This window comes from Equus caballus, chromosome 3 (assembly GCF_041296265.1).
Source record: "Equus caballus isolate H_3958 breed thoroughbred chromosome 3, TB-T2T, whole genome shotgun sequence".
NCBI classification, from domain to species: Eukaryota; Metazoa; Chordata; class Mammalia; order Perissodactyla; family Equidae; genus Equus; species Equus caballus.
The window spans coordinates 3,422,519-3,547,185 of record NC_091686.1 but is presented as its reverse complement, the minus strand read 5'-3'; the positions used below and the strand labels follow the sequence as shown (position 1 = coordinate 3,547,185).

Here is a 124,667-nt window from a genome sequence, read left to right as displayed (position 1 = left end):
GGCCGCTGCGCTCCTGCAGCTCACCATTGCTGCAAGGCTTCGGGGCAGAGAGGACAGGAGGACACACATGGGCTCCTACATACTTCCACCCAGGTCACTGCCACTTGCAGTCCACTGGCCAGGATGAGCCTCACGGGCTCACGTAGCTGCTGAGGGCTGCGCCATGGGAGCACGCGGGGCTGGTGAGCAGTAGAAACCTCTACCTGTGGGACCCCCGGCCCTGGTCCACTCAGCCACCCCCTACTGTGGGATCAGTCATTCCCTCACCAAACACCTACTGAGCACTGACTTAGAGGCGGCTGCATGCGCAGCCCTGCGTCCACCACCATGGATGGGACAGACGCCGGTCGAGGCCTTAAGGAGCTCACAGCAGGTGATAGGAGGTGGGAGATCAAGCAAAGCCTCAGCAAAGTTCCCCAGGCCCCCATTTCTGTGTCCCCCTTGGCCGCAGCATCAGCATCCTTCTTGGCTCACCAAGTTCAGTCAGTTCTCAACCCATGAACCACCTCCGTGTCCTCATCTGTACAATGGGGATAATAAGAGCCAAATAGAAGTCACCCACAGTAACGAGAAGAGCGAGTCTCAGGTCGGAGAGGCCTCACGGCCGCAGGCAAGAAACCAGAACTCCAAGGCCATCCACCCAACTCCCTTCGAGTCTCTTCAGCAGCCCCTTGTCCTCCCCCTGGGTGGGTGGCCCCTGCGGAGCTTCCATCTACCTTTGAGCTTTCTATCAGAGGAAAGGATCTGAGGGCCCGACTCCCAGCCACAGCCAAAGCTATCCCGGCCTGGCCTCCAGCCAGCCTGGTCCCCTGAAGACAGCTTGAGCCAGCCCATCCTGACCTCCGGGGCATCTCCGGAACCGGCTCCTGGCTCAGCTTGTTCCAGGAGAGCCATAGCAGCTCTCCCACCACCTGGGACACAGACAGGGCCAGCTCCAAGCCCCTCGCCCCCACCGCCCTTTCTCCAGACTTAGATGTGGTTGAAAAGCTTACCACGGGACGGTAAGGCCGCCACCATCACCACTAGAAAGCTGGTCCCGAGTCACTGGTTAAAACCAAAGAGGGGTTCATCAGCCAGGGCCTCGCGCTATCTAAGCGAAGACGAATCACAGTGATAAGGAGCATCTCGGAAAGGACACGGCCGTGAGAGGAGGAGCAGCATAGCAAGTGGCACACTGGTCCTTACAGCCCCCGGCAAAGCTCTCCCGAGGGCTTCGGGGACAGTCTGGGCCCAAGGAGGTGCTCGTGGTCTCGTGTTTGATGCCGGCTCCCCAGCCCATGCCATGCTAAACCCTAAATATGCAATTAATGCCTATTAATTATAGTTTTCAAACCGCAAAATGAGCCCTCATTAACTTAATCGCCTCCTCTATTTTATCAGGAAATTGTATTCTCTCTTTTCATAATCCCTACATCGGAAGCCAGCCGTGGGCGAGTGGCACGTGACTCGGCTGCCTGTTTGTGGGAAGGACGCCCCCTCCCCACCCCCATCCCTGCCATGAGATGGGGGAAGCCACTGAGGCCTCCAGAGCATTCTGGGGCTCAGCGGGCCTGGAGGCGAGGCGGCTGCCGCCCCCGAAGCTGGTCAGGCTGGAGCCCGGGGCAGGTGGCACTGGATCTAAATCAAGGCGGGGCAGGGATAAAGAGTCACCACCCTCTGAATTACTTTATTATTTTTATTTTATTTATTTTTTTGAGGAAGATTAGCCCTGAGCTAACATCTGCTGCCAATCCTCTTTTTGCTGAGGAAGACTGGCCCTGAGCTAACATCCGTGCCCATCTTCCTCTTCTTTATACATGGGACGCCTGCCACAGCATGGCTTGCCAAAGGGTGCCATGTCCGCACCCAGGATGCAAACCGGCGAACCCTGGGCTGCCCAAGCAGAACGTGCGCACTTAACCACTGTGCCACCGGAAGTTACTTTAAACCCTGCGGTCCTCTCCTCCCTCCCAGCCCACACCAGCCAGTGGCTTATGGCGTTATTAACCCCCTTGCATAGAGGGGGAAACTAATCTCACAAAGGAGAAATGAATTCCTCAAGGTGGCAGAGCAGATGCGCAGCCGAGCTGGGACTCAGGCTCAATTCCTCCACCTCCCCAGCAGCTGGCCTCCTGCGAGGCTCCCAGGCCAGCGCTTCCAGCTGCCTCCAGCGGGGTCTCGCCCCGGGGGCTCCTCCAGACCGCGGCAGCCCTGTGACTGCTCCGCGGACGCAAGCGTCTCTACAGCGCCTCCCTCTGCTCCTCCTTGGCTTCTGCCCCCTTATTCGAAGCCCCATCGCCTCAACTCGCGGATGCTTTGAAGTGGCTTACAGCCAAGCAGGGACAGCAGAGAAGCGGTCCTGATATGGGGGTCCGTGGGATGCCCAGGAGGGGCATTGACCCCAGCCTTGGGGGTCAGGGAGGGCTTCCTGGAGGAGCGGGTCTCGAACGAGGGGTGGGGCAGATGCACCGCAGACCCACAGCCCCCTGAAGCTTCAGCTGTGGCTGCCAGGGACAGTCCAGCAAGCTCAGCTCGCAGTGCCCCCGAGAACCGCGTCTGGTGCTGTCTCTCGTCTCCCTGGTGATTCCCAGGGCCTTCTGCAGTCCTGCGGGAGCCTGCTTGCAAGCACACGGCCGGCAGTGAGGAGGCATCCACACCCCTGGGAAGGCAGGCGCAAGACCTGGGCTGGGACCAGTGGACACGCTCCAGCCTTCCGTCCTGCAGGTGGGCACCCCGGAGCGCTCTGCGCACATCCCAGGGGCCCCTGCCTCCAGCAGCAACCTTGGCTGCAAGCCTTGTGTCGGCTCGTCGGTCGCCTTCCCTCTCAGTCCTGCTCCCTCCCTCCTCATCCTGGCGGCGCTCTAACAAACATGAGCTGCCCATGCATGTCCTTGTCTCAGGCTCTGCCCTGAGGAACCCCGGCCAGGCCCAGGGAAAGAACAGGCTTGGCAGGGAGAGGGAGCAGCATGTTCTGGGACGGACGGGGAAGCGGAGGCCTCGGTTGTTCAAGGACCATCAGGAGGTGCAGACGGGCAGGGCAGAGAGGGAAGGTAGGAGGTGATGGAGGTGAGGCGGGAAGTGGGCAGGGCCAGCCGGCCAAGGGCCTGGTCCGCTGGGTGGGGAGTTGGGACCATGTTCTCAGGGCAACGGCGGGGTTTGCGGCAGTGGCCTGGTCAGACTGGTGTTTGAAAAAGCGCTTTCTGTTTGAGGTTTGGGGACCGAGGGAGGGAGCAATGCTGGAGGAAGATGTGACCAGGCCAGGGGACAGCTGCCAGGCTCTCCACCGGGTCCGTGCCGCTGGGACGGAGGGGCTGGGCAGAGGCCAAATCTCTTCAGGATGTGGAACTAAGGGGTCTCAGTCACTGATTAGGGGTGAGGGAGAGGAGGAGAGAGGGCCCTGGGCTCTGGCTGGGCTGCTGCGTGGATTGTCTCACCATTTACTGAGCTCAGACAAGTTTTGGGTAGGATGACAAGTTCGCTTTGGGGCGCGTGGTTGGAACTCCTTGTCAGCAGCCTGGAGATGGTCATCAAGGCCACGGCAGCGGATGAGATCCCAGGAAGTGAGTCCCTGGAGAAGATAAAGGCGCCAGGGCTGGGATCAGGGCAACACCACTGTTTTTCAAGTTTTTTATTTTGAAATGCTTACAGATTTTGCAAAGACAGTACAGAGAGGTCCCATGTGCCCAGTTTCAAAGCTGTGATTCTTAGAGGAGGATTAGGCAAAGCCGCCTGCTAAAAGGGCCCAGGGAGGCCCGAGACACCCGGCAGCATGGACGTCAGGGTGGCAGTCTCACGTAGGATTTAGTTTGGCTGCAAGTGAGAGTGGTTTAAACAAGTGAGAAGTTGATTTCTACCTCATTTAATAGTCTAAATGCAGGTGCCCAGGTCGGACTAGAAGCCCTGTTCCTCAAAGCCCTCAGGGACCCAGGCTGCTTCCAGCTGCTCCAGCATCTCTAGGGTGTTGTCCTTGTCCTCATGGTCCAAAATGGTGGCTAGAATTCCAGCCATCACATCTGCTTTCTAGGCAGAGAATGGAACAGGGACAATGGAAATAAATAAGCTACTTCTTACGGAAGAGTCCCAGGAGCTGCCACATGACACTTCCTCCTGACTAGATGTAGTCACAAAATTTAGTTGCAAATGAGTCTGAGAACTATCTACAGTCTTTATTCTTGAACTCAAAAGCAAAGGCTCTATTACCAAGAAGAAAGGGAGAATGGATACAGGGGAGAAACTAGCAGCCTGTTCCCAGAATCCAAGAGCAGAGCGTGTTCTGAAAGAGAGGTCTGATTGCCGTCATGAAATACAGCCAAGAAGTCACGAAAGGTAGCTACTGAAATACCCATCAGATTTAGGGACAAAAAAGCCGATGACTTGGTAGGGATAATGACAATTGTCCATCTGATCACAAAGCCCTCGATCTCGAGTGCTCCAGAGTCGGCTTCTGTCAGGGGGTGGGACAGAAAGATGGAGTGATGGAGCGGAGGGCATCGGTCAGAGAGTGGCGGGAGCCCAGACCGTGGGCCATCACAGGGGAGTAGGAGGTGGAGATGGGGGCATCAAAGGGAGCTGGTGTGTTGGGAAAAGCCAAGAGGGACTGTGAGAAGGACAAGAGCAAGGACAGCGGGAGGGGACAATTTTTGTGGCTTCCAAGGTGGGACACTTCTGGGTCCACAGTGGGGCGCAGGAGGGGGTGGCTAGACAAGAGGGAAAAAGGAGGTCTTGAAGCGGGAAGGTGACAAAACTGAGAGCTCAGGGTCCAGACAGGTGCTGAAATCCCCAGGATGCTGGCAGGATGTTGGCAGAGGCAGAAGCTGAGCTTCCTGAGAGGGACCCCAGGCGTCTCCAACAAGCCCCTCCAACATTCTCGGTCAGGACACTGCCTGAAACCTCCAATGGCTGCCCATGGCCTCCCAGGGAAATGGCCAAAGCCTGCACCTTTTCCTCTGACGCTCTCCATGATCACCTGGCATGGATTAGGATGCTCTTAGCACCAGAAACCCCAAGGAAGAGACAATGGCAGGGTCCGGCCCTGAGCCCCTCATGAATCACGTCTGTGTCTGCCGGTCCACCTTCCAGCGCCAGCGCCTGCGTCACCCTTTGCAGAAGGAAGACCGTCTGGCCGCCAGAGCTCACTCCTGTGGGCGGGAGCAGCCTCACTGACGGCGACAGCGATGGGTGGATAGATACCCCCACTCCCTTGCTCTCAGGTGGCTAACTCTGAGGTGTGCTTCGCATGGGTTCCCGGGGTTGCCCTCAGGATTAAGCTCCAGTTGTCCGTAGTCACTTCTCCATCTCACTTCCTCGCCAGCATTTCCCAGTTGACCTCAAAATAAACGACTTGCTCTCAAATCCTCATCTCAGAATCTCCTCCTGAGAAAAAACCAAACAATTGGAGTGCAGCTGCTGAGTAGCTGCCAGCTGCCGTCCAGGTGGCAGCTCGGTGACATCCCCAGGACTTGGTCTCTGCCTGCCTGTGCTCTGCCGTCCTCAGGCTGGTAGCAAGACAGGTGGCCACCAGGACTCTCACAAGCCCCTCAACAGACTGCCTCTCAGCTCTCATTGGTCAGAATAGGGTCACGTGACCTTCCCTGACCCAATCACTGGCAAAGGGGATGGCTTTCCAAGACTGGCTTTGGCAGACAATAAAATTAAGAGAGAAGGTGCCCCACTTCTGTGACTTTGCTAAAGAACAAGGAGGAGAAGGAGGAAGAAGAGGAAGGGAGGGAGAGAGAAGAAGAAGAAAAAAAAGAACCCAAATTTGTAATGCCGAAAGAACTTTATAAGCTCAAAAATTCATATTTGGTTAATTTGTAAATATTGAAACCAAACTGTAGTAAGTGAAAAAAAAAAAAAGACTGGCTTAGACGAATCACGTAGGGGCAGAAAGGATGTTGGGGTCAACCACAGGACAGAAACACACCCCATCTTCCCTTCCAGTCTGAATCTTCCTGCCTAGACAGGTGAAATAGTGAAAAGAGTGGCTGGTTGACCCTCCAGGCCATCCATTCCTTCATCCAGCCATTCCTTCCTTCATTCATTCAATAAGCACATACTGAGTGTTTACTCTGTCCCTGCCCTCAGGAGCTCACGGGCTACTTCTTAGGCGTGAGGGTGGGGAGACAATAAAAGCATAGAGGGCTGAGTGTGGTGGGGCCTGAGTGGCAGAGGCATAACCCCAGGGACCCCCTGATTCAGCTATTTCACCATCTAGAGTGCCCGACCCCAGGATCACGCCTGCCCCACAGAGCCACTTTCCTCCAGGAGGTTTCCTGCCTCCAGGCTCCGCCCTGCCCTGAGCCCACTGGGACCTTGGATGAACCAGGTCCTGGGCTGATGCTGTCTGTGTCCGTCTGTGTCCTTGTGTCTGTCCATGTCCTTGTGTCCATTTGTCTTATCTTCCTCACAAAGGGTGAGGTCGACGGGGAGGGGGCCATGTACCCAGGGCCAACCCCCAGCCTGGGCTGACCTGCCTGGCCGCAGTCCCAGCCCCCAGCCTGCCTCGTGGCCTCCTCCTCTCCCTGAATCTCCCATCAATTTCTTATTTCATAAAAATCCATTTCTGTCCCGTTTTGGCCGTGTACATAAAAGACTGTGGCATCAATTAGCCTGTGTGCTCCCTCTCCCCTTTTCTTTTTTTCTTCCTCGTCTTTTTTGGAAACCTCTTTGTAGGGAAAATCTCATATTTCAGCAATTTGCATTATCCACACACTCAGCTTTGAAGTTTTAAGTTATGGTAAGAAAAGGACCCACTTATCTGCCCATAAAAAATGTTCAAAGCTTATAAATTCCCTGAAACAGATGTACATTATCATTGGATTTGCCTTTCTTTTTGCTAGAGCATGCCTAATAGAGTTTCGGCCGCCCCCTGGCCCCCTTCCCCCGCCCCCTTAGCATCTTGTCTCCACAGAAGCCTGCTCCCCACTGGGCCGGCCGACTTCAAAGGTCCCCGGCTGCCTGTTAGAAGCGAAGCACAAGGTGGGAACATAGGGGCCTTTTAAATCTCCCACGCTTGAGTCAATATCGTGCCTCCCCTCCTCTCCCCTCTCCTGGCGGAGGGGCCTCCCCGGCCTCTGCGCCTGCCCGAGTGAGCGCCAATTCAGCGCTTACCACAGAGGAAATGGAGGCCTCCTTCTCTCGGCCTCTGTGCCCTCTTGTTCTTTCCAGTTTTACTTTTTTGTTCCTTCCTCCACTTAAGAGGCTGTTCAACAGCGGGGAAGGCATCGCAGGTCCCAGGTGTAGCCAAACAAGCGGATCCTTAGCAATTCTGTGGGTAAGAAAGTTCTATCCACCAGGCACCACTGTGTCCTACCATGAGAGCCCCTCTCCAGGCTGCTGTTTCCAATCTCTTCTCCACGCAGTGGCCAGGGGGGTCACACCTTATCGTCTCCCCCATCCCCCCGCAACCTTCTGACTCCTTGATATGTCCTCAGGGTCGTGAGCAAACTCCCTGCCACGGCGTCCCAGGCCCTGCCCACTCGGGGCCTCCCCCTTGCTCTCTGCACTCAGCCTCACTGGCCTCCATTCATTCATCCAGTGGCTCACCCTCTGTCCCACCTCAGGGCCTTTGCACAAACTGTTCCCTCTAGCTTTTCACCTGGCTAATTCTTCCTCATCCTTGAGATTCCTACCTAAATGTGGCTTCTGGGAGAGGCCCTCTCCAGCCCCCAATTGTAATCATAGCCTCTCTGTTATTCCCTCATATGTCTCCCCAGAAGTTATCCTAGTTGATTACAATGTCATTTTTGTGTGACAGCTGTCCCCCTACTAGACCAACAACTCTGTGAAGGGAGGCAGGGAGGATGTCTGTTTTCCTCAGGGCTGAGCGTGGGTCCTGACACGCAGCGGTTGCTGAGTAACTAGCTGAGAGTACGGATGGGTAGAGGAAACTGGAGATGACCTTGGGACAGGTGTGGTCCCGGGAGAGTCCAGCTGGGCCTGAGAAGGACCTCCTGAGCAGTCAGTACCAAGTTTGGGTCACCCTTGGCTCTGCCCAAGCCTTGACCGGGCTTGATTTTAGCAGCTCGCTGTCACCAGGGAGTGGTCAAACCCCGGAGACTGACTTGCAGTGACTAAACTGCACAGCAAGACGGAGTGAGATACTCAAAGGCTCAACTCTTTCTCCACGATGAAGGAAGCAGGGAGGAGAAAAGGTCACACGGACCACAGTAGAATATTCTGGCTAGAAATTTCTGAACAAACCACTAGCAGATGCTGCTGTTTGAGGACAGGGTCAGAGGACATGGAATCAGGTGACCATGGTTGAGAGGGCCGGGCACCCTCTCCTCTGGAGAGGATCTGTGCTGCGGACTGAGCCACTCAGAGTCACCCAGGACCCATGTACCCGGACCAGGCTGGGAGCCCGCAGGCCGGCCCAGTTGTGCTGTCTTTTCCTCTGTGCTACCCAGAGCATCCCAGTACCTTCCTGGTCTTCAGTCTGTCCAAATGCTGCTCCCATCCCTGGCAGCAAAATCACCATGTTAATGAGCCTGAGCAGGACCCTGTGAGATGGGACGTTCCCCCATCAGGAAACCAATCATCAGGGGCCAAACCAGCCCGCTGGCACAGCAGTTAAATGCGCACGTTCCACTTTGACAGCCCAGGGTTCGCCAGTTCAGATCCCGGGTGCAGACATGGCACTGCTCATCAGCCATGCTGTGGTAGGCGTCCCACATATAAAGTAGAGGAAGGCGGGCATGGATGTTAGCTCTGGGCCAATCTTCCTCAGCAAAAAGAGGAGGATTGGTGGCAGATGTTAGCTCAGGGCTAATCTTCCTAAAAAAAAAAAAAAAAGAAACCAATCTTCAGAGGTGCGCCGAGTGCCCAGAGCAGGCCATATGCTGGGGCCGACTTGGGGCTGGAGCTGGAGGCCAGGAATGTGCTGTTGTTCAGCCACTCAGCAGATGTTTAACAAGCACCTATCTTTGTGGGGCCTTTGGGATTACAAAACAATCTTTGGTGAAAAAGATGGTGCTTTGGTGGAAACAGATGTTAACCAAATACTTGGAGGCATAGACGAGTAAATAAAGTTGGTTCTGATTATTCACAGATTCTTTACTTACGAATTCACTTACTCGCTGAAATTTATTTGTAACCCCAAAATCAATACTCACGGAGCTTTCACGGTCATGTGCAGAGCAGTGAAAAATTTGAGCCACCTGACGTGCATGGTCCCAGCTGAGGTCAAACTCAGTTTCAGCTCTCATATACAAGCAAGGGTCCTTCCTGTGGTCTATTCGCTGTCATGCTTTTTGCATTTTTGTGCTTTTTGTTGCTGGTTTTGCTGCTTAAAATGGCCCCCAAGCACAGTGCTGAAGCGCTGTTTAGTGTCCCTAAGAGCAAGAAGGCTGTGATGTGCCCTATGGTGAACATCCGTGTTAGCTAAGCTTTGCTCAGGCGTGAATTACAGTGCTGTTGGCTGTGAGTTCAATGCTAATGAATTGACGATACGTAGTAAATCAGGCAACTTTAACCAGAAACCTACACAAAACAAGGTTATGTATTGATTGGTTGTGACCAGAGGCTTATAGGAACCTAACCCTGTATTTTCCCAGGAGCAGCGGTTCAGCGTTGGGTGTGGCTAGTTCAGTGTCAGCCATGACTTTACAGAACACAACTACCGCAAATACAAGACTCGACCGTAATGACAGATGTGATTGGCGCAGTGAAGGAGGGGACCGCAGGGCGCCACGAGAGCTGGGGCACCGCCTCCCTGCAGTGCGGGCCTCGGGCCAGGCCAGCTGTCCCAGCCCCCAGAGCTCCCTTCACTCACATCCCCGTGGCCTTGGCTGTGGTGATGGTACAGGAGGGGGTAGGACCGTCTGTGCTAATCTTTGTCAATGCCTGCAGGCTTCTGGGAAGGGAGGGTTGGGTAGCTTACAGCTTGTCCCCACTGACAGGTGTCAAGCTTGTGTTTAACCTCACCACACATTAACCGTGACCTTGACAAGTGGCTTAGCTGAACTGGAACTCAGTTTCCCCACAAAGCTGTTCTAAGGTCATCAGTGAACACAGCTGAACATTCAGTAGGCGCTGTGTAAGTGCTCGATATGGCAGTTTAGACCCCTCAACAATCCTAGGGCTCCAGCCTTGTCCCAAGGGCTGGGCTGGATTTCTTGAGGACAGGGAGAGTCCCAGACACAGGGCAGCCAAGAACTGTTTCGGGGGCCCCCTTCTTCCCCCAACTGGAGGAGGGGAAAGAGCTGCTGGGTGTGGCATTAGGCTGCCAGTCCCACCACTGCCCCCTCATTTTAGGGTATAGAGTTGTTACCCTGTGGCCCAGCTTGTCAGAGCCACATGCAGCCATCTCAGGCACACGTGAAATTGAAGGCCCAGAGAGGGTGAAGGCTTGCCTAAAGTCACACAGGAAGTCAGGTCTGGAAGGAATGTACTGACCTCACTGAACCTGAAGGGGAAAGCAACAAGGCAGGTGGCGGGGACCTCAAGCATGCAGTGGAGGTGGCACCCTGCACAGCGTCCCACAGGGCTCTACAGCTGGGCCGGGGTCAGCACTGCACTTCCTTCTCCATAACCCTCCAGGGTGGGATTCTCATAGCAGCTGCCATTTTGATCTTTACAAGAAAAGTCAAAATTCCAGATTTTTTAGGTGAAATCTTCAGGTTTGGGAAATAATTCAAAATTTTTGAAACTCCAGATGGGTCAAACACGGTATGTTGGTGGGCCACATTGGGATGGTTCCAGGGACCAAGGGTGGACTCCTGGAGGCTCAGAGTGGGCAGGGAGCAGGAAGGGCCAGGGGGGCAGAGTTCCTGGGGAGTACAGCTCTGAGCCAGTGGGCTCGGCCCCACCCTGACCTCCACCTGACACCCAGGGCACAGCACACGGCTGGATCGCTGGACCAGCCGTGACAGGCCTCCAACAGTCTGGCTGCAGCTGGGCCCCGTTGACACAAGCAGGATCACCATAACGACCCCTCAGTCACTGGCCGGTGACAGAGGCCGTGGAAACCCCCTCCCAGATATCACAGATGCTGGCCTAGCCCCACGTCCCCCAGCAGGCAGCTGAGGCCACAGACGGAAATGGGGTCAGAGCACTGGTCTGGGCTCAGTTTTGGGAAGAAGCGTCAGTTTGGACTACACATGCCCTCCTCGGGTCTCAGTTCTCCCCTCTCTAAAATGGGAGAGTAATTCCTGGCCAGCACAGTCAGCTGGTCAGGAAGACAATGAGCATTTGGCCAAATGTTCACTGGTTTCCAAGTGGGAAAAAACACAAGGCAGTGAAAGTGTCCTCTTTTTAAATAAAACTAAATTCTAACCTTTCTTTTTTGTTTTTTCTTTAAACAGGAAGAGACTGCAGTTTTCTTCTCCATTCTTATTTAGCAAAATTAAAAGTTGGTGATGCTGTGCCTCTTTCCAAACTCTTATTTGAAATGTTGCTGCTTTGTAGACGCCACAGACAAGGACTCCCGGAGCAGGAGGCCTGAACGCCCAGCTGCCGAGCAAGGACGCGCAATCCTCAGCCTTCGCCCTCCTGCTCTCCTTTCTCTCTCTTGTTCCCTCTCTTCCATTTATGGACCACCTGCTGTGTGCATGCCCTGAGGAAAGAGCAATCCAGGGTCCCTGCCTGCAGGGACTCTACAGATGGAAGAGGAAGGTACAAATAGACCAGAACACCAGAACGCTAATACCACAGCTGACAGCCCCTTTGTCTGGGCACCAGTGAAGCTGGCTCCAGGAAGTGAGGCCTTGTTGGAAAAGAAAAAATCAAAAAGGTCAGCTTTGATGCACCTATCCAGAATTTTGCAATCAGAAATATCTAGGAAAGTGACTTTAGTGGGGCAGGAGGAAGTCAAAACTCTGGGTGGGGGTTGGGGGTGGTAATCCTTCGAGTGCTCAGGGCCTCTTAAGACCTTGATCCTGCTCTGCTTGTCACCCTGAGATCTGAGCAGTGGTCCAGAAGCCCAGGACTGCTCTTTTCCTTCAGCGTTCATCCTGGGACCCTGGCAGATACTCCGAGGCTGCTTGTCCCTTTTTCTAAGTCCTTCTTCTAAGGTCCCTCCCTGCATACCTCTTCCTTAGATGCGGGGGCTTCAGAAGGGTCCTCTGACATGACATGACAAAAGAGACCCTAGTAGGGGTGGGCAGGGCACCCATCAGCTTGATAACCAAGCCTGGGTCCACACTGCAGCGGGGCAGGACAGCTGGGGGTGGCACTAAGCCCATGTTCCCCAAGACCAGCTTTGACCAAGGGCGCAGGGGCCTCCCCAGGGAGCAAGGGCCCCAAAGCAAAGCAGGAAGATTGAGAAGAGGCCACTGGCATCCCCCTTAAGAGCCAAAGGAGGAGAGAATGTGTGGACCACACAGCAGGGGTCACTGTGCACCAGCCCTTGTTGGAAGCGCGCTTGGGAGTCTTCCTAAATCTGGCTCATTGGGTGCCTGCAGTTTGACGAGGGGCAGGGCCGTGGGTTATGGAGTGTCGGGTGGCAGGGCACCTAGGAAAAGAACTCAGCACCCCCAGGAAGGCTGTTAGTGAATTCTCCAGTCCTGTCCCCTGGTGTGGTCATGGCTACTTGCTCATCACGAGGCTTTCTGGAGGTTCCTGCCGGGGCAGGAGCGTGGGGAGCTCTCTCTGCCTCCCTTACAGCTTAGCGCACATACTCCTTAAGGCAGAGCCAGTGGGGCTGCCCCTGCTTGCGCCACAGCAAGGCCATGGGCTCCTCACACTGTGGTCTCTGGGCCCAACCGTGACATGTTCCCTGGAGCCAGGGTTTGTTAACAGCACCAATCCTGCTCCCCACCCCGACCCAAGTAATCTCACTCTCCAGGGCTGGGCCTGGGTGTCTGCATTTAACATACTCCCTGGGAGATCCTTTTGGCTCCTGAAGTTAGGGATTTCCCTCAGCGGGCCCTCTGAGGCCATCTAGGGGAAACACAGACTCTGGGTTCTCAGCCCAGCTAGGCAGGAAGTCCCCTGGAGCTTGAAACAGCTTGATGCCTGGGCCACATGCCAGACCAGAAATCTGCATCGGCAGAGGTGAGGCCAGGCGGGGTATTTTAAAACTTCCCCAGGTGATTCTGAAGTACTGGGGGGATGGGAATTACTGGTTCTGAGCATCTCGCTGTGCTCGCCCCCACTCCCCACCAAGAGGCTGGTCTATGCCAAAGTCATGTCAAGACAGTCTCCTGTTGGCGTAGAGACCCTCTTGTCTCTGCCAGGCCCATGGACCGAATGCACCAGGAGTCTCTCACTTTGTGGAGAGAAAGTGGCGGGCATGGGTGAGTCAGCAGGAGATGGGGTGTCTAGGCCAGGCCCTGCCATTTCCTCCCCACGGTCACCTTCTGCTACTAGAAAGCAGGTCTCACATCCATTCCCCCTTCTCAAGCCAGAGGAAGATGCTGGGTGCAGAAAGCCCTTGCAGGGACGTGCGTTCATCAGCAAAATTATTGCAGGCGAGAGCCCCTGAGAAGAGGCCTGCTGGTATGGGAGAAGGTGACAACACCAGAAACCAGACAGAGCCCCCAAACAAGGGGTGTGACTCAGGAAGTGGTAGAACTTTAATTATCAGGGAAGGACGCCCTTGGCACAGCTTTTAGGAGTCGATAAGGCATTTGGCTGAACCATCTGCACTGGGGCTGCAGATCACAGCCACGTGCACATCTGGAGAAGGGGAGATGCTGGGGCTGCACCCACAGGCCTGGGGACCAAAGGCAGAGGCTGGGAGGGCGATGCTGGGGCTGGTTGGGACAACCTTGCCTGCGATGAGGCAGGGGTGATGGGGGCGTCACAGCCCATTGGCACAGCGCACATCTCAGGGGCCCCCTTTCATTCCAGGAGCGCTGACTGGCCTCTCGAAGCCGGTGCCTGACAGAAATGGCACTTGAGGTGCAGGCAGCCGTGCCCTCCTCCTGCCACCTCTGGGCAGCCTTAACCCTCTGGCCCAGTAAGGATGTGAGCTCTAAACACTGAGAAGAGGGGAAAAGCAAAAGAATCTGCTCCCGGCTGTGTCCTTTGCCAAAAGGTGTAATTGGCACGACTGGGCATGAAGTGCTCAAGCTCCCGGGATCCCCGACCCCTGACCCTTGGAGATGAGAGCAGGCCAGGCAGCCTTGCTAGGCTGGCTGCCTCAACACACCAGACGTCCTCAGTGCCCAGTCAGGTCAGCAGAAAGGTGGCAGCCCAGCGACCAGCTAGTCCTTGTGCACACGTGTGCGTGAGGCCGGCAAAGCCAGGAGTCGGGTCTCCCCTACAGCTTCTCCAGGCCTCAGAGGAGCCCGGGACACAGAGCTCGGGGTCCTGGGGAAGCAGCAGCAGCTCCACCAGCCTGCAGGACTGTGCTCACAACCTTACCAAGGAGCATCATGGTTGGTTCCTCCCTTCCTCCCTCCCTCCCTCTTTCCCTTCCTTTTTCTCTCTCTTCTTCCTTCAACTTCTAATTATTTGGTACAACTTCTTCTAGAGGTCATTTACAATAGTGTCAACATGGAAATCACACGCCCTTGACCTCGGCAAGTCCACACTGGCCTTCTCTGTCGTCAGTGCTCCTGCTGGTGGGCACCAGGACAGGCCAGGCACAAGGACCCACGGTGGCCTAGGATGAGAGGCCCACATGCCTGTCAGGAGCAGGCGTGGCAGGTCCGCCACAGCGCCTCCAGCGAGAGAAGGCTGCACAGCTGTTAGAGACAAGGCGGCAGAGCTGTGTGACAAGGGGGCAGATCTCCAAACGCATTAGGTCACAGTGAAAAAGGGCCTCTATGAACACTATGCTACTCCTTGGGTAAAAATAAAGGGGTGGGGTGGGAAGGAGATTAAGCAGTAACTGCCGTATTTTCTTTCTTAAAAATAGATCTGAGATAAATATTGCAAAATGTCAGCATTTGTAAAGTCTGGGGGTGAGTCTGCAGTTACTGTTTCACAGTTTTCTGTTTCAAACTAAAATAGTTTTCAAAATAACAAAATTGGGGGTGGAGAGAGATGATTAGGTGGAGCACAGAGGACGTGTGGAGTGCAAGTACTCTGTATGATGTTGTAATGATGGATTGTGTCATTACACATTTGTCCAAACCTGTAGATTGTATACCACCGAGAATGACCCCTAAGGTAAACTGTGGCCTTTGGGTGACAATGACATGTCAATGTAGGTTCATCTTTGGTAAGAAATGTGGTATTCTGGTGAGTGATGTTGATAATGGGAGACACCATGCATGAGTCGGGGCAGGGGGCATATGGGAAATCTCTGTATCTTCATCTCAATTTGGCTGTGAACTTAAAACTACTCTGAAGAAATAAAGTCTTTAGAAAAAATTAACAAAATTGCAACAGGGACATACGGCACATAAATGCATCTATTCTTGTAAATAATGGCAGCTGACACTCCTAGTGCTCACGGGCCAGGCACAATTTTAACTCAAAGAATCGTCACAACCACCCTGCGGGGTAGGTCTCTTATGGTCCCCCTTTATAAAGGGGAAACTGAGGCTGGAGAGGTGCAGGTTTTCAGCTGGAGCACAGAGCTCCCAGGGGAGGGAGTCCGGCATGAGCCCAGGCAGCCTGGCACCACAGCCTGCGCTCACCACCGAGCCCCCTGACCGGCCGAGGGCACCCGGAGGGCTGGGGCCAGGGATGCCCAGGGAAGCGTGCTGCTACTGTTCACCTTTTTGTACCATTTGACTCGTTTACTCGGGCACAGGGTCCTGTTTTTGTAAGTGGTTTTTAAAAGTTAGGTAAATGCCAGTTAGCATGAAGTAAGAGAATCCTGACAGGTGCGGGCTGGGGCGACGGCTTGGAACCCGCTCTCAGGCCGAGTAAACGCTGTAAAGCCCCCAGGCCACAGAAGGGCCCCCGCGGACCGAACCCCCGGCAGCTCCAAAGCCGAGGCCGCTCCGCCCGCCATCAGCGCCCGCGCGCTCAGCTCCCCTCCGCCCCTTTCTTCCGGCACAGACCCCGCCCCCTTGTTGCAGGTTGGACATGTGACCCCAGGTGGGCCACGGTGATTGGTCTAGGGACGGGACCGGGTCTGGGATCTAAGCCCAGCCAATCAGAACCCTTCCTTGGGCTTCCCTTCGTGGAAGATCCTTTGCCATCTGCTTGTGCAGCCCAGAGTCCCGGCCTGTCCCACACCACAACAAAGTATGTGGGGTAGAAGTATAAACCCAGAGAGGGAGGGATAAGAACCAGCGAGTCTCAGCTTCGTTCACACCCTGGACGCTGTCATCGCAAAGGCAGCTCCCTCCGCCTTCCCTGGTTTGGTTGTATCCCGTCAGTTTGCACGGATCCCGACTGACAAAAGCCCACGACCATCAACGGGGGAAGCCCAAACCCAGTGGGGAAGGGATCGTGGGGAAGACTAGAGTCCCACCTCTGCCACCTGCTATGTGGTCTCAAGAGGTAAGATTAACTATACTAATCCGTTCCCAGGCACACTGGTAATTAATTAATAATACGGTGACAACAACGAAGCCCGCTGTCTTCAAAAATAACTCTTTACCCACAGCATTAAACCAAAACCAGAGGCTCTGGGAAAGGGGATGCCAGTGGGAAACCAAGCAGCAGACAGGCAGGCAGCTGGAGTCACTCTCTCTTCTTGTGTCCCTCCAGACTGACCTCCACTCTCCGCTCTACCCTGGAAGAAGTCCTGTGTGACCCTCATCAGCAGCTCTCTTGCCCTCTGGCTCCCGGGGCCTCCAGCCAATGGGGCCTCAGCAGGATGCAGGGTGGGCAGGAGAGTGAAGTCAGGATGCTGATTTCCCTGTAGGGTCCCCACAGACTGGCTGCATCCCTCCAGCGAAGGTCACCGCTCCTTCAGGCGCCCTCCCTGCCCCCACCCCTCTGTCTGCCCATGGCTCCCCCAACCCCGTCCACGCAGGGGTGGCAGTGGCGCCCGACGGTGCTGGCCCAGAATCCTGCGCTCTGTCAGGAGGCTTTCCCCACACTTTGTAAATATTCCCTGTTTAAGCTCTCCTCAAATTACCCAATTGGAGTGTGCGTCATCTATTTTTCACGGGGTTCCCGAATGGCTGATGGTCCTTTTCCTGGTCTCCCCAGGTCCTCATCAGACAAATCCTACTCTGCAGAGGACACTGGTCCAGGGTCCCAACTCTGGACACTGTCCCCATTTCCCTCCAAACTTTGGAACTCCAGCTAGCCTCTCCAAAATCTGTCCAATCTCAAACCCCAGGAAAAGGCCCCTGATGAGAAGAAGTGGCTGTTGGCCTCCAACAGACAGCGGCCCTAACAGGAGGCAGGCAGGGTCACGCCTGGGCTCAGGAAGTGTCTGGGGCAGCAAACCACCAATTTCTGTACACCAGAGAAGGTACCTGAGAGCGTATATTTATAGAAAGATACACAGAAACAGACAGATGGCATCCGGCTATAGATACAGAGAGCTCTGCTGGAGAACCACATCGGGATGCATATATTTGCCAACAGTAGAACACGAGGTTTCCGCATCTTCGGTCACAACAACACACGATTGCCTGATTTTGGAAAACCACGCTTGTTCATGTGGTTGGTTCCCTCTCCGGAGATTTCCAAAATGAGAAGGCTGGTTTCAGAGGCAGTCTTTAAATATATGTGTGTGCATCTTTCTAAAGAAGAGAGGAGACGGACGGAAAGGAGGAGGAGAAGTGTATTTTCGTGTTGTACATGGCAGAGAGATGGGACTGGTTTTGGGCAAGGGTGTGACCCCACTGGAAAGGAGTGAAAGATAACTCCAGAAAGGACAGCTAAGGTTTCTGGGTTGGAACATAGAAACACAACAGCCGGGAAAGTCGCGCGTCTGCAGTCTGCTGAAATCCCTGTGGCACGTTACAATCAGTCAAGGGCCAAATAAAATCAGAATAATACTAAGAGGTAGCAGCTGTTTGTCTTCTCGGAGATTTCGAGGGTCTCTGGAAGCTGGGCCCGGTGAGGGTGCTCTCCTGGAAGAGACGGGGCGGGGCAGAGTTCTGGCCGAGGGCTCCGGGGGCTGGGAGGGGTGTGGGCCGACCTGTGTGGAAACAGCAGCTCCAGAGCCCGAGGGAGCGCCTGCCACTTACAGGCCACTTCCAAACCCAGAGTCACTTGGGTAAGTTATGCAGTCCTCACAACATATAAATAAAAGTTTACTTCTGTGTTTCCATATATCTTCTACATGGAGGCTAGCTGAATATTAGTGGAGTAACAATAATTATTAATAACAATAATCGTCATAATAACAATAATTAATAGAATAATAATGCCTTGGGGCATGGGGAGGGGTCCTTCATCCGGCGGGCGGGCTCTGGGGGGCTCTATGTCTGGTAAAAGTGGTGGTAATGATGGTGGTGTTCGTGGTGGTGGTGATGCTCATGTCTCTGGACCGCCTGGCCAGCCTGGCTCTCGTACACCACCACGGTGGGCAGCTCCCTCACATGGTCCCGCCCCACGACAGTGCCCCCTGGGGCCAGTGGCGCCTGCAGGCCCCGGCACCCCTGCTGGCTCTCCTTGGCTCGGTGCTTGGGCTTCCTGTGCCCGAGGGGTGCCAGGGCGGGGAGGAGGGCCGGGCTGGTGGCCAGGGGGGCCGATGGGGACACCACAGGGATGGCGGGTCCCAGAGGGGGTTTGCTTCTTGCCCCTCTGGCCACGTGGCCCACACCCACACTCTTGCCCTGGGCCTTGGGGGACCTCACAAAGTGCTTACTCCCGTCCTGGGTGCCCCGGAGCCGCTGCTGGACCTCCGAGACCTTGGCGAAGGGTGCGTCAAGGAAGTGGAAGGAGGCTGGGTCCGTGCCTTGGGGCTTTCGGTGTGGGACGTGGATGGCTTCCGGCTCATGGGAGCGAGATCGAGCGGGGTTGCAGGCGCGGGGAGGCAGTTCTGATTTCTGGGCCACTGACGGGGAGCCTAGGAACCAATGCGACAGATATTTAATGAGCACCTACTGTGTGCTGGCGCTGCACCGTGCCCCAGAAGTCCCCCCACCCCCAGTTCTCCAAGGCTGACACAGGCCAGCTGTGGGTCCTCAGAGCCCGACTGCTCCCCACGGCCCGGGAGGAAGCCTCTCGGAATGGAACTCTGCCATCTGCTAAGTGGGAAGAACTGTTTCTTTGTTAGGGCTTTAAAAATAACTAATTCTCTTCCAAGAGAGACGTGAAAGAGCGAGACTGAGACACTGATCACTGTCGGAGGCCACTGGAGCACAAAGGAAATCTGCAGGCATATTCCTTACCTTACGGGGGGGTCCCATGGAGGGAGCACAGGCAGCAGCAGGAGGGGGGAGTGGGGGGCAATTATGGGGGTTCCGTCTTCATTTACCTTAGCAGGAGCTAAGATGTGAAGAGCTGATAATGACAGAGCAGCGTTTGCTTAGCAAAGTGGGTCCTCATCAGATGAAAGGCCAGAGAGGGGAACAGGGTGGGGGTGGGCGGGGTGCAGCACGGACCTATGGTTTTTCATTGTATTATAAGCCCTCTGTTACTATCTGATCTTGTTCAACTCTGTGCACGTATTACTTGAATTTTTTAAAGGTTTTTAATGTCATCTCTTCCAATAACATCTTTCACCTGTCTAATAAAAGCTCTGCCTTCCCCCAGCCCGGGGGGAACAGTGACCACGGCCCACCCGCCCGCCGCCCCCTCCCTCCCGCCTTGCAGGTGCAGGCGCCACCTTACCAGCCCCAAACTGGGAGGTGTAGTTTTCTACGCCGGCAAGATCTAAGTAGTGGTTTCTCCTCTCGATGTTCTCGTCCACGCAACGGTGGGAGCAGCCGGGCTGCTCCAGACGGCTGTCACCCTGGAACCTACCACAGGAAGGCAAGTAAGCCGGCGGGCACCCCGGTGGGGATGGCCCCACGGGCTAATTGGAAGCCACCAGGACAAATCCTTCTGGACCCTTTGTTAATTTCCTTCTGGGTCTTGGGAAGAGGGTGGGGAGGGAGGGGTCATCTTGGCACTCTGTGCCTCCATTTCCTCCCCTGCCACGGAGACACAGGCCCCCGGGAGGACTGGATGCAGACTTCGCTTTGAACAGGCCCACAGCAAAGGAGGGGGGTTACTGGTCAAAACTTGACGCCCCAAAGCCAGCCTTCAAACCATATGTTTAGGCATGTGGCCTGACTCCTGCCTGGGTCCCCAGGGGCTGCGGGCAGCAGAAGCCCCCAGACCACTGGAGTTGAGGCTGGCAGGCCCTGTAATCTGCCCAGTGTGAGTGTAAGGAGGGGGCGGGGAAAGGCTCTGCCGGGGGCCACTGTTCGCCCCCTGCAGGATTCAGGGTTCCTTCCCCTCTCTTTCAAGGGCCTCCGTGAGCTGCCTGCCCCACCACCGCCTCCCACTCACCCCAGCGAACCCCCACATCTGCAGCCAGCCTGGGTGCCTCCGGTTCTTGCCCTCTCCCCACGTCACGCTGCGTGCCCTGCTTGGACAGCCACAGCTAGTGTCTCTCCAACGCCAGCCATCTCCTGTCCACTCTCATGACAGCTCTCCTCATGGCCTCACGCCTCCTGTTTCTGTTACTGTATATTGCTGTTCACTCAGTGCTTTTCTTTAAACAGTCTCTCCGTTTTCTTCCCTCCCTCTCTTCCTTCCTTCCTTGCATTTAAAGAAATAACAACAGGTGAAGGGTAATTGCAGCATTAACAATCCCTTAGCCACAATTTAGAGATCCCAAAAGCCTGAACACGAAGGTTCTCATAACCCACTTGGCAGCCAGGCCTGCCCTGAGCGGGACTGAAGGGAGCTCGGTGAATGTGCGCATCCCTGCAGAAACACCAACGTCCCACATCCTGAGGGGCTGCCAGACCCCAAAGATAACCCACGCGCACAGGCCAGAGCGCCTTCCCAGACCCATGGGGCTGAAGGCCGAACGGCCTGGCCCGCAGCGCTCCGGGTGGGGCAGTGCGGGCTTACATTTAACTCTTTACAAACTGAGTTTGATTTTGAGCCTGTCCTCTGAAATCGCTGCCCCTGCAGCGAGCACAGACCGGAACCTCTTGCTAGAATCTCTCAGGTGCAGGCACACAGCTGGTGCCCAAGACGTGCTCAGGTGCGCTGGGCTGCCGCCTCCGCCGGTCCCCACCGTACCTGAGCGGGGCCCGCTGCTTCCTCTCCCAGCTTCGCAGCTCCTCAGTGGGCTTGGTCTCCGCTCGGGGCCTGGTGCTCTGCAGGTCTGAGACCCCCGCCCGCCCCAGACACAGCCTGGTGAGCAGCCTGCTCCCGTGCCTGCCAGCCTCCTGCCCCACCCAGGTCTTCTATGCCGCCTGGCACGCAGCCCTTGAAAGGGTCTCACAGCTCCCTGTCCCATTTACCTCCTCCCCTGGAATCACCCCCTCCGCCAGACTCCTGAGCTGGCCTTCAAGGCCCTGTGCCCCTGACCCCATCACAACACAGGCCTTTCCTGTAGCCGCTTCCACGCCCATGCCCACCCCAGCGCTCTGCTTACGCAGGGCCTTTCACCTATCCAAACCCCACTCCCTCAAAGGCCCGCTCCAATCCCACCTGTCCACAAAACCGCTCCCAGAGAAAGCCCCCAGGATGCCCGTCCACCCCTCCCGGGGGGCGCTGACCCCTCCTGAGAGCTGGACCAGAACGGCCCTCCAGCCCTCACCAGGGTGATGGAGAAGGATGCTCTTCTTGCTCTGGCTCCCATCGGGGGCCACAGTGAGCTTCACCCGCAGCGTCTTGCTGGACGTCGGGGAGTGGTTGACGGAAGAATCGACCACCTCGTAGATGGTGTGCAGCAGGCTGGTGATGTCCTGGATGGGGAGGGAAGCAGAAGCCCACACATGGCTTCAGCCACAGTGCACTTAAAACACAGGAATCAGAGGGCCTGGTGAAAGCCCTCGGGCTCCCCCAAAGCTGAGTCTAAGGACCGTAAGAGGTTCATTTGGGAGGGGATCCTAGGAAGCAGGAGCGAGTAGCAGGGAGAGCGAGTGAGCTGGAAGAACAACGGAGCTCGGGCACACTGGGGCCTCGGGAGGCACTGAGGCACACCGGGGCCTGCAGAAAACTCTCATCCCTCGCTGGGTGAGTGCCGCCCCTGGGGGTGCTACAGCCCCCAGACTTCCGGGCTGTCCTGCAAGGGCTGAGCCTGCTCCCGGGCACCAGAGAAGGCTCTTAGGGAGGGTCCCATCCATCAGAGCATCAGGTGAACTTGGAGGTGGCCAGGGAGCATTGGGGGAGGGGCATCCATAGCACCGACCTCAGGTCTGATGAGCACCTTCCGAATGAAAAGTGCAAAAGCGGATGTGTCCCTAAAGATAAACCGCCGTGAGAACTTGACCACATCTCCTCTCCTCTCCAGCCTCAGTGACCCTCAACCAGAACAGCGGTGTCCAAGCCATGCTCTCTGAGGCATCTCAGAGACTTTTAATCGGGGGATGGAGGGGTGGACCAGGTCCCCCAGCATCTGCTAAGGTTGTTTGTCTGAGGAGAGGCTTCCTGCTTCAAATGATGTTGGAAACCTCTGGAAAAGGTATTAATTAGTTCTCCATAGGTCAGGCTTACCGATCGATGGTCAGTGACTTCATGAACATGATGGACTCAGCCCTCCCTGAGGCCCCACCCATCAGCCCTCAGGCAGAGGTGACAGCACTACCATGGCCATGGGAACGGTGGGGCCACCTGGGGCCCTGTCCCACCCGAAGGAGTGGCAGCCGCCCAGCTCAGCTGACTTGCCCTGTAGCCATGAGGGCTGAGGGTCATCCCAGAGAAGCCAGCAATCCAGAATCTCCTTAAACCTTCAGAATCTTTGATACTAGCATTAATTTAATTTTCTTCAATTCTCCATTCCTCTCTCCCCCCAGCCCCTGGCAGGCATCATTCTACTTTCTGTCCCTATGAATCTGACTACTCTAGGTGCCTCATACAAGTGGAATCACACAGTATTTATCCTTTTGTGACAGGCTTATTTCACTTAGCATAAAGGCCTCAAGGATCATCCATGTTACAGCACATGTCAGAATTTCCTCCCTTTTTAAGGCTGAATAATATTCCATTGTATGTATATTCCATTTTTTTGTTTATCCATTCATCAATGAACACTGGGTTTTGGCTGTTATGAATAACGCTGCTATGAACATGAGTACAAGTATTTCTTGGAGACCCTGCTTTTAATTCTTTGGGGTATGTACCCAGAAGTCAAACTGCTGGATCATGTGGTAATTCTGTTTAATTTTTTGAGGAACTGCCATACTGTTTTCCACAGCAGCTGCACCATTTTACATTCCCACCAACAGGATATAAGAGTTCCAATTTCGCCACATCCTCATCAATACTTATTTTCCTTCTTTCTTTTTTTAATGGTAGCCGTCGTAATGGGTGTAAGGTGGTGTCTCACTGTGGTTCTTATTTGCATCTCCCTGATCATTAGAGACGCTGCACATCTCTTCACGTGCTTATTGTCCATTTGTATGTTTTCTTTGGAGAAATATCTATTTAAGCCCTTTGCCCATTTTTTGAGTTGTCTGGTTTTTTGTTGTTGAGTTGTAGAAGTTCTTTGCATATTTTGGATCTTAATCCTTCATCAGATAGATGATTTGCAGATATTTTCTCCTATTCCATAGGCTGCTTTTCACTCTGTTGACTGTGTCCTTTGATACACAGAAGTTTTTAATTTTGACATATTCCCATTTATCTACTTTTACTTTTGTTGCCTGTGCTAATTTAGTTTTTAACAAGACTCCCTTAGGGGGTCTGGGCCAGAACATCTAGGGGCTAGACTGGGATTGTGGGGGCCACTAGTTTGAGATCCAGGGTCCAGCCACTCCCTTGATGGCTCACTGGGCGATCCCAGCATCTCTGGCGAGGCCCACCGATGTCTCCTCTTCCCCCTTCTTCTCCTTCTCTCGAGCTGCTCCGCACAGCCATGTCTGCCCACTCTCTCTCTCACCATCTTAGGAAGCTCATGAAGGGGGCATCATTGTCTCTATCTTACGGATGAGGAAAGTGAGGTCCACCAGCATCGTCCACCAAGCATTGTATACCAGCCTGGGGCCCTGGTGGGTGATCCCAGTAGGTCCCAGCTGATTCAGGCTCTAAGAACAAGCGTGCTTTGGCAATCCTAGCTGGAAAATCAAGCCAGCACAAGGCTGCACTCAGGATGAGGTGCTCCTGGACATGAACTGCAGGAAAGAATGCCTGAAGGATGAACACGTACTTTCTTCTGAGTCAGGAGGTCGGCCCGGACACCAGCTCTGGGCTGCGGCTGTGGCGAGGTGGGAGCCGTCCGCCCTGGCACAGGAACACGCATGCTGATGGCCAGAGTGTAGGGGGTGGGGGGGGGTGGTGGTGGTGAGCGGTATTTATAGCCAGATTTGAGGAGTAGCTTTGGGGCTAAAAATAGACCAGGGGAAACACCAGGCTGGGTCCTCCCTCAACTGAAAGCCAAGCTCTCACTCCTCAGCAGGAGGAAGACAGGGTCCAGGGAAGGCTTTCTCCGAGGCCAGGCTGGGGCACCCTCCTTGGAAACTCCCGCTTCCTTGCTAGTTCTCTCGTTGCCAAGAGGGCAGGATGCAGAATCGGAAAGCAGTGCCTGCCCACAGGCTCTGCAAAGCCTCCAAGGGGGGCAAGCCCTTTGACGGCAGCACGGAAGGCTTCTCAGCATCTTCTGAAGCAGAAAGGAGGAAGCGAGCAGCTCCCAGAGGCAGCGATGTCTTGGCCGCTGCACATGTCAGAAGGGAGGGCGACGCCCCCACGTCCCGGAGACGCCCAGCCTGGCTGCACCCTGTACGGCCTTCACAAACAGCCAGGCCACCCAATCCAGCTCAGTTACCCAGGTTTCAAGCCTACGACACGCTTCCCTGTGAAGATAATGATACCCCGGCTGCCATTCCCAACAGGCTGGGGAGGAACAGTGGCTCCTTGCTCCAGAAAAACAGTAATCCCTCCCAGAAAGCACGGCAGCTGGAGGGGACTTGGGGGGCTCACCTAAACCATCCGCCATCTCCGCAGGGTACCATACCAGGGAGAGTCTCCACTGCTTCCCAAGCACCAGGTCCCTCTGGGGGCTCTGCCTGCCCAGAATCTACCCCCTTCCCTTAATAACTGTGCCTTGTTTATTTTGTGAGCCAAATCCATCCCTCCTCCCACTTTCAGTCTATGTGGCTCTTGCATCAAATAACTTTCCCCCACTCTGAATTAGGGGGTTCTGAGAAGATGGGACAGATGCTAAAACTGTCAGCGTTCATCTTGTTACTGCCAAGGAGAGAGCCTGACGGATAGCAGAGGAACACAGAGGGAACAGAGCCATGAAGAACACCTGGTCCTGGAGACACTGACCCTCTGGATCCAGCCATGCCTGAAGTCAGTGTCCTAGACTTCAGTTACATGAGCCGATATATTCCTTTTGGTTTTTTTTTTCCTGGGATTGTGTCATTTACATCCCAAAGAGTCCCAGATGACTATAAGTTACAGCTTCTTCCCCAACCTGTTCTAACATCCCTAAAACATGGCCTTTTCTCACCAGGTCTCCCCCTGGCAGCTTCTCCTGTACTATCTGCAGAGAAAATAGTTAGCCCTGGATAGGGAGATAAGACAGCAGCACTTAACGCTCTCTGGGACACCCCTGAAGCCCTACGTGCCGACAAGAGCCAGCCCTGCTCACCTCAGACCTCTGTGCAGATGTCTAACAGGCTGCACACCTGAACACAGGCCTCCTGGGGAGGGAGCAGGTCAGAGAGGACAGGGGAGGGAAAGAAAGAAGGAGGCAGAAGGGATGACACTGGGCCCAGGGCGAGGGGAGGCAGACACTTGGCCGCCATTCAGGCCCCCTCCACAGGCTTCCCCCAGCCCCTGGCACTGCAGCCAGGTTGCCTGCCCCCAAGGCCGGCATCACCGCCCTGCCGGCACCTGGCCGTGGCCATGTTTCCTGATGGGTAGCCCCGCACAGTCTCCTCCAGCTCCTCCAACACCCTGAGCGCACCCGCTCTGCGGTGCCCAGGACTCTCCCCGGGCTCTGCATGCTGCTCGCGGCTAAGCTCCTGCTCCCGCACTGGCTCCTCCAGAAGCCTTCCCTGGATGCTCCCGCCAGCCTCTGTCACACCATTCTGTTCATTTCCTTCACTGAACACATCCCAGTTTACAGCTGTGTGGGATCTACCACCCTCATCACACTGTCAGAGCCACAGGCTAGGAACTGTGTCGGCTGCGCCCCCCGTCCTTGTACCTACACGGTAGAGGCACACAACAGGTGCTCAATATGCAGAGGGAGGAGAGAGATGGGAGGAGGGGTGAGGGAGAGGCATGCAGAGGGGAGGGGAGGAAGAACAGGCCGTGAACAGAGCGGCTAACTGCCCTTAGGGGCGGGGTGTACCTGTGGAGGGAGTCACTGCCTGGCCTAGACTGGCTGAGGTGGGAAGTGGCCTGGGGTGGTCCCTGCCTGGGCTCAGAGCTCCAGGACCACAGAGAGAAGGAAGCAGGGCAGGACTCTGTTGGGGTCCAGGGTCCTCCTCCAGGGAGGCCTCAGGGCTCTGCGCCTGCCTCCCGCCCCTTCCCCAGCGAGGGAGGAGCCCGGCCGGCCCCTTCCTCTCTGTCACCTCTCCTTGCTCACCGGGCAGCTCTGGGAGCCCCTCCAGGTCGCCCTGAAGCTGCAGCAGCCTCCGCCCGTCTTCCCCCTCACAGCTGCCTGTCAGCCTGCCCTCAGCAGCCAGAGCCACTTCAGGAGAAGGGGCTGGGCAGTGGTGGTCGCAGAATGAATGTTCCTGTGCCTGGGGGAGGCCAGGCGGGCACACTCACCTCGCGGGTGACCTTGCCATTGTTGTCAAAGTCATACAGGGTGAAGGTCCACTCCTGCCGGCTGTCCTCTTCCACGGACACGTCACACTGTAGCTCCTGGACACAAGCAGACAACACACGGGCGTGGCTGGTCACCCAGAGGCTGTGACACCTGGAGGCCGGGCCACGGGGCTGCGGCCTCGCTGGCCCCCCAGACCTTGTGTGAAGGAAAAGCACAATGAACAAGACATGACGAGCCAGAGAGAGGCCAGGCCGGGCAGGAGAGGGGGCAGGAGAGGGGACGGGAGGTTTGGCTTGGGAAGAGACGCCGGCAGGGGTGCCAGACAGTCCCTGGGTCTTCGAAGGCAAAGGAAACACAAGGGGGAGAGGTCTGAGGGGAGGCTTTGCGGCCTCAGGAAGACTGAACTTGGGCCAAGGGCTAGAAGCACCTGGAAGACACAGGGAACAGTAACTTGGGAAGCCATGGGGGGACTCCCAGGGTGGCACCTGACCTGGAGGCAGGTGAGGGTAACAAGTAAGAGCCAGAGTTAGCCCCAAGTGCCAGCCCCTGCATGGCCCTCCACAGCTGCGTGACCCTAGGTGTGTCTTCTCTGTGCCTCCGTTTCCCCTCGTGTAAATTATGGAACATGACAGCATTGACCTCATCAGGTTGTTGGGAGCACTCACTGGCCCACGCCCTCAGTCCACCAGTGCTCCCCTGCAGTGGCTGAGGTAGACAGTGCCTGACCGCGGCTCCGAGGGCAGCCCTGAGAGCCGGGGACTGAATGCCCAGGCGAGACCTGATGGAGGGAGGGGCCGAGCCAGTGGATGAGACCCCAGCCTCCTTGCCCCAACAGGGGGCAAATCTGAGTGCACTCCGCATGGCTCTCGGAGGGTCCCCAGGACTGAGGCCCAGCTGCCCTGGTGGTGATCTACTCTTTAACCTCTTACTGGCTTCCCTCCTTCCCTGCTCCCTGAGTGACCTCCCAGGTCCTCGCCCAGGGTCTGCTCTGGGGAACTGGAAGCAGGTATGGGAACTGCTTGACACAAAAAAGCCCAATTAATGGGACAGCTGCTATTGTCTTTGCTGTAACGATTAAGAGACCAATGACTTCATTATCACTGCTCACACCACCCGAGGTGTCCAGCCACAGGGATTCTGGGAAGTGTGAGCTGAGTCACGGGCATTACATATGCAGGGGCTGGTGGAACACCAGACGGAGAGTTCTAGGAAGGATGGCCATTTGGGGAAGGAGATTCCACAAAGGGCCTTAACGATGCATAAGATCGACAAAAACAAGCAAAGGCGCTCCCAGACCACCTGCTCCACGTCTGGCCTCGGCCCACCCCTCCTTTCGCCACTCCCAGACTGGCCCAGCATGAGGGCACGCTCAGGCCCCGAGAGAGGAGTGGTGCCCAGTCTCTGACCCGGCGGGCGTGTGCCCCTGCTCGGCCTCCATGGTTCCCAGCCGGCCCCCCAGCGGTTCTCAGGTGGCCCACGCTGAGTTCAAAGTCAGCCTTCCCTCAGTTGTGACATGCCTGTCTGGTGTCTGCCAAGCGCCCGCTCTGCTCTCCGAGGCACCGTTGCACATGGTGCAGCACCCACCCGGCACACGTCCACATGCACGCGTGCACACACGCTCACACACAGCATCTACATGACTCCCTCTCCCGGCCCCGCACTGGGCTCCACAGACAGCTGGGGCTGGAAGTTCAAAAACTCGAGTTGAGTAACTCTCCCACATCTATCGCGTGCATCTTCTTGTCCCTCCACCTGGACTTTCAGGTGAGCCCCCTCATGGACCATGGAGGGGTCCCAGGCTATGAGCCAGCCCCTTTCCAGACACAGACCCACTGGGGCTTCCAGGGAGGCGAGCCGTCAGCCTGGGCTTCCCTCTGCTGCTGGGCTCGGCCCTCGGCCTTTCCAGGCACCCCCAGAAGACCTGCAGGACACAGGTGGGCTCAGGAAGAAGCTAGCAAGCCCAGCTCCTCAACTGGATGCTGCCTGCCCCGCTCAGCTCCTGCGCTGAGGGCCTCGGTGACCCGTCTTACTCCCTTTCCGGTGTCACCACCCCTCAGTCCCACCCTCCCCACGCAAGCCACACAATGCAGCCTGTCATTCCCACATAACAAAAGCCTCCAGGTCTTTGCTCCTGCTCGCCCATCGCCCATCGGCCCAAAGTGCCCTCGTTCTCCCAAAGGCTCCCTGTGCATCCCCTCTCCCCACTCTTCCTCCTCTGCTCAGCAGCCCCTCGCCTTCCCCCGCCTCCGCCTGCAGCCACTGCTCCCTCCGGGGGCGCCGCACAGAGGGTCTGGAACCGCCGGCGTGTCCCCCAGCCGCACCCCTCTGGCCTGACTTGGGTGACCCCACCCCGTGCTCTCAGATCCCCATCACACCCACGACTGTGCCCTTTCTGGGTCTGGGTCACTCATCTGCCCCCTCACCACACTGTGCTCCCTGAGGGTAGGAATGGCACCCAGGTCACTGCTGGGTCCCCTGGCAAGCAGCAGGTGTCCATCAACATTCATCAGAAGGAAGAAGGAAAGTGTTTACTCGGTATTGGACGCCCTCGTACGCACTTGAGAAGCATTAACTCAACATGCCTACACCATCCCGCTAAGACACGTATTGTTCCTATCCCCAGTTCACAGGGCAGGCGAGTGAGGCAGCAGCCCAGCTGGGATCTGAAGCCGGCCCGCGGCTCCAGAGCCGCACCCTGTGGGCTCATGAAGGAAGACGGAGGAGGAGGGAGGGAGAGAACAAGGAGAGTGGACAGGAGCGTCAGCTCCAAGCGGCAGGCCTGGGTCTCGCTCTCAGCACCTGGCCCTGTGCCTGGGCACAGAAGGAGCTTCATATACTGTCCAGGGGGTGGGGCAGGATGCACAGGCTGTGAGTTCCCGGAGGTCACGTCCTTTAGGTTGTCGACTGTGTGGGGAAACTGAGTCCCATATAGAGTCAGGGACCTGCCCAAGGCCTCCTGCCTCCTGGCTGTCCATGCCACCCGAGTCCCCATATGTTCCCCAGAACAGCCTCGGGAGGTGGAAGAAAAAGTTTCTTTCACCACTGGGGAAACTGAGGCCCAGAGAGGAAGACGGTCACCCAGCGTAGTAACAGCAGTGCCAGGGCCAGAGTGCTGCCTCCCCTGGTCCACTCTCATGTTCCTCCCCCAGACTACGGGCCACAGCCCAGTGGGATCCTCTGGCCACCACCCCACACTGAGAGGCAGGGGCCAGGGCTGAGAGGGCGGGCAGCAGGGGGCCCTCGGGGCCCGTGCTGACGCTGCAGGAGGAGCCTGCCACACAGGGCGGCTGTGCACGCAGGAGGTGAGGGGCCTTCACACCCCGTGGGCCTCAGCTTCCCTCCTTGAAAACCACCCCCGAGAAGAGAAAACCCTTCTCTCCAGGGCCCAGCCCCAGGAAAGGCGCCTACCTCAAATTTCAGCTGCTTCCTGGAGCCCGGGCAAGAGTCACTCGACTTCTCCATCCTCTTCTCATCTCCGCTGGCCAGCGCGCCCGGCTTCTCGGGGGGCAGGGCCACTGTGCGGGGAGGCAAGCAAGCAGCATGAGGAGGAGAGTGCGGGGCCTCGCCACGGCCGACGCCCGCTGGACTGCAGGGCCACCGCGTCGCTGGGGCTTTGGCTGGGGCCCGCGTGGAGGACCGCCAGGGTGCTGGGCCCCTTCCTGTCCTGCCTGTTTGCTGGAGTCAAAACCGCTCTGCTCTCTAGCCTCTGGTAACGTCTGGGGCTGCCCCAGGCGAGACCCCTTCCCAGGGTGTGTCCACGCTGGCCACACAGGTTACCCCGGAGGGCCTCTCAGGCCTGCATCCTCTGCTCTGACTGCAGCCCAGAGAAGCAGCCTGCAGCCCCTGGGCAGTGTCAGGCCAAAGGGCAGGTGGATGAGGGCAGAGGGCAGCTCTTGGAGCCCCGAGATGGGGCTTGTGGCCTACGGGCATTTTCTGCGCAGCCTCGCTGTCTTCCGTGCTGACATCCCGGCCTCCTCAACAACGCGCCTGCCCAGGCCCAGCAGACAGCACATTGGTGGGGGACAGGAGGAGCGACAGAAACCAAGCTCAGCCGAGGGGGCGAACGAAGGGCACATGCGTGCATCGGCACAGGCACGCGCACACTGGGACCTTCAGGAGCGAGCTCACCCTGTGCCTTTCATTCGGCCTCTGCTCATCTAGGGGGTCCTTCCCTTGCCAAAGGGCATGGTCCTTTGTGTGGCCTTCCAGGAGCAGTGGGAGGGAGGGTGTGAAAGCCCATGATGTAAGGAGACCATTTCCCATGAGTACCCCCAGGAGGTGCAGGCTGGGCAGCCCAGGGCGGCGGCCCTTGTCCCTGACCAAGGGCCCAGCCAAGAGGCTCCATCCAATCTTCAAAGGTCTCACTGGTCTCCTGCGGCCCCTTCTGCCCATTTCCTCTGGGCCTGATGAGGGGACTCAGGTCTGCCCGGGCCGCGCTTCTCCAGAACGTGTTCACAGCCCCTCTCTCACTGGACCCCTCAGCTGTCCTGGGGCAAGGATGCCATCGTCCTGTTTCACAGGCCAGCAGACCGAGCCTGGCTCCCGCTCGAGGGCCCGAGGGTGGCCCAGGAGGGCCATGTGGGGAGCTGAGATGCCCGGACAGCAGCCCCAGCCATGGGTGGCCTTTCTCGGGAAGTTGGGGGACTGGAGAAGTGAGGCCACCAGGCCAGGAAACGAAGTGGGGGCTTGGCATGTCCCTGGACCATACCCCTCCTCACACCCCCCAGCTTTGCAGGACACAGGAGTGGCTGCAGGGGACAGATGGCCGGGGCTCCCCATTTGGGCCTGGGCCCCCGCCCTCTTGCTCCACTCCTGTCCGGGCCCAGGGCCCTCTTCCCGGTAGCTATCTGAGGCACTCCGGCGGCGCCCTCACACCATGCTGGCCTCCACGAGTAACGATGAGCCCATGACCTCCTGCAGCACCAGGCCCAACGCAGCACTGACTGAACACCGCTGTCCATCGGCTCACTGTCCTCACCGTGGCCCTGTGAGACAGGCACTACCAGCAGCTCCACTTTCCAGGTGGGAAACTGAGGCACGGAGAGGCTGAGTGCTTTGCTAGTAAATGACAGGGCTGGGATTTGAACCCAAGTGGCCTGACCGGCGCATGACCACTCCGCTGGGCGGCCCCGCGTGCTGTTACGGGTGTGGCCTCTCTCAGCTCGCCTGAGAGAGGGTGGTCTCCACTTGGGTCCTGATCCCTCCTCCACGTGTGGCCCAGGGCAGGTCACAGAACTTCTCTAGACGTCTGTTTCCCCAACTGTAAATGGCGATGCGAGTCCCCTCCCAGAGGATTCTGTGTGGCTCCAAGAGCTATGATGGGAGAGGGCTAGCGGCCCCGGGTCCAGCACACGGGGCCCCCGGCCAGTGGTAGGAACAGTCAGGGAATGAGGTCCCCTTCCCATTTAATTTTTGGGAATCAGGACAGTTGTTCTAAAAGTGTTCTAAAACCTGAGGCTTTTGGAAAACACACAGACACAAAAGCATCATATCACAGGCAGCCAGCTCAGGGTGGGGAGCAAGACAAGGGAGGAGGAGAGAAAGATAAGGATGCTCCGGGTCACCAGTCCAGGCAGGCGGGGACAGGAAGGCCACGGCGGCGACTGGCTGGCCCAGCTCTGTCCGCAGCACCCCTCTCGGCTGGGCCTGGGGGCTGGGGCAGCCAGGCCTGGGTGCCCCCTTCCTTCTCTTCATCCAGGGCCCACCCAGCGGGATAGGGGGAGCGCCCAGACCACGGTGCACCCACAGCAAGGCAACAAGTCCCTAGAGCTGTCAGGGGCTCGGGCCAGAGGCCCCGTCTCAGTCACAGACCCAGCTCCTCCCTGGTGGTCTCACGGATCGAGGTGATCCTCGGAGACGTCCCTGGAGCTGGCACTTGGCATCGTCCCACTGAGGTGGCTGTCAGTGGAGGGTCCTGACACTGCCCACTTCTGATGCAGCACATAAAACCCAGTCCTGCCCTTCCTGCTCCTCCAAAGCAAACAGCTGGACAGCTGGGGGTGCCCCACTCCAGGATGACGCTGAGCCCGGGGAAGTCAGCTGGGGGGTTAGCCAGTGACCAAGGACAGCCAAGCACGCAGCCTGGGCCACCCTGACTCCTCCATCCTAAATCCACTGGTGTCCTGCTGGGCCAGAGCTGTCCCTATCATGGGACCAGACAGGGTGCAGTGCACAGCACCTCTACCAGACCACAAAGCAGAGGCACTACTGTGATCCCCATTTGAAAGATGATAAAATGAGACAGAAAGGTCTAGAGGTTTCTCTGGGCAAGTCAGGGAGCCGCGTCTCTGCCCATTCCCAGCACAAGGGCAGCCCTCGGCTCTGGAAGGCCCCAGCATCTCCAGTGGGTGCAGCCAAGCTCGGCGGAGTGTCCCGGTTGACAGAGCACATCTGGACTCTCATTCTGGGTTCAGACCAGGACTCTGGCATTGACTAGCCTGGGCAGCCTCGGGCAAGGCGCTTGACTTCTCTGGGTCTCAGTCCCCTCTTCTGTGAAATGGAGATGAAACGGTCTTTCCCTCACAGGGCTACTGGGAGGGGCAATGAGAAAAGTGCCTCTTAGCACAGTGGCCTGCAGGCAGGGGTGCTCAATAAATGCTGGCTTTGCAAAAGATGTAGATGACGGGCTTCCCAGCTGACGGCCCAGATCCGAAGGATGCCCCTACCCCAGAGCTGCCCCGCTGGAGAAAGCACCGTGCTGTCACGGCCTGCAACATCCTCTATCCACTCACCACCCCAGCACCGGAGAAGAAAAAGAAAAAGAAGAAAGAAAAACAAAGGCCAGCTCCATCTTCAAAGCTGCGGCTCCCTCCGCAGAGGTCCTGGCTGGAGATGTAAGCCGGCCAGCCTTATCGCAACCCAACTGCAAGTTCAAAGGGAAGTTATCAGAAAACCACCTTCAGGTTCATGGTTGCCTTTCAAGTTCCACTTGACAAAACCCAAAGAAAAGAAACCTCTGTCCCTGCCCTCTCCTTCTCGGGAGCAGCCCTCCGCCCCTCGCACGCGGACAGCCTGTCCTCCCTCAGGTCCTCCCCGCCTCCCTGCCTTCTGCTCTCCCGGGCAGGTGGGAAGCATCTCCCCTGACCCTGCACCCTCTTCCTGTGTCTTCTCCAAAGACCAGGTGGCCTGGATGGTCCTCTCTTCACCAGCGGGTCCCTCATCCCATCCCAGCTTAGGAAACCACCCAGAGGCCCACAGGGGTGGGGGGGGGGGGTCCCTTCCCAGCATGGGGCTGGGCACAGACGGGTAGCAGGACTGAGAGCTGTCCTGCCCTGGGGCCCCGGGGCCAGGAACAAGGACAGGCAGAACCACTTTGCCCCCACCAAAGAAGGCCTTTCACCCCCTCACTGACCCCACCCAACGGCCAGAAGACGTGGCAGATAATCGATCAGAAAGCCACGCAGACCCCAATGCCAGGGGCCGGGCCCTGCTTCCGTATGTACCTCTGAAACCAAACCGCCACCTGCTCCAGCCATCCCTGCGCAGAACACCCCCCAGCCCCCCACTCCCCACCCCCCGCACTGCCAGGCTCACAGGCAGGCAGGAGAAGAACGAACGGTGCTCGCCGCCGGCTGCCCAGGTCCAGCCGACCGGCACAGGGGAGGATACTTTGTCGAAGTGGGTTTGGTACCAGGGCCCGAGCCCATTCTCTGTCTCTTCCTCCCGTTCAGCCCAGCGATATTCTTCCCAGAGCTGATTTTTGGGGGGCATAATTTCAGGGGACTGATCACCCTTCAATTGCAAGTCACAGTAACAACAGGAGATACTGCTCATTTGAAAGAAGAAGGGAAACAGGAGACCAGGAAGGAGAAAAAGGAAGGGAAGGGAGAGAGGAAGGAGGAAGGAGAGCCTCTCTCTGGCCTCTGAGGCCCGTCTGGGAGACCCAGAGCAGGGCTCGGCAAACTGCCCTGTGAGCCAAACCCGGCCCACCACCTGCTTTTGTAAATAAAGCTTTACTGGGACACAGTCATGCTCACACACATTGTCTACGGCTGCTTCCCAACACCAACAGAGACCGTATGGCCCACAGATCTTAAAATATGTACTCTCCTGGAGCTTTTCAGAGTTTGTGAACGGTGCTTCGGTAAATGGAGCCCACCACCCCCACCAGGGTACGTACTTAAAAGCAGAGTGCAGGCTGGATTTCACCTGCTGCTCACATGCTTACCAGAAACCCTTGTGCAGTACACAACCTGCCCAACCATACACAGTAGCCATGGAAGAAAGAAAATGTCAACTCTGCTTTCTTAAAACCAATTTTGAGCCCAGACGAGTCTGGGGGCAGTGTATGGAACTCCTTCTGTTTGGAAGCTGCTCCCTGTCCCTCCTCACACCACGGCCACGAGGAGCCGGAGGGCTGTGTTTATCAGATGATGGTTCTCTCCCACATTAGCTCCCAACCTGGCATCTGTCCACCCCAGCAACTGCAGATTAAATGCCTTACTTGACCATCTTCACCCGGCTCCCTTTGATGTTCCCTTCTCAAGCTTCAAAATACCTTTTGGAGGGAGATCAGACAGCATTAAACAGAATTACTAATTAATTAAGCAAAGTTAAATTTTAAACACTGTTTGTTGTGTTAGCCAAAAGCCTGAACAGAACAGACTTTTTTCCTCCGCTGAGATCAAAGACAGCCTCTTCCTTCTCCCCTCCCCCAGTTTAAAAAAAGAGGAAGGGGGAGGACAAGAAAAAGAGGGGGGGGGAGAGAGAGAGGGAGAGAGGGAGAGATGGAGAGAGGGAGAGAGGGAGAGAGGGAGGGGGGGAGGGAGGGAGAGAGAGGGAGGGAGAGAGAGGGAGGGAGGGGGGAGAGAGAGAGGGAGAGAGAGAGAGAGAGAGAAGAGCTTGAGGGGAGAAGGGGGAAATGCCTGAATGCCCAGCGCCCCACCCCCACCACAGGCCCAGCATCCCAGGCTCACTTAGGACCCCATGCTGGGAGAGGCATGGCCACTTTCTGGAGACTGTTTATCCTGGCAGGTAGCAGTGACCAGGGAGCAGGGTGGCACAGCCCAGCCAGGCGGAGCTGCCAACAGCTGGTGCCACCCAAGCAGCATGGGAAGAAGGACCAGAAAAGCCCTCCTGCAGCCCCGCCCTCCTGAGCAGGAAGAGCAGCTCAGGGTTCTGCCCCTGGGCTTGGGGTCGGGGTCACTTGGGGTCGTTGGGAGCCTGGCTCTGGGAAGCAGACTGTGCTCTCCAGCAGTCCAGGAGGCGCCGTTAAAATGCTTTAATTATTTAATTAAAATGCATTAATGTTGCTTATGATGCTTTTTGGGCAGATGGCAGAAAGGTGTCTCGAGGAGGCCCCTTTTCTATTTGCACAATCGCAGAGAGCTGGCTGAGCCCATTCAGCCTAGCACCTTATTCCCTACGGTCCCATCTGGGATCTTTGGATTGACTCACAGGAGCCTGCCACATCCATGCAGACAGAAGGCAGGTTTCTTGAGAGCCGGAGCCCCATCGGCAACCACCCCTGGTCGCCCACAGTATCCAGAGCACACCATGCGTGCACAGAGCAGACATCCCACCGCAGTGTGCAAAACTGCGCCACCTCCCACAGGAGACACGAGGAAGGCTGCAGGCCTAACACACCACAGATCCTGCAGGACCGAGGCTGGGAACTGGCAAGGCGGGGGGGGGGGGCTGAAAACGGGTAGGTCTTTTCCTGACTCCCAGACTTAGGCTAAAATCTAGACCTTGGATGATATCAGCAAATGCCAGCGTATTTTAACACAATCCAGAAAGGCCTGGTTGACATTAAGCTTTGGAAGAAGAGACAAATTTGAGACACAGTTATGACGACATCAGAAGGCCTGAAATCACTGACACTCAAAGGCAGGCAGACGCCTCTCTCAGCCCGGCTACCTGGTGAGCTCTCTGTTGCTGCGACAGGAGACAACACAAGCCAGAGCCTCCTCGCTGGAGTTTGGACACTGGCCCTAAAGTGCCCGCAGCCTTTCTCGAGTGTCCACGTGCAGATGACCTGCTGCAAATCTTTCAGTCTCAGGCTGGCTTGCCCGGACGTTTCTGACTCCCCAGCCCTCCACAGCAGCTGTCAGAAGGAACGCAGATGAATTTCAGTATTAGCCTAGGCCAAATATAATTAGGCCGTAATCTGCCGCCCGCGAAAAGAGAAAGCGACCATATGCGCATTCCAGGCCAGACGGCTTCTGCATCATCTGCAGGGGGCTCTCCCGGGGGAGCGAGAGTCCCCGAGACACACAGCGTGGGCCGCCGTGCACACAGCAGGGGGCTGTACCAGGGATGCTGGCGCAGTCAGCGGGTGCACACATTATTTCATTAAAGTCCTCTTCAGAACACCACGCAGGCCGTGTTCCTGTCTGCGTTGCACCGAACAGGAAACTAAGCTCAGAAAGCAAACTCCATCAAGCCTTCCCCTGCTGGAACCAGCCTGCCTCTGCTGTCCGTCGGCCCGTCTCCTCGGAACCGCTTCTCGCTCTCTGACCCTGCCGTGTTCTCACGCTGTTATCCCTGCCAAGAACACTCGTTCCATCTCTCCAGCTCCCGCTCATCCTGCAGGGCTTCAGCTCAAGCCTCCCCATCCCTGAGAAGTGTGCCTCACGCCCTCAGGGGCTGGGTTCGGTTTGCCCGCTCAGTGAGCCTGTAACAAGCCCTATTATCGTGATCCATTTAACTGGCTCCTCCTACCGTAGCCCATATAGACAATGCCTGTCACACTCCATGCAGGTGCCCCATCGTCACCGTGGAGCACCAGCAAGTAATGGAGCCAGGATTTGAACCCAGAAGGGGCAGAAACAGAAGAACTAAAATCCCAGTTGCCTGACTCCCTGGCCACTGTTTTCTCCACTCTGTCCCACCACAAGAGTTGACACCTGTCCCTGCCAGTCCTGCAACCATTGTCCTTCTCCTGATAATAGCAGCCGGGTTTCCTCTGGCAGGCCCCCCGCCCCAGCGCAGTCCATGCGGTTTATGGGAGGCTGATCCCACTCCAGCCTCAGGGACACACCCAGACCCAGACCCCACCCAGCTTCTTTCATCCTGAGGGCCACTGGGCCCGACTCAGTCAGCACCCATGGAGAGTCCACAGTGAAGCCAATGAAGCAAAGCCTCAGGGCCCCTCACTTGCACGGGCCCCTTCCAAGTTGGAATGGACCTAGCAGTGGTTCACAGGGTTGGCTGTTTTTGTGACACTTCCAAAATTAGATATTTTACCCTCAATTGATTAAGACTGCTGTCTCTTTCCATTCTGACTTCTCATACATCTGCTTGTGTCATGCGGTGTTGGAGAACACAGGCATTTCTGGAGTCAAGCCAAAGGGAAGTTGAGTTGGGGATCTATTTATTTAGGTTTAGCAGGATATACACATATAGTTCACAGTTATAAAAGAATTGTGGGGCCAGCCCGGTGGTGCAGCAGTTAGGTGTGCACGTTCCACTTTGGCGGCCTGGGGTTCACTGATATAGATCCTGTGTGCAGACCTACGCACCGCTTGGCATGCCACGCTGTGGCAAGCATCCCACATATAAAGTAGAGGAAGATGGGCACGATGTCAGCTTAGGGCCAGTCTTCCTCAGCAAAAAGAGGAGGATTGGCAGCAGATGTTAGCTCAGGGCTAATCTTCCTCAAAAAGAAAAGAATTGTGTATTCTTTTTCTTAAAGAAGAGACCTCCCCCCTGAGGGGCCTCCCTGGTGGCATAGCAGTTAAGTTTGTGTGCTCCACTTCAGCGGCCTGGGGTTCCCCAGTTTGGGTCCTGGGCACGGACCTACACACCGCTCATCAAGCCACGCTGAGGTAACATCCCACACAGATGAGCTAACAACTGGGATATACAACTATGTACTGGGGCTTTTGGGGAGGTAAAACAGAAGGCCCCCCCCCCCAAAATTGGATAAGCTTTGAGTCCAACAAAACCTAGAGCCACCTTGACCAGTAAAGTGAGAATCAAACTTTTGCAAGAAATATCGAGACTTGAGGGCTCTCTTTCACCTGCTCACAGGATGTGAGGGCCTAGAGCTTAGCAGGGGAGGCTAACAGAAGGGCAGAGCGAGAGACGATGGAGACAGAGAGGGAGCGAGCAAGTGCATGTCTGCTGAGGACATGGTCTGAGCTCTTGCGTCCAGCCAGCCCTTTTTAGGCAAGATCTACCCTAAGATTTTTCAATTTCATGAGCCAAAGCTTAAGAGAATTTGGGTTGAGATCCAAAAGAACCAAAAGAATCCTGACTTAACTGTCCCTCGCTCTGAGCCCCTGCTGCTCGGGAGGAATCACCACCCTCACCAGAACAACGGTTCGCCCCGCGCAGGCCTCTCGACGGCGGTTTCCCGCAGTTTCTGCCAGCAGGTGTCTACCCCTTCCTGAGGCCAGAAGTGCCACCCAGGGTCCTTTTCTCCACCATCCTGCCTCCCTGGGCCGCATGTCGCTGTACGGAGATTCTACCGAGGAGTTGTGACTGAGGAGAGAGAGGAAAGGAAAAACAGGAGAAAAAGAAACCTTCCCAACTAACAGCCTTCGGGCCTCTCTGTCTCATCAGAGACTGAGGCTGACGGCCACTCTGCCGTGAGGCTTGAACGGGATGGAGATGAAACATCTGCTCGGGGAGGGAAGGGGAGACGGAAAAAAAACCTTCTTTGGGCTAAAAATATCACGTCCCTTCCACTCTCCCCATCCCCGCCCAAGTTAAAACATGTGATGAAATTCAACTTTTAAAACCTCACCCCGAGCTCCTTGAAACTATTCAAGCCTCCTCTGTACCTGACCCCGGCCAGCCTTTCCACCGCGCAAGCTGAGCCTTTACGAAGAGCCGAAGAGCCGACTTGGGGCTGCTCGGGGCTGCAGCAGCTCCAACTGGCGTCGCTGACACTGCCGGCGGGATGAGCCAGCAGGGTGCTGCCTGCCCCTCCGCCGGGGTCCTGGTGCTTTCCTGGGGACTCCCCTCCTGTCAGACTGCCAGGGACCCCAGGCAGCCCCTGGCTGACAGCCTTGCCCAGGGCCATGCGGGGTGGCCGTGGAGAAGTCCTCGCCCCACAAACAGTTGCTCCCTGGACCCCAGACTCAGTGTCCAGCTGCCCATTGGGCATCTCTACCTGGATGTCACACAGGCATCCTGAGCCCAACATGCCCAAAAACAAAAGCCTTGATTGTCACCTGACAAAATCTTCTCCTCAGAAGTGACACCCCCATTTCCTTCATTCTTTGAGCCAAGGTGAAGGGGTATCGGGCAACCCTCTCTTTCCCTCATCCACCTCCTCCCCCACCCCGCCCCCACCCCCTCCTGGCCCCACGGCTCCCACGCCACCCTCGCATCACCTCTCGCCGGCACACCTGCGGTTGCCTCGGTCTCCCTCCTCCCTCCACATGGCCCATCCTCCCAAGAGGCCACAAAGATCTCGTTAAAATGGAAGTCAGAAGCCGGCACTCACCTCCCTAAAACTTTCCAACAGTTTCTCCTCAAAAGCAGCATCCAACCCAAGCATGGGGTCCCACCCTCCTGCCAACGTCGCCAGCACGCGGGCCTCCTTTCTGCTCTTCCCCAAACCCCAAGTTCTGCTCTGGGGCTTTGTTCGCTCCTCCTGGCTGCTCTCCCCTCACATCCTCCCATGGCTGGCTCCTCCCTGGCATCTGCTGAGATGTCACCTCCTCAGAGAGGCCTCGTCACACTCGACCCTTCACTAGGTTCCACCTCTTTGCCGAGCAGCACCACCTGACGCCCACGCACTCACTCCCTGGGTTATTCATTCACTGCCTGCCTCCTTCGCGTGAACACCTGGCGGCAGGGCCCGCCTGCCTTGTCGGTGGCCCCACACCCACGGCAGGTCCTCAGTAAACGCGCGCTGTGGGAGGAGGAGCTGGAGGCCTGAGTTCTGGTGTCAGTTGGCTGTGACATCTTGGACGGGTTGCGTCCCCTCGCTGGGCCTGTTTTCCACCAAAAGTGAAGGGGACTAAAGGCCTCCCAGGGCCCCTGGGTCTGTGAAGGGCTCACATCTCAGACTGGGGCCTGGAGGGAGGGCCTGGGCCCCAACGGGGGTGGCCCGACTTCAGGGACTTCGTTCTTCTGGTGAGTATTTATCAGGCACTTACGGCACACCAGACTCCACGTCACACACATTCAAGTGTCTAACAGGACTAAAAAAGCTTTGAAAACATGCCTTTTTTGATCTAGACTAGTAAATAATTATAAATACCAGTTGTCCCCTCTTCAAGACAGACGGGCCCATGAAACAGGAATCATGAGAGCTCGCATACATGGGCACTGCTCCGTGCCAGGGCTGTGCTCTGGGCTTTCCTAAATGACCTTGCTGTCTTCACATGAACCTGAGGAAGAAGCGCTATGAAACTGAAGCACAGAGAAGTTAAGTGACTTGCCCAAGGTCACACAGGGAGTTGTGGTAAAGCCAGGCTGGTCTGGCGTCTGACTTGCAAACTCCCAGAAAGTCAGAATAAAGGGAGGAGGGCACCTCTCATGAACTCTGATGAGGTTGGGGTGGCGGACAAAGTTCGGGACCCATGCAGATTCGGAAGGGCCCTGAGCTTGCAGTGAGGCTGCTCAGCCCCCAGATCCCAGTTCCCAGCACCCTGGCCTGGCTTGGCAGGACCAGCCCCTCCAGGCACATGGCCCTCGGGCCAACTGAGGCTGGACCAAGGTGAGGCCTGCCCAGTGGCAGCCCCGGGAGGCTGGAGGGAGGGCCTGGGACCAGGGGGGGAGTGCTGACTTCAGTGGCCCTGAGGCCTCCTTTTGAGGGGCAGGACCAGCAGGCTGGGCTGGCTCTGTGGAGTTGGCTCTCTGTCGAAGATGCCAAGCAGACCGCACTTCACCTGCCCTCACCCCAAAGCAAAGAGGTCGGAAGACAAGAAATAGACACTATGTGGAGGGTCAGGGGGCAGAGGCCAGAGGGGGAGAGCCTGGAGTGAACCAAGAGGCTGGGCAGGGGTGGGGACAGCACCAGGCGGGAGGGAGAGCGGGGACCCAGAGAGAAGGGGCCTGTGACCATTTCTAGGTCTTTTGCTTCCGATGGGCACAGTGCAGAAGCTGCAGCCTGTGCTGGTGGTTGGGGGGGACGCCACCAGACCCAGAACTTCCCAGAGGCCGTCAGTGACATGGGTCTGCCAAACAGCCCTGGCACCAATTTTCACCTCAGGCCACAAGCCACAGGCTGCCACCACCTGTCGTCCTGCCCAACTAGGGTGGGGAGGGAGTCAGATGGGTGCTGGAAGGAATCATGTGGCCGAGCCTCCCCCGTCTTCAGACCCCTGCTGGGTCAGCAGACGAGGGTCCCTCCCCCGCCACGCCCAGCCAGCTCAAGGAGCGTGGAACTTCAGATGTTTACTTTGTTCTCTCCACAGTTGAAAAGGAGCTCCGCAGCCAGCCCTGCGCCAGCCAGCCTTAATCTCCATCCCGCGAGCTCCCAGCTGGCCAGTTAAGGCGGTTAAGACGCTGGATTAGGGCCGGCTTTACATAACAACGCAGGAGCGAAAGCCATCCTCTCCTGGGATGGCTAAAGACTTCTTTTTATCTTCACGCCTCAGATGGCCTTTTTCTCCCTTACCCAGCCCTCCAGCCCGCCAAGAGGCAATGAACTTGGCCAACAGGAAGACAAAGAGGAGATTCAGGATCCAGCTTGCCCTCCCTTGGCCAGCAGCACAGAGGGCCGCCCGCAGCCCCAGCTCCAGGCCAGGTGGATGCTTCTCCCGGCCAGGCTCAGCAGCGCTTGCTCTCACCAGGCCTGGCCGTGGGGTGGCCTGCGTCCACAGCCATGCCCCGCTCCTGGGGGGTGGCCAGAGAACCACAGACAGTCACAGGGTCCAGCATCCCTCCACGGAGTCTCAGGCCACGCAGGCCCAGGTACGACCCAGAGCAGCCCCACTCTTACCGCTCTATTTACTTATTGTTTTCGCTTTTCAATTCTGTTCTTAGTCTTTCATTCCAAAGAAATATATGATTACCATTCTTCTTGTAAAGTTAAAACACTGACTACAGTTAATACCAGCATCCTCTTTGACCACTCTGCCCAATTTCAGTCTCCTCCTTGTATGTCCAGAGGACCTAGTGTTTCTGTCTGTCGGGGCCTCGAGCTACACAGTAATCCGCATCCATGGCACACACTCACCTAGACCAGGAAACAGAGTACTGTCCAGCGCCCTTGCTGACATAAAAGATAGCTTACGGTCTCCTAGGTGCCGTATCTTTCTGCAGCCTGATCTAACTGGTTGACATTTTGTGCTGCTGGGTCCGCTTTGGTTTGAAGAAAGAGGCTGAAAAGCTTGACCACCAACCTAGTCCAACCCCTAGTTGGGAAACTGAGGCAGGCTCATGACTTCCAACCCCCTCCTCGTCAGTGGTGGCACCAGCGTACCTGGACACCATCAGTGACGGGCAGCGTGCCCAGGCTGCCCTCAAGCCCAACATGGTGGGTCACCAGGGCACACCAAGTGCCACCAACCTCACACCTCTTCCCCAACAGGAGCGGGAAACCTCGGGCGCCTCATGTTAACCTCCCAGCCATCAACTGGTGTTTCTAAGTGCCGCCTCCACTGCAGTTCGTCCTCGTTACACGGTGCCCAAGGCCTCTAAGGACCCAACAAGTCCAGCTCTATGTCACCACGCGTCATGTCACAGAGGGCGAGGGGGCCCAGAGAGGGAGAGACTTGGCCAAGATCCACAGCAAGTCACTGCTGGAGCTGAGAGGGGCTCCTCGGCCAGTGTTCCTTCTTCATTACAACAGGGCTCCCCCTCTGAATGCAGACGTTGAACAATGTGACCCTCCCTTTCAGAGGGAGGTGCATTCCACGGGCAGGCCGTTTCACGTGTTTGCAGGGAAAGACATCTCGTGTGAAATCAATTATAAGATTTCAGACTGAGCCTCAATGGATAGAGAAGTGCCTCATTTTTGGCAGTAACCAGGGACTCAATAAATGATGGATAGGCAGATGGAGAGATAGACAGATGATAACTGGAGGACCGTAAGGGAACGATGAAAGACGCATTAAAAGTACTAAACAGCAAAGCTTACCCCTTTTACCTTTTGCATAAGTGATGAGTCATGGATGATGAATAGATGGGCAGAGGATGATTGGCTGTAGGTGGGTGGCTGGCTGATAGATAAGCGCTGGCTGGCTGATGGGCGGGTGACAGAAGAGTAGGCAGATGAATAAAGAGGCAATGGATGGAAGGATGGGTGGGTGATGGGTGGAGCAACAGACATGGATGAGTGTTGGATGGGTGGCTCATGGATCAGTGGGTGGGTGGGTGATGGGAAGGCAATGAGTAAGTGATGGGTAGATGAATGGATAGAGAGTGGAGAGGTGGATGGTTGGATAAATAGTGAATGGGTGACGGATGGAAGAGATGGAGGGATGGATGAATAAGAGAATGAATTTGCTAAAAAGTTACCACATGAATGAGCAAATCAATAGACAAATGGAGCAAGTGCTGAAGCCCACGTAATGAGTATCTGGGGTCACTCAATCTCCAGGGCTAACATCCTGCAGACCTTTACCCGACTCCCCAGATCTTCTCCAAGCAAGATCCTGGCATCTCTCCACGGAGACAAGGATGACAGCTGAGGCTCGGGAGAGCCCAGGAAACAATGAGAATCCAAGCCACTCAGCCACCAGACCCGTGGACAGACACGCTCAAGGGAAACACCCCACAGCCTGGACAAAGCCTTCCATCCATGGGACTTGGGACCTGCTCGTATTTGAGCAAAGTTTGATAGATACCTGGGTCCCCAGCCTGCCTCCAACTCTCACGCAACTGAGTGAAACTCTTACAAGAGTGCTTCTCAGAGTCACATGCATGCAAGTCACCTGAGGAGCCCACTAAAAGCAGACTGGATACAGCAGCCCTTGCAGGGAGCCAGAAAGCCCACATTTATAACAGCCTTCAGGCTGGATGAGGCCACAGTCCTCTGGTCTGGCCTAGGCTCCCCTTGAGGGCCTTTCGACACTGTCTGCTCTCCTCTCAGGGCCCTACAGGACCCCCGAGGCCTAGATTCCCCTAGACACTCTTGGCCCCCAGCTTCCTGAGGCTGCCCTCATTCAGAGATGCTCTTCTCTGATCCTGAGCATGAAATGGAAACACTACCACACTCAGCAAACGCCTTCAGACGCCTGCCGTTCCCTGCACCAACTCAGGGAGTCAAGCAGTGAAAAGGCCTTCATTCCCACTCTACAAACGTGGACATGGAGGCTCAGAAGGGTGACATGGCTTGCCCAAAGTGGAGTTGGCACTCCAGCGGCCAGCCGGCCCTCTACTCTAGTGTCCGAATTCTTTCTGCAACAGAGTGCTTCCTCTTGGAGAGAGAAAGGACTGAGAGCTACAGAGGAGAAGGCGAGGGGCTGGCGGGGGTGTTAGTACATGGGGGTGCACACACTTGTGCTCCAGATGAGTGACGCGAACGGAGACATGGGGACATACAATAGCTCCTTTATGTTGTGCTGACTACATGCCTAACACACCTGAGGGGCCTGCGAGCAGCTACTGTGGTCACTGTCCACGGGGAAGCGACCCGTCCCAGGCTCCACAGGTCCCACAGGGCGGGGCCCGGCCACGCCCGAGGCGGTGTGGCTCCTCTCTGGGCGTGGCCCTACAAAGCACAGCGCTTCCCTCCTGCTCCTCACCCCGCCCGCCCCCAGCCCTGCCCCGGAGAGTCAGAGTCCTGTCCTCTGCCCGGCCTGCAGATTCTCCAGGGGGTACGCAGGGCACAGGGCAGACAGACGGCCCCATCCCTGCCTCACTGCTCCCTGGGGAGAGTAAGGGACTCCAGTACCTTCTAGTCGGAAGTCTTCCTCCTCCTCCTCGCTGAGTGTTTCTCTGAAAACTTCGCCCACGAGCTCCTAGAGGAAGACAAAGCAGGGACATCAAGGAAGTACCGGGGTCAGGTAGGAACCCGGTGTTGGGACGGGAAAGGGGGCAGCGTGAACGTGTGCCTGGCTGGTCACAAGGAAGAAGGGACCCTGTTCTGCATCTTCCAATGGGAATTTAGGTCAACGGAGACGGATCCTATCACACTCAAAAAGTGAATTATGGCAGTGCTTTTTAGGAAGTCACTTTTCCTCAGCCTACAGCCCAACACAAAACACTACACAGGACCACACCTCTCCTCAGACAGGAGGGTCTGCCACCTACCCTGGAAAAAGACAGAGACAAGATCAGAAAACGCCCCTCATCCATCCCTTCGAGCCAAGCTGATGGACTCAGCACCAACAAGCCTCCCCTGTGGGCCCAAGAAGAGATCTCAGTTTGGATCCTTCCTCCCGCAGCGGGTCCCAGGCAGGCCGTCTCCGTGGGTTTATGAAGAGGCCTGGGGTGCGCTAGAGCAGGTCCCAACTGCCCTTGAGATAAACCCAAACTCTTCAGTGTAAAACTGAGAGGCATGCATGCTCTGGCTCCAGCTGACCTTCAGTCATGCCTCCTGCATCACCCCAACGTGCACACCTTCCAGAAACTAGCCTGATCCTGCACACGCCTTGCCTGGCCGCTGCGCATGAGTTAAACATGTCTGGGAGGTCATCCCATACAGCGAGCTGCTCCCAACCAGTCTGGTCAGGCTGCCACGCAGGTGTTGTCAGGTTGGCAAGGTGAGTTTGGTTGGTCCACAGGCTGGGAAATTCCTTGGGTGTGAACGGAGGTCCCATCTCTCTGGCCACACCCCAGCAGAGGACTCTAAACAAGGAAGAGGCTAGACCTGAACTTGTCACACTGTCGTCTGTACGGATTGGCATTCTGCCAAAACAAGTCCTGCGATCAAAAAAGATTCCTTTAATCAAAGTTAAACGAGATCCCTTACCGCAGGGCCTCCGATGGTAATGGACACTGCGGATGTCCGAGCAGCAGCTTATGTTGAAGGCCTCAAACCTGTTTACACCGCAGAGTTTTGTTTTTCAAAAGCATCACATGGGATTCATGTTCCGAGGAACCCAGTTTGGGAAACACTCCTCCTTTTGGGGAGAGACGAGGGTCGGGGGTTACGCTGCCGTCTCTCCTGATGCCCACAGTGATGCTACGGCGCTGCTTCTTGAACCACAAAATGACGGGCAATAAAAAAGCCCAGACTCAGCGGCTGTCACCAACTTCTCTTTTTGAAGAAAAAGTGAAAAGAAAAAAACTCCCTCTCCTTGAAAAACTAGGAGAAAAACCCTTTCTCTCAGATGCTTAAAAGAAAAACCAGTGCTCTTCTTCATTAACAAGGGAAGAACAACGCTTTGTACATCTGATCTTATCAACTGGACACAGCTGGGGGTCAGTCTTGTGTTTTTTTTTAAAGATAAACAGCTAAGATTTTATGGATTAGGGTTGGTCTGCTCTGTTCTCTTTCTTCTTTCAAATCATTCTGGGGCATTACACACTCTTTCTTAAAGGTTGTTAAAACGCGGTCATTCAGACTCCTGATGTCCCACTGATTTCAAAACCAGGTGTCCCCGTGACTTCCGATCTTCATTCCTCAGTCAGGACGCCGCTTTCTCCACCTCTGCCAATGACTATAATCACCGAACATCTCCTGGGCTTGTAAACTGGCTGCTTGTGTTAGCAGAGCTGAGCTGACAGGAGAACTGGGAGACGGTGACAGGAAAGGGACACACTCCGGTGGCATCATTAGATGGCTGGGACGCCCCAGCAGCCAACTAAAGCTGCTCTTTCGTGCCGGAGCAAGGCTGGCAGGCAGCACTTCCTCACAGGTCCGGCCGTCGTCGAGAGCCCAGGGCCTCGCCACTCCGAAGTCTGCTGGATGGGGCTCAGCGCGGACCCGCCTGCTGCCAGCTCAGCCACCACCCCGGCAAGGCCCACGGGACCTGCACGATGGCCGCTTTCGAGCGCTCGCGCCCCTTCACCAGCACACAGGGGAGTTCGAAGACCCCACACATCACCCCCAACAGAGCAGCCACCCCGGACCCCTGTAACCTGCCGCGCAGCGTGGGTAGCACACCACGCGCCACGGCTCTCTGAGAAGAGCTGCCTGCTGCGAGGACCCAGCTCCGACATGTGAAAGGGATGTCTCTGCACACAGAGCAGAGTGCTGGCAGGTTCTGGGCTTGGCCTCTTCCCGCTAAACCATACCTGCTCTGCTCTGTGTAACACTTTGAAAGCTCCTCAGCACCACGGCCTGTGGACACACTGTGCAGTGCAAAGGCTCAGCGATGGCACAAATTCACTTTATCCACTGAGCCAGACAGCCCCGGGCCTGTGGCGTGGAGTGTCTGTGGCTCTCCAGCTTCGAATCACTAGGTCAAGGCAATGTAGAACGCTGAGCCAGACCCAGGATCACACCCCGGCTCCATCGCCTCCCTCGCCCTGGGGCCAGCCACTGCCTCCTTGGGACCTCAGTCTACTTATCTGTAAAATGGGTCCAGTGATAAACCACCACGACAACGCAGCTGACATTTACTGTACATTCCTGTGTGCCAGGCACTTTATACATATGTATAATCTCCCTTAACCATCACAACAGCCCTGCTCTTTCCCTCTCTCAAGAAATAAATGCTCATAAAAATGATTTTCAAATGGTAAACTGAGAGGAATAATTGTCATTTTTTTCTGTAAAGAAAGTGCCCCCAACCTTCAAGGACCATATGAGACAGGAAAATAATGCCAATGACAGCCTCACATCATCTCCCCAGGGCCCGGGGGGCACGAGGCGCTGCCGGATGGAGCCCTCACAAGAGGCTCCGGGAACAGGGCTCCCACCAGCCCCTGTTCAATGAGGAGGCGCAGAGAGGCCAGGCGCGTGGCTCTGACCACCGGCCAGGGAGGGGAGAGCCAAGGCTCCAGCCGGCTGCTCCGATGCCAGCCTGAGCTCGTACGTAGAACCACGGTTCCTGAGGGCATGGGGACAGAGGTGGCCGAGAGTCCTGGCACTTGGCAGGGACCAAGGATCACACTCAAGGAAGTACGAGAAAAACAGCACAGCCAGCAGCTCCAGTGGGCCAGTGGCTGAGTCCTGCGTCCGTCCTGCGGACACAAAGGCCCACAGCTCCTTCCCGTAGGCCCGGGATTCGGCCAAGCCCTGGCCGGGAGCCCTGCATGTGAGGTTTGGGGCCAGGCATTCAGACCCCTCAAGAGCCATGAGCCCCACCAGTGCAGAGGGGTGCAGGACACGGAACTGGAGTGGGTCAGACCTTGGTTCAAATCCCAGCTCGGCCTCATACGAGCTGCATCACCTGGGTGAGGAGCTTTAGATCCAACGTGCCTCAGTTTCCCCATTTGTACAGAGGGACGCTGCACTCACGACGCCTCCGGGTGAGTGTGAGGATTAGGTAAGCCACTGAAAATAATGTGTTTCCCACTGCGCCTGACACCACGGTCGGGACTCCAGAGCTCAGAAGTTGGCACTCATCTCGTTTCCTCCTATTATCGTCAAATGGCTAGCAGAGCATTGCTGGGAGAAGCTGAAGGGCTCACCAGTCCCAAGGTGCCCCAGACATGGGAAACACGCTCCCTCCTGCCTGGCACACTGTCTTTGCTTTGCATCTAATCCTCATGGCAACCCTGTGAGAAGGACTTTCAGATGGAAAGACTAAAGCACAGAGAGGTTAATGACTTGCTCAAGGTCACACAGCTAGTAAGTGCCAGAGCCAGGACTGAAGGCAGGCGGCCTGCTGCAGGGCCCACACCCTCCCCACTGCCCTGTACAAAGCCCATGTGTGGGGCCTGGGGTGCACTGACCTCCCTTCACTGCTCCCTTTGTCTACTCAGCCATCACTCTGGACCCCCCGGTCCCAGAACTCCTCTCCTCTGGCCTCCAGGACAGTTGGCCTCAGCCTCTGCTCCAAGTTCTGATCCCCAGACCTCCTGCCCTCCCTGCCTGGTGTCAGGCTGCCCCCTCCCCAGTGGCCTGGCTTGGTGGCCTCTCAGGCCAGAGCCCCCTGACCTGCGTCCCTCCCAAGTCCCAGCACTGCCCCTCCTCTGCTCCACGCTGGGCTCCAGGAAGAGAGGCCTGAGTGTGCAGCCAGCACCAGCCCAGAGGCCAGAGCTGCAGGCACAATGCCTTATAAGGCCTCCAGGGACAGGAAACCACATCAAAGCAGAGCCTTGGGGAGCGAGCTGCAGTTCGGTTGGGGTTTTTCCTCTTTGTCTTTGAGACTTCATACTCCTGAGCTTAACGTCTTCCCCCACCGCCTGCCCCAGCAGTTCTTTGTCAATCTCTCTGTTCTCTAAGCACTAACAGATGTTAGTGCCACGGGGTTTCAAAGGAAACTCCTCGTGCCCATGGAACACGGCACAACTTACAGATTCCAAGAATGCACATGGCTGGGATGTGTGGGGAAGAGAAGGGTGGGAGGCAGGACCTAGCCACCCCGTCCCCTGAGAGCGCACAGTCTGCCCTCGAGCTGCCCCAGGAAATTCCTGGCAAGCTCTTTCCCAACACCCATACAGAGCAGCCCGGCAGGCGTTCCCAGGCCCGCCACCACTGTGGGCAGGCCTCGCGGGGAGCGAGCTCCAGCGTCCAGGGCAGGGCTGCTTCATTCCCAGAACCCGGCTGGGCCGGGAGTCAGGGTGCCCGCCGGCCTGCCCTCGGCAGCTGAGTGACAGCAGACGTCTTACCCAACCCCTCTGGCCCCAACTTGCCCTTCTGTAAAATGGGGATTTAGGGGGCCAGCCCACTGGTGCAGCAGTTAAGTTCATACATTCTGCTTCAGCGTCCCAGGGTCCACCGGTTCAGATCCCGGGTGCGGACCTACACACTGCTTGGCAAGCCATGCTGTGGCAGGCGTCCCACATATAAAGTAGAAGAGGATGGGCACAGATGTTCGCTCAGGGCCAGTCTTCCTCAGCAAAAAGAGAAGGATTGGCAGGAAATGTTAGCTCAGGGCCAATCTTCCTCAAAAGAGAAAGGGGGGGAGGGTTTAGATGTTGAAGAGGAGTCAGTGAGAAAATGCAGACAAAACAGCCAGGGTGGCGTCTGATGCAAAGGTGGGGAACCCAGTGAGTACGCCCCATCTGTAGTGCCCTACTTCTGTCACGTGCTTGGAAAATTCTCACATTTCGTCCTTGCAAAAATCTAACACACAGTGATTCAATGCTTCAGTGTCCACCGTGGGGCAACACCCACACGTGCACCCAGGAGGCACGTTCAAGGTCAGCGATGTTGAGAGCAGCACTGTTCCTACTGACCAACAGTCGGAAACCCGCTGAGTGCCCACTGAAGGAAACTGTGCCAGACCCACGCGGTGGAACAGCACGCGGTGGTTCGAAAGAACCGGGCGAATCTGTAAATAGTGACACGTGGAGCGCCACTCCCCAGGGAAGACACACAGGGTACGATGCTGCTTGTACATCTAGAAAACACCAAATACACACATGTACCATGAGATCACCCACGTGCACGCGATAGCCATGGTGACCTGCAGGAAGGGGAAGGAGAAGATGGATGGAGGGTGAACAGGGTTCAGAAACTTTAGCCCTAATTTAACAAAACCCCACCCAACAACCTACTTTACAAAAGGGGGACCTGAGGCTCCGCCAGGAGATTACTGACTGGTCCAAAGTCACTTAAGGTGGGAAAGTGGCTGAGCTGGGTTAGAACTCCCCAGGCCTCCTTGTCTCCAGAATGGGGAGGCAGGCAGGCCAGGATGATGCTCAAAGACCCCTGAGAACAGACCCTCGGGGCTCCCTCCCCCTCCAGCAATGGGGCAGACCCCTTCTCTAGGGCTACAGCCAGGAATTAAGAGTGAGAGAAAAACCAGGGCTGTCCACTTTCGGAGCCTCAGCAACCCGTCTCCAACACGCACCCCCAACCCGTGGACCTTTGCTACTTCCACCCCCAGGGCTTTCCCTGGCTCCAAATCCCACTCAGCCCGCAAGCACAGCAGGCTGGAAGTGCAGGGTTACCCACTGCACCCCAACCTGTGCGACACGCCAGCCAGCACGCAAAAGCCGTCATCAGGAATGGGCAGGGCGGGGGTTACCCACTGCACCCCAGCCCATGGACACGCTGGCCAGCGCACAAAGCCCATCGTCAGGAAAGAGCAGGGCGGGGGCAGCAGAGTTAGAAAGGACTCCTGGGCCTTGGCTCCAGTGAGAGGCCTGGAGGGGCTGGGGATTCCCTCCTCCCCGGGGATTGGGGGGAAACAGACTGGCCCCTCCCAGACATGAGCAGGACCTAGACCTCAAGGGGCTGCTTCCAAAGAGGAATGGCATTCTTCTCAAATGAGTGAAACGTGGGGCAGGCCGTTGGCCACTCCCTGAGGACACTGCAGTCTCCCATGGCCACAGGTCACCCAGTAGGGGCTCCGGGTTCTGCCTGTCCAGCACCTGTCCCCGGCCAGAGCTAAGCCAACTGGAGTCGTCCCCCAGGATCCCGCTCACAGGAGCTGGTGGGAAAGAAGTCTTCTCTGGTGCCCAGGCTGAGTCTAACCCCATCTCCAGCTGCGGGAGAGGCTCGCCCCAGGAGGGAGTTCACCCAGGGACAGAGACAGGCCAGCGCCCGGGAGAGGGCACCGGATCAAGGCCTCAGGCCCCATCGTCTCCAGAAGTAGGCTCTCCAACGACAGGAATCTGGGTCTGTTTTGCTCTAGAACAGTGCCTGATACACAGTAGGCACTCAATAAATACTGCTGGATGAACCCTGGTCCAGGTGCACCCTCACCTGCCTTTCCTGGGGATGGGACAGTTACAGAAGCCACTAAACTGCCCTTGCTGCTTACAGCAATTCAGGGTGGGCCTCCCTTACCTCCAGCTGAAAGTTCTGACTCCCACAGCCCCCAGAACCAGGCCAGTCTCCTCAAATCCGAGCCCAGGATTCCCAGCCAAGCTTGGAAGGCAGGGGGAGGAAGCTCCTGCCACCTGCTATGCTGCCAGTGGGCACCTCACAAGTGACCCCAAGCCCAGCTCGGGGAGCCGAGCCAGCCAGCGGAGCAGGGGAGGGGGCTCTGAGGGCTGCAGCCTGCAGAGCCGGCCTGCACGTCTGGCCTGGGAGGACCAGGCCTTCAAGAGGCCAAAGACGTGTGGCAGTAATGAAAACTCCTTGGATTTCTCCCTGTTTCTATCTGCTCAAGATGTAACCCCTGTGCTCCTACCAGAACACCCCAGCCTCTGCCCTCCACAGCCCGGGGACTCCAGCCTGCGCTCACTTCCTGGACTTGATGGACTTCTTATCAGGAAGGTGGACAGCGGGCGAGGACTGGGATGGAGAGCATAGCAGGAAGGACTTCCGACCCTGGAGCCTGATTCTGGAGCCACCGGGTTCTCCTCCTTTGAGCCTCAGGCTCTAGACTGTGCAGGGTACAAGTAATTCTCAAAGATGGGTTTGCCCAGCCCTGGAGGCAGCTGGCCACAGGCAGCCACAGGCCAGTCAAGTCCACATTCTGGACTGTCACCCCAGCAAGCGGGCGGCATCCACAGCCCATCGTCCCAGCCTCCCCAGAACCAGGTCCCACCTGGGCTACCAGGAGTACTTAACACTTTTCTTTAAATTGGCGCGCTCTCTCTCTTTTTTTAAACCTAGTCTTGCCATAAGGAAGAAGATCAGCGAAATCACGGGTGTGATATCCCAGCTACAGTTGGGGTTTTAAAAAAAATAATGCACATTAAACAAATTTATAGCCATTAAAATACAAGAAGCCTACCACTTCCCTCACTCCCACCACCAGCAGAACGAGGATCAGGCTTCCAGAACTGCAGGGTTTATAGAGCCTGAGTGGAAGTCCCCTGCCCCCCACCCCACCCTGAGCCATCAGGCTGGTTCTGACAGGTGGGAAGGGGTTGGGGAGGAACGGGAGACACCAGGTGAGGCATGCACTGGTTGAGGATGGATGAAGGAAGGATGAAAGAAGCCTCTCGTGGTCCACTGGGCTCCTCCCACCCGGCCCAGGCCCTCCCCTAGGGCGCACGGAGTCGGAACGTGATTTCTAGGTGGGGAGAAAAATGGCTAACGCCAACAGAAAACGGCAAAGTTTGGCATTACCCAGAATCTGCCCTAATCTCCAACCTTTGGGATGCCAGAGCTCTTACGAGGAGACAACGCAACGCGAGGCAGACTGCCCAGGGCCGGGCAGGGCTCGGGGCTCAGAGAGGTCGCTGTCAGCACGGCTGGAATTTCCCTACTAGACAGTGTTCAAAGGAGCTTCTCCAGGGGAAGGCAGGAGCCAACGGGCTTGTCGGGGTGGGGGAATTGAGGTCACCGGTGGAAAGGACTCAGTGATAATAATAACCAACATCTCTTGTATAAGGGCCTGACATAAGCCAAGTGCTCAGCTCAGCACATCGGGTGCACTGCTAAATGCCCCAAACCCTAGGAAAGGTGCCACTGTCACCCCACTGCAGCCATGAGGACACCGAGGCTTAGAGAAGTAAGCACCTCTCTAGAGGGGCTGATTTTAAGCTCCGGCTCCTCCGCTTTATACTGTATGATCTCGTATAAATGACTTCATCTGTCTGTGCCTCAGTTTCCCCACCTGAACACGGCAAGGACAGCACTCACCTGGCGGGGCTGCTGTGAAGGCAAGCAGAGAGGGCAGGTAGAGTGCCCAGCACACACCAAGCCGTCAGCACGTCACAAATGCAGCTGTCACTGCTCCTCTCTTCGGGCCCCTAATTTTCATTCTCTGCCCCCCATCCTCTCTTCCACCCCCATGGTCCTCAAGGACATGGCACAGCTGATCAAAGCCAGCCCAGCACTGCCTCCCTCACCCCGATAAGGCCCCAGGCGGCATCCCGGCAGCTGCCTGCAAGCAGTGCTTAGAGTCTCTGCCTCCTGCCTGCCCACTGGCCAGCCACGCAACTGCCAGCCGCACTGCTGACCCCACCATGCCACTGCCTGCCACACCACTGGTCCCCCATGCCACTGCCTACCACACGGCTAGCCTGCCACACTAGTGACCTGCCACACCACACAGCCAGGTGCTGATAAAAGGAGAGGCCAAAGGGGCTGAGTGCCTCTGATCGTGCAGCAGCTGAGGCTGCCTCTGCCAGCAGCGCCTGGCCTCGGGACAGGCCCCGGCTCTGCTGCCAGGGTCCAGTGCGTGTGCCTGCCGAGAGGGTGGCTGCGAGCCAGGCTTCTTAAGACACACATCACTGTCATCTGTCAACCAGAGAATGGCCCACAGACCAGAGGCCACCTTGTTGTAGGGAAAGATGTCCCTTCCTGGGGCAGAAGCCAGTCCGATGGGGAGCCCGGTGCAGCCTGGGGCCTCAGGGACGTGTGATATTTCTCTCAGCCTTGGGAGTGAGGGGTTCGGGTGTCTTGCTTCTCCTAACTTACTTAAATGGATGGACTAAGAGCCTCTCACTTTGTACATCCCAGGAGTCCTCATTGTCATGAAAAACAAGAGAACAATGGTTTGGGCCAAACTCTGGGACCCTCCTGCTACACACACGCACACACACACACTCACTCACACACTCTCATATAATCACACACTCATACACACTCACACACACACTCTTATATAATCACACTCATATACACACACACATAATCGCACATACTCTGAAATAATCACACACTCATACACACACACACACACACACACACACACACTCAGTCCACCCCATCTGGCCCTTAGGTTCCTGCAGAGACATCTTCCTGCCTCGCGGATCCTGGCCCTTCTCCCCGCCCCCACACCCAGCTGTGAGAACATCCCTCTCACCGGCTGGACTCCGGCTACGGCCTCCAAACCCTGCCTGTGCCACTTCCTCCGCCAGGGCTCGCCTTGACTGGGGTGGAGTCCTAGTCCTTCCTTCGCCATGCGGCTGTTGACTCCCAACATCCCCACCTCACTGAATTTGGGCAGGATCAAGGGTCGCACCTCTGGGCTCCCAGAGGACTCAGTTCCTTCAGAATCTGAGCTGTGTACGTGTCACTAGGTGCCTGTAAGCCTCAGTGTCCATACCTGTAAAATGGGCCTGTGACACAGGAGCGCCTGGAGGTCACATAAGAAGGTGGACGGGAACGAACGAAAGGGTTAAAGGCTGCTCGGAGCACGGGCTTCCAGGGCGGCGGGGCTGTCGGGCAGGACAGCGGGCGAGGAGCAGCCCAGGGCCCGAGCCCGCTGCCTTAACAAACGGAAGAGGCAGATTCCCTGAGGTGTTCTGGAAGGATGCACTGCACGTTGATAACAGGGGCCACCCCAGGAGCAGGAACCAGAGCTAGGGGCTGTCCCCTTCAGCCGTCCAGCTTCCTGGACTATTTGGATATTCGTTATCTCTCTACTCTTCTCTCTCTCTCTTAACCAAGAACATGCAATGGTTTTATAGTAAAAAGAAATTAAGCATTTGGAGTGGCTGTTTTCTTAGGCAGAATGACGCGGCCACAGTGCCAACTCAGCGTGTACACGCAGCTGGTCAACAGGCACCGCACGCTCCAGGGGTCCCTGCTGACTCCTGGCACCCCAGGCCGTACCCCCACAGTTCTTCCCTGTGCCCAACCAGGGCAGCTCCGTCCCATGACGCAGCCGGGAACCCGAGCCACGCTGCCGCTCTTCCGAACTGCGGTCAGTCCACAGCATACCCTGTCGGCTCCACTTTCAAGACATACCCTGAAACCCACTGGCTCTGGCCCCTCCTCAGGCAGCACACGCTCTGGGCCACAGGGAGAGGCCGTCCTCCCTCACCAGAACCATGGCAATTGTTTTCTAGCTCTGCCCTTGTCCCCCTACCCCATTCTCCAAAGTGCTACTGATGGCCCACAGAGCCCCAGCCAATCCATCTGCCCCATGGCCTCCCTGCCTCATCTATTCCTTCCCCGGCCCCTCACTCTGCCCCAGGCCCCTCCACTCCCTGCTGCAAACACACTTGGCACACTCCCGCCTCAGGGCCTTTCTACATGCTGTTGCCTCTGCCTGAAGTTCTCAGAGATCCCCTTCCCTCTTCGCTCCCACAATTTTCAGCTCACCTCACCTCCTCGCCTAGATGAGGTCCTCCAAACCCCTACATTTAAAATTGCAGGCCCGCCCCCCACTCCCTTCTCTGCCTTAGTTTTCTCTGGGGCACCTACTACCATCTGACTACCACATATCAAAGCCTGACAGAGGAGGCACTCAGCAAATACGTGCTGAACCATTCAATGCGGCTCTGTATTTACTGACTCACAAAAACATTCCCCGCATTTTCTTGAAAGAGAAAAACAGTTGCCAAAGAGCAGAGAGAATCCAATTGCATCCGCTAAAATTATCTGCAAGTGTTTCCATGCAACGCAGTCAGAGAGGCCCATCTGGAGAGACTGGCACCAAAATGTCCCCAGAGGTTGTGCCTGGGCGCTGGATTCAGTGCCATCAACTTGTCTGCTGTGAACACGCGTGATCACTTCCACAGTCAGAAACAACGCAAAGCAGCCTGAAGAAAGCACACTGAGACACACAGAAATGGGCACCCGGTCGGTTCCAGGAGGGTCACACGCCAGAAGTCCGCTGGAAGGGTCTTGGCACCAGCAGGTGGCGAGGTTTGCAACTTTCCAGTGAAATGGGCAGGTTCCCGACTCCAGTGGGGATGGGAGGCGGAAGCAACGGGCCTCTCTACACCCCGTCCCCGCCGCTCCCTCCCAGGGCCATGCGGCACACAGACCACGCAGTGCACAGACCACACAGTGCACAGACCACGAGGCGGCCACACCAGAAACCTGCCCGCTTCTCTTTGCTCTCAGCTATGCACGCACAGGAAGGCAGGGGTGGGGGGCTGGCAAAACCCCTTTCTGTCGTCATGTAATGCACACAGGGCTTTGAGTCCAGAAATGGCATGAGGCCAGCAGAGCTTGTCAAAATGGGCTGTCACTGGGAGCAGGGGAGGGTGGCAGCTCTCTCCTCCCCTCCCGAACCGCTGCACGCCAGATCCTACTGTTTGCGTTCTCAGGCAGGCGAAGAGCTCAAAAGGAAAAGGTGGTGGGATCTGGAAGGCAGCCGCCTGCCCTGTGGTCAGCGACCCACATCAGGACCCCCGTCAGAGTGGGTCCCTTGCAAGGCCCATGGAGGTCTGGGAGATGCTGTGTGGCCAGCATCCAAAATCTGAGGATGCTCTCGGGCCTGGGGGCAAGAAGGTGTTGACAGCAGTGACTCCATTCACCACACCCGTACCTTGTCCCGCTGCAGTCTCATCTGACTCAGCCGACCCCATGAGAGGTCAGCAAGAGGGTGCACCCTTTTACAGAGGAGGAGACAGCAGCTCTGAAAGGCAAGAACACAGTGCAGCCAGAGGGACCAAGGCCTCCTGAGAGGAAGGCCAGGGCTCTTGGGGCAGACGCCTGGCCTGTTTCTGGATGTAGAGGAAGAGAGGCCTGCAACACAGACACACAGCCCTCAGACCATGGGCATCTGGGCCAACCAGAGCCCTCGCTCAGAGTTCTGACCTGTGGGAAGGCCCAAGCCCCTCTAAGACTGTCCCCAGAAAGATACCACACAAATAAAATTGCACATTGAACCTCCCCCTACAAAGCCATTTGTAGATTTTAGGTTAAGAACCTCTCAGGCGCAGGCCCGGTGGCATAGTGGTTAAGCTCGCAGGCTCTGCTTCCATAGCCCAGGGTTTGCGGGTTCAGGTCCTGGGCGTGGACCTACATGCTACTCATCAAGCCATGCTGTGGCGACATCCCACATACAAAAAAAATAGAGAAAGATTGGCACAGATGTTAGCTCAGGGGCGATCTTCCTCAGCAAAAGAAGAAGAAAAAAAAGAACTTCTCAGAGTACAGATGAGGAAACTGAGGACTCAAAAAGGGACAAGACTTGCCCAGGGTCACAAAGGTAAACAGTGGTAGAGCCATGATTAGAATCCAGAACATCCAAAGCAGACAGCAAAAGAGCCAGCAAAACCAGTCCCCACAGGTACCACAAATAAAGACCAGACCCCTCACCATCACTGGAAGTCAGGAAGCAGGTGCTCAGAGCCTCAGCCCGGCGCCCCCAGGAGCAGGGTGCTGGGGCCCACGCAGTTTGGGGCAGACCCCGGGTTCCTGCTGCAGGATTCCTGAAGCCTTCACAGACCATCCACAGTAGGAGCCCCTCATGGCATGCGGAGGCCCCAATTCTCTAGGCCCTTGGATGGGCTCTCCCCATGGTCTCCCACCGTTTCTGTGTGCCCTGCTCCCCGCTCTCAGTGTGCTTTCCCTGCCAGCAGCCCACAGTGTGAGGGCTCTTAAGGGACTGCCCTATGCTTTGTCTGCAGGTTCAGGGAACCGAAGCCCTCCCGCCCTGCACTCTGCTAGGTGGGCTTGCCTGGTCTCCAGCGACTGTCTGGAGCAGGAGAAGGAAAGCCCAGCTTTCCTGGCCAACAGTGGTAACCAACTCTGAGGCACAGTTTATCCTCCAGAGCTCCCTGCAGGGGCAGGCTGTCGCCAAGACTTTGCGTGAAGTCACAACTGGCTGGCGTTCTTGCCCTCCTCTGCCCTGCGCCCTCCCCTCCCTTACTGGTCTGCCTGGGAGAACAACCTTCATGAATGACTTGCACCCAATCCTCGTCTCAGGCTCTGCTTCTGTGGTACCCAATGGCTCTCCACCGAACCACCTGGGTAGTTGGAGGAATCCCGATACTTTTGGTGAATTCACAGGGAGCAGACAAGCCAACGGACAGCAAGCTGGTCAGTCTTAGACCAAGGCATCGGTCACCCCACGGCCAGTCCCACTAGGTGAGGGGCCAGGGGCCCTCATGTCAGGGCTCAGTTTTCTCCCACCACCACTCACCCCACCCTGACTTCCAGACTGCCTCTCCCTCTCCCCATCTCTGGTAGCTAATTTGAGAACAGGAGGCCTTTCTGAGCACCTCATCCCCTGGGACTTCGCTCACCGAAGAGCTGCAGCTGTCAGGGCTGCACCTTCGGGAGGAATCCCAGCTGGAGGACCGCCCTTGCGGCGCTCTGCGCCTCTGCCGTGGGCGCTGTGACTGGACGCACAGCCCCACCCTGGCATCTACTGCTCCTTCTTCTGGTAACACTTTGATTCTCCTTGGAGAGCCAGCCCCCCACAGGCCTGCCAGACTTCACACATAAAACACAGGACCCTCAGATGTGAATCTCAGATTCAATAACTGTTTAGTTTAAGTATATCTCATGCAGTATTTGGGATAAAAAATTATGTGTTATTTATCTGAAATTTAAATGCAACTGGGTGTCCTGTTTTTTATCTGGAAACTCTACCCTTCCACCACTCTCACCCATGAGGTGTGGACAGGGCTGATCTCTCCTTCCAACCACAAGGGTGGACACATGTCCCAGGCCTGACCAGTGAGCACTCTGCACCTCCCTACCCACAGGGATTCATCAAGACTGGGCACCTGACCCAAGCTGGGCCAAAGAGATGCAATCCCAGGACATCTGCTCTCTTTATGCTGACATTAACGAGATGTGAGGGTGGGAATCTGACGCTGAGGAGAACATTTATCTCTTTACAGAGAGATTGTGTCTAAGGAAAAAACCAACACAAGAAAACAGATCCAGGAAGTGAAGCGATAGATAGACAACATTTTCTGAGTACCTGGATCAAACTATGCCTGAAGCTAGTCATTTCCCTAGACTTTTCAATTATATGAACCACTAAATTGCCCCTTTTTGCTTAAGCCAGTTTGAGGTTGTTTTCTGTCAGGGGCCACTGAATGAGTCCTGTTCAATCCAGCCTCTTCTCACACACCCACCCTTGCACAATGCTGGGCACAGAGTCCATGCTCAGAGAATATTTAAGTTGCATACGTCTATACTTTACACTTTACCCTGGCAGGTAGCATGGGATTATGGCAAAGTCTGGGCGTTGGAGTCAGACAGGCTCCATTCCCATGCCAGCTCTGTCCCATCCTTGTTCCAGGCCCTTACACACTAATTCACATCTCTGTGAGCCTCAGTTCCCTCATCTGTAAGACGAGGAGCCTCGAACCTATATCCGGGTGCCCAGAAAATGTTACTGCCCAAACAGGGACACTTTTGAGAGTGAAACCAAGTGCTGTTAATAACCAGGCTGGGGCGACGGGAGTGGTGGAACTGCCATGGGTGAACGGGCCAGTGGCAGCCCTACCTACAGCTGGTCTTGCCCACCTGCCCTGCCCCCAAGGTCAACGCTTTCCATCCTGTCCCCCCTCTCCTCTGCCCAGGCACTCCCGCGACCTTCTCCTTCCAGCTGCTTCCTAATTCCTTCTCCCACCCTCCACTCTAATGTCCCCTCTCAGAGAATTCATTCTGGGACCCCAGACTCAGCATAGTCCCCCACTCTGTGTCCCCCGGCCGCCTGTGATGCCCCCATTGTAGTCCTTTGCGCTCTGACTACTCCTTGTGGATGGCCAGTCTCCCCACTTGGCCTGACAAAGTTCTGGAGGACAGGGACCATCCATTTTTCCTCATTACTGAAGGCCCTCCACCGGCACAGTGCCTGGACCCCAAAAGACAGCAGCCGAAATGTCAACAGCTAGTGCGCCTTCCCTCCTGTCCGCAGTCCTGTATGTTCCCCGTGCGTCGATGAAACCATCCTGGGCGAGATGGGCAGGGACTGATGGCACTATGTATCACGCGAGTGGGAGGGCACAGGACAGGGTAGGACCGCCCTGGCAGGCTGGCACATGCTGGTAATGCCCCAGGAGGCCCCACCCAGCTCAGAGGCCCCTAGGCGGTGGTGGCGGCAACGCGCTGGCCCTGCGACAGCTCTCATTGATCTGGGGCCAGCGCGGACTGGAGCTGGGCCGGTCGCCTGTGCCAGAATCCAGCCCTGGCTCCCACTCAAAACACACGCCCGGCATCTCCCTGCAGCCTCAGCCAGCTCTGTCCTCAGCGGCAGCCAAGTCCCCGCCTGGAATGCAAATGGGGCAGGTGCAGGGGCCTCTCCAACCCAAGACCACGGCACAGCACCCACCCAGCCCGGGCTGGCCCTCGGAGCAGACAGCATCCCCCTGGGTTGCTCGGCCCCTCCCACACAGCTCTCCCGGCCTCCCCCAGGGCAGCCTCTCGCCTGAGGTCAGCCACCCGGACACAGCTGGCTCACACCGCACTCCAGACGGCACACTGCTGCTGCTTTACTTTCACAGGAGTCCTCCCTGCTCTGCAGCCCTCAAGGGCTCCCTATTTCTGACTGACTTGGATCCCTCTGTAGTCTTGCCCTACCTTCCCAGGCCTTCTCACTGGAAGACAAGTGTTTATGTCAGGGAAAAAAAAAGCTAGCCTGGAAACCTCACATTCTGCCTCAGTTTTCCCATTTGTAAAGGGAGGAGGCACAGCAAGAGGGGGTCTGCAAAGGCTTTCCTGCTAGAACAGTCCATGATTCCAAGGGCGCATGACCTCATCCTTCCCCTGCTGTCTTCAGGCCACCCTGAAGGGCCACGGCCCACTCGCAAAGCCACTGGTCAGTCTCTCAGGACTGCCCGTCTCGGGAGAAAGACTGCTGTGGGGAGAAGGAAAGAGGTCTGTGGGATGTGGACACGCCCCTCCATCAGACTCGGCATCAGCAGCAAGCAGCTCTCCAGGCCCCAGCATCCTACCCCAGGTGCTGCCGTGCCACACAGGGAGACGGGCAGCTCACAGACGGCAAGACAGCAACATACACCTGCAAGAAACACCGCGGAAGGACCCCAGCAGCCTCAGCCTGACGATGCGCACCTCGAAAATAATGGTGCTCAGGGCAAGGCTGCAGTAGCTGAGTGCTAACGGCTGAGAGCTCATGACATGCCACAGGAGCCAGCAGCATCGCCCAGTGGGGAAGGGCTGACCCTACCCCGAGCTTGGGTCTTGGCTCTGTCACCTACCAGCTGTGCGATGTGGGGCAAGTTGCTAACACCCCTGGGCCTCCATTTCCTCTGTTGTATCACAGGGAAATAACAATTTCCACCTCATGGAGTTGTTGCAATGATTAAATTAAGTAATATTTGTAAAGCACTGGCTCATCAGAAGCGCCACGTAAATATTTGTTCAATAAGTTAAAATAAAGGTTAATATAAAGTCCATAAAGATGCACTTGTAATAGAAAAGAAAGACAACCCTGTCCCCAAGGAAAGGATGACCATCCATGACTATCTGTGGCGTGCGTTGCTTTTGACGTAGAGGAGGGTATGAATGTACGTGGGTGTCTGCTTCTCCCATGGGGCATGTGCCAGTCTTCTCCGAGGTACGACATGTCCTTGAACTATCTGTTCAAGCACAGAAGGATCAATAGGGGAGATGAGGTTGAGCCCAACAGTCCAGGAAAAGGTTGGGCCTCTTCCAAAACAGGAAGGCTGGACTGGCAGGAGAGGTTACCTATCGGTCAAGGCCAAGGTCAAAAGAGGCCTGACAAAGGGCTCCCATGTGTCCATTTGCCTGATCCCTTTATGGGGGAGCAGGAACTGCCACCCGCTCCCAGGAGACCAACCCTCAAGGTGGTCCCTCCAACTACAGGACAGTCCTAGCAAGGCAAAGCCCTGTCTAAACAGTGTCCCTCACCAGGCCGGGGGCGTGGGCTGTGAGCGCTGGCCACACGGGGCTCCGCCACACAGCACCCCGGGGCACGCTGGGCTGCAGACACACAAAACCGAACAAAGACGCGTGAGTTCCTTGGAGACCACACACAGCTGGTCACGCTTTTTGTCCATTCAGCCGCTCCCTGTCTTCTCACTGAGAGTTTAACCCATGTCCATTTCCAGTCAGTCTCCGGACGGAAGGACTCACGGCTGCCACTTTGTTCACTGTCCAGGAGTTCTGTTCGTCTTTTCCTCTCCCGCTGTCCGCCTTGGTGTTTTGTTTTTTGTATTGCTATGCTTTGATTCCTTTCTCTTTTTCTTTGTGTAACTTCTATATCTTCTTTGTGGTTATCATGGGGCTTATGTAGGATATCTCATAGTTCTAACAGTCCACTTTAAGCTTAGGTCCAATTGCATACAAAAACTCAACTCTGACTTCTCCCCTCCCTGCCACACCATTTTACTGTTGCCACAACTCACATCTATTTGTATTATGCATCTATTATCATATTTTTAGTTATAGTCATTTTGAATACTTTTGTCTTATACTCTTTACAGTAGAATTAAAAGTGACTTTCCCACTGCCATTACAGAATTCTATATTTGTCTATACATTTACCTTCCCCAATGAGTCGGATACTTTCTTATGCTGCCGTGTCACTGCTGAGCACAACCTGAAGAACTCCCTTACGTCTCCTGTAAGGCAGGTCCAGGGGCCTCCCTCAGCCATCGTTTGTCTGGGGAAGGCCTTATCTCACCATCGTTTCTGAGGGACAGTTTTGCTGGGTGTAGTTTTCTTGGCTGGCAGCTTTCTTCTTTGAGACTTTGACTCATCAGGATCTCAAAGATGTCTTAGCACTCCCAAGTTCAAAGCAGCACTGTTCACAATAGCCAAGGTGTAGAGATGAGCTAAATCTCCAACAATAGGGGAATGGACAAAGAATCTGTGGTATACATACTGTGGGATCCTATTCAGCCTTAGAAAGGAAGGACAGCGGCTCCGTTCTGGAGCGGGACACACCCTGGCAGCCCTCGGTGTCGGGCTGAGGCCCCACCTGTGGCCTGGGCTATCCCTCCACAGCCCAGACCTAGGCACCAACACCAGGGATTCTGGATGCCCAATCAGGGCTCCCCGTTTGGGTCCTGGGTCGTGTCCGGGTGGAGATGGCCTGGGCACAGGTGGGGGCTTCTCGGGGACAAACCCTGGTGCCAGGGTCCATCCCAAAAAGAAAAAAAAAAGGAAAGAAAGTCTGTAATATGCAACAAAACACACGAACCTTGAAGATGTTATGTTCTGTGAAATAAGGCAGTCACAGAAGGACAGATGCTGCACGATGCCACTTATATGAGGCGGTGAAAACAGGCAAATTCATAGAATCGAAGAGCAGAACAGGGCATGCCAGGGACTGGGGGAGGGGGCTATAGGGAGCTGCCAATCAACAGGCATAAAGTTTCATTCAGCAAGACGAATCCGCTCCAGAGGTCCACTGCACAGCTGCACTGACAGTCCACAGTGACGCTTCGAATGTGAGGGAGATCTCAGGTTAACTGTTCTTACAACAATAAAATAAAAATAAAAAGGCGTTTTTAAAGCATAAATAAGAAAACCCAGAAAGATGGCAGAGGCTTAAAAAGCTCCATTGTGAAGTGAAGTTTAACACTTCAAAAGGAAGTCAAGAAAGTGACTGGCCGTTGTACCTGGTGATTGGTTCAAGGGGAATCATGTCCACAGTCTCTCTGCTTTTGTGTATGATTGAAATTTTCTATAGTAAATACTTTGTAAAAGGTAGGGGGGAGGCAGCTAAGCCAGAATATCAAGAGCTCGGTCTTGAATGGCCCTGGGAGAAGCAGCCAGGTGCAAAGCGCACCAGGAATAACCAGTCGACAGGCAGGACGCTGTGACGTCGGGTCCTGGGAGACGCTCGGTTTCGTTTAGGCACAGCGAGATCACAGCCAAACACGAGGGGCCCATGTTGTGCACTGACTGCGGGCCAGACGCCCGTCTAAGTGCTTCCCGCTTACTCACTCATCTCATCATTACAACGACCAGGAGGTAGACGCTACTATTTTCCCCATCCTACAGATGAGGAAACTGAGGCACAGAGTGAAGAAACCTGACCAAGTGGCTAGGAAGTGGCAGCCCTGGCACTCACACCCAGGCCACCTGGTGTACAAGGTTGTGCTCTAACCACCATGCTGAACTACTGCTCCGTTTCAGCCTAAAGCAGACCTCAGCCCAGCAGCATCAGACACAGAAACAATGGGTTAAAGTTATAGCTTTTATATATATATATATATATATATTTTAAGGTATGCTTTTTTGGTGGGGGTGGGGGGAGAAGATTGGCCCTGAGCTAACATCTGTTGCCAATCTTCCTCTTTTTTTTTCTCCCCAAAGCCCCAGTACACAGCTGTATATCCTAGTTGTACATCCTCCTAGTTCTTCTATGTGGGATGCTGCCTCAGCGTGGCCTGATGGGCGTGCCACGTCCGTGCCCAGGATCCGAACCAGCAAAACCCTGGGCCACCAAAGCAGAGCGCACGAACTTAACCACTCAGCTGTGGAGCCGGCCCCTAAAGTCATAACATGAATACCACAGCTTTGCAACAGGTTTAACTACAAACGCAGCAATAAGTTGATAACCACTGCATCTGCTGTTGGGGTATGTGATCCGTCATTCTAAACTTGTATCCTCAGTCCCATTTGTTTATAGGAGTTCAACTCGAAATTGGCGTTTTAATCTTTAAGAAAAATTGTTTTCTCCATTAGACATGTAAGTCGGATGAATTGAGAGTAAAAGTAGGAAGGGCGTGCATGCGCCTCTCCACGTGCAGAAGTCACCGGGATGTTAGGGAACCCTGCCAGCGCCGGGGACTGACCCGCCACCCACCCAGGCCTGCTTCCCTCACGACCTGCTGTGTTGGCCACCCCTGCTCTGAGGAAATCTGCTCCACAGGACCCTCTGGGACTCCCTTTACGGAGTCAGCTCTGGGCTCAGTCATAAGACACATCCCAGGTCCAGGAGCAGAGGGAAGTCCAGAGGCAAGGCACACCTCTCAGAGACCCTTGGTTCTTTCAGATCCATCAAGGACCTATGCAAACTGCAGGACAATTTTTCCATAAATCACTGGTTCAGACTCAGAAGCCAGAAGACAAAAGTTACCTTGATATCCAAGATAATACTGTTTCCCACTAAGTAATACAACGTTAGCCTGCATTAAGAGAAGTATTATATCCATATCATGGGAGATGATGATTCTACTACCACCGGAACAGGCTAGACCACACCTGGAGAATGACGTTTCATACGTCAAGACGTAGATATACCAGCCTTGCTTTTCAAAGTGTGGACTGAGTCTGGAAAGTTGTTAGAAATGCAGAGCCTCAGGCCCCACCTGACCCACTCAATCAGAATCTGCATGTTTACATGATCCCCGTGCAATCCATAAGCACGTCCAAGTTTGAGAAGCCCTGGTCTGGGGATGACCAGAAAGACGACCTCACAATTAGGGCTGACCATTACTTACTGAGCATGGACCAAGCCCTGCGGGAAGTACTTTACACGTGTTAACTCATTTAACCTCACAAGAAGTCTGAGGTAGGGACTATCGCTATCCCCATTTTACAGAGAAAGAAACTAAGAGTCAGAGAGGCTAAGTCACTTACTCCAGGCACCCAGCTTCAGAACGGTAGAGCTGATAGCACATGGCAAAAGGGGGGGGGGGGCAACTCAAGGAGCAGCTGAGGATCCTAGCTGACCTGCAGGAGAGGGTGGAAGAGGCCAGCTTCCTGCCTTCCCACAGGGAAGAAGGACCCCTCAGCAGAGGGAGAAGGCCAATTCTGGGTGCTTTCTGAAGGCAGAGCAGAACTAATGGCAGGGAGGGCCCAAATTCTCTATCCTTCTGGGAGCTGGAGCCATTCAACAAAGGAATAGGCCACTCAGGATAGAGAGCTCTCCATCACAAGAGGTATTCAAGCAGAGGCTGAGTGGCCTTCTACACGGGATATACTGAGAACATTCCTACTTCATGAAAGAGGCAGGCTTGATGACTTAGATTTTCCTTTTTAATCCCAGGCCGGGAAGATGTTTTCCACATCTGCTGAGAGGACCAGAAGGTGAGTATGCCCCATCCCTGCCCAGAGCTGGTGTGGATAACAATGGCCCTTGGGAGCCTAGAGGTCTCTGTGGCCTAAAGAGTCTGAATAGATGAGGGGCCTATTTTTAACCCTCCAGTCCAAACACCATCCTCATCCCACATCCCAGATACGCAGTGCGAGTGGTCCTCAGAAAGCAAGCAGAGCCACCTGACCCCTGGCTGGGCATGGGCGGGGAGGTGGGGAGACACCCTAGCCCCCTGTGAAGCAAGGAGACAGCTCTGTGGATCAGTGACCCAAGCTTTTGCAAACAAGAAAAATCTCTTGGAGGAGTCCCCGTCACCCCACCTCGGGCCTACGCCCCCACTAGCCGGACCCCACTTGCTGGCTTCTTCAGGCGACTGCAATCTGTGCCTGGCTCGCAGAGCAAGGTAAGAACGGGAAACCCTGATGGGAACTTGCTTGTCTTCCAAAATGTCAGACCACGCGAACCTTTCAGAGGGACGCAGACCCAGAGACGCGTGGCACGGTCAAGGGTCTGAGTCTGAGCGCTGGAGTGGAACTCGCAGCTCCACCCATGAACTGACGGCGCTGGGCCTCAGATTCTCGTCCGGAACGTGAGGCGGCAACAGCATCAGCCCATGAAACATACTTAGGACAGCGCCAGGCACGCGGTCAGCACTGGATCTGATCAATAAACACAGAAAGTGGATGCAAACCTCCTCGCAACACAGAAGAAGGGCCGGCTTTACTGATCATGCTCATGAGGAAGCACCAACACCCAAAGAAATAACGAATTTAAGGCACTCACTTGGCATGTCTGCGGCACATGGAGCATCGATAAATGGGAGCTATTGACCCTGCTGCTATCATTTTTTGTTACTATACCAGATTCTAACTGGAGAGAAGAAAATCGACACAGACCACACTGTGCAGCCAGGGGCTGAGACACAGAGAGGAAGAGGTGCGAGACTGATGGGGGAAGCGGACAGTGCTGGGGAGGAGGGGAAGGCTGCCTGGCTAAGAGCTTGGCGGCTGGATCGTGGAGGCAGGGAGGCCTCTGGAGAGCCAGCTCCAGAAGCCTTAGAAGTCAGGCCAGCTCTCAGTTCCCGGCATTCCGGCCCCAAGTCCCCACTCGGGCCGGCTGCCCAGGGCGCTCCGATTCTTCCAGAGCCTGGGATGGGCTTCCAAAGCAGCCTCCTCTCAGACTCGGGCCCGGCATTCCTTGGCGGCAGGGACCATGTCTCCAGGAGGCTGACACAGCCCAGCTGCCGAGCGCCTTCCCCTGCACTCCCACCAAGGCCCTGTCCAGCGCCCAAGTGGACGAGCCTAGAACTGCCAGTGTCCCCAGCCCCTGCCCCAGCCACACGTTTGGTACAGATGTCAGTGAAGGGCTTGGGCCACCCCTCTTGGCCCCTCGGTGTCTGAATGGTGGCAGGCACCACAAGGTCAAAATCTGAATCTAATGACAGGTTTCCCCACCCTAGAACAAACCCCACAAAAGGCCAAGGTTTGGGAAAAAAAAGAAACAGAGGAGGACCCTTTCTCATGTCCAGAGCAGCAGATCCGAATCTACCAGCATCCTCGATTCTTTAGGGGAGCCTGGGCCCTAACGAGGGTCCCTGCCTCAGGAGGCGCCGTGCAGCCAGCCCGCGGGCGCCCCGGCCCACATAGGGGACCCTGGTCTGGGTGTCTGGGACTGGTTACAGATGACAGCCCAGAGCCCTCGGGGACACAGGTGTGCAGGATGGAGGCCGGGGTGTCGTGAGGCCCCTGCTGTCCACAGTCAAGGAGAAACAGGTTGGGCAGGGGCCACCCTAGAGGGAACAGACCCCTTGTGTAGCCATGGAGGGCAAGAAGAGAAACAGCAGCCCGGTAGCTACCAGTCGCCATGTGCCTGTGACCTAGGGTCACGGATGAGTTGGCTGATAATGACACTAATTGCTGACATTCACCGAGTGCTTACTCTGCACCAGGCACTGTGCCACACGCTTTACATTTAGCTTCTTGCCACATCCCTTCTATTATTATAGCCATTTTATAGATTAGAAAACTGAGACACAGGGTGAATAATGATGAAAGCTACACATTTGGAAAGTAGCAACTCCAGGGCCTGTCAGCAGGAAAAAGACCCTGAGCCCAGCTGTGGCAGGCCGATTGCATTAATGGCCCCTATCTGTCCACACTCGCTGCACCCACACCTTTTGGCAGGGTCCTCCCTGGCCGACTCTGGCCTTAGCCATGTGCCTTGCTCTGGCCAACAGGACCGTAGCAAATGTGATGCAAGCAGAGGCCCGATAAGGTCCCTGGGATTTGCACTTCCTCTCTTAGAGGTGCATCACTGGGACGTGAGGCGCACGGGAAGGAGGGTCAGCCTGTCCCAGCCAGCTCTTTCTTAGACCAAGCCACTGCCAGTCGACTTGCCCAACCCAGATCAGCCCAGCCCAGCCCAGCCCGGGTCAATGAAACCGCTCCAACTGACGCGCAGAAGCGTGGGGACAACTGACGGTCGTTTTAAGTCACTAAGCCTTCAGGTGGTTTGTTTCACAGCGACAGCCAACTATATACACAGTCATGCGCCGCGTAACAACGTTTTGGTCAACGACAGACCACACATACCACAGGGACCCCATAAGATTAGTGCCACACCACCTGGTGTGTGGCGGGCTACCCCATCCGCGTTTGTGTGAGCACGCTCTGTGATGTTCGCACAACGACGAAACGGCCCAACACCACCTCAGATCGTGTCCCGCTGCTAAGCAACACATGACCGTGTGCATATACACAGTTGTACAGTATATATAGTTACATATGCATATATAGTTACATATATAAAATATGTATATACACACACACATGCTCTTCCTACTGCCCATTCTCTTTTGACACAGGAAAGAAACCTCCTGAGATTCACAGCGTGAAGAGTGATAACTATTTTGAATAAGAAACCCATTGAAATCAAGGGGTTTGCTTTAAATGAGGGCCTGTCAGTGAGTTTCTGACTTAGATCAGGCTTTGATCCGAGAACCCCTGACGACACCCAGGAAGGGCTCGAGCCACAGGAGCAGTCACCACCCCAGTCATGCCTGTGCGCTGTGTCCCTCAAGCGGACCCGTTTATTGCCCTGCCCCTGCTCTCTTCTACACTTAGGAGGCAATGCTCTACCACGTGCCAGGGACACGACATCTGTCTTCCACGCAGGCTGACATTAAGCTATGCCTCTGTTTGGGTATCTTTTGTTATGTAACAAACCACCCCCAAACTGAGGGGCTTAAAGCCGCCACTTTATAGTCTCCCATGATAATGGGGATTGACCACTCTCAGCTGTGCAGCTCTGCTGGTCGCACCTGAGTCTCCTATGTGGCTGCTGGCAGAGGTGGCTGGGGCCACAGTCATCGGGAGCTCGACTGGGCTGGCTCACTCCAGGTCTGACGCCCGGCAGGCCCGGTGGAAGGCCAGGCTCCACTGAAACCCTGGGCCACCGGGCCTCCCTCCGGCTCCATTCTGTCTCAGAGCCTCACTCTCTCCACGTGGCTCCTCCAGGTAGCTGGACTTCTCACAAGGCAGCTGGGGGCTCTCAAAAGCACAAAAGCAGAAGCTGCCAGGCCTTCTGAGGTGTTCCTTCCAGGGCCGTCACTGCGTAAAGCAGTTACAGGGCCTGGCCAGATTCAAGGTAGGAAAATAAACTCTCCTCTCGATGGGAGGGCGACAAAGAGGTGGCAACTACTTTAATCCACCACAGCCTCTGACTTCCTACACAGCCCGTAGCACACACGTCAGCAAGAGCACACCCTGAAGGGAGCGGGAACACACTGCACACCTCAGGCCTGGGATGAGTGTGCAACACATGCATTGAATGAACAAACGTGCATTCCCACTTGAACCACAAACAGTTCCAGGATGAACAGCAAGGGGAAGGCAGCAGCCTTTGGACCCCAGAATCCCTGCTGGGTCACCACAGGCCCCTGAGGCCCCTTCCAGAAGGAATGTGTGAAATGACCAGTGAATGGGCTGTTCCCGTCCCTGTGCAGACACAGGGACGTGTGGAAGGGGTAAGGCCACCAGGTTCTCTGCAAAGACTTCAGTCTGGAAATGAGCACCTGCAAGATCGTGACGCCCCGGGGCCCTGGGAGGAGCAGTTCTTTCCCAGGACAGAAAAGAACCTCATCCTGGCCAGAGCCCCAGGCAGAGGCTGAGGGACTGCCGAGCGAGGGCAGCCCTGGGAGAGCCCCGGATCTTTAACTGAAATCATATTCAAGGCCTAATTAGCAGACAGCTCCAAATTCACGATCTGAGGCCCATCGGCTCTAATGGACTAATTAGTTGAGACAACTTTGGGCGGGCAAGAGACTCTGGCCTTTTCAGAAACATCCCAGGGAGCTCAGCAGATCAAGGCTGGCATCTGGTCCAGGAGCTGCCTTACTGGGGCTGGGTAAAGAGACAAACGTGCTCCTGGGCTGGAAACACACCTAACAGCACACACAGCTCGGGGAGACCAACCAGGCCACCTCCCACACGCACCACTCCGCCCTCCCCGAGCCCACTCCTCGAGCCCTGTGGGCTCACAGCGACTGAGAGCTGTTGCAAAATAGCCCAGCGTCATCCTGGATCAGAAGAACAAGGCACCAGCTCTGTGGAAGCCCACAAAGTACCCAGAGCCACAGATCGACCACATAGCGGGCACCAGCTGTTCAGCCAGCTCTCTCAACCCAAGCTGCTTCTGAGAAGTGGCAGAGGCCCCACACAGCAAGGAGGACCTGAGATCTCGATGAGGCATTGGCAGAAGAGAAAACTCCAGTAAAGGCAGAGTCTGCAGCTTTGGGGGCCCTCGATGCCTCTGGCATAAGAGCTGGTACACCCAGGGAATGCTATACAGGCAATCAGTGAACACGAGAAATAGCACCCAAGAGAGCGAGAGCACTCAAGCCCTACAGCACTTTTCCCAAAGGGCTCCCTGGACAGAGACACTTGGGAAACCGGCCACCAAACGGAAGGATCACTGAGTTATACTAAAACCCTTACAGGATTCACAATGCACCTTAGCACAAGAAATGCTCTGAGAAGTCCTGCCATAAAGAAACTTATTTAATTGGTTGTTGTACCTATTGTTTCCCCTACTTAGTTTAGCATAGAATCTTTTTCCCCTGAATCCTAGTGGGATACTCTATTTGGGAAATACTGTCCTGTAGAAAGCACTACATCAGCACAGGGCACATGTCATAGCTCCAATCCTACAGGAGCCAGCTTACTGAAACAAGTGAAGAGGGCCAGGTTTCATATTTGCATAGGAAGCATATGGAAACTTTCATTTCCATGAAGAAATACTCTTTTATTTTTCTTAAAACAAAGAACCGGGACGGGCCTGTGGCCAAGTGGCTAAGTTCGCGCACTCCGCTTCGGGGGCCCAGGGTTTCAGCGGTTCGGATCCTGGGTGCAGACATGGCGCCACTTGTCAAGCCATGCTTAGGCGGTGTTCCACACAGCAGAACTAGAAGGACCTACAACTAGAATATACAACTATGCATTGGGGGGCTTTGGGGAGAAAGAAAAAAAAAGAAGATTGGCAACAGATGTTAGCTCAGGTACCAATCTTTAAAGAAAAAAAAAAACAGAGAACCACCTTGGTTCATCTTTTTCCCCATCTTTGATAGCAATATATTTTTCTAGGAGAGAAACAGAGATATTTATTTAAAAGAAACTCATCTTGGGCCCAGCCCCGTGGCCGAGTGGTTAAGTTTGTGCGCTCTGCTTCAGCGGCCCAGGGTTTCGCCTGTTTGCATCCTGGGTGTGGACATGGCACCGCTCATCAAGCCATGCTGAGACAGCGTCCCACACAGCAGAGCCAGAAGGACCCACAACTAGAATATACAACTATGTACTGGGGGGCTTTGGGGAGAAGAAGAAGAAGAAGAAAAAAAGACGATTGGCAACAGATGTTAGCTCAGGGCCAATCTTTAAAAAAAAAAGAAACATCTTTATAAGAAAACATGCGCAAGGGCAACAACGAAGGGCCACAGGGAAAGAAAGGATTGGGGGGCACAGCAGGGGCCTGCGGGCACACGCCCTGTACAAAGGCACAGCCACACGCAGCTCCAGCCCAAGTCTGTCAGGCTAAGAAGTTGACACCAGTCTTATCAAGCTTTTTTAATTTTTAAAAAAGAAGGCAGAAAGCCAGACTTCTAAGTGAAGTCTCTCATTTTTCAATGCTGTTTCAACTTTCTAAAAAATTGACAGGAGTGGGCCGTCCCAATGGTGTAGTGGTTAAGTGTGTACACTCCACTTCCACGGTCTGGGGTTCGGATCCCAGGCATAGACCTACACACCGCTCATCACGCCATGCTGTGGTGGCATCCCACATACAAAATAGAGGAAGATTACCACAGATGTTAGCTCAGGGACAATCTTCTTCACCAAAAAAATTAATTGAGAGGGTCAAATAAAACATTCCTGGAGGCTATATTCAGGCCACCAATTTGCAATCTCTGCCAAGAGGAAGGGAGTAAAATGCTCATTAAACTGGCGTGTCACCTGATTCCCAGGCGTTTCTGGCCAGGGAGCCCTCTGGGAACAGTGCTGTCAGTTAGGCGTGCTTGCTGTCTTGGGTGCTGTCTCTCGCATTCACTGATTGTGCGCATTGCATTCCCTGCATGTAGCTACTCTTACGCCAGACACGCTGAGGGCTCCCAACGAGCCTCTGCCTTTGCCGAGGCTGCCCTCCATGCACTGGGCCCTCTCCTCTACATCAGCTCGCCCTGGCACACGTGGGAAGGGGTGAGCTCTGAGCCCGGCACACTGTGGGAGCCCAGAGTGGCCAGGCCATCAAGGGGACCTGTCATGGTGTCATAACACTAAGGTCCCTTCCAGAAACGGGATCCTTTCTGAAACCAAAAACAAACCAGAAAACCCACCTGGAGAGACCTACAAAGAAAAGCACAGCCCACGGGACAGAGGGTGGGCCTGAGCACACCAGGTTAGACCACAGGAGCACAAGGACGACAGGCTCACTAAATCCTTGTGATGGCCCACGCGACACGCAGCCAGGGCTCTATCAGAATGTCTGTTGATTTTTTATTTATAATGAGGCCCATGCACGTAAAGTGACTCTTCCAGGGGGACACAGCCATACATGCATTCCCAGAGACAAAAGCAGGCCCTGACGAGGTGAGGAGTCAGCAGAGCAGTGACCCAGACACAGCCCAGTCCTGCAGCCCTGTGGCTCCCAGGCTGCAGAGGACCCCAGGCCTGCAGAAGGCCTCCTGGGCACCTCCAGAACCATGAAGGATGGTCCTCAGAGTCTAATGGACAGCCACAGCAGTGCGAGAATGCACGCAGCGCAGGCATCCGATGGAACCCGGGTGTGAGTCTGTCAGCAAAGCACTAGCAGCCCCCCAGGGCAACACCACTCCACATGGGAAATGAGGCAGAAGCTTCTGGAACATGGCGCTAGACACGGCCAGCTGAGGATGCAGAAGTCAGCAGAAAAGGGGGCCCAGGCACGAATAGCCATTGCAAAGGGCACAAGGACTAAAGCAGGGGCTGTGGCAGAGACAGCCACCTGCCCCCAAAGATTCATGTTCCCCTTCCAGTGTGGGGTTGTCCCTGGGAGGTGGCTGCCCAGACAGGACTACATTTCCCAGCATGCCTTGCATCAGGGCGGGGTCAGGGGAGGGTCACATGCTGCATACCACCTCACAGCCAGGGATCTTAAGAGTTTCTCTATTCTCGCATTCACCTTTCACCAGCTGGAAGCTGTGGAATCAGAGTACCTGGCAGACAAATGAGCCACAAGATGGAAGGAGCCTGGGCCACTCCATCACCATGTGGGCAAGAGTCACCTTCCAAGCAAGAAATCTGTCTTAGCCTGGGACGTGAGTGGTAAACAAAACCGCAGTGTTGCGCTACTGCAACATCAAGGTTTATTTGCTACAACTAGGGTTACTCAGTCTACAACAGGAGAGGAAAAAAAAAATGCCACAGTCAAGAAACAAATCCTCACCAGGGTGAGCAGCTCAACACAAAAGCAATGCAGGAAAAACTCACCTCGCTAAGTCACCCCACCCCCACCTCCCCCACACAGCCCACCTGAATGCCCCCAGAGAGAGGGCAACTTTAAGACCTCTGGAACTTAATGATGCCTACTATCTTGATTAAGCATGACTCATGAAAACTCATTTTAGAAAAAAAAAAGAGTTATTTATCGAGGGTATTCTGCCCACCCACCCACCAAACAACCTGCAGGAAAGGTATTCCTACTACCTCTATTGACAAGTGAGGGCCACGGGGTCAAAAGGTTCAGAGACTGGTCCAAGGTCACACTGCTGGGAGGGGCAGAGCTGGGTGGTTTTGATCTAAGCCCCTGTTCTTCCCACCAAGCCCTCTTGCTCTGGAATATTTTACACCTTTTCCCACTAGTTATGGATATTTAAGCCAGGAATTATTATCACTGGGGGTCTGCACCTTCTTTGCTGCCTGGGGGTGCGGGGGCCAATTGCCTTCCTGTGACCAGACATGGCAATTGGGAAAGCTGCTCCTCCCAGCGTTTCTGGGGCTTGCTGAGCAGCACACGAATCTGCCAGCCACCAAGAACCCCTTTGTCCAGGGCCTGAGCAGCCCTGGGAGGAGTGAGGGCAAATTAACACCAGTCCCAACTTTGAACAAAAGGCAGGAATAAGCCTAGAAGCTAACAGGAGTTCAGAATCGTCTAGAAGCCAGGGGTGGACTTGGTGGGAGCTCTGCAGCCAAGTGGAGCCCACAAGCTCCCCTACGGCAGGCAGGACGGCACTAAGGTGGCCGGATCAGTCTTCGTTGTGGGTGCTGGCCTGTGCACTGTAGGACCTTTAGCTGCACCCCAGCCTCTACCCACCAGATGCCAGCAGCAGCCCCCAGTTGTTGACAACCAAGAGTGTCTCCAGACCTTCCGAATGTCCCTACCCCTGCTGAGAAGCCCTGCTTTAAGGAGTGTAAACAGCAGCAGCCAGGCCAAAACTGAGGCCCGGGGTCCTCAGATCTTCCGCCCTTTCATGTCTGGATTTTTATGTGAAATGTCCCAATTTTTAAATTTTGGCAACTAAGTAATTAAAAGTAATTTTTTATGCTGGGAAAGCCAAAAAACACGAGTGCAGGTCACCAGCCAGGCCTCTGCTAAGCCCAGATGGAGAACAAGAAAGGACATAAGCCCCTTCCCAGGGCTGGACCCTTGCGCTCCCTGGAGGCCAGCTCAGACCCCACAGCCCTGGGCAGGAGCCCTCGGACGTGAGACCCACTCAGCAAAGGCGGAGACGGGGAAGGAATCCGGTTATTTCCAGAGGGACAGGGTCACAACATCACCGCTTTGCCAATGCCCAGGAGGGAACTGGGCATGCAGGAACACAGGCTGCAGACCCATCCCCAGAAGCCGGCACGATTCCCTTGGCAGGAAAGCTGAGAGCTCTTCCTCCCCAACGTGCTCACCCCCATGTTGCCCCTTCTCCCCAAATACAATCACCCTCCTGCCAACGTCCCCAAGCGAAACCCTGTGCACAGCCAGCCTACAAAAGCAGCAGCCCAGCTCCAGGCTCTTCAGGCCCAGCATCTCCCCAGGACCCAGCATCTCCCCAGGATCCAGCGTCTCCCCAGGATCCAGCGTCTCCCCAGAACCCAGCATCTCTCCAGGACCCAGCATCTCCCCAGGACCCAGCATCTCCCCAGGATCCAGCATCTCCCCAGGACCCAGCATCTCCCCAGGACCCAGCGTCTCCCCAGGACCCAGCGTCTCCCCAGGACCCAGCATCTCCCCAGGATCCAGCGTCTCCCCAGGATCCAGCGTCTCCCCAGGACCCAGCATCTCCCCAGGACCCAGCATCTCCCCAGGACCCAGCATCTCCCCAGGATCCAGCATCTCCCCAGGACCCAGAGTGTCCCCAGAACCCAGCGGGTTCCCAGGACCCAGAGTGTCCCCAGGATCCAGCATCTCCCCAGGATCCAGCATCTCCCCAGGACCCAGAGTGTCCCCAGGATCCAGCATCTCCCCAGGACCCAGAGTGTCCCCAGGACCCAGTGTCTCCCCAGAACCCAGCAGGTTCCCAGGACCCAGAGTCTCCCCAGGACCCAGTGTCTCCCCAGGACCCAGCGTCTCCCCAGGACCCAGAGTCTCCCCAGGACCCAGTGTCTCCCCAGGACCCAGTGTCTCTCCAGGACCCAGCGTCTCCCCAGGACTGCTCTCTCCACCTTCCAGCGCCTGGTTAAAGACTTGTTCTGAGCCAGTTTCCTTTACTTGGAGCAAAAATCTGGGTTACTAGGGGGAGGGCAGTGGAGAACCTAATAAATCTTAGAATATACTTCTTGGCTAAAGGAAAAAAAAGAACCTACTTACTGGTGCCGGGAACCGCCTTCCTGGCTCCCCGGGAGAGGCGGGTCGGAAGTCACCATTGTATCTGCTCTCTCATCCAGCTGCTGCAGCAGCCGGCCCTGCTTTGAAAGATCACCCTGGCCAATCCCGCTGCCGAAAGGAAGAGGAACGTTTCCGAGGCTTTCAGAAATTCCGCCAGGGCAAGTTTCAAACCTGGGTGTTCACAGCCCGAGGCCCCACATGGAAACAGCTTGGTTTCATGTATTTGGTTTTACTGTTTAAACTTGAGGGTCTTTTAACTTTTATTTTTACAGGGCTCAGAAGAAAAGAGAGAGGGAGCCATTTGCTCTCTCAGTGCCAAAGAAAACCCTGAGCCACCGAGCGGGCCTCGGCCCCGGGCGACGGCGAGGCCAGGCGTGGGGACCCTGGCTCTGGATGCCCCCGGCCCACACGCAGGCCTGCGGCTAACTGAGCCCAGCGAGATCAACTCAGGCCAGGGCGTGGGAGCAGGGGCCTGCAGCAGGAGGAACAAAACGGAGACTTTCCAGAAACAAGACGCGGCCCAGCCAAGGGCTGAGGCATCCTAAATTTAGTCCCAGGGGAAGACGGCTGTGTCTGCTCAGCCAGGGCATCGGGGAGGCCCAGCATCCCTCGGAAATGTCAACCAAACCACACAGGCCCTCCCAGGACACCTCAGCCCGCAGCCCGGACTCAAGGGGCTCACCCTCAGTTGGGAGGGCTGGCTCACACGCACCAGTCGCCAATCCCCACCCCACTCTCCAAGTGCCGTCCACCGGGGAGGCAGTCAAGTCAAGTGCAGTGGACCCATTTGACAGGCAGGAAAACTGAGTCCCAAGAATGCGCACAGGCAGTCCAGAGTTTGGATCCACTATGGAGTCCCATCACTCCATACTCGACCTGGGGAAGGTACCGCGTCACTCGGAGCTGTAAAATGGGAGTGAGAACACCTACTTCAAAGTCTTGATAAAGCACAAATGAAATTTAGAAATGTATATGTACATACACACATGTATTATACATACACACACATCACGCACATAGGTGAGTGTGTGTGTTAAAGAGACTCCTGGGCTGCCCCCCAGACAGAGTCGACAGCTGTCACTCCTGGGGCCGGGCACCCCTCCCCAACCTGTGACAACAACACCCCAATGCTCCCTAGCTCTCGGCCCTCCCCTCTCAGCCCCTACACTGAGGCAGGCCTGACCCATTTCCATAAGGGTTCTCAGACACCTACTGAATCAGGATGGCCAGCCTGGAACCCAGAACTTATTTATTTGTTTAATTTCCCAGGTTATTCTGCTGCACAAGAGGCGGCCTTAGGAACAGTCGCTGGAAAGCCTCGAGGGGTCAGAGGTTGCACCGAGACAGGGGCTAATCCCCTAGGAAGCTGCACGTTGGTAAAGGGTCTCAGATTCCCAAGGGCTGAGGACGGGACCCTCTCCCAACCCTGAGCCAAGATGAGAGTCCACGAGGGGAGGGCCTGTGGGGCAGACCCCAGATGGCATCGCCTCCACCCTGCAGGGCAGCGCCAGGGGAGGGGGCTGCCCAGTCTCCAACAGAGCCTCGTCGCATCCCCTTAACCCTGGACCATAGTCCCTGGGCCTGAGTGGGCACGGGGACGGCCACCCACCCACAGGGAACTTCGGCATCGGGAGGTCTCCACAGCAACCCTCCAGCTGGAGTAACGAATGAGTTACCTGGTGACCAGACGGGGTGCAGGGAGATGATGGGGGATGGGGAGAGGGTGGTACTGAAGGGCAGGTGTGGGCTTCTCCAGCAAGGAAGGAAATAACAAAGACCTTTTCAGGGGAAAACCATTTCCAGCAAGATTTCCCTTCTCCTAGCTCCTTCTCCCTCACAAGAAGCAATCTCGAAGAGAATAATCATTAGTCGTAATAAGAGTAGGTTTACCACGCACCTCGTCTATGCCAGGCCACAGGGTTCACATGCAAGATCCTACTGAACTCATACTCCAACCCCAGAGGGAGGGTCAGCTGGCGGTCCCATTTCACAGACGCAAAGACTGAGGCCTCAGAAAGATGAGGCAGGTTGCCTAAGGGCACACGACTGGTAGGTAGCAGGCCCAGATTCAAACCCCTCCAATTCCAGAGCCTCCGCCCTACCCTCCTCTGCATGGCAGGCCAGGACCCCTTCCACCTCGACATTCTCTGCACCCAGCAGACACCGACTGTGGTTCCCAGAGGCCACCGCCTCTCTGCTGGGGAAGGAGAGCAACCGCGGGGTCTTTAGAGATGGGCTAGGTGGTGTAGAGAAGATTTCTCTGTTTCCCAGGGTCCCACAGTAGACCCCCTGAGCCCCTGCCCGCTAGAGAACAAAGGAAGGGGGCAGGGCAAATGCCCCCGCCACACCCAGCCTTCCAGCCAGCCCAAGTAACAGCCTGGGTGCAAGAAAAAGCAGTGGCCAATTCCAAAAATACCCAAGGTGGAAGCAACTTAGAAGCGACTGAGTCCAACTACCCCCACCCCTATTTACAGACAGGACAGCGGAAGCCCAGAGAGGGGAAGGAACTTGTCCAAAGCACACAGCAAAGCAATTTCATTCTGCAAACACGCATGGCCCACTGTGTCAGTCTCTGTGCTAGGCCACGGAGCTCCGGGGGTAAACAAGAATAACCGTCCTGACGCCCCAGAGTTGAAGATCCTGGGGTAGGAAAGAAGTAATGCAATTCCACATGAATAAATGGCTAATGACCAGTGTGATGAGCACCCCAAGGAAGTAGAAGGCGCAGGAAGGAACAACAGTGAGGAAGGAAATCAGTTCTGAGTGGGGCCTCAGGGAAGGCTGCTCGGAGGTGTGATGTGGAAGTTGAGTCCTGAAGGGTGAGTAGGGAGAACCAGGCAAAGAGTATCGGGAAGAGCATCTCAAGCAGAAGGAACAGCATGTGCAAAGGCCCTGAGGTCGGAGTGTGATGGGTATGTTCAAAAGAGCATCAGAGTGGCTGGGACAGAGGGAATGAGGGGGAAGGCAGGAGGAGTGAGAGGTGGGAAGGGAGCAAATCGTGCTCAGTCTTTCAGACTATGGGAAGGATTCTACACACTCTAAAGGTCATGGGAAGTCACAGCAGGGATTTAAGTAGGAGCAGGATTCCGTAAGCCCCACTGTGCACTACAGGGTCAGCCTGGCTGCAGCAAGAAGGTAAAATCAGAGGCTGCTGGAGTCCTCCAGGTGTGACACGATGGTGGCTTAGACTGGGAAGGGGGCAGTGGTGAGCAGTGGACAAATGTGAGACTCACTTAATCCCAGGATGGACGAGAGTCGCCCACCCGTTGGCTCCTCAGCTGAGGGAGGGAGGGAGGAGGAGTCGGGACCAACATCCAGGCTCCGGCCTGAGCAAGTGAGTGGCAGGTTTCACGAGACGACACAGAGGGCAGTTTTGGGCCAGGAACAGCTTACGTTTGCGTGTGGGCGACACGGAGAGCAGGTCTCAGGGCGGGTCCCCAGGTCCCCAGACGGCCTGAAACCCTCAAGGCTCCACCCGACCCCTAGAGCCGCCAGGTGCATAAACTCGGGTCCCCACGCTGTGGCGCTGCCCACTGGCCTCTCTATCACTCCTCCGCACAAGGCAGCGCCCAGCATCGTGTCCCTCAGCCGCACACTTAGAAGGGGCCCGGGCTTTGCTCCTGCAGGGCTGCCACGTGAGGCCCCAGGCCCGCGCCCACGTCACTGGCAACTGCCACCGCCTCGAAGGGACCTTACGCCAACTGTCTGTGTGGGCGCCCCCGGCCTCCCAGGAAGGCAGCCCGGGAGGGGACGCCCAGCGTAGCCCAGCCGGCCGACAGCGGGACACCGAGCGGCCGGATCCAGCCGCCCACCACCGGCCCCTATGGAAGCCCCAGCGCCAGCACCAGGCAGGCGGCCAGGGGCGCCACACAGACACCCTGCCACACTCCCTACTGGGCACACGGTGGCGCCCAGTCCTCCCCAGAACACGCTTCCAGGGGAAAACCGAGGCTACACGCGTGACGGTCACTGTCAGGTCTGGAAGTGGAGGTCCTATCCTGTTCTGCCTGCAGAGGCCTCGCTTATTACACAGCAATATGAACAGCAATGAGAATCGCCCTGTTTATTGCCTGCTTTCTATGCATCAGGACGGAGCAAAGGGTTTCACAGGTATCTCATTTAATTACATGACAGCTCTGTTAGGGAAGTACCATTTCTCCTCCCATTTAACAGATGAGGCAACAGAGGCACAGAGAGGCTAAGGAACTCGCCCAAGGTCACACAGCTAATAAGTGGCACAGCTAGCATCTGAATCACCTCTGGCTGTCTCTGCAGCAGTGTTTCTCAGCCTTTGTTATCTGGCCCTGCCCCAGACAGAGCCTACTTAGACTTTTTTTCCTAATCACCCCACCATGAAATTTTAATACCACAGATACATTGTGCATCAATTTACATAGATCTAAATGTATATCCGTGCTTTATACCTAAAAAAGTAAGATGTTTTTGCCCCCTCAAAAACCAATTTTTGGGGGGCTGGCCCGGTGGCACAGCGGTTAAGTGTGCACGTTCTGCTTCGGCAGCCCAGGGTTCACCAGTTTGGATCCCGGGTGCGGACTTGGCACTGCTTGGCACGCCATGCTGTGGTAGGCATCCCACATATAAAGTAGAGGAAGATGGGCACAGATGTGAGCTCAGGGCCAGTCTTCCTCAGCAAAAAGAGGAGGATTGGCAGATGTTAGCTCAGGGTTACTCTTCCTCAAAAAAAAACAATTTTTGCATCCTTGGGGGCAATATCTTCATCACTGAGAATGGTCTAGAATTTACAAGCCATATATGTAATTTTAAGTTTTCTAGTAGCCACAAATAAAAAGAAACAGATGAAATTAATTTTAACAATGATTTTTAAGCCAATGTATCTAAAATATTGCTATTGCAAAATATTATCATTATTTGTAATCAATATAAATATACTTACTGAGAAATTCTACCTTCTTCCTTTTCACACTAAGCCTTTGCAGTCTGCCGTGTATGAGAGTCCAGCCCTGCTGTGTTCCACAGGCTCAGCCATGGGAGGCGAGCCCTACCAGAGGGGTCAGCATTCTAACCACTCCGCTAGAACAATATTGTTTATCTTCCCCAAAGCCTTGAAAATCCAGCTCTGAGAGACTTTTTCCATGCCAGGAACACTTTGGAGAGCCACTTCCACTCCTGACCAGAGAGTTCCACCTAGTCTGTTCTCAGGGGCTGCTGCGGACAAACACCAAGCTAGACGCTCTCAAGGAGACATGAAGATGCGGAAGAAGTGGCCTCTGCCCGCAACCAGCTTCTAATGTAAGGTGGGGTGCAGAGGAGCGAAATACTTCCCAGCCCGACCGCGGGCCAGGCGCTGAGGCGTCCCACCATCACACGCTCACTTTCACACTGACCCTAAAAGGGGGTTCTGTTACTTCCATCCCATTTTATTGATGAGGGAACTGAGAGAACACAGAATCTTGTCCAGGGCCCAGCTATCCGACTCGGCCAACCCAGGTCAGAACACAGGGGGTCTGGCAAAGGGATGGGAAGGCCTTTAGGAACAAGGGAGGCAGCCTAGGGGGAAGGCACTGGGGAGTGGGGAATGAATGAATGATAGAGGTTGCACGAGAAAGCAGAAGGACGAGAGGGCTCCGAGGATAAAGAAGGAGCCTGTGCGTTTACAGGGAGTGAAGAAGCAACGGGTGGACTCCGGTGGAAGGCACAGCACAAGCGGACTCCCGAGAGGCAGGAATTCTGGGTGCAGCACGTAGCCCACGTGCAGGGCACTGTATGAGGAGAGTCCAAGTGCAATCGTCCAGTCACAGGAAAGCACCCACTGCCCAACCCACGGGCCATAACGCCAGTGGAATCCAACTTCCCAAAATATTTACCAGAAGGCTCTGGGCACCAGACTCCACTCTGTAAACTTGGATACCATTCCAGAGCTGAAACGACAGATCTCCTGCAGAACAAGATAAACTCTGCCTCACATTCTAAATAATGAAAGGGAGGTGAGGAAGAGAAGGAAATAAATCAGCCCTCTCCAACTGCCCAACTTAAAAGGGATTGTGGTCAGAAGCAAGAAGGGGGCAAGGAGGCCGGCTCCTTATCAGGCACATGGCTGCTCCAGACACAAACAAAACTTCTGGCAGGCACCCGTCTTCCACATCGAGGGGGGAGGGGAGAACAAAGTTTAGTCCACAAAGGTCAAACCCATCCTCCTGGAGTACAGTCAAGCCAATATTTTTTCCCCTAATTTCCAGGAGAGAACAGCCCCTCCTGTGAATTGAAGGACTGACTGGAGTGCAAGGAATGAGGCCCACAAATCTCCAACTTGCTGGGGTGACCCAGATTCCAAGTCCCCCCTGCATCATCAGACCAGAAGCCTTCGTGGGGCTCAGGAAGCACGCCCACTGCACTCGAAGGCACTAGCCAAGGAAGTGACAGCGTGAGGTGCTTCTGGAATGTGGAGGAAGGCAGGCCACGTCCCGCCTCCAACCAGCACCACGGACACCATGGAGGGAGTAAACGAGCAAGCGCCTGACATAGACGACCTCATCGAATGCTCCTAACAAGCCCCTGCGTCGGATAACTGTGTTAGCCCCAACTTACAAGTGGAAAACTGAGGCTCAGAGGGGCAAGGACCCAGAGTCACACGGCTGGCAGACGGCAGAGCCGCACCGGCCTACCACTCCCGTGCCTGCCTCTCTGCCCTGCCCCTCAGGCCGAAACCCCGCTCCGACCACCTCCCCTCCCTGCTCTAGGACCTTAGGCTTCCTTCTGCCTGCAAAACAAGCCCAGGGAGGATTAAGAGAAGGTGGGCGCATGCTCAGGGGCCCCAGACCCCACACCATCTCATGTCACCCACTCCCAACTCTCCAGAAATGTGGGCCAGTCTCTCAAACGGCCCCTCCAAGAAGCCAGCTTCCTAGCATAATATTTTCCTCCCGCAGAATGTGAGAATAAAGGGCCCCTTGCTCGTCTCCTGAAATAGCTAGCTCTCACCGTAAAGCAATCTTCCGCCCAGTAAAAATATTTCTGCAAAGCTTGGTAACTCTATCCGCGGCTCCTTTTCTGAAAGTCAAGTCTTGGAGAGGGAAACACGGCAGGGCGGCTTCACGACAAGCTCATGACGTCGTGTCTACCCACACGTGCCCACTAATGCTGTGACTGATTTGCTGTTAACCACAGGACTTCACGTCTTAATACTCTCGGACCAAAGCCCCCGGGTGCATTTCTACAGCACAATACCCATCACTCCGGACCTGGGGTCCAGCCGGGCAGGCAGCAGAGCCTCTGGCAGGGGCTCAGGGGCCCGAAAGGACTCATGGAGGCTGGGGAGCTCCTTCAAGTGGCCATAACACACAGGTGGGCCTCACCGGCAGCCTGTCCTTGGGCAGGCAGGAGGCACAGTTTATAAACTAAGTGAGGGTGTCCTAAGATCAGAGTCGAACCCAAACTAACACCATGACACCTGGATAGGTCACGGACACCTCCCAGGCCCGAGCCTTCCCATCTGGACATGGAGAAGAATCACCCCAGGGAAACTCCTGAGCGAACAAAGATGTTCTCTCTGCACCTGTTCATCCATCAAACAGCAACCAACCCCCTTCCAGGAGCTGTCTTGGGCCCCGGAGAGATGGAGTGGGTTTACCAGGAATCTTCCAGAATACATCAGCAGCTCCAGAGGCCCTCCTGGGCTGCCGCACATGATGGCTGGGTGCTTACCACACACCAAGCCTTACTCCTTTCCTCACTCTACAGGTGGGGAAACTGAGGCCCAATGTCAACACAGTTCAGTATGAACTCAGGCTTGAAGTCCAAGTCCAGAGGTCTGTGCCCCGGAATTGGGAAAAGACCCCAAAGGAAAAAACGTTCAATAATGAGGTGTGAAAAACAGTTGTACAAACTAAGGCAGGCGTTCATGACCCGAGAGCTATGGGAGCCCTGAAATTGGAGTTACAGCTGTAAGGGCGTTGACCTGAGAAGACAGACGCCATCAGGTTCAGCAGATCCCCAAATGGTCCTGCTACCTACATCCCTGAGGATGCTGAACCATTGACCTATGATCATCATGGAGGAGAGGGGAGCTCGAAAGGAAGGCCGTGACCCACGTGGGCTACATGGAGGAGGTGACAAACCACACGGGATCTTCCAAGACCCAATGGGAAGAAGTGCTTCTCCCCAGATGGTCAACTAACCGTCGGGCTGCCCTCTCCCCACCCATGCCCACCAGCTGCTGGTGGAGCTGCACCCAGGGAGTCCTACGCCAGGGGCCAGGCCGTGCACAGGTGTTGGTTCTCTCTACCCAGCATGCATTGTGCAGCCTTCTCCTCACAGGTGGTTTTTCTTTAGGGAAACAGGCAACCCCTCCCTCCCAGATGTTGAGGTTTGGGGGGGCTGGCGGCTGGTCCCAGCCCCCATTCCAGGGTGGCCATGTGACCCAGGACCATCAGAGGCCCAGGGATTGGTTCTGGCAGGGGCATGTGACCCCATCGAAACAACGGGAGCCCCGCCTGGACTCTGGCTAGCACTCTCTTCCAGCTGAAGAGGGAAGCCCAGGCTGCCAGGAGCCATGCTGGGAGAGTCTGCCGGGACGAAGCTAACCCAAAAGAAACGAGCACAGAGGCACAGACCACCGACCTGGGACGCAGGTGGAGCTCCAGGACCCAGATGTACCTGAATTCAACTCACCCTCCAAACTTCCCAGGCACACAGGCCAATAACATGCCTTTGTACAAAACAGTTGAGGTCGGCTGAAAACCCAAAGGATGCTGACTAATCTACACAAAGGCCGCATTCACTCAACCACAAACCCCCTGAAGCTGCTCCCCTCCTGGATTCTGATGACACTAGCCTGGGGAGGAACTCTGGCTTTGCCTGGAGATCACAGCACAGTACACGGCATATGTCCGGAGCAGAGGGATGTGTGCAGAAGCGCAGCCACAGAAATGCTCACCATTGATCTAAAGTAGATGACAGACAAGCCCATAAGCAACCTGGATGCCCAACGACAGGGGATCAGTGCAATAAATTATGGTCCGTCCCTACAGTGGAAGGCTGCAGAGCCACAAAGGGCAACAAGACTACACATACAGACATGGAATCATTTCCAAGGTACACCGCTAAGTTCAAAAGCAAGGTGCAGAACCACATGATAACACGCAACTTAAGTTAAAAGAAAATGTTTACGGTCCCTACCACTTTTCCATGATTCTCCATCTTAAATGAATTTTTCCATTAACGTACAAATACAATGTGTCCCAGTCTCGTTGTCCGAGAGGGCTTCCACTGTCTGTGCAGGGGTAAGAGTGCAGACACAGACGCGGCAAGGAGCACCTCGTGGAACCAGAAACAGCAGATGCCTCGGAAGAGGGGCGCGGGAGGCCAGTGGTCCAGGGAAAAAGGAAGCTTCCTTTGACTACACACGCTTTAATATTGTGTTCAATTTTTCCTTCTTCTTTTGTTTTTTACCACGTGTACGACTTCGTTCACCAAAAGAAAAAAGGTAAGGACTCTTCCGAAGGACAGGGGAAAGGCAAGCAGGGGCTCTCTTCAAAGGCTCAGAGCCCAGGGCAGCCCCGGGAAACGAGGTGGGGATTTCGAGGGACAGGACTAGAATTCCTACCCTCCAAGCCTCATTGGCTGGGCAAATTTTCCGTGAGCAGCTGCCCCGCGCCGAGCAGTGCAGAAGGCCCTGAAGACACACTGGTGAGCCACACAGAACCTGCCCCGTGAACTCTGCAGTCTGCTCTCAGTTTCCCCATAATATTAATATTGACTCTGGCCAGGTTTCTGCAAATATTAAAGGGCTGACAAATTACTGGGAGGAAGGCTTTGCAAATCATAAAGCTCTGGATAAACACTGGCTCTGGCTACTGAAGAAAAGCTGGCCCGCTCAGCGCTGCTGCCTCCAGCCCCTCCCAGCGCCCCAGACCAGAGCCAAGGGGACGAGTCTTCACCTGAGAACCCCAGAAGCAGGTGCCAAGCAGAACCTCCAAGGTTAAGAAGGCTAGGAAGGCCCCGATATGACACCAGGAGAAGGTGCGCCAATCAACTCCCCTCGGAGGAATCCCATGGTCCTTCCCATCGCTGACCACGTTGGCCAGCTGAGGCGGCTCCCTCCAGGCTAGAGGGAAGCCGCGCCTCCAGGGAACAGGCTCGGGAAGGGCGCCCAGAGGCTTCACAGTGCTCTCTGGGCCAGAGCCCTCTTTCCACCACCACCTACTGCAAAGCACTCCTTCGGCGCCCCCTCAGGCTGGGGGTCAGCTGGATGCACCCTGCGCAGCATCTTCTCCACTGGTCTAGAGCTGTGCTGTCCAACGAGGCGGCCGCTAGCCTCATGTGGCTATTTAAATTAATTCAACTAAAACATATTTAAAATTCAGTTCCTTAGTTGCAATAGGCACATTCCAAGTGCTGAATAGCCACAGGTGGCTAATGGTTCCTATATCGACTGTGCAGGCCAAGCATTTCCATCATGACAGAAATTCCCATTGGACAGCGCTAACGTCAAGCTCATTTTGACATCTCCCTCCTTCCAGTTACAAAAGGAGGGGCCAGGGAGCCCCAGAAGGAGAGGCCAAGTCTCAATAACCATCAATAAAGTTGTGAACCCACTTGTAGGTTTAAGGAGCCACAGCCATTGGGAAGCACACAGAAGGCGACAGAACCACGGACAGAGAGCTTGTCATGAGACAGGAACTGTGCCAGCTTCCCCAGAGGGCCGCTCACTCGAGCCCCGCAATTCCACAGTGCCATCCCCACCTCAGCCCGCCCCTCCTGTGCCCTCCTGCCACCAGCTTTCCTACAGGGCCCACTCAGCACAGCCGTCACCCGACAGAGAGAGGCTGTGATTCAGAGGGCTTCCCAGGGCCCTCCACTTGAATGGCACCAGGAGGTTCCAATGCAGGGGGCCCTTGGGCATCACCGAGAGTCCTTCCCATACTCCCCCCACCCCCCGCTCCACCCCCAGCTGCTGCCTTCTCTCTCCACCCCTTCTGGTGAAGATTCTCCACAGAGTTCCCTACATGTGCCATCTATGTCCTGATCTCTCATTCCCTTTTAAAACGTCCTGGCTTTTTGAAAAACACAAAAGTAGTACATACTCTGAAAAAATAAAGCCAAACAGGGGCTGGCCCCGTGGCCGAGTGGTTAAGTTTGCGCGCTCCGCTGCAGGCAGCCCAGTGTTTCGTTGGTTCGAATCCTGGGCGCGGACATGGCACTGCTCATCAAACCACGCTGAGGCAGCGTCCCACATGCCACAACTAGAAGGACCCACAACGAAGAATATACAACTATGTACTGGGGGGCTTTGGGGAGAAAAAGGAAAAAATAAAATCTTAAAAAAAAAATAAAAAACAAAAATAAAGCCAAACAAGGTAGAAATGTATAATGTGAAAAGTGAAATTCCCCTCTCTTCACCACCTCCCACCACCCAACTCCTCAGGGAAGAAGCCTTTGACAATGTATCCTTCCAGATCTTTCTCAACGCACCGGCAAATATCTATAGACATAGGCCTGAAGAGACCTTTGTATACCATGAAAAACAGGACCCACCGCACTTATGTCTTACTCGCTCTGTTCACTCAGCAGCGTCTCAGGCCTCCCTCCTGTCAGCACACCGTCCTGACCGGTCTTCCCGGGGGCAGAGATCCACGAATGGCCACACCACTGTTCATTAGCCTGTCCCCAGTGATGGATATTTGAGTTGTTACAAATGTTTCATTCTTTCAAATAATGCAGCCACAGATGTTCCCGCAGGTGTGTGCTTCTGCTCACACACACGTGTTCCTCAGTCCCTCAGGCCTCACCCCAGTCTCGCCTCTGCTGTCACTCCATCAAGACGGCACTTGCCAAACCCAACTGTGACCACCAGGATCCGAAATCCACTGGACACCTTTCAGTCCTTTTTCTTATCGAGCCTCCCAGGAGTCTCTCCCCAGGAAACCACATCCTCTCTGGCAGGCTACTTGGACGGCCCCCAATGAATGCCACCTCCCAGTATTTGTGTCCTGTGCAGCCTTTTCTCCCAAACCCGGCTGGACCTGTGACTTGCTTTCACGGAGAAAATGTGGCGTTGCCAGTTCCAGGCGTCAATCAGGGAGGCCTGGCAGTTTCCACTCTTGCCGTGCTGGGGAAGCCAGCTGCCATGGGAGAAGTCTAACCACCGCGAGGCCACCGTCCCACAGGGAAGCCCCAGCCCGCCACGTGGTGAGGCCACCTGGACGAGAACCGAGGCCTCAGACGCAGGGCCCAAGCAGAGCTGTGGCAGTCGCCCCAGCTGTGTGAGCCAAGCCAGCTATGCCACACAGAGCCAGAGACAGGTGCCCGGCCAAGCCCACCCAACCTGCACAACCTCAAGCAAACCATAAAATGATTAAGTTGCTGAGTTTTGGAGTAATTTGTTACACAGCAAAAGATAAGCCAAACACTCTCCTTTTCTTCCATGGCAGAGGCCAGGACGGGTCAGAACAGAATCTAGTAGCCAAGCCAGGGCCACCCCCAAGCGCGGGATCCCGAGCACAGCGCTCTGTCCAGGCCCCAGCCACTCTGCCGTGTCGTCCTCCGGGAAGCGCAGTTGCTGCTGTTCACACTCAGAGGCTGGTTTCTCAGGAAAGAGGAGGTGGGACCCCAAAGGACTCTTCATTCTCTTCACGCCCTAAGCAGAGGGAGTGGGAGAGCGAGAAAGCACCCACAGCAGTCCCGGGAGAATGCGTTCTGACCAAAAGGGCAATAGACCAGAAGGCCCTGAGCAAAGAAAGAAAACTCTGGCACAGAGAGGCTAGGGAACTTGCCCATGGTTGCACAGCTAGTGAGAAGCAGAGCCAAGACTTGAAAGCTGGCATTCAGGCTCAGAGCCTGCACCAGTGACCAGGGTTTCCCAATACCCTGACCGTGACCCACAGTTGAGAAGGACGTTCTATGATGGGCCCCTGGAGAGGCAGGTTTGGGTATAGACGTGTGTGTAGATACACACAGATCTAGACCCATCTATCTATAGACATGGATATCCATGTCCATAAACTAAACAAAAGGTAACACAAAGCAATATTTACTCTTACTAAATGTGATGTTCCCTCATTTTTTTATTCTTTTCTATTTCATTTTTTTAAATGCTGGTCACTAAACTGATTTCAGGAGCCACGAATGGGGTTATAACACATTGTTGAAGGAAAAAAATTCATCTATACTGATTTCAGACAACTTTAAGATCAGACCAACATGAATTTGAATCTTACTGGAGTCAGATTCCACCTTCAAGTGAGGTGACTTCGGGCAAGGAGGTGGACTCCCGTAGAGCCTCAGTCTCCCCAAGAGTAAGATGGGGCCCACAATAGAATGCGCTCATACTGTGCTGTGGGAACTGAGTGGTGTGCACAGCACTGGCCCGGGCCTGGCACACAGCAGGGAACGCTGCACCACGGGTCGGCACACAGCAGGCACTCCCCGGCCCACTGAGGCTGCAGCCACAGAACGCTAGGGAAGGAGGCACAGACCCAGGACCACCCGAGGCAGGGCTCCTTTGGACTTCGGGGGCCGGGGAGCACGAAGAGAAGCCAGAAGTGCCCACTGAAAAGGCACCTTCAGTCCTGGTTTGTAGCAGTTTTCCTATGTCAACTTTCCGCTTTGGAAGTCCTTCCAGAATCACTGGGGGAAAGCAGAGTGAAACCACAGGCCAAGGTCAAAACTACCAGAAACAAGGTCCCTCTAGAAGCCAGGCACAGAGCAGCACCCCCCACCGCACCCCCAAGCCTACTGGGGCTGCCACAAATCCGAGCCTCTGTGCCAGGGCCTGCCAGCACATGCAGCCTCCTGGAGCTGTGACACATCTGGGCCTGAACCCATCTGGGTGGCTGTGGGCCCCAACCCTCACCTGCGGCCTGCGGCGGACAGCCCATCCTGCCAACAGGGCCCTTAGGCTCTGCCCCACCCTCCCCAGGGCCCCAGCTCCATACTCGAGGCCAGGGGCACACAGCACCCGGCAGGCCAGCCAATCAGCAACAGGTTGACACGGCTTCTTGTGACTGAAAGGCTCTCCCCCACCTCCCACCCGGCCAGCAAGGGGAGAAGCTGGAGGCGACACACACAAACAAAAAGTAAAATCCTGGAAGAAGATTTGCAGCGGGTGGACAGGGCTCACCTTAACCACCACCGCCCCCCCCGCCCCAGGCACTACCCACGCCCCTCTGCCAGACCCGTGTTTCTGCCCTAACATCTCACACACCAAGTCCGGCCCAAAGTCAGACACCTAGAAGCGGGCTGAGGACGTTCTCTCTGCACCACTTGGGCCTCCTGGCCTGGCCCTTCCCACACCCTTAGTCTGAGATGATTTACAAACCTTTCATCGCCGGGCACGCCGTTCTTTGGGTCTCCACAACAGAGATGCCACTCCCCAGTCCAGAGTAGGACCCCTCTCTATTCTTCTCCCCCACAGCCCGCTCTTTTCCTTCATCACGCTCAGCACGCAGCCAGGTGATCATTCACAAACCACACTAGAAACCCAAGAGGAGGGACGACACCTGCTGTATTAGCCCCGATTTGTTAAAATGAACTCATCTCATCCTTACAACGAGTCCATGAGGTAGGAACGATGACTCTACCCATTCCACAGACGTGAAAACTGAGGATCAGAGAGGAGCCATGGCACAACCCAAGGCCATCCAGCTGGGGAGAGGTACCCTGGGACTCGGACCCAGGAAATTGATTCTGAAAGCTCTAACCACGCCTGGTGCCTCCTGCGCACACTTGCTGGGCCTCAGTACAGAGGCCCCAACCACATCTTTCACCATACTTACTCCGCCTGTCCCTCCGGCCCTGTGCTCCCGCCAAGCTATGTGCTGTCCACACTTCCCGGCACCCAGCCTCCGCTCAGGCTGAACCCTCTAGCCTGACTCCAGCTCTCCCGGCTGGGCTCGCGACCTGAACTTGCCGAGCCTGTCTCCTCCTCTGTGCATGAGGGAATAACACATGGCGAGAGCGTGCGCCAGCGTCAGGCACAAAGCTCAGACCTCCAATCCTCATGTGTCGTGCTATTGTCACTTGCAGACTCAGACCCCACCAAAACTTCATGTTCTAAGTCAGCAATCCACAAGCCAGGGTGTGACAGGCCAAATCTAGCTATCTGGGTCCACCCAAAGAAAGGGTTTCCTAAAAATTCTATTTGGTTGACCATAATCTTTTAAATTAGAAAGATTTTACATAAAAATGCAGATGGCTGGATTTTCTGAATGATCCGATGTGGCCACACCAGGGCCACATACCCAATGGCAACAGGTGACTGAGGCTGAGAGGCGCTGCCCTCTCGAAACAGGACATGTGCTCCCCAGGGCACCCCGGTCCCCACCGCTCCCAGGCGTCTCCCACCGCGTCCGCTGCATTCATTAATATGACTTCTCTGACCCCTGTAGGTCCTTTAGATTCTGACTCCTGTCTCAGTCTTAGCATCCTTCAAAGCCCTACTCACATGCCATCTCCTTTGAAAGGTCTTGCCCAAGTCGCCACGGCCCCGTGCATGTCTCTTATAGTTTTATAACTTTAATAGGCAACTTGGACTGAGCACTCACCATGTGCCCAGCAGTTATTACCATTTTACAATGGAGTCCTCACACCCGCCCTATGGAGCAGCTACTACTATCACCCGCCCTTTACAGCTGAGGAAACTGAGGCACAGAGTTGATTATTCTATTGCCATCCCCACCCCATCCTTTCCCCACCCTTCTCTGTGCTGCTCTGTGCCGCAGGAAGCCGAGCCCTGTGGACCAATTCACTGAGGCTTCCTGGGCTCTGGCTTCTGGATTCAGCCAATGGGAGGCCCTGGCAGGAACCTGGAGGATGTGAGGAGAGGCTGGGGTTTCCTCCTCCCTCCCCCTCACTCCTTCTGCACCATGTCTCTGACTACAGTTAAGCCTCCATATTTATAGCTTCTGCCTGGCCTCGCCCACTCCTCAGCTGCAGCTCGCACAGGGCTCCAATCCAAAATAGCCAACAACACTTCCTCCAGCCCTTCTGCGCCAGGGGTAGTGACAGCTTCCCATGGGTGCCAAGGACCTACCAGTCCCTGGGTGCTTCCCACACCTCTGGAAGCTCTGGAAGCCTCTCCCTTTAAACTATCTGGAGCGCATCTATTTCCTGCTGGACCCCTGACTGACCCGGAGGTCTGGCTCTATGCCCAAGATGCCGCGGTGAGAAAATGGTGCGGCTGGGATTTGAACCCAGGACATCAGGCTCCAGAGTCCTTGCTCTTTAACTACCACCTTGTACTGCCTTATGTCCTCTTCTTCTTCTCCTGGTCCCTCGCCTGCCTGTGATCTCTTCAAGGGTCCCCTGGATGACCCCAAGGGAACCAAGCGCTATGCCTGGACCAATGCAGACATTCCAGAATCTCTCACTGAGCCCACAGAATACAGTCACTTGACTCCTCTTTATCCTCCAAAGTATTTTTACAACTGAGAGCCATCCCCACGTTCCTCCTTCCTCCGCGTGAGAGCTCCCCCAGGTCACAGGGCTCACTTCTGTCCCGCTGGCCCCCAGCACACGGCCTGCCACTGGTCTCCCCTCTGGACAAAGGCCAAGCTCCACAACACGGCTGGGAAGGCCCCGGGGCCCAGGTCGTGACCCCTCTTCAGCCAACCAAACTTCAATCAGCATCTCAAGCAAACTGCCCTCTTCGCCACAGGGCTCTCTCACCGGCTACTGCTCCACCCAGCAAACATTCATCCTGCCATGACATACCCCATCCTCCGGCCTTGCTCACCACCCCCCGCCACTCACTTTGGGCTTAAATCACAGCTGAGATCACCTCTGACCCTAGACCAGTTGGCACTCCCTGCTCTACACTCTCAGAGCCCCAGAGTGTCCTATAACACCCCTAACATCGTCTTCATTGCTCAGTATCTTTCTCAAACCATGAGCCAATCCAACTGATGAATATCGATGCAAAATTCCAGAGAAAAATATTAGCAAATCAAATACAGCCACATTTTAAAAAGAACAATCTATGACAACAAAGAAGGATTCAGTTTAGGAGCGCAGAGAAAGGTGAGCATGAAGCTATCCAGCAACGTGAATCACGCATACGAGTCATGCCTCAGACTAGCAAAGTGACTAGTTCCGTCAACATCCCAACCGCATCTGATAAAATTCAATAATTTCTAGTTTTAAAAATCTTAGCAAGCCAGGAGTTGAAGAAAGCTTTCTTAACTAGAGAGACAACAAACATCAGACTTAATGGTTATTAAACAGAGTACAGATGACTCTAACCAAAGCAATAAGATAAGAAAAACAGACAAGAGGCCAACGATGAGAGTTTAGTTCCACTAAACTCTACGTTCTGTGAGGCAGGAACTAGGTCCTATTCCTCATAGTGTCCATAACACCCTAAGCACACTCAAATATTCGTGAAATGAATAGCCACCCAGATTAGGTCTGATCCCATTAAAAGTTCTCAAAGCACCCGGTACTTCTCCTTTGAGGCACATATCACAACCTAGATTCTACAATTTGTTTTTAAAAATATATCTTTTCCTACTAGATTGTGAGTTCCACGAAAACAAGGACCACGCTCTGTTGACAGAGCAAACGTTCACCTGGTCTGAAGTAGGTACTCAATATCTATGGCAGAGATGCATGACCGATTTGAATAGAAGGTACTCCATAGTTGCTAAATTATAATAAATGATTTTATCCTACTTCTCAGCTGGAAATCCAAGGCCCAGAGAAGGGAGGGACCCTTCAGCTGATGCTACACCACTACCAAGCCCACCCAGTGCCCTGGGGTCCTCTGAAAGGCCTCAACCACACACAAGGCCACGCACACATGCCAGAGTCCACACGGCTCCACAAGTAAGGAAAGTGAAGCCCAGACCAATTCCTCTGAGCCCTCTAAACAAACACACACCCAGGGCGCACCCCGGCGGGCAGAGCCAGCTGGCGAGAGCTGGTGTGTGCTAAGGATGACCTCAGGAGAGCGACTGAAGGCTTTCCTCGCAAAGCCCCGTGACTGGTGCCCACATGGATAAACAGCCCCTCTGCTTTCCCGGGAAGTTATCAAAGAATTACTTATGTCTCTGGAAATGCTTGTTTGGAAAAGGTTCTCCACCCCACCTGGGCTTGGCAGGAGCGGCAGCATCCCAGGCCTGCCTCGGGGAGTGACCAGGCTTTTCCTCCAGCCCCTGAAGGAACGCCGCCATTCTTCGTGCGGAGTCTGAAGCCGGCCATAAAGAAGCAGGCAGCTTCCCAGGATAAACGGCGCCCGGTGACATCAAAGACCGCCTTCCAGATTAAACAACTGAGGCCTTCAGCTCTCTCTGGCGTTTCTTCCAGGATATTCTGGGCTCCTGCCTCAGTTCTCCCTCAGATGGAATGGCAGATATTTTGTTTGTGAGAGTCTGAATTTTTTCCTTCCTCAGGGAGAGGGGGAGAGTGAGGGGGAGAGGGGAAGGGAGGGGAAAGGGAGAACGAGAGGAAGAGAAAGAATGTCTGTGAGAGACAAGAGCCACAGAAAGAACACGTGTGAGTGAGAAAGAGAGGGGAGGCTGGAGGCAGCCGGAAGTGTCTGCTTTGGAATCCAGTGAGCAACCTACGAATTCCACAAGTTTCTAAACCAAAGCACACTGTGGACCTATGACGGTGAGCAAGGCCACAGGAAACCCTGTGCTAGGACTGCGGGCGCCTGACTCACCCGTGCCAGCAGATCTCCTCACGGCCCGCTGCACTGGCCTCTTGACCAGGGATCACTTCCCACGCCCCTTTCTCAGACACATCTGGTAAACCAAGGCCAGGGACCCCACCCTCTTCCCCGAGACACAGGCCCACAGCAGCTCCAGGCAGGATGGGCTCTCTCCAGAACCAGCCTCACACCGCCACGTGTCCCCTGGCCTTTGGGGTGCCTCCCTCTGCCCCCAAGCAGCAATCCCACCCCTTGGCCTCTCACATCCCACCATCACTGGGCTTCTGGCCCTACAGCTGACCCATCCAAACAGCTGGAGTAACGCCCCCGATCCCTGTATGTGACACTCCACATTAATCAGCTCCAGGGAGCAGGCTGGCGGCCCCGCTCCACCCCACACACCTGTCCAGAGGGACAGGTAGCTCAGACACACCAAGAGCCACTCACGTGCATGGGTTCTCAGAGACTGGGCACCAGGAGAGACTCCCAGTCCCCAGAGGCTGCAAAGCCACTTGGAGCCCACAGACCCTTCTTGACTGCCCAACCCAACCGCCACCCACTTTCCATGGACAAGGGCGAGCCGGGGGCCTCAGCCAGCAATTCCCTGCACAAGGGTGCCCTTCCTTCCCACGTTCTTCCTCGCCGTCCCTCAGGTCTGGACGGAAGCGCTGCCTTCACGCGGCTTCTCAGTGTTATTGTCTGTTACTGTACCTGTGTACGTGCTGCTTCTGTCTCCTTTAGACTGGAAGCCACAGGAGGACAGGGACTCTTTCATCTGCCACTGTATCCTCAATGCCTGGCACAGCTGGGGAATTCACAGTTAACAACAACTCATTACTGATAACCATTAATTAATAGCTGAGTGCCTGAAAGAAAAGGCTTAATTCCACCCTCCACTTATTCCATCCGGCTGAGGAAGAGGCTCTGGGGAGGACGAGGCAGGCATGGCGACCTAACCGTCTTCTAGCCTTTATGCATTCACTTGCTCGGCAAACACACGGTGAGCGCCCCCATGCTCCCTGGGGCCATACGGGGAAGATAAACTACCCAGAAAGCGTTGCTTCCAATGCTGCCAGTTCAGCCTTGTGGTTTTAAGCCTCAAGGGGACAGTGTGGTGCCCGGGCTTCCTGGCACAAGGAGCAATACTCTCTGTCCATCCGTCACCCACCTTCTCTCCTCACTCCCAAAATGCCCACTGGTGAGGGACCACATCCCCCAGTGCTAAGACCTTGGGGGACACCCTGTGGTTGTGTCCTGGTTGAGCGGGTTTATCACAATTTGTACAACACGTGAACAGAGAGGGGCTGTTCCCGAATTCTAGGGAACAGAAGACACACACAGCCAGACTCAGGGCAACCAGTGTCCTTCTCCAAGAAGAAAGGTTTCAAGGCGAGGATGAGACACTCCTCAGAGCCTCCACCAGAGACCCACATCAGAGGCACATGCAGCCCTGCGAACAGACCCCCTGCCCACCACCCACCACCCCGGGGACCCAGGCCCGCTGGAAACCAGATGCCCATCTGGCCTTCTGCCCAGCTCAAGCTTCCCCGTCTCTCCTCCCCATTCCCCAGGAGTAAAGAAAACTCCCAGGCGGGGCTGAGCAGCAGGCCCTGGGGGCCCCGGCAGAGGATACCCTCCACGCAGAATTCGAAGATGCCAGCAGCGGAGGCCCAACGGCCTCCAGCAGCCTCAAAGCAAATCATCTTTTAATTCCGCAACACCAAATATTTAATTTATGCCTTACCTCAAATGTCGCGTCCACCTCCCAGCACATAGCTTTGAGACCGCGTAAGGAGGCCTAACGCTTTCCATATGGTGAAGACACGGGGCCTTTCAATTGTGCCAACTGGTATCATTCAAGGGTAATTCCCCTGGAATCCGGCACTCGGGCAGCAGCTGGGCCAGCCGCCAACCTCATCACCCAGTGTAATACGCCCCCACAGGCTCCCACTGGGCCCACACCCTCCCAACCTTCCCCAAATATCAAAAGGCAGTAGGTGCCCCCAACCACATTCCCAAACCGCCTGGCAGCCACCTTTGCTGCAGAGGCAGGCCGGCCCGCACCACGGCTCTCAGTCTGGTCTTCAGGCAGCCCTGCCATAAAAGAACAAAAGGGCCACACGGGGTGTGGGGGACCGTCTTAAACCCAGTGGTGCACATTCATATATGGACACACATACGTGCCACACGCACGTGCACAGACGCACATAGGTTCTGCTTCTCCACGTGTTTTCCTATCAATATCTCTGTGTGTATTAGGCTAATCAACCCACCTATTAAGCTTTTTTATTTCACCCATTATATTTTCCAGACCCAATATTTCCATTTGGTTTTCTTTTGTAACTGCTGGTTGCTGCTTCACGTTTCCAATATCCCCCCTTTATCTCCTTGAGATTATTATGCTTATTTTAATTTCTAATTCTGTTGAGCACATTGTTGTCTGGTGTATAAAATGCTCACTTTTTTGTCCTTCTTTTGTAGCATTTCTCGTTATTTTTCTCCTCTGAACTCCTATTTCCTTGGAGTTCATCCTGAAACCACGCGAAGGGCAGATCCCCGGCCTTAGCCTGTGTCCCCCAAGTGTGTCTACAGTATACGGGCGGGCGGCTCTGGCTGCATCAGCTGGGCCCCCACCTCCGCCCCTACCAGCGCCTCAGCAAACCCCCCAGTACCTTTCTCCTCAGGCTTTACTCTTTTTGAAGAGTTATCTGTCATAACCCCGCCATAGATGAGAACACTGTTGCACCCATTTTGCAGATGAGCTAATGAAGGTATGAAAGGTAAACTGGCTCATACAAAGTGACAAGCTCCTGCAGCAGAGCCTGACCTCATTTATTTTTGTATTCAGGAGGGCAGGTTAGGTTAGCGTCGGCGAGGGCCCCCCCTCACACCTCAGGACCTTGCATCTGACTTGGACCCACCCTGAGCATTTACTAAGCTACTCAGGCCCGTCAGGGAGGAAGCGGGCAAGCAGGGGCCCTGGGCAGCTGGTCAGCGTGCCACCTTGCTGGGGGTTAGCGAGTGCGGCGCCCTCTGGACAGACACTCCGGCACAGCACCTCACCATGTGTGGTTTCCACTGTCCTGGAAAGTGCTCAGAAAGGGAGAAAATCAGATTCCACAGCAGCTTTGCTGGGTTACAAGGAGGACTAAGAGAATGTAAGAAAGTGCCTGACACATACAGGCATCTAATAAACAGTAGCACTCGCTGCGATAATAGTAACAATGCTAGTGGGATGCCCCACTAACACGTCCCGGACCATTGTGCCGAAGGAGTGCAGACAGGCCATCCCCACCACCAGCACAGGCTGCTGGAGGCACCTCTGCCGGCTCTGGGAGCCCAGCAAACCTCGGAACCCACGCCCTCCGGCACCCTGACGAGACACCAGGGGAACGGGCAGCCACCCGCTCCAGCTCCAGCCGCCGGGAGTCACGGAAGCAGGCGGAGGGCTGCCCACCGCGGTCCTGCACAGCATCCTGACGCTTCGCAAGCTCCGGCCATCCCGTCCCCACAGTCACAATTTCCACCACTTGCACTTAGTATTTCTCTCAGAACTGACATTAGACTATCTCTCAACTTAGCTTCATCCTAAACAATAATATTCATGAAGTCATGGGTTTGATGTCCTAGCTACGTTTTTTTCTGGTACAAGAAATACATAACTATCAAGACAGAAAGTACTCCTCCCGGTACCCCCTGCAGCCGCCACACAGCCCCGACAGTGCGGTCCCACACCGGGGCACACCCAGCCCTCCCCTGGGCGGACGTGCCTTCCCCATGTCTGCAGACTCAGTCGCTGGGCCAGGGCTGGCGGGAACCCAGGCGCCCGGGTTCCAGTCACCATGCAGAACTCTCAAGGAAGCAGAGGTTGCCTCCCTTTACTATTTCTGACGGCAGGGTCCACCCTCCACCACCCAACACATGTCACGCTGATGGCTCTGTGGTTCACATCTTCAAAAGTGCTTTGAACAAACATGAACGGCCCCTCAGCATTTCTCTGAAAAGTGGGGGCGCAGGAGGGAGGGGGCATCCCGTGCTGTCCTCAGCCGGGGGAAGAAACCAGGCAACAAGATTCCGTGACTTCACCAAAGCCACAGACAAGCTGGGGCCCCCTCCCCACCCTCCCTCATTTCCCCCAATGGCAACTTTTACTGGCTCACATTCCTCTTGCTGGGAACACTACTATTTAATTAAAAACGACAGACTTTTGTTTTCCTCTCCTTCCTTCCTCCTCCCTCCCATCCTCTAGTACTGGATGCCAAGGAGACCCACCAAAAACATGCGGGTAACATTTGTTATGGCTTTGAAGATAAAAGTCAACTGAAGTAAGCCCTTGCTGTATTTCAAGTTTCCCCTAAAGCATGGAGCGAGCTGCCTGGCAGTTCAGGAAAGAAAAAAAAGGGGGGGGGGGGGTGGGGACTGCAAATAAATGTCATTCTGCAGGAATACTTTGTAAAAATAAACAGGCTGAAAAAACTCAAAACTTGATTAATGGAAATCCACTCAGCTGGCCTCTGTCTTGAGCTACAAATGCATTTGTTCATATGGCTAAATCGGATCATTTTCACTGGCTTTAAATAAATAAGTAGATCAAAAACTAGAAATGGTGGGGGAAGAAAGGGAGGTTTGTAGTTCTGTTTTTAAAGGGCCCCCACGGCAGTGCCCCCCGCCCGTCAAGTTTTGACCTTTACTAGGGGACAGCAGCTCCAATTCCAACCCAGCAACAGATGAAGAGAAACGAGAAGAGAGAGCCCCAGCCAAACGGCGGTGGTGGAGGAGACGGGAGCCCCCCCGCCCCCCAGCACAGAGGCTGTTCCAGACACACACAGGAGTCGACGTCATCCCCAGCCTCACCTCCCAGCACCGGCCCCTGCAACTGAGCTGCACCCAGCCCAGACCCCAGCACCCAAACACATGCACACATCTGCAAACTCCACTGGCCCCTCCCCAGCCCACGGACAAGACCAAAGAACTAACCAGACCTGAAACTCAGTCTGCTCCCCTCTAAGTTAAAGAAAAAAAATTAAATGTCACATCAAAAAGTTGATTCATCCTTTGATCCTGGGCTTGCTCGAGTTCCACGCAGACCATCTGAAAGCCCCGTGCAGAGTTCCAGAGCTCATAGGACATCTGTGAACGCCAGTCCCAGGCCAGGCACTGGGGCTGGACTTACTCACTCCCCCAACACATCTACTGCTCCCCCAGGAACAACTCCAACCTTGAGGACCCACTGGGTGAAGGCTCAGGGGTGGGTCCAGGCTACACCAGAACGAGGCCCTCTCTGTCCTTGTGGGCCAAGCTAAGGGGTCTACTGGGTCTCAGGGCCCCCCACCCTCTGCCACCCAGATGGCAGACGGCTCTACTGGGGTTCTGGGCAGATGGTACTGACGAATGCCACAGACACTTGCAACACACTGGGAGGCGAGCACAGTCCTGCCCCCCACCCAGACACCCTGGATGCCTTCCCTCTCTCACTAGCCCCATCTCCAAATCCACCTTTCAATGGTGGCCTCACAAACAAGGTAGAAGTCAGAGCAGGCTCCCCAGTCCTCCAGCACAGACAAGCTTCCCCACGGACTGGTCCTGCACCACCTTCTCACCTAGGACCTTTCTCCCCAGGCTGCCCTCTGCCCCCAGCTGGACAGGACACTGCCATTGGTGTCACCACTAAGGTTTCCCAAGGCATGGGGGTACAGGGTCATGTTGGTGGGGCAAGGGCAGCCTGATAAGACGTTTCTGGACTTAGAAGCTGTGACGAGAGGGTGAAAAAAGTTGGGATGGGTGGTATGAAGACTCATCTCTGGGGGTGAGGGGGGTAGATGGGGATCGTACCCGGGTTCCTCGGCCAACGGTGCCCGCCGCCCGCAGCTGTCGAGGTCCGGAGCTGCCGCCCGGGCAGCGCTGCCTGCCGATCCACTCCTCGATGCCTTTCCGAGCCCAGGCGGCGCTCACCGCGAAGCTGTCACCTGGGGCGGGACGACACGAAGCCCCTGAGTCCGGCCCCTGGGCAGAAAGTTACGAGAGAGTGGACGGCAAGAGCGGGCCCGCAGGGGCGAGAGGGGGGTGAGAGCCGGGGCACAATCCTAGAGACGGACGCAGGTAATTAGGAGAACGGGGCTCAGCGAAGCCCCAAGAGCAAGGACCCAGAGGGGAGGGCGAAGGGGGAGCAGTACCCCGGGAGGACGAGTCGGGGTTTAGAAGAGCTAGCGCCGGAGGCCAGGGCTGTGGAGCAGAGGGGCCAGGGTCCGCAGCCGGGGCAGTGCGCGCGGGATGAGGGAAGAGGGGCACTGAGGGTCAGGAGGCGGGGCGCAGCGGGCGCAGGGGCCGAGATCTCGGGAGAGGCGGCTAACGGCCAGAAAGAGAGCGGACAGGCTCTTGCGGAAAGGGGCTTGGGAGTCTGAAGTGGGGCGCAGAGAGCGCGGAGGGAGGGGACCGCGAGAGGAGAAGGGGCTGAGGGTCAGAAGAGAGCGCAAAGGACCGCGGGGAGGGGGTAGGTGGGACAGAGGAGGGGGCACAAAGGCTGCTCCGGGAGCGGGTTTGTGGGACTGGTGGCCGGAGCTGGGGGCGGGGGTGGCCCTAGTAATAAGATCCCGCGGGCGAGGCCATTCCGCCGCCATCCGCCGTGCTTCCCGTCCATCCCCCGGTCGGCGCCCCGCGCGCCCCTACCTTCCGGGCTCTCCCTGCGCTTGCACACGGCGGCTGCAGGCACAGCGCGCGGCGGCGGCGGCGGCGGCGGCGGGAGCCAGAAAGAAAGGAGAGCAGAGAGTTAGCGATCGCGGGGGCGACGGCGGCTGGGGCCAGGGGCCCGGCGCGCGGGCGGGGACACTGACCCGGCTTGGAGTGAAGTTTCCCCATGCTGGGGGCGCGGCGGGCGGGGGCGGCCCTAAGCCATGCGCCCGGCCCGCGGGCCCTGCGGCTCGCCGCGCCTCTCCTCGCGCTCCTCCTCCCGGAGCAGCCCCGAGCCGAGCGGAGACAGAGGCGGCGCCGGGACGCGCTCCTGCCGCCGTGGCCGCGGCCCGACTGACGCCCGAGCGCGCCGAGCCCCCAGCCCGCCGCGGCGGCCCGCGCCTCCCCGCGCGCCCATTGGCCGGGCGCGGCGCATCAAAGGCGAGGCGGGCCGCGGAGGGGGCGGGCCGGGGGCGGGGCGCGGTGTGGCGCGGCCGAGGCCCACACAGCGCCCCCCTCCGCGCTGCGGTCCCCGACTGCCGGCCGGGGACTGGGGACCCGCGACTGGGGACCGGGGTTGGGGGCTCTGGCCAGTAGGCGTATTGGGACGGACAGCCTCCTGGGTCCCGCCCTCTCTGGAACAGCCGCTCGTCTCGCTGACGGTGCTGTGCCTTCCCTCCGCTCAATTTTTCTTTGAGGCGGTCAGGGCAGGACTCAAGAGGCCCCAATTTACAGGTGATGAAACTGAGGTCGGGAGAGGAGACGCTGTTCGTGCGCGAGCATCCGCTGCGCGCCTGCTTCGTTGCCCCTTCCCAGTCTTCCCACGACCTGCCTTTTGCAGAAAGTGTTCGCTTATTATCCGCCGCATGCACCCCCGCCCCTGCCCCTCTAGTTTTTGATTTGGGAGCCCAGGAGAAGCCCCCACCGCGCCTCGGGCCAGTGTGGTCCCAGCCCACTGTTGGCGGCCACAGGTGTCCGAAAGCCACGAGTTGCCAGCCAATCGCTCAGATCCCCTGATCCGGGGCCCATGGGTGCCCGCCCGGGGTCGGGGTGCGCGCCAGCTGCGCCGCCCCGAAGTGGGTAACCGCTGGGTCTTTGATCTTCCTTGGTTTCCGCTCCCCGCTGCAGTTCGCCAGACCCAAGGGCTTGTTTGTTTTGTCTAGGGAGGTCTCTGCGGAGGGGAGGGCGACATCAAGGGGTTCCACCCCACCTTTGTGGTTCTCAGAGGGAATGCCTGCTCTGCTGGGGACACCGTGGCTCTGTTGTTTAACTCATCCTGGTACCCGGCGGCCCGGGCGTGGGAAAAGAAAACCCTGTGCTGGGAGGGAAGAGTCCTGCTCGGTCCCTTTGAATTCTCTGTGTGAGCCTCAGTTTTATGATCTGTAAAATGGAGCCTCAGTTCTTCCCTCCTTACCGACCTTTTAGAGCGCCACTGTCCACAGAAAGAAAATGTGAGCCACATACTAATTCTAAACTTTCTAGCAGCCACATTTAAAAAAAAAAGGAAAAAGAAACAGATGAAGTTAATTTTAACAGTATATTTTGTTTAACCCAATATATCGAAAGTATAATTTCAACATACAATGAGATATTTTGCATTCTTTGTTTCGCACTAAGTGTTTGAAATCTGGTGTGTGTTTTCTGCTTAGAGCACATCTCAACACAGACCAGCCACTGCGAGCAACCAGCAGCCCCGTGTGGCTAGCAGCTACTCTATCGGACATAACCGCTCGGGAGCATCCACGTCTCAGAAGACCTTGGGAACTGCATGGCCCTCCAGAGTCGTAAATCTCCTCATCCAGCAGTATCCTTCCATCCTCCAAACTGCCTTTTTTACACACCTCTTTTGGTGGAAATGAAGGCTAATCGTATAAGCAGCTACATTAATGCTGTTAGCAGGCTGGTTTCATTGAAGGAGTGCTGGGACCACAAAATCTGTTATTATCATCCATTTTATATTGCAATTCTGTATCCAGTAGCTGCCATACACCAATCATTGTCCTAAGTCATGTATAGCCCTCACAGCCACTCTCTGATGCAGACTCGTACTTGTTCTACAAAGGAGGGAAGCTCCTAGGCTCAGAGAGGGGAAGTCACTTGCCCAAGGTCACACAGCTAGTCAGTGGCCTGTTGAGGAACTGAACCCAAGCCTGTTGATTCCATTGCCCGCGTTGTTTTCACTACATCAGGCTGTCTCCACACAGTCCGAACCTGACACTCCAGCATTAGCAAGAGTACCCTTCTGGAAACAAGTATTGATTCAGTGCCAGCTGTGTGGCAAGCACTGTTTAGGCACTTAAGACACCATCAATGAACAAAACAGACAATCCCCCGCTCGTGGAGCTTGCACTCTCCTGGGAGAAAGACAGGCAAGAAACAACTAGCGCAATGAGGGGTGGACGGTATGGTAAGTCAGAAGGCCCCAGCCAGGGCACTGACTCTCAACAGGGCAGTTTGCCCCCCAGGGTGCATTTGGCAAGGTCTCAGGCATCTAGCAAGCAGAGGCCAGAGTTGATGCTAAACAGCTGCAATCCTATAATGCACAGGACAGCCCCCCAAAACAAAGTATCACCCAGCCCCAAATGTCAGTGGTGCCAGAGTGAGAACCCCTGAGCGGCAGGCAAAGGGGAAAGGAGAGCGGGGTGCCGGGCGGGGCATGGGGCGGTGGTTCCGAGGTCTGGGTCAGTGGGAGCCTTCCTGCAGAAGCTGGGAGGAAATGGAATCCGGAGCTGCTGCTGTCTCCAACCTCTCCCCTCTACAGACAGGCCCCCGGGGCGCCTAGGTCAAAGCAGAGCTCCGGAGTGGTCTCCTCACAGAGCTCAGAAAGTTGGTTACTTCCTTAGACCGGTCATGGCTTTCTTCTTCCATGAGAAAAAAGTATCCCTTCTTCCCCCTGGGAATTTCTTTTTACAGTTCAAAAAGAGATAAAAGCAAGAACTAAAACTCTACGGCACAGTTTGATTCTTGGGGGAAGTAAATCCCAAGTGTCCAACCCAGACACAAAGGCCCAGTCCACCTTCAGCAGCCCTTCCCAGCCCAGCAGGCGCCCGGCCTGGTGGCTTTGGAGTGGGAGCCCCCCACCCCCACCGACCTGGCCTGGGGCGAGGAACCAGAGAGGTGGGCCTGGTGGCGAGAGCTCAGCCCCTCCAGAGCTCTGAGGAGGCGATCCCCCGGGGCCTCCAGCCCCATCCACCTGGGGAGGCTACTCGGCCTCCTTGGCTTCCCACCCCACGACTCACTGTCTTTTCGTGTGTTTCAATAATTTATCTGGCCCATTTCTTCGGCTGTATACTTACAGTGACACATCTTTTTCTTTGAAGATTTCCCATCCTTTGGGGGAGGAGAATGGGAAAGGAAAGCAAGAAAGAGATAAGAGAGAGATTACAACGGAAACGGGTTTCATGCGGCTTGAGATTTGGCAAGGCTGGTTTAGGTGAAATCTGTCAGATGTGGAGCTGAGAGGTTTTTTTAAAAAAAAAACACCTCACCCTGGTCGGCTGCCCCGTGCTTGTCTCCAAGTTAAGCTTTAAGCCGTCTGATCTGGCCCCCTTCAAATGCCGCCTCCTAGAGAAAGCGCTCCTTCACCTTCCAACCTGAAGAGCTCCAAGCGCTCTGAACAGCCAAGGTGCCCTCTCCTCTCGCTCCACTTGGCTCTTCATGTTTTTTTTAATGCTGGAGCTAAAATTCCCTGCTAGAGTCTGGGCCCCTTGAGGAGGAGGTCTGAGCGACTTGAGTTTCTAGGTGCAGTACCCAGCACTGCCCATAGGAGGTGCTCTATGTGGAATGAGAGAAACCCACCCACCCCACCTCAGCCCTGGGGTGTGTTGTGGTCAATAGGAGGGTAGAAGGCCAAGAATATGATCTGGGATACTAAAAAAAAAAAATTAATGTCTAAGTCCCTGCTGGTTCCTCCTAGGTCCCTGGAGTTGCTTCATTCTGCAATCCCGTGGGTGCTGGCATTGCTAAGTGGCCTGGAAACCTGGTTTGGGTGAGGAGGGGAGAGTTCAACTGTTCTGCAGGAGAAAGTCACAGGCATTTTGAAGATGGCAATCAGGAAAAGGAAGAACAAGGTGTCAAGGGAAACAGTTTGAGAGGAGAGCAATAAATGAGGACCCAGGAAGGGACAACCAGTGAGGTGGGGCGATAGTCGATTTTCAGGGCAGTGGTGTCTAATATGGATTGGCAGTTGTCACCTGCTCAGCTCTGCTGGAATCGCCTGTTACTCCAAATATCGGCAAAATCCTAACCGTGTCTCCAGGTTAGTGGCACAGGACAGAAGAAGGAAGGACTCAGAAAGACGGCCCAACACAGATCATCTGAAGGGCAACAGGCCACCACGGGCTTCGGAGTCGAGCTGTGAGTCAGGAGGAGAAGATGGGAGCGAGAGGCAGCCTGCAGGAGCGCCAGCCCCCGCAGCGGTCCTTGGTCCTTGGGGATGAGCAGGGGGAGGCTGGCTTCCCCCACAACAGCCACTCTGTTCCGAGATCAGAGGACAGAGGCCCCAAGACAGCTTCCTGAGCCTCGCATTGGGTGAACTGAACTGTTTTTGTGCTGCCATTCCTCCCAGGTCTAGAGCGCCCAGCAAGTTCCAAGCACAGGCTTCCAGGCCACACCGGAGGAGAGAGGGGAGCCCAGCCTCCTCCTGCTCCCGCTCTCCTCAGGCCCTGCCCCTCCGCTCCCCTCCGGGCTTGTCCGAGAAACCCTGCCGGTCACAGGCCCAGCCCACCTGCTTCCGGACTTCTCTTACAAAAGGGAGAAAAAACTCCTGTCTTTTTAAGCCTTTGTTTTTCAGTTACGTGCAGTCAATCTAGGCCTGAACACCACACTCACTCTACCCATCGCCGGATAGAAAGAAGCGTCCGCCCATCAGCAGTTCCCAGAGCAGGTTCCCTGAGCTCCAGAGTTGTGAGATGCTATTCTGATGTGAAAGCAAGGGCTCCACGGGAAACCCAGGCAGCCCTGGCTTAGCCAAAGGGAGACAAGCTCCCTTCCTGCAGGACTTGTCAGGAACTTCAGTGAGCAGCCAAGCTTGTGGCTCTCCAAGACGAGGGCATCCTAAGCAGGATTTTTCAAACTCATCGGACCAGGGACCCCTTTCTAGGGAGTTCAAGTGAAAACAAATGTTCCTGGAACACACTTTGGAAACTGTTGGACTACATGGCTTCCAAGGTTCCCTCCAATCTGACATTCCAGGCACTAACTCCAGGGGCCGAGCCTAGGAGGGTGGCAGGAAGGAAGCTCAGTGAGACAGAGCCAGCATGGGAAGGCGCCCTGAAGGAGTCCAGCCACATGTGTCCAGGGTGTGCATTTAACGTGTCTCAGGACGTATTTGTCCACCTCCAGGCCTCTGAGTAATCAGATCCCTACTGTGTATGAGACTCCCCGTGGGGCTTCTTAAGGCCACAGCTCGGGGCGAGAAGGAAAAGCGTCACTGTAGCAAAGCTCATGGGCAATTCGCTGGCCTCACCTGCCTTCCCTTCTAGCTTAGCCTCCTCTTCCTCCTCCTCTTCCACATCCTCCTCCTCCTCCTCCTCCACTTCCTCCTCCACATTCTCCTCTCCCACAGAGCACCTCTTCAGGGTGGCCCTGCTGCCGTGTTGGTACCACATGACCCCTTCACTCCTTGGCCACAGCTGATTGGATGTCTGCCCCATGAGCCTGACCACTCAGGAGCTCTGCAGAATTTGAACAGAGAGGCCCAGGGCCTGAGGTCTTCTTACTGGTGATCTCCGAAAGTGAAGAACTCCCTGGTCCCAGGGGCTAGAGCAGCTGCTTGGGTCTGTGTGGGCTGATGATGAGTAGAAAAAGAAGCGGGAGAAGGAGCAGTCAGAGAGAAGCAGAGACAGTACACCAGGTGGAGAGAGACACAGACAGTCTTGGTCCCTCGTTCTGCCGTTCCCAGCTCCTGGCCTTGTTGGTTCTAGCTGTATGTTCTGACCTTGGGTCCCTAAGAGACCCTTGGTCCCCCTTTGGCTGGGGTCAAATAGCCTAGATGAGGGTTCCTTGGCATTCGATGTGCGTATGAATCCCCTGGGATGGTGTTAAGGTGCAGTCTGGGGTGGCACCTGAGAATCTGCACTTCTCACAAGTTCCCAGGAGAAGCTGCTGCTGCTGGGCCGTGCCACACTTCCAGGCTCCAGAAAGTCAAGCCTCTCAGCAGCTACTAGGACTGTATGGCTTGCCTCTTCACTGAGTAGGTAGCAGTACTGGGGAGGAGAAGGAGGGACAGAAGACAGGCGGGACAAACCCGAGAAATAAAGTTGCGTCTCTTTTATTAAGTCATTCAACAAAGATTTGTTGAGGGTAAAATTTACACCAGGCTCTTATGTTCACAAAACTGAAAAAATAAGTCAGTGAAATATATGGTGTGTCTACGGGGGAAAATCAAGCGGAAAGAGAGAGAAGAAATACCAGGACAGGCTTGCCATTTTAGGTAGAGTGGTCAGAGGGTGGCCTTTGAGCAAAGACTTGAAAATGAGGGAAGGAGCCACAGGAAAGAAGGTCCAGGCAGAGGGAACAGCAAGTACAAAGGCCCTGAGGTGGGGTCATGCTGTGAATGTCTTGGGAGCAAGGAGGCCAGTGTCTCTGAAGCAAAGAGAGTGGGCAGGGGGTGTGAGGTGCAAGAGGAGGAGAAGATGAGGTTGGAAGGTGACAAGGCTGGATTACGAGAACCTGGTGGGCCCTGGCAAGGGCTTCGGCTTTACTCAAGGGAGATGGGAGCCATTAGAGAATTGTGACCTGGGGTGACTGGGCTGTGTTGAGAGCAGTGTAGTCCAGGGGGTTGTGGCCAGAGACCAGGCAGAGGTGAGGAGATCAACAGAGGAGTCTATAGCAACCCTGGCATGACGCAGGGGCGGCTCAGACCGGGGCGACAGCAGTGTGAGAGCTGGGAGTTAGAGGGGACAAGATCAGCCACTATGCCGGATGTGGGTGGGAGAGGAAGAGAGGCGTTAAAGAGGACGCCCAGGTTTGTGGCCTGAGCCTGGACCAGACAGAGCTGCCCTGAGTGGAGCCGAGGAGGCCTGCGCATGGCACCAGCCGCAGGGCCGGGGGCTTGGGGCTCGAGGCTCGGTCTGACAGTGTGATGTTGAGATGCCTGTTGACTATCTGAGTGGCGCGATCAAGTAGGGTCGGATCTGTGAGCCGCAAGTGCAGAAGCCGGCTGAGGGCTGCAGAGACGCACCTGGCATCCCAGCTGTGGATGGGACTTACAGCCCCACGTTGGACACGATCCCCTGGGGAGCGAGTGCAGAGAGAACAGGAGTGGGCCACCCGAGGGCCTCGGGGCCCCGCCCAGCTTAGGAGTCAGCGACTGTCCACCCATCTCCTCGGACTTTCAGCACCACCATGACCTCTTGACCTTCACTCAGGCCTCAGGGTCCCCTCCTGGAGGACCTTCTCAGGAAACCCTTCTCCCACCTGCTCACACCCTGCACACGCTCCCCGGAGCAGGAAAGAGTCCCGGCTGGGCGTCGGGCTCTCAAAGCTCTTTGTTCAGACGAGCCGGGGAGACAAACAAGACAACGTGTGTGACACGCGGAGGCCGCCAGCGCTCTCGCGTGAAGTGGTTACAGCCCAGCACCCCGCCCTCCACCCGTGGGCCTGACTCCGAGTTAGTCCTGGCTGTGCCCGCTCGCACCACACCATGCCTGGCACACAGTAAGGACTTTAGAAATGTTTGCTGCAGGCAGGAATGGCTGAGAAAGCGGCCCGTCTGACCAGAGGGGACAGTGTGCCCCAATACATCTCCAGGCCTTCTCCAAGCCCCCTCCTGCATCATTTTTGTTTCTCCCGTCTCTGTACCCGGGAGACAGTCCCTGCAGCCTGTGGCTTCAAGCCCCTTTTGCCCATCTCACACAGACTCCTGGCCGGTGCGGGAGGGTGGGTGGAGGCTGCTGCTGGTGCACTCAGCTCCTTGTGTCCCCTCCCTCTGAAACCACCGCAATGAGTGTTTTCTTCTCCGCAGAACTGAGAATTCTCCATTTGCATCTTCCAGCAGCGAGCTGGGGTCCATCCTCCACCTGGCGCCGCTTTTTACATCGTCGTCTGCGGACTTCTCTGGGTGACAAGTATCTTTGTACTGAGCCCCCCTTCCCCAGCCCCTCCCTCTCCCCCCGGGTTCTGACTCTCTCACAGGCTTCCGTCTGCACAAAGGGACCATTGAGAGGCAGGCTGTGGGACGTCGCCTTTGATCTGGGGTTCTAATAACGTGTGTATGTTTGAGTCCCGAAACAATGCAGCAGCCTCACTGGTGGATGGAGGCGGGGGAGGAAGAGAGAGTGGGCAGGATGCTTACGATGGACACTTGGTCGTGAGCCTGGGCACAATGGTGCACGTTCGGGGAGCACCTCTGCAGATTCTCTCTGGTGAGGTTCACTCATGACACTGACGAAGGCACTGGCACAGCCATGATCTGCCAGACGGATACCTGAGGTCACTGTACTGCCCAGAAGCTCACAGAGCCAGGAGCACAGGATCCCCAGGGGGAGGGCAGGAAACCTGAGGGAGGAGCTTGAACCAGGTAGACCGGGGCAGGTACGCCCAGCCTCGCGGGACAGCTACAGCTCGATGCCCGCTGTGCCTGGGGCCCAGAGTTGCTAGATCTTTTGATTTTTCAAGAGTAGCTGGAAATCCAGGTTTCTAGGTGAAATCTTCAGATTTTAAAATATTGGCAACTAATTTAACAAATTTTAAGCCACGATACAGGCCAAATGAAGCATGTCCCTGCAGGAGCCCAGCGTGTGGTCCCCAGTTTCACCACGTGAAGGTGCTGGTTCCGGAGGCAGGGAAGGCCGCGCGAAGGCGCTAGTTCAGAAGAGGCCCCGGCTCTCTCCAGAAGCGAAAATGTGGGCGGCGATCCTGGCTGGTGCCTGCTGCCCCAGTGCCCCCACGTACCCTCACTGGCCTCAGCGTGGTTCCTCCAGGCCCTTGGCAAATGGGTACCAAGTCCCTCCCATGTGCCAGGACTGGGCTGGCTGGGGTATGCAGGAATGAATCAGTTGGGCCCTGCCTGTCCTTGAGTCCAGGCAAGGGGACAGACTGAGAAGCTCCACTGTGCTGAGGCCCCACTGTCGCCAGGCTCTGTGTGAAGGGCTGCACGCGTTTGTCATCGCACACAGTCCACACAACTCCTTGGGCAGAAGGGACCGTGATTACCATCCCCACTTCACAGAGGAGGAAACGGGCTCAAGGAAAATAATGGAGCTTATCACCGAGTGGCAGAGACTAGATTCCCCACTGCCTGCCTGCTGAGCCCTTGTGTGCCGCCACCACTATACGCTGTCTCATGGGCTGCAAAACAGGTCACCCAGGTTTATGCCACATAAGTCTTGGTGTTGTGCAGTGCGTAATTGTGCAACTATGCATGCCAACCCCGTGGTAGAACAGACAAATTACAATGAATTAAGTGTTCATCAAGGTATATGAAGACCTGGGGCTCAGCCCAGGAGTGTTGAAGCTGGGGCCTCCCCTGAGAGCCTTCTTCCCAGCACAAATCTTGCTTCTGGTGAAGAAACAAGTTCCTCCTTTGCCCAGACCCTCTGCCTTCCGTGAGTACCCAAAAGAAGCAAAGACCAGGCAGAACATGAGCGCCTCCGGGCTCCAATGTTGCCCTCAGTTTTCTCATCTGTAAATGGGGCTCAAAGCCAGGAAATGAGTCTAATAAACCTGAAACAACTGGGGAGGAGTTCTAGGCTGAATGGGGGATTCTGCCTTCCTCCCCTGCCAGCTGGGTGACCTTGGTCAGCTACTGACCCTCACTTCCTCCATCTGTAAAATGGTCTACAGTGCCCAGCTCAGGGTGGGCCCTCCGCAGGCATTAGCCACTGTTAGAGTCGTCTCCTTGTCATCCTCCTCCTCTCTGTGACCTCCCACCACCGGCACCCTGCTCAGGAGGGCCATGCCCCCTCCTGCATAAAGTCTTCCATGGCTCCCGCTTTCATCAGGCATCAGGCCACCTCTTTCCAGGAACTCCCTGGGCTGCACAGCACAGCTGACCTTTCGTGTTTGCAAGATAGGAGCAAAGGGATGGAGCTCCCACACAGTACAGAGTGAAATGGGGCCCACACTGCCTGCTGTGCTCCATCCTCCGAGGCTGTTCGCCTGGGGGGCCAGGGCAAGGGCAGAGGTTCCTCCACCCATTGGCTTGGATCTCTCCAGGGAGGGCGCTGGGGATGAGGGCCTGGTCACAACGCTCCTCCCCTAAACTCTTCACCTGCCTGTTTGTAAGAGGGTGCTTTCAGGGGCCCAAGCGGTTCAGGGAGACACAGAGCCCCAGCAAACCTTCGCAAAGCTCCTGGGCCTCACTAAAGTCCTGCCGAGGGGAACTAAGATGCCATCAGCTGTCTTGACAGGGTGTTAAACAGAGGAGAACTAGAGTCCCTCCCAGGCCGGAGCCCCCTTCCCTCAACTCAACGCGTCAACGCACAGGTGACATCCTGGGTTTCTCTAACTGTGGAGGAAAATAATTCAGATTGCAAAAACTGTAAATGCCAATAAAAATGCCAGTTTTTCTGTTCTTAAAAATGAGTAACATGTGCTGGCATACCCAAAGCCCATGTTGGGGTGCCCCCCCCACCTCCCCTCGCACCAGGCCTACTTGAGCTCTGCCTTCCGGCCACTCCTCAGATGCCCCGGTGGCCTCCTGCGTCTGTCCTCTCTCTGCTGTTCTGCTCACTGCTCGCCCTGATCCCGGCTCCTGCTCGTCCTTCAGTCCAGCACACATGTCACTTCTTCCTCCAAAGCCGGCTGTCCTCCTGTCTTAGCCCCCAGCTGGAGCCCTTGGGATGTCTTAGCTCCCACCCAAGTGGCTTAGCAGAAACAGTTCCTCATGCCCCACCCACACAGCCCCCTGAAGGAGTTCTGGAGCCAGCTGTTATACTAACAGGAAAGGGGGCACCGAGGCTGGGGTTTGCAGGACAAGCAGGACTGGGAAGCCTTCCCACTTTTATGCAGCCATCCCCTGCAGATCAGCCCCCAGCCGATCCCTGGCCAGAGGACTGACTGCATGTGGCCTGTGGAAGCTGTGTGGTGACAGATTGCACTGACCATGACATTCACCTCACCCTGTATACCAGGTCCCAGGTGACCCACTGAAGGCTGTCAGCAGGTGGCCCTACATTTACACCTGGTGCAGGACAGCCACCCAGCAGGTGCTCTGGGCACTGCTGAGATACACCCAGCCTCAAGGTGACAAGGACACCAATAGCACGGACGGAGGTGAGTTGTGAGCTGTTGGGTGGAGATATTGGGCACAGAGCCTGGCAAGCAGCAGACATGCAATAAAGGGATCTCAGTCTTATAAAAGCACCAAAAAATGATGTTGTCTTTAGGGTTTTTTGGTTGCAAGTGACTGTGACAGAAACCCACTGAAACCAGCGCAAGCGAAAAGGAACTTTACGGGCTCAACTAACCCAATGCGGGGAGAACAGGCCACAGGCCGCTTCAGACTTATAGCCTGACAGCCTTGTGTGGAGCACGAAAAGAGAGCTATTCTTCCCCAGCTCAGCTGAGAAAAGTCCTGGGGAAGGACTCTGGTTGGTCCAGCCTGGATCACCTGCACATTCCTGGACCAATTGCTACAGGAGTTTGGCTGGTGCAACTTGAGTCAGATGCCCAACCCAGGGGCCAGATGGAATCGATGGGCAGCCCCACCCCAGCCACAGTGTTGGGTAGGAAGCAGCAAGTCCCCCACAGGGAGGGGGAGGGGGGGACATTATCTTACCTGAGGAAGGCAGAATGTCCTCACAACTCCACATGCAATGCGCAGAACTCAGGGCCTGTCAGAGAGGTGTTAGCCCCACAGCACAGAGGGGGAAGTGAGTCTCAAATCCCTGAAATAACTTGCCCAAGGTTACCTAATCTATCACGGTGATCCTGGGACTCAGGCAAGGAGTGTCTGCCTCCACAGTGTCCCCTACCTCCAACCCCTGTGAGCCCGGCATTCACAAGGAAGAGAAAGATGGACCGTGCAGAGGCCCTGACATTTCCCCAGCACAGTCAGCCACCTGCCTGGGCAGTCCTGCCATATCCAGAACCAAGCCTGGTCTCTGGAGACGTCTTTAAAGCGATGAACTTGACCTCTTGAAATCGGTCCCTGGGAAAGGGAAAGGGAAGACACTAAAGACACGGGAATGAGAGACTGAACAATTTGAGGGGCAAGTTAGCAACTGTCCTTGGCCTTGAAACACGGGCGACATAGAGACCAGAAGCCTCATATCTGAAGGAGAGCAGGTAAGGGAACCAGAGGAAAAAAAATACCTTAGTGAAAAAAGAATAGAAAAGTATACATCACACTCTGACCCAGGGCTGCCCTCCAAAGCCTGGCCTCAGGTTCAGGAAGGTGATTTTTTATTGTCTCCCTTTGAGTAGAACCATAAGACCACCTTCTGCAGATGGCCCTGGGCCTCCAAGAATGGAGGGAATCATGACGAAAGGGGGTGTTGCCATCAAGACTGACCACCTGGATCACTGGACACCACAGGGAGGAGCCCACCAAGAGCCGCCCTTGAGGGGGACACTTCAGTCTCTGGTGACGTCGGCAAGAGCTTTACAGGATAAGCAGAGGCTGGCCTCTTTTCATCACACTGACTTACTCTGGCTTTTGCATCCCTCTTCTCAGAGGAGCATCGAGTGCTTTTCCTTTTCCACCTCCTTGCTATCAAAACTTACCTGTCCCGTGTCCTCTTCATCTCACGGTCTGTGAGGAGCCCAGCTAGTCTGACTGACGCCTGCTGGAGTGACTGTGGGTGTCCTGGGCTCCCTGTTCCCCCAGGGAGCACATTTAATACACGACACAGGGGCCATTCCATGTTAGAACCCCATAGCCGACTCTAGGGTTTGACGAGGCCACTCTGACAAAACCTCAGGGCAAGGCTTTCTGAGCATCCCACTGCTTCCTTCCACGACCACTAGGGTGCCGAGTTCTGTCCATTCTTCCTAAATCTTAGATCTGCCCCCCCTCCCTCCGCACTGCCACTGCCCAAGTGTGATGGATTAAAGACGGCCACATGTTATTTGTCACTCTCCCTATGAAGCAGAGGTATATATTTTCCCCCTTGAGCCTGGGCTGTGACCACTGAACCAACAGAGTGTGGTGGAAGCAACACTGTGCACATGCTGGGCCTAGCCTTTAAGAGGATGGGCAGCTTTTGTCTTCTCCCACTGGGAACATGCCCTCTCAGGATCCAGCTGCAATGCTGGAAGCCCAAGCTACATGGAGAGGTCACGTATGTGTGCCAGTCAGCAGCCCCAGCTGAGCTGCCAGCAGACAGCCAGCAACAACTGCCAGCCATGGGAGTGCGCCATCTTGGCTGTCTAGCACAAGACAGTCCCCACGTAACTGCAGTCACAGTTGACATCACATGGAGAAGAAGAACTACGTGGCTGAAACTGGTCAACCCCCCAAATCACAAGAGCTGGTAAAATGGCTGTCGTTTTAAGCCACTGAGTTTTACGCTGGCTTGTTACACAGCAATAGATACTCCAACGCCAGGCTCAAGCCTTCATCATCTCTTCCGGTTCAGCTGCAACCACTTGCTAGCTAGTCTCCCACCTCCACATCCACCCATTTCTGAAAGCTATTTTCCAGGTGCAGGACTGATGACATCATTCTTCTGCTCGAAAGCCTTCAATGGCTTCTCCTTGTCCCCAGCAGGGGTGCTTATCCCAGGGGAGTGCACATCAGAATCACCAGGGTAGCTCTTTGGAGATACAGACATTCCACTCAAAGGCTTGGAATCAGGGTATCGGACTGTGAAAAAACACCCCTGATGTAGGAGATTAAATTATTTGTCCACAAGCCTTCCTTGTCACTCTACCACAAGTTACAGTGAGCTGAGGGGACCGTCCACACCCGTGATGTTGGACTTGGCTGTGTGATTTGTTTTGCCCCACTGAATATGGGCAGAAGTGACACTGCACCAGTTCCAATACAAGGCCTCCAGAGGCATCACATATTTCTACTCTTCCCTCTTGCACTCCTGCTCTTCACCATGAAGAGTCTGCCCCAGATAGCCACTACCCTTTCAGCCTGTGTCCCAAAGTGAGAGACACACAGAACAGATATGAACCCAACTCCCAGCCTGGCTTAGCCAATTCTGGTTAAATTCATCAAAGTCACCTCAGCTGATTTTTAGACCTGTAGTGAGAAATATACATCTTTGTTGTGTGTGCCTCAGAGGGGCCACTTGTTACGCAGCATCGCTGCAGTAACAGCGAACTAATACATCCAGTGATTGGAAGCACATCCCTGATTAAGAACCACTCGCCCAGAGGATAAAATCAGAAACACTTAGCCTGGCGTTCAAGTCTTTCCTCAGTCAGGCTCCCGTTTATCTCTCTGGCCTCGTCTCTTCTGAACCAGTCAAGACTCTGGGTGCTAAAACAGAATCCAATCCTGATTAACCTTAACAGAAAAAAGACATAGAGGTGGTTGTGAAATCAGACTGAGAAAATGGGCAGAAATGAAGAAAAGTCAGGCAGCTGGAGCCAGGGCCAGGAAAGGCAAAGTTAAGAAAGAGACCCCCACTGGGTCCCTGGACTTGGGCACCGGCTCCGGAAGCCACTGCCTGGGGGGAGGGGGTCCGGCCCTCCCTGCTTCTTTGCAGAGGGAGGCATCCCATTGGCCGGGTCACGCCCCAGCCACGAGAAAGAGAACAGGTGTACAACTCCTAAAGAGGATAGGGTTGGAGGCTAGGCAGCCAAAATCCCCACGAACATCCCTGGAACCTTCACACACTTCCTACAAGGACGAATGAGTTCACATTTGTAAAGCTCTTGAACTTGTCCTAGCACACAGTAAGTGCTATACGAATGTTTCTCAAGTATTTTTTTTTAAAGATTGGCACCTGAGCTAACATCTGTTGCCAATCTTCTTTTTTTCTTCTTCTTCTTCTTCTTCTTCTCACCAAAGCCCCCCAGTACGCAGCTGTATATTCTAGTTGTGAGTGTCTCTGGCTGTGCTATGTGGGATGCCGCCTCAGCATGGCCTGACGAGCGCAATCCGAACCAGTGAAACCCTGGGCTGCCGAAGCAGAACATGCAAGCTTAACCGCTCGGCCAGGGGCTGGCCCCCTCAAGTAAATATTAAAATACTTAATTAAATATGGGCTAAACAAAGTCCTTCTGATTGCCTTTTCCCAATTCAGTAAGTTCAGAGCCTTTCAAGGCTCGCTCGGAGCCGCCCTGTCCCTGAGGCCTTCCCTGATCCCCAGGTGGGCAGTGGCAGCGCCTCCCTCAGCACTCCAGCGCACTGACCTGTCTGTCTTTTCTGATGCTGAGCAGGAAGTGGAGTTATCTGTGAACCTGGGGGGTGTGATGTCCTTCCCGGCGCTGAGGCCAGTGCCTGGTACGCAGTAGGTGCTCAGGAAATACAGGGAAAGTACCTGAGCAAGGGAGCCTGCGCCAGCTGTGACATCCCAGCCTGCCTGTAACCCTTCGAGATGTGAGCAGCGGGAGTGCCACTTGAGCTTGGGCTCATGGATGCACACGCATATATAGAGCCTCCTGGAGAAAGGCCACAGTGCAAAAGGGCTCGAAATCCCGAATTCCTCAGGCTTGGATTTCAAGCAAACGCTCCCAGCTTTTAGCTGAGCATACTGATTCTCCTGTTTGGAAGTGTTTTGCAAATTGGCAGCTCCAAGAGGAGGGTCCTAGAGCCAGAGTGGCGAGCTCTGACCCGGAGGAGGGAGGCTCCTGGGGCTCACCCCTGTGCCTTCTCTAGCCCTGGCCCCTTCATTAAAATCATCTTGAGGGGCCGGCCCAGTGGAGCACCGGTTAAGTTCACACGTTCCGCTTCTGGGAGGCCTGGGGTTCGCGGTTCGAATCCCGGGTGCGGACATGGCACCGCTTGGCACAACATGCTGTGGTAGGCATCCCACGTATAAAGTAGAGGAAGATGGGCATGGATGTTAGCTCACGGCCAGTCTTCCTCAGCAAAACAGAGGAGGACTGGCAGTAGTTAGCTCAGGGCTAATCTTCCTCAAAAATAAATAAATAAATAGCCAACTAACTAACTAAATAAATAAATAAGCAAATTAAAAAGAAAAATCATCTTGAGCTTCAAGTGTCAATACAAGAGAGCCACTGGGGACAGGGCATCCACCAGTATCTCCTTGGACCCCTTTACCTGACCCCTGGCATGTTTTGACCCCAGTGGCCAGCACCCACCTCCCGTTGTTGGAGGGCTGCCCTCAGGTGACCAGAGACCTCTACCAGTGCCCAGCGGTATGGGGGTGTTACTACCCCAGCTGCCTTGCTCTTGTCCGTGCAACTCTGAGGTGTGACCCATACGTCTCCAGAGCTCCTCTGGGGGAATGAGCCCCAATTACCCTCTGGGGGACTTCATCCTTAATATCACATCCCTGTTGGGCATCTGGGCCCTAACTGATACCCTCCCTTCCTGGCCCCACTTTTGCACCTCCCACGCATTTCCTCCCCTGGGAATCTGCTTCTGGGAGCCAACCAAGAGAGCAGAGTGGGAGGTAGCCACCATTTATCAAATGCTCACTCTCCTTCGAGATCCTTGTATGCATTATCTCCTTCATGTCTCACCAATAAGGAGTTTTTATCCCCATTTTAAGCATGAAGACATTGAGTCTCAGAGAAGTTAAGTAGCTTGCCCAAGGTTATGTACATAATAAGTGCTGAGCAGAATTTTCTAACTCCCATAGATATTGCCTCCCATTAGAAAGATGCCATTGATAAGGTCTACACACATATCTATAAATTAAAGCTTGAGAATAAAAGCCATAACCAATCCAATAAACAAACACAGATAAGGACAGAGTGCGTCTATGCGGAGATAGAAGGTGTGACATGACTGTCTTTGTCCGTCAGGCAGATCCATCTCCCCCTCGCCATACCATCTTTTTCTGGTATCAGACAGGAGCAGGCATACGGTCAGAATTTCCTTCCCCAGACTCGGCCCTTGAACCCGGGGATGGAAGGTGGCTGCAACAGAAACGTCAGCTGACAGACCCTCTTGTTGCTGACGTCCTCTGAGATAGAACTTCTAGATCGAGACAGAGCCCATTTCCGCAGTTTGAACAAGATGCCCCAAGTGATGTAGAAATTGTACCAGAAAGGGATGCTGAGAGTGACCCACCCACAAATATGGAATTGGTGAGTGTACGAGCCAATAAATCCCTGTTAATGTGTGAGCAGGTTTAAGTGGGATTTCTGCCCTGCAGCCCAAAGGATCTGAGTGACAGATGATGAAAAGGGATGGAAACCCCTTCCCTGCACGACCTCCTTCAGCTTGCTCCTCTCTTTGACCGTGTGCCACAAGCACGCTTCCCTCCTTTCTTCTGTAAAGCACGTCAGTGTTTTTCAGGGTAAAGCAGGATAAGGCGTCGGGTGGGCAGCTCAGGCAGGGAGCCGCCTGGTGTGTCCAGCAGGGAGCAGCTTGATGCACTGTTGCAGAGAGAGCCGTGCGCTGCGGCAGGAAGGCCACGGGCCGGGGGAAGAGAGCTGGTTCTAGTGCCATCGCTGACTTGCTGTGTGTCCTTGGGCAGGAGGCTTCCCTCTCTGGGGTTCAACCCCCGTTTACAGAATGAGGGGCATCTCTAAGGTCCCTTCTTGATCTAACAGGTTCTTCCATCTGGGGAAAACATGAGGGCGCATGGCCTAGATCACATGTACGGACTGACGAGGTGAGGTGAGGTCACAGAGCGCTGAGTCCGTGTAGGCTTCTCTGGGCTTCACCTGACAATGTCTTGTACATTGAGAGCCTATAGGTGCCACACTTTTGTTATTCTCGCATTTTTCTCTCCTGGTCCTACACCACTCCCGTCGTAGCAGAAGGAGTTATCTGTGCCCCAGTATCCACTCTCCCCATACTCATTTTAGTAATAGAATGGCCACACAGCCAGACACTCCTTTTCTGGCCTCTCTTGCAGCTGAGTGTGGCCGTGTGTGAGCAGATGTGAGCAGAGATGTGTGCTTGCCCTTCACGTCGTCCTGCCTCTTTGTGCGGGTGGAGCGTAGACACGGCAGGGAGATCCAGCTTCAGCCATGGGGATGGGCGGAGAGCAGGATGGAAGTCTCTCGGGCCCCTGACCCACCTGGTGGAGTCAGGCTGCCCTGCACTCCCGGGCCACCTCCTAAATGGGAGCTTAAGTGGCTGTATTTGGGGGGCAGTTTGTACAGCAGCTTACCCCGAGCCCTGACCGACCCCTCCTCCCAGCTCACACTAAGTTCTCAGAGACTTCAGCAGCCTGGGCCTAGGAGCTAACTGCCACCAAGAAGAGAGGACAGGAAGGAGAGACGTGGGCAGGGGTTGGCAAGGGTGGCATTTATCAGACATCCTCTCTGTTCCAGGCGTTTGTCTCTATTATCTCGAAAGCCTGAATTTTATCATTGGCAACAAATAGTGTCCGTTCTTTTCCTTGAAGCGACAGGCACATTTCATCCGTTTTCAAGAAACTTCCTACCAATACTCAAGTCTGAATAGGCATAATTTCTCCGTTAGTCTTTTTGTCTTCAAGTAAACATGATGTTCAGCTGGTCGGCTCACAGCTCAAGCAACGGCACAAGTCCTTTGCCTTCAGACACGACTGTGTTCAGGGCACGGCACAGAATGGTAACATGGCTTGTCCTCAAGGGTCGAGAAGTGAACAAATTGATCAATCTTCCTGCTGCAAGGACATTCTTGAGCAATGCTGTCTCTTGCTCTGTTTTCTGTTTTCCAGCCTATTTGCGCCCCAGCACCAGCAGGCTTACCTGCCACTGCTCTGGCGCCATCAGAGGGCCAACCGCATCTCAGTACTGTTATGAAAATGGTTCTGACCTTGCAGCCCCCCGACAGCGTCTCAGGGACCTCCCGGCATTCTCAGACGGCACTTCGATATGCTCTGCCTTTCTGCACAAGCGCACAAACATACACACGTGCATACACACACACACACAGAGCATCTATCATTTGATTTTTAAAAGGGCATTTGAATATCAAAAAGAAGAAGGACGTCATCTCAGAAGAAAGGATAGTCCATTCGACTGAATGCACTCGGGCTTGTGAACAACTCTCTGCATTGTCCTTTCTTTTCTGGTCTGGCCAAGGCCAGGGGGCGATTTGCTGGCATGGAAGCCTGGTGTGTGGAAACTGCCTCCAGCCTGACACACCCCTCCTTGTACAGATGAGAGAAATTATGCCCTGAGGAGCAGAGCACCAGCAGGGACACCAGCTAGAAACTGTTCAATGGTGCTGGACCCTGGGTTTGCCTCCAGACAGGGCACCAACTGGCAGGAGGGCCCTGGGTGAGCCTTAGCCCCCACCCCACTCCTCCCAGGAGAGCTGGGAGCAGCACAGCCCCACCGCGAGCCCCCAGGGAGGTGTGGGTGGCGGTGGGTTGTCTGAAGTGGGTGGAGGTCTCCCCCCCCAAGGAGGGGCCTGGAGAATTGACTTTATTCATTAACTAGCCAACATTGCTTGGCCTCTCCCCAACTGCTTCCCCCCCAACAATCCAGTGTCCACAGCCTGGGGTCATTTTGTAGGAACCACACATACTCATATACCTACTCGTGTGCACAGCACCTACATATCTGTCACACGCCCATGCTCACACTCACATACTCCACCATGCCCTGATCATGTCACGTTACTCACATCCTCTCTCCCTACCACACCCAGTGCCCCTTGGGAAGACACAGGAAGACCAGGGCTGGCGGGGCAGGGCTGCCACCCCAGGTGCACCCCTGCCCCTCTCTGGACCTCAGCTGGGAAGAGTATTTGGAAGGCCACCCCAGCATCCCAGGAGGGATGGGGAGAGAGCGGCCTCCCGGAGGTGCAGGGGTGTCAACTGGAAGGCGCAGGCAGCGGGGACCCTCCAGGATCGGGGACCTGGGATGGATGTGAGGGTGAGAGGGAAAATTAGGAGGTGGTGGCCTGAGGGGCAGGGCAGGGAGCGTGCCACCCTCCGGGTGTGTGTAGGTACAGTTTAGAGTGCTGGGGGCTCTCAGCAGGGACGTGAAACTGGCATCAGCTCAGACTCACCTGGAGGCCCTATAGCACACGCCCTCCCTGTGCGCAAACCCCCAGCAAGGCCCAGCAGGCAGCGCAGGGCCGGAGCCCGTCTCTGCCTCGAGGACTCCCCTCCGTGGGAGCGCGATGGTGAACGTTAGGTGTCAGCCAGACTCGGCCGCAGGGTGCCCAGACTCTTGGTCGAACCTTATCCTGGCGCGTCTGTGAGAGGGCTTCTGGATGAGACTGACATGCGGTGGGTAGATTGAGCACAGCAGACTGCCCCTAAGGCGGGTGGGGACGCCCCTGCAACTCACCAACAGAGGAGCCGTGAGCACCCCGGAATGCGGGCAAGGGCAGGGACCCTCTTCCATGTGTTTCGGGTCCTACTTGAATTTGCACTCGGCAGCGCGGTTGACGTGTTAGCAGCAGAGAGCTATGACTTCAGGAACCTAACTCAAAAGTTCGATGGCTTTTAAAAGTGTGTGGCCAGTGAGAAGAAAAACGCATGGGTGTGTCTTTAAAGCTGCCTCCAGAGTGGCCTCCTGGATTTGCTTGTCATCGCTGAGCGGAAACCGGCTTGACCTCCCAGGCTCGGTGGTCTCCTGTTTCAAGGGATAAATCAGTCACCACTCCAAAAGACCCCTCCTTGGATCCCTCTCCTCCGGTCCACCACCAGGAGCCGGGAGACTGCTGCCTCTTTGGGAGTCTCCCCGTCTTCTTAAAAAGTGTGTTCTCACGTGACTGAGTGGACAGGGACAGGCTAACGTCCCCACCACATCTACTCACCAGCAGTGCAGAAGCAGCAGTGTCAGGTCACACCAAAGTAGTTGAAGCTAATAGTTACAAGCAGAAAAAGTGAAATAAAAGCTAAAGGAATTCCATGTCAAGGAAAGGACTGCCCCCTATTTTGTATATTACAGGTAAGTCCAGACTGTGCTGGGCAGCTTCCCAGGAAGCAGGATCCCCTTGCAGGGAGGGAGAGAGGGCAGGCGTGGGGCTGCTGCCTCTGGATGGAGCAGGGAGGGCGCGCTGCGTGACCTGAGCACCAAGAAGGAGGAAGACCCCATCACCCCGGGAAGTCCCTGCTCAGGGCCCTGCCCACGTGGAAGGGACAAACGTGGTCTTGGATGGAATAAATATTCTCTCCCTAGGCTTTCTCAGGTGACTCACCCATTTAAAAGGGGAAAAAACACACACCAGACCAGGTAGGCAGAGTAATAATGACAGCCCCACCGTGCAGTGGGCGCCATGGTGGGCTTTGGGGGCCTGGCCCCTTGAGTCAGGCACCCACCACTCTGCTTACTCGATGTCCTGGGGCAGGTTACTTCAATCCCCCCTCCGCGTCAGCTTCCTCCTTCGTGAAGTCATTGTAACCCCTCGCCGGGACGAGTAAGGACTCTCAGCAGGTTGATATGTCCTAAGCCCTAGAACAGTGTCTGCTAACTGCCTGTCCCAGGCTGTCACCTTCAGTGTGGTGTCCTGACGTGGCAACGTGAGGGCGTCAGGGGCCAGCAGGACCCACAATCCCAGCTTCATCCCTTGCTTGGAGGATATCATTCAATCCCTCTGAGTCTCAGTTTCCTCACTTGAGACCCAAACTGCCTGCATTGCAGCACTCTCAGGAAGAGAAGTGAGATTACGGAGTCACTCCTTAAGCTGTCAACGGCATGCCCTAGCATTGTGCAGTGCACAATCTGAGCAATCATATGTAGCAGGCTTGACGATGAAGTAAGGCAGCTGGCACGTTGGAGATGCCACCCCTGAGTCTCCTTCTGTGTAAGCTTACACCTCAAACCATCGACTTCCTTCGAAGTCCTTCCTTTGTACCTTTCTCCATACTGAGCACCGTGCATGTCAGCGCCGAGGAAGAGCTGCCATCCCCTATCTTCAAGGGCCCCTGCCCTCCAGGAACACAAGTTTCCTGCAGGAACTAGCCCCAGCCCTGCTGGAATGCACGACCCAAGTCCTTGGTCAGGCTCCCGAGTGAAGCCACCACAGCAGGGCGAGGGGACAAGGGCAGGGGACCAC

The 124,667-nt window shown here is 55.5% G+C and overlaps 1 protein-coding gene and 1 long non-coding RNA gene across 5 annotated transcripts; one reads left to right on the top strand and one right to left on the bottom strand.

Moving 5' to 3' along the window:
• Positions 1 to 15,764: 15,764 nt before the first annotated feature.
• Positions 15,765 to 17,784, top strand: LOC106782964 (uncharacterized). The gene is made up of 2 exons (XR_001380406.3): positions 15,765 to 16,323; positions 16,534 to 17,784. It is a non-coding gene; the product is annotated as an uncharacterized lncRNA (long non-coding RNA).
• NKD1 (NKD inhibitor of WNT signaling pathway 1) lies at positions 17,245 to 103,056 on the bottom strand. Of its 4 annotated transcripts, XM_023636948.2 has the most exons (10): positions 102,844 to 103,056; positions 102,680 to 102,712; positions 101,846 to 101,979; positions 45,363 to 45,429; positions 30,029 to 30,135; positions 26,620 to 26,715; positions 21,494 to 21,641; positions 20,971 to 21,055; positions 19,564 to 19,691; positions 17,245 to 18,796 (listed from the first exon to the last, which is right to left on the bottom strand). In XM_023636948.2, the coding sequence occupies exons 1-10, from the start codon at positions 102,866 to 102,868 to the stop codon at positions 18,207 to 18,209; spliced, it is 1,413 nt and encodes a 470-aa protein (XP_023492716.1). In that variant the 5' UTR covers positions 102,869 to 103,056; the 3' UTR covers positions 17,245 to 18,206. The 4 variants fall into 4 exon arrangements, with proteins under 4 accessions (XP_023492716.1, XP_070117900.1, XP_070117901.1 ...); XM_070261799.1 differs by lacking the exons at positions 45,363 to 45,429; positions 101,846 to 101,979; positions 102,680 to 102,712; positions 102,844 to 103,056 and adding an exon at positions 35,536 to 35,713; XM_070261800.1 differs by lacking the exons at positions 45,363 to 45,429; positions 101,846 to 101,979; positions 102,680 to 102,712; positions 102,844 to 103,056 and adding an exon at positions 35,064 to 35,262.
• Positions 103,057 to 124,667: the final 21,611 nt, after the last annotated feature.

Coding starts and splice junctions, on each gene's coding strand:
- NKD1 (XM_023636948.2), bottom strand. CDS start 102,868: ATGGGGAAACTTCACTCCAAGCCGG. Junction 102,713..102,843: donor GAAACTTCACTCCAAGCCGG/GTCAGTGTCCCC, acceptor CTGTGCCTGCAG/CCGCCGTGTGCAAGCGCAGG. Junction 21,642..26,619: donor ATGGCAAGGTCACCCGCGAG/GTGAGTGTGCCC, acceptor CTCCCCATCCAG/GACATCACCAGCCTGCTGCA.